This window comes from Haliotis rufescens, unplaced genomic scaffold, assembly GCF_023055435.1.
Source record: "Haliotis rufescens isolate VD_foot unplaced genomic scaffold, xgHalRufe1.0.p SCAF_11, whole genome shotgun sequence".
NCBI classification, from domain to species: domain Eukaryota; kingdom Metazoa; phylum Mollusca; class Gastropoda; order Lepetellida; family Haliotidae; genus Haliotis; species Haliotis rufescens.
In genome coordinates, this window is record NW_025963791.1 from 11,271,228 (window position 1) to 11,393,123 (window position 121,896).

The following is a 121,896-nucleotide window of genomic DNA, read 5'->3' on the forward strand; positions in this document are numbered from 1 at the left end:
TTGAGCCAGTCGTTTGACGTTCCGTGAAATCTTCGCAGAGAGAGCATGCTCGATTGTACCTCAAAAGTTGTGAAAGTCGACAGCAAAGGCTGGAGCTGCAGGAATAATGCTCGCCAGAAGGTTGACTGTTAGATAGTTTAAGTCCTCCCTCTGGTCATACAGTCTTTTGGATTGTGTTTTGTCACTCTGAATCTTTATGCATAGATCTAAATGTGGTACAATTGAGGCAGTGTCAAAGTTAATAAATCAAGTGTTTGGACATCATTGACGTTTGGTTCGTCTCTGAGATTGCAAAAATGCAAGCAAATCCTTTGACATTTTGAGAAACCACATGTGTTGATTCCACTTTTTCACAACTTTATGTGATTATATAGAAAGGCATCCCTTGATTTTATTAAGGATTACGGTTACTCTTTGAGGCAGGGATTTGGTGGGAAAATAGCTTAACAGAGCAATATATCTCTCATTGAAAGGATTATTTTATTTTTTATTTTTTATTTTATATTTTATTTTATTTTTTATTATTATTATTATTTTATTTTTTTTATTTATTTATTTTTTTTTATTACTTTTTTTTTGGGGGGGGGGGGGGGGGGTAGTGCAGTACAAAAGAGGAATGGACATGTCTTCAGGTTTTAGAGTCAAGCCGATGGTAATGATGCATGGTTTGGCATATTTCTTCCTCAGTTAACATACTGGCTTTGTATGTAGCATTATTGAATCTGTCACTGACACCAAGTTTTTTCATGCGTCTTCATGACCAATGTGACATTATTCTTTTTCTTTCAGAACCATGGACCTTGGGGCAGTTGATGAGTCGTGTGTCATTTGACACCAGTCCCGTATCTTCAGCAGCCACGTCACAAAGAAACTTTACATTTCATTTAATGTGTGAGTCATGTCTGAGTATACAGTATCTAAATAAGGGTTATCACTGCATGTTGTTGTTTGTTGGTTTGTTGTTTAACGCCGCACTCAGCAATATTCCAGCTATATGACGGCGGTCTGTAACTAATCGATTCTGGACCAGACAATCCAGTGATTGATATCATGAGCATCGATCCAACCATTATGGATGCGATTACATGCATCAACCAAGTCAGCGAGCCTGACCACCCGACCCCGTTAGTCGCCTCTTACCACAAGCATAGTCGCCTTTTACGGCAAGCATGGGTTGCTGAAGGCCTATTCTACTCCGGTTCTTCACGGGACATCACTGCATGTGAAAAGCATTCACTTGGTGTGCCCAAGTGACGCAACACTGCAAGCGAATTGTGGCACCTTAAACGAAGTGGCGAGATCTATAATATACATACAGCGAAACCTCGTTAACTCGAACCCTTTTTTAATTTATATGGTGTAAGACGATGTAGCTTCGTGGTCCGGGTACATCGGCAGGAACAAAGTCGCCACTCGCTTGTCTCGACCTACGGATAACGCGTTGTGTTTTCGATGACCCCGAGAAGTCCTAGCTGACGAGATTTCACCGTACACACTACTATACAAATCTTCTTTTTCGGTCTCGTTTAAAGAAAAAACACTATCCGAAATGTCTTGGGAAAACAAGTATGGAGTTCCACTCAGTAGCTGCACCTTGAACATGGCGTCACTCAGTGCTTCATTAATGTGAGATGAAACAACACGAGGTGTTGGCCACCACCACCATCAACATGAACAGCATCATCAACAACAATCCCACGAGTGGGACTTAACGACGTGAAAAGTCTTTGTTGGTATAACTGACTAATGTATTTTTAAATCTTCAGTTGTTCACTTTGATGAAGGAAACAGACAGAAGTCTTGTTCATCGTACCACGACCTTTGTACTAAGATACCTATCCTCCAGCGAAACAGTGTAATGATGCGCATCCAGCTGACACTGTCATCCGTGGTAGAAAGTTTATATCTGTTTAGAGTGGACCCGAGGGGGGGGGGGGGGGGGGGGGGGGGCACGGGGGCCCAGTCGTCTAAGGCGCCGAGATTCGCTGTGCAGAGTAACGTCCCTTGGGCACGCCAGAAACCTGTGATTGTGGGTTCGAATCCCGGTTCGCCCAAATTATGTTTCTAGGTTCGTCAGCACCATACCCGTGCTCGTGGATGTCACCGATTTGATAATCATCAGAGACCTGCATCACTTCGGGCTTTCCTCCCACATATTTAGCTGACACGCCGCGATATAACTGCAGTATTGTTAAAAGCGGTGTTAAACCCAAATCACTCACTCACTCACCCCGTTAATCGATTAATGGAGTATGATTTTTTTCTGAATGTTATTCTTGTGAACGTCTCCATGTATCAATATTCACGTAAGTTTGCATTCTGGATTATCAAGTGTGTTACAAATTCATTCTTAAACTGCTGTGCAAAAGAAAGTATACATATGAAATTTGGATTTTCTCCATAAAAATACAGACGTTATCAAAATGGCACAAGAAATGTAATTTAACCAGTATATTGTTTTATAATGAGTTTTAACGCCACAGACCTATCGACTTTTGTCTCTTTCTACGCATGGAATATTTAACAAAACCATTTTCGCATTAATCCCAGATGCGCTCTCAACATGTCAACTGACGGAGAAAGAAAATATACACTTGGAAATTGGATTGCACCATAAACATAAATACGTTATCAAAACGTTATTGGGCTGAAAACAGTCGTCGAAACACTGCAAAGTTAAGGTCTAAAACATAACTAGATACCCACATCAAATATATATTCATGGAATAACCATTTTTGTTTGTTTCATTTTTAGCTACCATCATATTTTCTTTTGCTGTTATTATGATACAAATACTCAAGACCACAGCTTCGATTTGAGCCAGGTTCGCATGGCGTGACGCTACAAATTGCCGTCCAATCAAATTACACCAAGGAGCGAGAGAAATTCTGTGCTAAATTAGAGATAGGAGATCCTGACGTCACTTCCGAAATGGAAGCTATTGTGCCGAATTGGCTCAGGGTATATACCATGACAGAAGAGAAATATAATACACTGGGAAATCATTTTAGCCAACAGCAAACATTGATGTATACTTTCTTTTGCCCGGCACTTTATTATGGCAATTAAGCTGAGCCTATTCCACACCTAAGATTCTTTTGAAAGTGACGGTACCATCGTCATCTCATTTCTGACTTTGGACAACATCTCATCCTTCGTGAGTGAGTGAGTGAGTATGGTTTTACGCCGCTTTTTGCATGTTACAGCAATGTCAAGACGGGGGGCCACCACAAATGGGCTTCACACATTGTACCCATGCGGGGAATCGGACCCGTGACGAGCGAAGGCTTTAACCACTAGACTCTTCGTTCGTGAGTGCAATCTGATTGCACGACTAGCTTTGGAAACCCTAACAAAACGAGGCTACGCTAGCGAATGGGTCCGGGGTATTTATTCTGTATAATCCCTGGATAATCGAGGATGGTACATATGTTAACTGGGACGGGTACCAGTGCTAGTATACATACATAGCTTCATGTGTCAGTAGATACTACAAATGAGGGGATAAAGAGGACTGGTCAGCGCGAAGTGAGTTTAATGTCTGAGGGGATATCCATGTTAAAATGCAGCATGGCGTATCAGTGGGCTAGCACTATAAAACCGGCATGGTATAGACTAAAACATCCGGACTAGTACAAGCAACCAAATTAACACAAACGTACATGGACGTCGGTTTTTTTTAGTGAAATAATCTTGAACGCGTCGTTAAACCCCACGTCACCTCGATTATCCATACCGATATCACTGCAAATGAGTGCTGTATAAAGAGGTCAGTTCAAATGTGTGGTTGACTGGAACAGGCTAGTAAGTTTCTATAAAGGTCATGAGGCTTCAGAAACCAGTCAGTCTATGTAACTGCAACAGTAACGACAGTAAACGTGAGTGATGGCCTGTTTACAACCCCGTTGTGTATCATAGCGTTACAATTACTCCTATATGACGTTTCACTAATGGATGTACTTGGTCGTTAAGGGACTGACATCTGTCGTTAGGGAGGTAGTATTACAGCAATGTCTGGTATTCTCAAGATTCAAAGCCCAGTGGGAAACATGATTTCAACTATTTTATTACAGGATCATTTCACATATATGTTTTAAAGCTTTTTAACTTAACATTAATGCTAGAAGTGGAGTTTTAAACCGCAGTAATGGTTGTTAAGTGTTCGTGTAATTCTTCTACGTCCGGTGTAGTGAAAATCGATTTTCAGACAGCAAAATACTTGAAGATAAAAGTACCATTCGACTGGGCCAGTCTGATTCATTATATTAACAATGCATGAAATGTATCAGAGTATCTTAAACAATAATTACAACATTAGTGTAATATTAATGCTGTTTCTGTAGTGATAAAAGATATCGACTTGATTTTGTAGTGTTTGGCGCAAATAGAAATAAATATATTAATTATAGACATCTTTTGCAGAACCCCCAAGTGTCAAATCGGCAGATTGGGCTGTATACTTCCCTGGGATCTTGGAATTCACAAATAGGTGTTCTCTGATCCGCTAAACGGGGTAATAAATGTATGCAATAGGTTGTTATTGTTGTTGTTGTTGTTGTTGTTGTTGTTGTTGTTATCTCACCAATTGTATCAAGACCAGGAAAGCAAGAAGATGAAGGTCAATCTAAGGCAAGCCTGTCCTAGAGTGAGTGAATTAGTAAAACTATGGTTTTACGCCGCTTTTAGCAATATTCCAGCAATATCACGACGGGGGACACCAGAAATGGGCTTCACACATTGTACCCATGTCGGAAATCGAACCCGGGGCTTCGGTGTGACGAGCGAACGCTTTAACCACTAGGCTATCCGACCGACCTCCCAGCCCATAAGAACGTTCTTCCACTGCTTCGCCGAAAAGTATCCGTATTGAATTACTTTGTTGTGATGACGAGTAGTGTGAAGTAGCTTATAGGATGGATCTACCCCATCAGCGGGACACCCAGTTGTCAGGCAGATGGATAAGGAACGGCGGTCATGTCAGGTTCATGACATCATTTACATAATGGATAAGGACTACCCCCGAATAACATCTTATGTTGAGCAGATTCATTAAAGAGAACTCAAAAGTGTGGATATAAAACGGAGTGGATTCACTTAACGAAACGACCGCCTCCATTGCCTAGTGGAAGAGCGTCCGCCGGAGAGCGGAAGGTCCGGTGTTCGATTCCGCGTCATACCAAACGACATTAAAAGATGGTACTTGTTGTTACCCTGTCTGACGCTCAGCATTAAGGGGCTAAAACAGGGAATGGTCAGCTCGGAGCCGTTGTGCAAAGTTGCGTCCCTTGGGCACGCCAGAAACCTAGGATTTTGGGTTCGAATCCCGGTTCGCTCCGATTATGTTTCTAGGTTTGTCAGCACCATACCCGTGCTCGTGGGTTTCACCGAAGTGGTAAACGTCTGAGACCTGCATCACTTCGGGCTTCCCCCAACATTAAGCTGACACGCCGTGATATAACTGGAATAATGTTAAAAACGGCGTTAAACTCAACTCACTCACTCACTCACTCACTCACTCCACCTCTCCGAGAGTCTATCCGTCGGGGAACTGCCATTTATCTCAGTAGACTGAAGGGCCAGCCGGCCAATGAACTTAAGACCCCTCTACAGTATTCAGATGTTTGGAAAACTTGAAAACATCAGATAAATTGAATGATAAACTGTGAATGTGCTTTGCGCAAAGACGTTTACCGAATTATATTATCATCATTATTTTGATTTCATGAAGTACCTGATGTTAAACTCTGTTCTCATGAACATATGAATATATTTTATTAATGATCACATGAAATAACATATATGTTAAGTTATGTTATCTAATTTAAAGATTTCATTGGTTACCCTTTGTAGTCATACTGTGTATTACTGTACATCTTGAAGCAAACATTCTGGCTTTCTTGTCTATACCTGTATATATGAACATACTTGTATAATGGGCTTATGGTGCCTTTACGGAATATACCACTGTACATATATGATGTAGATAAAGTTTATGTGTATAGTCAGCTACGTTGTTTGGGTGAGTATCTTATTGGAAAAGCATCATCCTGCAGATTAGTAATCCCCTGAACAATGACTTCTTTGATCATACACTTGTCGTAAGAGGCGACTAACGGGATCGGGTGGTCAGACTCGCTGACTTGGTTGATGCATGTCATCGTGTCCCAAATGCGCTTATCGATGCATATGATGTCAATCACTGGATTGTCTGGTCCAGACTCAATTATTAACAGACCGCCGTCATATGGCTATAATATTACTGAACGCGGCGTTAAACAAACAAACAAACAAACAAACAAGCAAATTTCCTGACAAATGGGAAGAAACCGATAGGATGCATATAACGGTACCTTCTCGTACACTGAACATATTAGTCTCTAATTAAAACCTACATAGTTATCGATATCCTCCCTTACTTATAATCTACACATTGATTACATCAATGATGACTGTATTTAATTTTCTGATTAATTACATAAGTGAACATAAATCTCACGTGTGAAGCTCGGCATACAAATAATTGGGAATATTTGTCAATTTAAGGGGTTATCGTAAGTTACCAGTGACTGTTTGCGATCAGTGTCACTGTACTCTGGTGCATTGTTGCCATCGTGTAGTTAGCATGGCCGAGTGCGCTCCAATAAATGAATAGATAAAGAACAAATATTTGACTCTCTCTCAGAGTTTCTTCAACATGGGTTGCTATTTGTTGTAGTATTTGCTCAACCCTTCATACACACGACCAATGGTTCAGACACGTTGAACATTGGCTAGTAATCTTAGATTACTGATCGATGGTCGTACAAACGTCTGGGCCCCTTGGGGCGGCTCGTGTTTGGACTGCATGCAGCCGTATTACGTCAAAACTGACCTGGTGAGAATTGCATGTCATCTAACAACATCACGAATATGCCTTCCTAATGAAGTTAAAGAGGAGTATGGTTTAACGGTTAAGCTTTTTACAGTCTTGGTCTAGACGCTGTAATTGTTGCGTGTGTGTGTGTAAGTGAGATCATGTCTGTGTAACCAGTGTAGCCGTTTATTGCGAGATACGACGTCCTAAACGTTGAGCAGAAGACGAGTAAGGTGGTGTTGGGATGACTCGCAGCTTGGTAGGTTGGTCTGTTGTTTAACGCCGCACTCAGCAATATTTCAGCTATATGATGGTGGTCTGTAAATAATCGAGTCTGGACCAGACAATCCAGTGATTTATATCATGAGCATCGGTCCACGCAGCGAGCTTGGCCACCCGATCCCCTTAGTCGCCTTTTACGACAAGCATAGTCACCTTTTACGGCAAGTATGGGTTGCTGTAGACCTATTCTACCCCGGATCTTCACGGGTCGCAGGTTGGTAGAAATGCACACTACGCGTCTAAACCATCTTTAAGATATTAACTTCTGTAAAAGCTAAAGCGCAAGGAATGTTGCTGTTGTTTGTCGTTTAACGCCGCACTCAGAAATTTTCCAGCTATATGACGGCGGTCTGTAAATAATCGAGTCTGGACCAGACAATCCAGTGATTAATTTCCTGAGCATCGATCCACGCAGCGAGCCTGGCCACCCGATCCCCTTAGTCGCCTTTTACGACAAGCAAAGTCACCTTTTACGGCAAGCATGGGTTGCTGTAGACCTATTCTACCCCGGATCTTCACGGGTCGCAGCTTCGTAGGAATGCACACTACGCGTCTAAACCATCTTTAAGATATAAACTTCTGTAAAAGCTAAAGCGCACGGAATGTTGCTGTTGTTTGTCGTTTAACGCCGCACTCAGAAATTTTCCAGCTATATGGCGGCGGTCTGTAAATAATCGAGCCTGGACCAGACAATCCAGTGATTGATATCATGAGCATCGATCCACGCAGCGAGCCTGGCCACCCGATCCCCTTAGTCGCCTTTTACGACAAGCATAGTCACCTTTAACGGCAAAGATGGGTTGCTGTAGACCTATTCTACCCCGGATCTTCACGGGTCGCAGCTTGGTAGGAATGCACACTACGCGTCTAAATCATCTTTAAGATATTAACTTCTGTAAAAGCTAAAGCGCACGGAATGTTGCTGTTGTTTGTTATTTAACGCCGCACTCAGTAATTTTCCAGCTATATGACGGCGGTCTGTAAATAATCAAGTCTGGACCAGACAATCCAATGATAGACATCATGAGCATCGATCCACGCAATTGGGATCAATGACATGCATCAACTAAGTCAGCTAGCCTGACCACCCGATCCCGTTAGTCGCCTCTTAGCACAGTCGCCCTTTACGGCAAGCATGGGTTGCTGAAGACCTATCTTAACCCGGATCTTCACGGCTCTTTCAAGGAATGAGGTGATTGGGTTGGGCGTGGGTGTCGGTGCTGATGTTTCTGTGGGTGTGGTCATGCAATTGGGTAGGTGAGTGAGTGAGTTTGGTTTATCGCCAATTTGAAAAGAATGTCAGTTCAGCTTTATTCAATAAGAGGGGGTGATGTTTGTTTTAACGCCGCTATGAAGACTATTTTAGTTATATCACGCCGTGGCAGCTTGAAGAAGGAGGAAGCCCGAAGTGGTGCAGGTCTTGGACGTTAACGACGAATCTAGAAACATAATCGGGTCGAACCGGGATTCGAACCCATCATAGGTTTCCTAGAACCTAACGGAGGCGATTCAGCACAGCGAGTTGCGGCTCCTTAGGCGACAAGGCCAACCGTGAACCTAATGGGAAGGAGACTGATGCAGTAATGCACCATAATTTACTGTTACGTTTCTAATGAAACTAATTTGTGTAAGAAATAAAATGCCCCAGGCTCGAATCCGGAGACCTATACTGTCAATGCCCAGGAGATGCCAAGCAGTGATACACGATAACGGTGGTCACAGCAGATACTGACGTCAAAGCCACCGTCTAGTGCAGTGTTACAATTGCAGTGACATTGAGTTATGTCATTTGGTGCAGCTGACCATTGACTCTAATCATGTGATATTTGACATCTGTGTAATTCCTTTTCGCTTTATCTTCATTCATGATAAAGCTTTCCTGTCTTGAAATTTACCTCTGTGTTTCTTTCTTGGTAGAGTATATATAGGGTTATGCATTTTTGGAAAAAATAGTTCAAATATGTTTTAGACTTGTATTGTGGGAAAGAAAAGACAGACAGATAGTAAGCTATGAAAAACTGAATGTGCATCATTGTGTTGTTGGATTTTTGTTTACGCGTGAATTAGTCACGTGACACCGCCCGCGTGTCTCTTCTAACGTTGTATTTGAGCAAGGTGATTTATATGGTGTGTTTTTAAATATTTTTTCACAAGAGTCAGTCACCATTTTTGGATAAATACTTCACTCTTCAAATGAAACAAGCAAAAGAAAATGATGATGCGATCACGTATGCGCTATAAGGGTGAGTATGCGATAATTGGTCCTTGGAGACCATTGGTGAGTGAGTGAGCTGGGTTAACGCCGCTTTTAACAGTATTCAAGTTATATCACGGCGTGTCAGCTTAATGTGGGAGGAAAGCCCGAAGTGATGCAGGTCTCAGACGTTTACCACTTCGGTGAAACCCACGAGCACGGGTATGGTGCTGACAAACCTAGAAACATAATCAGGGCGAACCGAGATTCGAACCCACAATCATAGGTTTCTGGCGTGTCCAAGGGACGCAACTCTGCACAGCGAATCGCGGCGCCTTAGACGACTGGGCCACCCGCGCCCCCGTATCTCCATGCCTATGCAGTGACATACATATCAAAATTGTGTGGTTCCAGTCACATTCTGATAAGATAACCCAATCTTCCCAAAAGGCATTATCAAAAACGTTTGACGGATTCCACTGATGTTCTGTATCATGTTTACAGTTATTAATCTTCCACTCATTAATCAGAGTGATATGCATGGACCCCAAAGCCAGCATTGTTACGTACCCAGTCCATAGGGATGACGAGAATGGGGGTAGAGTGATTGACGAGTGTTGTTGAAACGAGCGCCCTTAGCTACAACAATGACCAGGATAAACATTGAAAACACACACTGTATGAAAAACGTTTTCGTTGATACTGATCTCAGTAATCATGGACGCCAGTCCACTGAAGCGCACTGACATTTGATATTTGAAAAAGAGAGGGTTTTTCACAGCGGTTTGGGGGAGGGAACGGGGTGTCGTGATAAAATGACACAGCGAAAGAGAGGGGGTGGGGGTCGCCATACGGTGGTGGTGGTGGTGGGGGGGGGGGGGGGGGGGGGGGGGGTGTCACGACTATAGGAAGGAGAGGCATGAACTTATGCGATAGTTCTATTTCTTCAAATTTATGATTTATAAATTTTAACTTTATTTAGGGACTGGTCATTTATTATGGTTAGCGGAGTGTGTGTGTGTGTGTGTGTGTGGGAGGGGGGGGGGGGGGGGGTATTGAAACCATGTTACATTCATTGAGGGGGAGCATGATAAAATGTTACATAAAATGGGGGTCGGCAATGTGTGATCCTTAGAACAATGTCATCCAACCCTACCCCCTACCCCCTACCCCTATGATAAATGACCTGTCCCTAAAGGCGACACATCCTGGGATCCCTAGGACTTAGTTTTGAGTCTTTTACCTTTACGCTAACTGCCTCCGTTGACATTTCACCTTTGTTTGCGCTATTTTCATCTATAATTACATAACGAGCATCAGTGACCGTGTTGGTTTTCATCTCGCAAATCCAGCCAATCGTATAAGGATTTACACTGGCAATTTGCTACCAAATATTTCCTAAAAGAAGTTTCACAACGTTCATTTTGTCCTACAGTGATAAGATAAAACGTTGTTTTTATCTATGACCTTTGTCATGATTGGATCACGCATCCGTTTATCCTGATATTATCATCGCGTGTAATCTCGCCACCAGAGGGCGTTCACCTAACGTGACAGTGTTCGCAAAGCTCCCAATACCACTCTAGACTTGGGAACGCTGAAGTGAGTTGGGATTATACGTGCGCTTCCAAATATCTCATTCTCGAAAACGATCGATCTGGTTCTCCATTTGTGACCATGGAAAATACGTAATTAGTAATTAATGTTAAATATACACTGACAGTTTGTAAATTGTCTGCTGCTATGTACTCTTTTCCATGATGGAAATACTATACATCCGGAAACTTGGCAACCATTTTATCTGCCGAGCAAAAGAAAGAATACACTTGAAAATTGGATTTGCCAAGAAAATTTACAAACGTAATTTAAACGTTACTAGACTGAAACCAGTCGCCGAAACACCGCAAACTTAAGCCCCCAAACACAACTATGATACCCGTATCAGAAACATCACCATCGAATAATCACGTCTTGTTTGTTTCATTTTAGCCACTATCAAACATGGTTGTATACTTACTTTGGCCGCCACTTTATCAATCATAATGTTCCAATAAAACGGTTCAAAATGCATCAGCTTTTTTCTCTGATATTCATATTTCAAGTTTTAAAAGCAAACAAATTAGCGCTTACTAATTTTATTCGTGTCATTTTTGGCAATTATTATTGTGTTTATTAATATAAGGCACATGTTTAGATACCAAGTTACACTTTCACAAAACACTGCTTTAGAGGCAATTTTAATACAATCAGTGAACAAATAATTATGATACAATATAAAAATAACCCACCACTTGAAATTATGAATATGTGTACAGTTCCTTGCCCGCACTGGAGACTTACTCAGTGCAAAACAAAGCGATGGAAACGTTGTTTTGAACAATATCTTTATTATATCAGGGCGTGCCAGCTTATCGTTGGAAGATCATAGGTGGCACAAGTCGTGGACGGTTACCATTGCGGTGAAACCTACCGTCACGGGTGATGGTGTAGACAGACCATGGATCTGGGATTCGAACCTATGACCAGCGGATCCTGATATGCCAAGAAATGTGACTCTGTCGTGAGAATTAAGGCGTCACAGACATCCGGGGCACCCGTTCTCATACACGTTACTAAAAGCAATATTCCAGCTATATGACGGCGGTCTGTAAATAATCGGGTATGGACCAATCCAGTGATTGATATCATGAGCATCGATCCACGCATTTGGGATACGATGATATGCACCAACCAAGTCTCCCGATCACCCGATCCAGTTAGTCGTCTCTTACGACAAGGATGGGTTGCTGAAGACCTATTTTCCCCCGGATCTTCACGGGTCTTTGAGACTTAGTGTACAGTAGATCTGGAAGAAATGTCATCCCTTAACTGATAAATCAATGCAGCAGAATTGAGATACATTACACCTTAACTGTTGTTCATCTGCTACGAAAGCGGGGCGGTGGTGTAGCCTAGTGGTTATAGCGTTCGCTCGTGACAACGAACGACCGGGTTCGATTCCCCTCAGGGGTACAATATGTGAAGTCCACTTAGGCTGTCCCCGCCATGATACTGCTTGAATATTCCAAAAACGGCGTATAATATTACTCACTTACTAAGAAAACGATTTGTAGAATTAATATGTGTCGAAAAAGTAATCAAATTATCTAAATCATTTAAACACGCTAATAAACATAAATGACACGACAGTTTGTGGAGAAGATACTTTATATTGACATTTACATACTCTATTTTACAGAATGACAAGTTTAACACACAGGTGTATACTCCATGTACAAGTGTACAGAATGTCGTCACACGAGGAGGACACAGAACAGCTGTCCGAGATATCACAGATATGTCAGCCTCAGCTGCTTCAACGAACAGGCTTGCAAGGGCGGAAACATAAATCAATGAAGTAATGTATACAATATTATATATCATACATTATAAAGAATAGGAAAATACTGAACGGATAGCTACATTTATCATAATCACTAGTATGTATGTTGGATTTTTGTAAGTTAAAAAATCTTGAGGAAATATTTCCCAGGGAATTATTCTTGTTGGAGTGATCGGTCTTAATCACTCGGAACTACTCGGTTTATTCCGCTAAATACATAATACCTCGGGCAACACTGGAGTAGGCATATTGCATTAAAGCACTAATCTGTTAAATGGAAACATTTTTTTATGAAGGTCTGGACCTTGACCTTTAACATTCCCAGAAGGCAGCTGCCACTTTTCCGGTTTGCCGTTCAATGTGTCTGCCCTGTGTGGCACGTGACCGCAGGTAGGACTTGTGAAAAATAGAAATTGCCGTTGAGATCGTTTGCCAACAGACGATATATTTATTCACGTTTTCCCCTGTGGGGATTCTGGGTTTGGAGGCTGGTCGTAAGAGGTGGATCGGTCGGTGTGGCTAGGTGACTAGTTTGCTCACAATATCAATCATTGAATTGTCTGGTACAGACTTTATCATTTACAGGCCGCCGTCATATAGCTGGAATAGTGCTGAGTGTGACGTTCAACAACAAAACACACATTACGTTCTACGCTTCAAAGAGATTCAAGATAATCAGCTATGTTCTCATTCGAGACAGTACCGCAGTTGAACATGTGTCTAAAGGGTCATGGTATAACAAGCTTTATTATGCCTCAAAGTGAGATTGGCCAATCAGAGAGCAGACCCAACATGAGCCCGTATACCGTCAGTAACAGCCATTTTGGATTTTCCAACACCCCACTTCACATATTTCACATGAGAATTCTGGTACAGAAAGTCGTTATTCGACACTGTTTTGTGTTTTTCTGTCATTAATTGTGAAGTGCAAGGACATTTATCTTTTTTTAGATCATGTTCGTGTCTTTATTGATACAGATTATAGTCAAAATTGTCAACAATGTTTGAAGAGTAGTCTCCCTTTGACCCTTAACCTCAACGGTTGCAGGCGACAAGTTTTCATTTTGACATGACATGCGACATGGATACCAGATCGTGTATTATAAATTCGTTATGGTATCTTTAGTTACCTTATACCGTGTCATATTAGGTAAGCAGAAACATATTGGGCGACGCTGGCACAATAACAAATAATATTCGTCACGAAATGGCCAATTTGCGCGAGTGTGTTGACACTCTGGATTTACCTTGACCTTGACCTTTAACATTCCAAAAAGCAACTGTCCAATTTATATTACCCGATATAATGCCCACAGCGAAAAAAGGCAAGATCATAAAAAAACAGCAACAACTTCTGAAAGATACACTAGGACTGGTAGAAGAACAGATATATAATTATCAACTGGTAAGAAGAACAGATATATAATTATCAACATGTAGCACTTACTAGCAGGAATACACTATAGCGATATAAATATGTAACAAATACGAAAATAACTAACATAAATAGCTGATTTCAATATTAATACATAACAAACATGTTGAGATTCTTTGGTATCACATCACATGACATAACAATTATAACAAGATATAGGGTATCCGCTCATGAAAACAGCGCTTTGGGAAGTCTGCAACAGTTTTAAAATGTAATTAAATCCACGAATAAACAATAATTTACAGGAAAATATAATTCATATTTAACATTATATCTTGTAATTGAACACTGTGTGAATAATTATCCCTTCAGCTAAGAGTACGGACAAACTTGTGAAGATCTCACACTAACGCACAAAAACACTAAAATAAAAAAACAAACATTTCTAACGTGTAGGCTCTCACAGCGATCAACTTAGAACACATTTCATCTTGCTATCACAAATTCCAACAACTACACCAAAGGTCACCATTGTTCCCTATGCAATTCTTTCTCACAGATTTAAACAGTTATGGCAATATTCAGGACATGCACTGGCTAATGTAACCAAATATGTATAAATATGTACACAAGGTGTGAAATAGAAGATTGAGATTTATTTATTTTTAATTAACAAGTTATTGAACATAACGATAATTAATCCAAATAAAATACACCATGTACTTATTAGTAGTAGTAAGACGCCCAAAATAAAGGCATTTCGTGCTATTTAGTTACGGTTATGACTGCAGTTTGTAATATAACATATGAAACAACCCCAAAACCACGAATTTGGTAACGAATCATAGATTGGGTGTCGTGAGTCTATTCAGTGAATTATTTTGCAGTGTTTTTTTAATTCAACTATACACTTGAACCCCGTTTATTCGGACGCCGTTCCCAGTAAAATCGCATTGAACATTGGAGTGTTTTATTATTTCAACTATACAGTTGAATCCCGTTTATTCGGACGCCGTTCCCAGTAAATTCGCATTGAACATTGGAGTGTTTTATTGATTCAACTATACAGTTGAACCCCGGTTATTCGGACGCCGTTCCCAGTAAAATCGCATTGAACATTGAAGTGTTTTACCAATTGAACTATACAGTTGAACCCCGTTTATTCGGACGCCGTTCCCAGTAAAATCGCATTGAACATTGGAGTGTTTTATTAATTCAACTGTACACTTGAACCCCGTTTATTCTGACGCCGTTCCCAGTAAAATCGCATTGAACATTGGGGTGTTTTATTAATTCAACTATACACTTGAACCCCGTTTATTCGGACGCCGTTCCCAGTAAAATCGCATTGAACATTGGAGTGTTTTATTAATTCAACTATACAGTTGCACCCCGTTTATTCGGACGTTGTTCCCAGCGAAACTGTCCGGAGTAACGAATTACTGGTATGAAGAAATGTCAGTTATACTTTCTACTGAATAAGGTCCGGAAAGCTGGTGTTCGGATAAACGAGGTCCGGGAATATGGGGTCACGATACTGAACATGTCAGCAAAGTCACAATAGTTGATCTACAACTCGCCCTGTTTTGAACTATTAAAGACTCAATCACTAACTCTGTACTACTCAAAAACAAGTTAAGCACTATCCGGCATGACAAATTAACAATATTAATATGAAAGAATCAGGTGGTCCTTAACTTATATTAAATATAGATATGGTTTATTCTAGTGATTGGCGTTGTAGAAGCGTATGTTGACTGACGTCTTGAAGACACACCCAAATTTGTATATATAAACAGGAATAGTACTCAACTGATGACAGGGTTACTAAGATATGTCATACAGCTACATTTATTTATTTTATTTAAACGATGCTGAATATGCATCAGTTTAATGACAACATAGCCTAGCAAGCCATGTAGATTCCCGTAGAAGACACTCAAAATATCCCTATCAAAAGTTGAACTGTATACATTTCATATTATCCTAGACAGTCAACATTCAGACGTAAATATTTGGTAGTGTGAATAACAGATTCATTAATACTGACAGGATTGAAAATACGGTGCTGTGTTGAGAAACCAAGAAAACCTGACAATGCCCTGTGAATATTAATAATTTTATAAAAAAATATAAAGAACAAGTCCAAACAAATACAAAGAATGAAATCCGAAAGCCCACACTCACAGAATCAGTCCACAGTATACTATAAGGTGTTGATGTTATCATTTAAAGAGCTTCTATAGGTGAGTATTCACTACAGCCCGCCATGGAGACTGTTGAAGCACAGACAAGGTTATTCTAGCCAATCATAATCAGATCTGGATGCGGACGTTTTAATCCCGACTGAACATCTCATCTACTGGATTACAAGCATCTTCCCTAGGCAAGAGAGTTAACTGACTTCAAAAATCCAGTTTCAACTGGACTTTTATAGTCAGTTAACTTTCTTGCCTCGGGAAGATGGACTACAAGGAGATCATTGTGATACACAGGCGGATCCAGAGGCGGGATCCCTCCCTTTTAAATATGCTGGATCTGCCCTTGGGATATATGCAAACGAGATGCAAAAGGATTGGGTTGTTCTTCATAGGCTGCCATTGTCATAGTCTGTGGTCATGCACATGCGCGCTGGGATTCGTCAAAAGCACATGGGCGCTTCTTGATACGTGTTCTAGAAGGCTTTGATGTGCCCATAGGCCTGCAGGGATGACATGATGATGTAGAACACCCACAGGAACACCAGGAACACCGCGCATAGAATCTTCGGAATCTTACTTCCGCCCAACTCCGCCTTACCGAATTTGCCCACAACCCGACGGAGGACCAACAGCCCCAAAGCCAGAACAGCACAGACGGTGTACAAGGTGACACTGAAGCTGAGGGAACCGGCTGGTACCTCGAATGTCTTGCCCTGAAAAATGAACAAAAATGTGATTTATGTGGTTCCTAGTTTCAATGACATTTAAATCGTGACGTTACGGGTCCGAGGAGTTGCTGGGGTCCACAGTGTTGTATTGCATCCAATGTATGAGCGTTGTAATTAGCGGTGGAACATTATCGATGTGTAATTATTAATTTGGGTTCTCGTCACTGGTATATTGATATACAGCATGCACTTTGAGTTTGCAAAGTGAGTTTAAAACTGTTAAGGCTTTCCTTTCAGTAAAAGGCAGCGTGTTAGCTGAAAGTAGACGAACATCAAAACGATGCAGGTCTTAGACGTTAACCACCTTTGTGAAATTTATGAGCAAGGGTAAGGTATCGATAGGCGAAGGGTCATAATAATAATGATTTTGTAACCAAACCATCAGCGTATCCTGGCACAACTAAGGGAGGCAAAGAATTGCGATACTTCAGACTACTTGAACCCCTATCCCCACTTGTCCCCACCCCCCGATAAGAGATTACTGTGTAGATATATGGTACAACACAAATAACAATATTTTTGAAAACACGCGTTACCTGTGACGTCCAATAGACGGCAGCGATCACCCAGGAAAGGCCAAGGCCGAGGAACACGTTGACGGAGTTGCTACCGGTGACGTTCCCGATGGAGTTGTCAGCAGTCTCCTCCTGTAGAGCAGCTTGTTTACTGGCGAACAGATCGGGCAAGCTGGTTCCCAGGGCGACGAATGTAATGGCGGTGACTGTGTCCTTCAGTCCGACCAGGCAGCCAAAAAGGCCGGCCAGATCCCCGACAATGGCCGTCAGCACGCCGACGGCGCCCAGCGAGACGAAGAAACACAGCCAGCCGCCCCAGATGGAGGGGGGCGGGATGCAGGCGAAGATCACCTGGAAAATGACACGTGACATTTTGTATCGAAGATGTCTAACGTTGGACTCTCAAGCGCTTATCTTCATCAAGTAATGGGTGAGTTGGAGAATTTCAGTTATAAGTATTAGCTTCCTCTGTGCGTGCGTTCGTGCGTGCGTGCGTGTGCGTGTGTGTGTGTGTGTGAGGGGGGGTCATATCACAGACAACTTCCCACGGCCTAGGGTATGGTGCTGACGAACGTAGCAGCATAACCATGGAAATCTGGGAATCGAACCGACGAAGATCGGTTTCTGGCACGCCTAAGGGACGCAACTCTGCAAAGCAAATTGCGGCACCGTAGACGACCGGGACCCGGGACCCAAACATAAAGTAACAACAACAAGAGCAGGTGTCTTTGTAAGGTGAACGCATGTTGTGAAACGCCTCATTCAGCAACAGTCCAGACACAGTGACCTGTAAATAACATGGTACTGGCCAGAGCCCCGTTCCACAAAGCGAGCATAGCTATGACTGTGGCCAGTCTGTGTATGTCATACAATGGTAGTGAGGAATGAGGAACGTCTGGGGATAAGAAGCGTTTGGAGGTATGAGAAACATCCCTCGCCGCCGGCACATCATGTTTGTTGTTAGAGCAGAGGGGTCGGTCGGGTAGCCTAATGGTAAAAGCGTTCGCTCGTCACGCCGAAGACCCAGGTTCCATTCCCGACATGGATACAATGTGTGAAGCCCATTTCTGGTGTCCCCCGCCGTGATATTGCTGGAATATTGCTAACGGCGGCGTAAAATCATTCTCACTCACTCACTGTAAGAGCAAAATAAAATGATGGAGTGGTCATAAACTCATCGTCATCGTAAACCAATAGCGTAGATAGTTGCTCATGCTTTCAATCACTGGTTTGTCTGACTGAAGGGACATTATTTACTAACCGATGTCAGATAGCTGCAAGAATATGTATCATAATTGTGAGGATGGAAGAGCGCCATGTTAGTCACTGGATTGTCTGGTCCATTACTTACATACCACCATCATATTGCTGGGATATTGCTGTGGCGTTAAAATATCATTCAGAGTGAGTATGATTTTACGCCGCTTCTAGCAATATTCCAGCAATAGCACGACGGTGTACACCAGCAATGGGCTTCGCACATTGTATCCATGTCGGAATCGAACCCGGGACTTCGGCGTCATTAGCGACGGCTTTAACCACTACGCTAACCCCCACCCACCACATCATTCATACCTTGAAGCCAAAAGTGAGGAAGTGCATGACGTAGTCGAAGATGTTGGCGTTTTCGACGTCCCCGCCATTAACATTCATGGCTTCTTCAAACTGCTGCCCCCACGTCGTCGTCGACACCTTGAGGGAGTCGAGGTTGGCGTTCGTCAGATTGACAACACGTGACACCACCCCAGTGAACTCTGGTTGAAATGAAAGGGATGATAACACACTGAAGCCAGGTTACACAGGAAACAACAAATATGAAATGTAAAACCAACATCAACCAACGACAGATATTTTAATTTTTTACCACCTAAAGTATATACAGGTTTAAACGGCTGACGTTTACTCAAATGTTTTGTCACCTGTCATTCCCTTAATTTAATAGTATAACAGGATCCTAAACATGAGAATATGTTCTCAAACGTTAATGTACCGCATATTGTATGGTATCGTTGACTTTCCTATGGAGTCATGTATAATGAATACATCGTGTCCGTTTGTTTGTTTGTTTGTTGTTTAAAGCCGCACTCAGCAATAGTTAGGCTATATGACGGCGGTCTGTGTAAATAATCGAGTTTGGACCAGACAATCCAGTGATTGACATCGTGAGCATCTATCTAGCCAATTGGGATACGATGACATGCTTCAGCGAGCCTGACCACCCGATCCCGTTATTCGCTTCTTACGACAAGCATAGTCGCCTTTTACGGCAAGCATGGGTTGCTGAAGACCTATTCTACCCCGGATCTTCACTTGTCTCATCATGTACATATTGTTGTTACGACGACAAAACGACAGACGGGTCCACCTCGGAAGTGTGTCGACAATTTCGAATATGACGATGTCGCTATATGGCTGAAATAATGCCGACGCATTACTCACTCACTCACTCTGAACGCATACCCAAGTATAATCTTCAATTAGCCACTGTGCCCGTTTAAGCGCTTGGCCATCATACATGTAGCGCTACGCTCAAAATTGCGGCCTCGACCGAGCGAGCACTCGATTTACTTAATCGAATCAGAAGACTGTTATCAAATAAATTTTAGAGTGCGTGAGTTGGGTTCAACGCCGCTTTTAACAGTTTTCCAGTCATATGAGCTGTTTAATGTGGGAGGAAAGCCCGAAGTGATGCAGGTCTGACGTTTACCACTTCGGTGAAACCCACGAGCACGGGTATGGTGCTGACAAACCTAGAAACATAATCGGGGCGAACCGAGATTCGAACCCACAATCATAGGTTTCTGGCGTGCCCAAGGGACGCAACTCTGCACAGCGAATCGCGGCGCCTTAGACGACTGGGCCACCCGCGCCCCCGTATCTCCATGCCTATGCAGTGACATACATATCAAAATTGTGTGGTTCCAGTCTCATTCTAGACGACTGGGCCACATCTGCCCCCTTATATTTTAGACGGAATTTGTTCAATAAATTATCTTAATACTCAGACAGGAGGAGGGTTCTCGGTTGTATTTGAGACGGCATGTCGAGTCGTCTCCTGGTGAATTCTCCTCGTTTAACAATCAAAGAGTAATTTGACTGGACGTATTATTTTACCTTCGTGACATACTACCGAACTCAAATCGAGGCTAGAGGTGCAGGGTATTTATCATGATAGAATGGAGATACATGTGATACTTTAGGTAATCGAGGATATGGATATATTACAATATTATTATATACTTGATATGGCTGCATTAAGTTTCATGATGAGGAAACGAATAAAAATCAAATCAATCTTACAAATTATCTCCCTTAGATCAGAATCGTCTCATTCCAAGCTTCGGAAGGATATCGATTGATAATGTTTCTCTCAAGACTCTCCGACATTTTGAATATTAATAAATTTTGCAACATGTTTGGACTTTAGAGATTCAATCGTGAATTTTGGCAAGCTTCCTACGATTCTCTGTCTGCCGATCTGCTAATTGTGCAAGAATCACAACTGAGAAAGGGATGCGCCGCCAATACAGCTTAAGACAGGACATATAAAAAATATGATGATACTTTATCAGAAGAAAGCGTGTTATATGTAAAACAAATATCGTATTTAATTCATATGGATGAAAATTTGTGAGGACGAACCATCATCGTTCATGATGGTGACAACAGTCCTCTTCAGACGTCCGATCCTAGCGCCGTCGGGGACGACATCGGTCAGCTGGATTTCAAAATGCTCGTCCTTCTCGAAGTTCTGAGACAAAAGAAGGTTAATGACATAAACACCCAGTTCACTCTTCTCTGATTGGCATCAGAACAAGGGGATCTTTGATATTGATCATTATTTTCTGTTCCAAGTAAACGAATTCTCTCACACGCTACAAACATTACAGAAATCATAAGGCCACATTAGAAACCACTGAAGACAATCTGTCGTCTTCATTCAACACGTGCCAACTGGTCATCTGACGGAGACATTGAAGAGTTCGAACTGCACAGGGTATTACTTGAAAAATAAATTGCCCAGCAAAAGAAAGGATACACCCATTTTTTCGGGAGGATAAAATGAAACAAACAAGAAATGGTTTTTCGATGTATTTGATACGGGTACCATAGTCGTGTTTTGGACCTTAAGGTCTTAAGCAACTCATGCTTGCCGTAAAATGCTACTGTGCGTGTCGTTATAGGCGGCTAACGGGATCGGGTGGTCAGGCTCGCTGATTTGGTTGATCGTTGCTCATGATGTCAATCACTGGATTGTCTTGTCCAAACTCGATTATTTATAGACCGCCGTCATATAGCTGGAATATTGCTGAGTGCAGCGTTAAACAACAAACAAACAAACCTTAAGGTAGCACTATTTCGTCTTTGTAAAGTTTTGATAACGTTTGTAAAATTCGCTTCAAATCCAATTTTATTTTCATGTGTATAGTTTCTTTTTCCTGGCAGTGAATGTAGGTCTTCGGTTGTGGTGATCAATGTTACAGACGTCGGGCGATGAGGGGGACTTTATATAATATTATTCAAATTCCCCACCCCGATCAAGGTATGAACACAAACTTATTATTTCTGGTGCAGTTTAATTTTCATAATGTTTATCAGGCAGTGGTTATAATGATTTGTAACGTTCCACAAAGCGGTGTCAACGATGTGAGTATCGTACGTCTATGTTAAAGTACGGGAGTTACGACAGTCTTAGTGCTAAGAACGCTTTGTGAAACCGGCCCCTGTTTTGTCCGACTGATCTTATGTCGAAGCAACAATGAAATACAAATTAAGATCCTATGAAAGTGTTTTCATGACTTTTTAAAAATAATCATCTTGTCATCGCAAAAATTCAAATCTAGGAACAATATTGTGCAAGATATTGGCTAGATTAACCCTCAGTCTCTAGCATGTAAATATATTCATTGTTTTCATTTGTTAAATTGTCTTAAAATATATAATTGAAAGGAGCTTATAAAATCTCTTCATCTTCAAAAACTAAAGAAATCTAGACTTGCCAAAGTATTGTTGACTCGCTTTGGAGATTTCAGGTATTTTTTGTTTCAGGGTATGTATGCTAGGCTAGCTATTGGACAAATTATGTGATATAACGATGTATCGGCCATAAAAGTATAAACAATTACGAATCCCGTGATGGGATTCGAACGACGGACGTTCTGATACGGAGTTGGATGCCCTGTCAATATAACCGTAGACGTTAACCCCGTCAGAAAGCTGACATGGAAAGGGTGTCATCTGCGGGACGACTCCACGCTTTGCTGCCATGAGGAAAAAAGAAAAGATTTTATGTGCGTTTCATCAGCCTACCTGATCGTCAATGATATCTATCGCGATGTATTTAGTTGTCTCCCCGTGCTGGAACTCCAGCTCCCCCTTGCCGCCGATGTAGTCCCTGCTGCTGATGGCTGTCATGTCCTTTGTCTTCCACCCCACAACCACGCGCCCGTCCGCTCCGTTAGACCTCTCCACAGGGATCATGGCCCGCCCAGCGCTCTCCTTGAACACAAAGCTCGGCTTGGCGAACCCAAACACGCCCGGATCTAGAATAAAAACATGCCGATGTAAATGTAGAATTAGGAGTGAGTGAGTTGGGTTTTACTACGCTTTGGTGAGGTGAAATTGGGTTTAACGTCGCGTCCAAGATTATTGCACTTATATAGCGACGTGCATGCACGTGTATGTGTGTGTGGCTGCTTGTACTAGTCCGGACTGATGCCGATTTATAGTGCTAGCTCACTGAGATACCATGCCGCAGTTTAACATGGATACCCCACTCAGACACAGTATACTGACTCCGAGCCGACCAGTTCTTGTTTTAGCCCCTTAATGCCGAGCGCCAGACAGGGTAACAACAAGTACAATCTTTTAACGTCTTTTTGTATGACGCGGCCCGGGATCGAACCCTGGACCTTCCGCTCTCCGGGCGGACGCTCTACCACAAGACCACGGAGGCGGTCTACTACGCTTTGAGCAATATTCAAGCTGTATCACGGCGGAGGACATCGGAAATGGATTTCACAGCTTTAACCACTAGGATACCCCACGGCCCCTTTGAGTGAGAGGTGGTTTTTATGCCGCTTTTAGCAATATTCAAGCAATATCATGGCGGGGGACACCAGAAATGGGCTTCACATATTGTGCCCATATGGGGAATCGAACCCGGGTCTTCACCGTGACGGGCAAAGGCTTTAACCACTAGGCCTTTAGATTTTTCCGGTATTCGGCATCAGCAAATCTGAAAACACATATTATCTATCGACATTGTAAAAAACAAATGATTTCGACAATTTTCCATAGCTTGCGTGAACCATGCAGTTTTGATACAGACATAATGTCACTCTGGAATCCTATGACGTCTATCATACAATAGATGACGTCACATGGTTCCTTGTTAACAGAACCTACCTGATTGGCAGAGCTTGAAAAATACAACCAAATCGAAGTTGTTTGGATATCTATTGATCGAATTGAATAATTAATGAATGTGGTAGGCATTGATCCTGTGATTGACATCATGAGCATCGATCTGGGTAACTATTCTGACCTAGAAACATTCACGTTCTTGGTGATGTGAAACTTTCACTCGTCATATGATTGTTTGCTTGTTTGTTTGTCGTTTAACGCCGCACTCAGCAATATACCAGCTATATGACGGCGGTCTGTGAAATAATCGAGTCTGGACCAGACAATCCAGTGATTGACATCATGAGCATCCATCCACGCAATTGGGATCGATGACATGTATCAACCAAGTCAGTCAGCCTGACCACCCGATCCCGTTAGTCGCCCTTACCACAAGCACGGTGAAGTGAAGTTAGGTGTAACGTCGCGTCCAAGGTTATTGCACTTATATAGCGACGTGCATCCACGTGAGTGTTTGTGTATATGGCTGCTTGTACTAGTCCGGACTGATGTCGATTTATAGTGCTAGCTCACTGAGATACCATACCCCACCCAGACACAGTATACTGACTCCGAGATGACCTGTCCCTGTTTTAGCCCCCTGATGCCAGACAGGGTAATAACAAGTACCGTCTTTTAACGTCTTTTGGTATGACGCGGCCGGGGATCGAAACCCGGAACTTCCGCTCTCCGGGCGGACGCTCTACCACTAGACAACGGAGGCGAGAAAAGCACGGGATTCTACAATACCATGTGGAGTCGGGCCTGGACTCACCGTCATCGTTGAGGATGGTGATTTGTGTGACCGATCTCTTCCCTACCCGGGCCTGTTGGTCGGACTCGGCCGTCAGTCTCACGAAGAAAACCTCGTCCGGCTCCCAATCATTGTCATCAATGATCTCGATGTCGATTTGTTTCGTGGTCTCTTCCGGCCGAAACACGATCGTCTCCTTGAAGGGCTTGTAGTCGGAATTGGCCTCCGCTGTCCCATCAATGGTCTCAACCCTGCAAGAGTGAGTGAGTGGGGGAATGAGGGAGGGATGCGATAAGGCAGAGAGGGAGAAATTAGGGAAACGTGAACAATTAGGAAAACAACCTGGTCCTCGTGGCTTATTTGTTTGTTTGTTTGTTGTTGTTTAACGCCGAAATTCAGCAATATTCCAGCTATATGACGGCGGTGTGTAAATAATCTAGTCTGGATCAGACATCCCAGTGACTGACAACATGAGCATCCTACGCAATTGATACGATGCCATGCATCAACCAAGCAAGCGAGCCTGATCACCCGATCCGTTTAGTCGCCTCTTTAGACAAGCATGGGTTGCTGAAGACCAATTCTAACCCGGTTCTTACTTGTGGGGATCAGAGAAGGTTGACAAAGATCTATAATGTAACAAAACAGGTCTTACTTGAGTGCATCAAATCACGTGAGCACCTTGATTAAAATCGTGAAAAGAATTTAATTATTTCTGTTGAAGGTATGTTGACGGTACACATGCTTTGCAAATCCAGCGATAGACCAATTTTCGACTTCAGTTAACGAGCCGGGTGTCGATTTCGGTACGCGATTTTGATTGGACTATGCCTAGACTCGTTAGTCCAGCCAAAATGTAACTCCGTAATTCCAGCCTAGTTCGGCAAGGGTGGAAACTGGATTTGTATACTCAGTTAACTCCCCTGCCTATGGAAGATGGGCAAAGCTGTATCGGATCGGGGATAATGAATCTCACGTCCGCCTGTCAAAACACATGCATGGTCAAGCAAACAGTGATTGATAGAACCGGAAACGACCAAAACCGACAGGGCTCAATGCGTACATTGTGGCCATCCGATCTCTATTGTAGTCACATGCTGGGTTACTATTCTGACCTAGAAACATTCACGTTCTTGGTGATGTGAAACTTTCACTCGTCATATGATTGTTTGCTTGATTGTTTGTTGTTTAACGCCGCACTCAGCAATATACCAGCTATATGACGGCGGTCTGTGAAATAATCGAGTCTGGACCAGACAATCCAGTGATTGACATCATGAGCATCGATTCACGCAATTGGGATCGATGACATGTATCAACCAAGTCAGCGAACCTGACCACCCGATCCCGTTAGTCGCCTTTTACGACAAGCATACTCGCCTTTTACGGCAAGTATGGGTTCTTAAGACCTATTCTACCCCGGAATCTTCACGGTCCCGTGTTGTCGGGGAATATGGTCGGCTGGAGCATCTGTTTAACTCACCTGATCAGCACCTTGTTGTTAATGTTGCCGTGTCTCATTAGGGTCAGTTTGGCACGGCCATCTTTCTCCAAGACGGCGGTTGACGATGCGGCCCACTCCACTACCGCCGTCACTCCAGCGTCGTAATCCTCAAAGAGGGATACACTTGACCCGATGTTCTCGCCGGTCATCAGTTTCGTCAAGATCTTCGGACAAGTGAAGGAAAACATATAGGTAAGTGAGTTTTGTTTAACGCCGCATTGAACAGCTTATATCACGGCAGTTTGATGTGGGAGAAAAATCGGCGTAAATCAGTTCTTAGTCGCTTACCACTTTCGTGAAACCCACGAGCACGGGTATTGTCTTGACAAACCTTGAAAATAATACTTAGAAAATGCGATGCGAGTCTACGATCGTAGGTTCCTGGCACGTCTAAGGGACGCAATTCTGCACAATGAATTCAAGCGCCGTAAATGACAGGGCCATACAAGTACATGGGCGATTTAACACTCGTTATTGTTCTCGATACGTAAATTGATATCGCTGAATTTAATATAACGACCTTTTCCAAAAGATAGAATCCACAGTTTATTGGAAAACACTGGATTCAGCAAACAATTAAAAGGATAAACTTTTCAAACGACTATGACTATACAGCATAATCCTTATGCTGCGTAGTTCCATTTTAAAACTCATCGCTCTTTAGGTAAGCTATTTTAACTCGCTCCATTTTAAAAATCTCATTTCATAAAGGGAAGTAACTCTAATTGAGATAGTCAAAGCTAGAGCGCTACGTGAGTGATCAACGACATGTATGTGAGTGCAAACACGGGTTGATGTGCACTGCGTATTTTACTCATGGACTACGTGTTTAAAATGGCGTGTTCATGCATGAAATGATGAAATTAACACCGTAGATCTGACAGTAAATATCCTCGTAGAATTTCCACTTTGATCACCAACCCTCGGATGTGAACTTCAAGGACGGTTACAAGATCCTAAAAGAGAACAGATACCGCTTTTGGACGAAAATATGACGGGACGGTCTTCCCTCAGTTTCGATCTGCAATCCTTGTCCAATGTACAATTTCGGTGAATTACAATATACTTATTTTGAGATGAGTAAGATAGAGGAACGTGCGTTTGACAATTTTTTTATTATAAACCATTCTTGTATGTGGAAGTTCGCTGTAAATATTGTACCATACTTTGGCACCCTCTAATTACGTGTCATCCTGTACAGAAACCGCCATCCCATTTTACACACCCTACACACCCTACACCCCCCACACACCCTACATCCCCCACACACCCACTCACGTCTTCCGCCAACGAACCCCACCAATCCCCTCACTCACAACCCCAACCCACGTCCCCACCCATACCCTCAACCCGCGTCCCCGCCCAGGCCCTCACCCGCGTCCCCGCCTATACCCTCACCCACGTCCCCGCCCACGCCCTCACCCACGTCCCTGCCCGCGTACCCGATCCACGCCCCCGCCCACTTTCCCGGCCTCCATTCACTCCCACGTCCCGACCCACGTCATCGATCCGTCCCGCTAACGTAAGATATCACGACAACCTGTATTCCCATGATGTCATCGGGATATTAATTATCTTTCGGCATAAGCTAGGTCCCCTCATGCCAGTAGCTCGTTTCCTGTGAAATATTAAATTGTAACCTTCACAGAAGCTGTAATAGACGATAACCCCATGTGGTACATACCAAACACAACCCGTGAACATCCGGGGTAGAATAGGTCTTCAGCAACCCATGCCCGCCGTAAAAGGCGACTATGCTTGTCGAAAGAGGCGACTAACGGGATAGGGTGGTCAGGCTCGCTGACTTGGTTGAAGCATGACATCGTATCCAAATTGCGTGGATCAATGCACATGATGTCAATCTCTGGATTGTCTGGTCCAGACTCGATCATTTACAGACCGCCGTCGTGTAGCTTAAATATTGCTGAGTGTGGCGTTAAACAACAAACAACATCAACAACATACCAAATACCAAGATGGCATTTCCAAGAATTACTTCACACTATTGATGCCCAACGACTCGGGTCAAGATGGTTTGATGTTAGTCGTGCATGCGCTAACAAACAGAATCTAAGAATGCACGGTTGATGTGAATGTACTGTCATGCATATGTAGCCAGCTCACTCATCATGGAAGAGGGCCACGGATGTAATTGTGAGATAAATAGTTGATAGGTCATCTACTGTCTATTGAATGAAATGAAAAGCATGCATAAACTCACGTGTTCGGCCTTCAGGAAGTGGTCAGGATGAGTTATGGTAGTAATGGTTACTCATGAACAATGGGGTGTTATTAATTGTTACTCATGAACAATGAGGTATCTCAATAATGTCATGAACAATGAAGTATGTCAGTAATGTCATGAACAATGAGGTATGTCAGTAATGTCATGAACAATGAGATATGTCAGTAATGTCATGAACAATGAGATATGTCAGTAATGTCATGAACAATGAGGTATGTCAGTAATGGCATGAACAATAAAGTATGTTATTAATTGTTACTCATGAACAATGAGGTATCTCAATAATGTCATGAACAATGAAGTATGTCAGTAATGTCATGAACAATGAGGTATGTCAGTAATGTCATGAACAATGAGATATGTCAGTAATGTCATGAACAATGAGATATGTCAGTAATGTCATGAACAATGAGATATGTCAGTAATGTCATGAACAATGAGGTATGTCAGTAATGGCATGAACAATAAAGTATGTTATTAATTGTTACTCATGAACAATGAGGTATCTCAATAATGTCATGAACAATGAAGTATGTCAGTAATGTCATGAACAATGAGGTATGTCAGTAATGTCATGAACAATGAGATATGTCAGTAATGTCATGAACAATGAGATATGTCAGTAATGTCATGAACAATGAGGTATGTCAGTAATGGCATGAACAATAAAGTATGTTATTAATTGTTACTCATGAACAATGAGGTATCTCAATAATGTCATGAACAATGAAGTATGTCAGTAATGTCATGAACAATGAGGTATGTCAGTAATGTCATGAACAATGAGATATGTCAGTAATGTCATGAACAATGAGATATGTCAGTAATGTCATGAACAATGAGGTATGTCAATAATGTCATGAACAATAAAGTATGTTATTAATTGTTACTCATGAACAATGAGAGATGTCAGTAATGTCTTGAACAATGAGGTATGTCAGTAATGTCATGAACAATAAAGTATGTTATTAATTGTTACTTATGAACAGTGAGGAATGTCAGTAATGTCATGAACAATGAGATATGTCAGTAATGTCATGAACAATGAGATATGTCAGTAATGTCATGAACAATAAAGTATGTTATTAATTGTTAGTTTTGTACAATGAGGTATGTCAGTAATGTCATGAACAATGAGGAGTTTTTTTAATGTATTGCGGGATGTCCGAAACCCCAGCAAGGAATGATGTGTGTCAAATGTAGTTTAAATGGTTCTGCTGCCAAATCGTAGCTATGAACTTTGCCTCTTTTACTATCCAACATTGACTAGTCGGTCATAAATAGATCATCTTCCAGAGGCAAGAGAGTGAACTGATTTTAAAAGTCCAGTTTCCACCCTTGCCGAACTAGGCTCGATCGTAGCGCCACCGATGGCTATTACGAGTTTTGTCCCCTGTATGTCTCTCCTATTGACCAATCATGTACCACCTCTCATATCACTTGCATTTGCATCAAAATGGCGGCGCCCAGTCAAGACGATCTGATCGATAATCAAGATCTATATTGTACTTAAACAGGTCTTACTTCGAAAATTGCATCAAATCATGTCATCACTTTGATTAAAAACATTTGAATGATTTGGAAAATATCTGTTGACGACGAGTTGGCGGTACGCATGCTTTGCAAATCCTGCAATCGACCGAAATCTGCAAGGCAGTTTACAAACTGGATGGGGACGATATGCGATATGCATATGCGACTCGTCAGTCAAGCCAAAAAAAAACTCAATAATTCCAGCCTATTTCAGCAAGGGTGGAAACTGGACTTGTCAGTTAACTCCCTTGCTTCGGGAAGATGTACATGTACTACGAATCCCACTTCCAGTAGAGTTCTGATGGAGTGTAGCCCTCACAAGCGCCTTCAAAAAACATCATGAAAGTTGTGAACCGGGAAACACGAACGAGTCGAGTGTCCATGACTCGACCAATCTTATTATTTTTAGACGACGGCAAGGACAACACTCGACACATTCTTCTTTGACACTTTGACAGAGCTTTGAAGCTCGGTGCATCATCAGAGAGGTTAGCAACATGTGAGATACATTTTGAACAATGACTGCTCCCTGATTTCAACATTGTATGTAAGGAGTCACAGATTATGTATGTGGGATACGTATTGAACAATGACCGCTCCCTCACCTTATCCTGTCTCTCATTGGTTGTTGGAACGAGGCGGGGACCCCCTGTGAGGTTCCTGATGGCGTTCATCCTGTACCAGCCCTTGTCGTGAGACGTGTTTTTAGCAACGTAGGCGGCGACAATACGCGCTTCATCCTCCTCCGTCAAGTTTGGCTGCTTGCCAATTTTCTGAGAAAATATTTTAATTGTCTCGTTATTAATAAAAACATGAAATGCATAATTTTTATATGTACAGTTTGAGTGAGGTTGATTTAACGCCCTTTTGAACAGTTTTACAGTTACATCAGGACGTGTCATCTTAATGTGGGAGACAACCCCGAATTGGTTCAGGTATTGACTCCCTGGGGTTTGGTGCTGACAACCAAAAATCAGAATAGTACATTGGGGATAAGGACCTTTTCATATCTCTGTCATTGTACTGAAGTTGCGAAAACTACGACCGTAGTGCTAAAATTGCTTTTTGAAACGGGGCCCTGGTAATTTAATCCGATTACGGATACTTTTGGAAAGATGCATTATATAATTTGGCAAAACGTCACCGGTGTAGTTTTTGTGAACATGATGAGTTGGTTTGTTTCACATTAACTTTTAGCATGCATTCGTGTACCCACTTACTTTAAGAACTTCCACCACGAAGTCTTTGGATGCTTTTGCGGGGTCCAGTCCTCCTGAAATATGCGTATCATAACGTGTGTACAATGTTTTGTTTGTTTGTTTGTTGTTTAACGCCGCCCTCAGCAATATTCCAGCTATATGACGGCGGTCTGTAAATACTCGAGGCTGGACTAGACAATCCAGTGATTGACATCATGAACATGGATCCACGCAATTGGGATCGATGACATGCATCAACCAAGTCAGCGAGCCTGACCACCCGATCCCGTTAGTCGCCTTTTACGGCAAGCATAGTCACCTTTAACGGCAAGCATAGTCACCTTTTACGGCAAGCATGCGTTGCTGAAGACCTATTCCACTCGGGATCTTCACGGGTCGTGTGTACAATGTGCACAACTGATTGTATTGCAACAAAACAAACACCCTCGATTATCCAGGAATATCTCCATTTTGTTTTGATATATAAACTGGGCCCATTCACCCATAGTTTCCTTCCGGAAGTGACGTCACTAACTCCAATAAAGTCAAAGTACTGTCATGAGCGGAAGATATTCCGTCCAAAGTTGGCGATAATAGAGATCGAGCTGTTGATACACACCCTGGTTCCATTCACTACCATAGCTGCGTTCAGGAAGTGACGTCATCTCCATCTTTCCTTTCTCTAACTTTGCACGGCATTTCTTTCGCCAATGAATGTAATTTGACTGGACGGATAATTTGGAGACAGTACACTGGATTATCGAGGTATGCTTTGTTGTACGAGAATGCAGATGAAGTGTGTTGTTAAAAAATGGAACAAAAAGAGTTGCATTTATGTAAATATAATTAGGTTAAAGATGAGTACCATTGTTTTGTATTATGCAAATGTTTCCGTTTGAGGGCCGAATTTCATATTCAAGATATATTAGATGCACAAACGAACATACTGGTATGTTGTGTGAACCGACGCTCATGAATACATCACATGTGACGCCATGGATCCATGACTCGAGATGCACCATTTGTCTCGCGCATGATAAACGTGTAACTTTGGAAATCACGTGCATCATATCATGATAAGAATAAGTTCGTTATTTGGTTACACTTAGCTTATTGTTAGTTTTGTCATTAATTGGTACAAATTAGAAACATTTCTTCTTAACGCACATACTTACAGTCCTAAAAAAAATAACTGGAAAAAAACATCTGTCTATATTCATTGCCGCTGTATCTGCAGCAAATATATAAGTGTGACCCTTGAACTTCCACTGTACATTTTACGTTTGTATCATGGGCCTATGGCCTGCAATGCACTTAACTAGAGAACAATGAACTAAACATCTCATTCCATCAAGCTCAGCATGCCTTATAGGCGGTGATATAATTCTGGCATTACTGTTATTGATTACCTAGGATGCTAATTCTGGCATTACTGTTATTGAATATCTAGGATGCTAAATCTGGCATTACAGTTCATGAATACCAATGATGCTAATTCTGGCATTACAGTTCATGAATACCAATGATGCTAATTCTGGCATTACAGTTCATGAATACCAAGGATGCTAATTCTGGTATTACTGTTAATGAATACCAAGGCTGCTAATTCTGGCATTACTGTTAATGAATATCAAGGACGCTTATTCTGGCATTACTGTTAATGAATACCAAGGATGCTACTTCAATTCCTCCGTAGTCTATAGTCTTACACTGGATGACTTCTATGAGTGCTAGTCTAGCCCTGATACAACACATACAATGCATGCTGCTACTCTAGAGTCTCTGAGATACTAGATATCCTAGAAGAGATACAAAGGCCACAACTAATTAATTATTTGTTCTTTGGAATCCATTTCCACCAAGTAATTGATCGGGTTTCTGAAGAAAAATTGTCTTTTAGTTCATTAACATAATAAGAATAACTTACATAGGCGTATGAAACAAAATTCCACATCAGCGATATTTATGTCCAGTTTAATTAGACGCTGACAATTTATATGACTTATGATTTATATTGCTGACAAATAGGGGGCATAGTGACAAAAAAAATTATGAACTGGTTTATTTCTACAAGAGTTAAAGGGCTCGTTTTTGATCATGTGGTATGCATTGACAAGTTCTGAAAACCAAATAATGAATTTGTTGTGGCCTTGGAAATATGTTCAGCTGAAACTCCGAATGACCGCGGTCAGTGTTGAACGCAGTGCATGAAACCAGTGCTGATTGTGTGCCGTGGATCTATCCTATCGAGTTTCTGCATCACCGAAGACGGCTGGGCCAACTTACACAAAGCGTCATTAGCTCTAAGGCTAACTTTAGTCTTTCGAGCCAAGGTCTCATTGGCCAGAAACATTGTAGAATACACTATGAACTGGTCCCGTCTGAAAGGCTTTCGTTGAAACTACAATATGCTTCATATTAAGTTAGCACAACGATGTTAATCGTAAGCAGGGTAATCATTTTATTTGCCTATTTGAACCAGTTCTGTGCTTGCTGTGAAGTGACTGGTTACAAACCATGCAGGGACTACATGACAATCTTGACGCCATGGCTGTTGACTTTTAAGGAAGCCATCGAACATTCATTCCAAGTGCCGCTTATTCCGAAAGGAGGCTTGCATAATCATGCTATTTTTAGCGTCACCGTGTTTTTCTACACACGTTAAGTGGTAACACTGGTGTCGTTTGAAAAGGGATTCCTTAATGACGTGTTTAGGTCACGTGTTAATTTAGGTCTTCCAGCCTTTGGATATCGCTCAATGACTTCCTTAAACAGGAGTTATACAATCGCATGATACAGATATTGGGCTGCGAGCAGAGGTTTTACGGGACAGCTACATATTACGTGTTCGTTTAAACAATATATCTTGCCCATACTCTAAGTGAGTGAGTGAGTATGGTTTAACGCCGCTTTTAGCAATACTCCAGCAATATCACTGGGGGGGGGGGGGGGGGGGGGGGGGCACCAGAAATGGGCCTCACTCATTGTACCAACCTATACTCTAAGTATTGTTCTGATACAAACATATCACAGCCCAGCTTGCCGTAAAAGGCGACTATGCTTGTAGCTGGAATATTGCTGGGTGCGGCGTTAAACAACAATCAAACAAACAAACGTGTGCCCCTGTGGAAATCAATGACCCGGTGTTGTGAGAGAGTGAGTCATTGTAGAATAACACTCACCTCCTGGAATCTCTTGGCACATTTGGACTAATGTGAGAACATTTGGTATAACAGTTATAATATACAGACACACAAGGACTATTGGGCAGAGCAGAAAGTATATAGTTATTACATACAAACACAAGGGGACTGTTGGGCAGGGCAGAAAGTATACAGTTATAACATACAAACACAAGGGGACTGTTGGGCAGAGCAGACAGTATAATAGTTATAACGTACAGACACAGGGGATTATTGGACAGAGCAGACAGTATAATAGTTATAACATACAAACACAAGGGGACTATTGAGTAGAGCAGAAAGTATTTACTTATAACATACAAACACAAGGGAAGGGGACTGTTGGGCAGAGCAGAAAGTATATAGTTATAACATACAAACACAAGAGGACTATTTGGCAGAGCAGAAAGTATAATAGTTATAACATACAAACACAAGGGGACTATTGGGTAGAGCAGACTGTATAACAGTTATAACATACAAACAGAAGGGGACTATTGGGCAGAGCAGACAGTATAATAGTTATAACAAACAGACACACGAGGACTATAGGACAGAGCAGAAAGTATATAGTTATAACATACAAACACAAGGGGACTGTTGGGCAGAGCAGACAGTATAATAGTTATAACATACAAACACAAGGGGACTATTGGGTAGAGCAGAAGGTATATAGTTATAACATACAAACACAGGGGGACTGTTGGGCAGAGCAGACAGTATAATAGTTATAACATACAAACACAAGGGGGCTGTTGGGCAGAGCAGAAAGTATATAGTTATAACATACAAACACAGGGGGACTGTTGGGCAGAGCAGACAGTATAATAGTTATAACATACAAACACAAGGGGGCTGTTGGGCAGAGCAGAAAGTATATAGTTATAACATACAAACACAGGGGGACTGTTGGGCAGTGCAGACAGTATAATAGTTATAACATACAAACACAAGGGGGCTGTTGGGCAGAGCAGACAGTATAATAGTTATAACATACAAACACAGGGGACTGTTGGGCAGAGCAGACAGTATAATAGTTATAACGTACAAACAGAAGGGGACTGTTGGGTTGAGCAGACAGTATAATAGTTATAACAAACAGACACACGAGGACTATAGGACAGAGCAGAAAGTATAATAGTTATAACATACAAACACAAGGGGACTGTTGGGCAGAGTAGACAGTGTAATAGTTATAACGTACAGACACAGGGGATTATTGGACAGAGCAGATAGTATAATAGTTATAACATACAAACACAAGGGGGCTGATGGGCAGAGCAGAAAGTATATAGTTATAACATACAAACACAAGGGGACTATTGGGCAGAGCAGACAGTATAAATGTTATAACATACAAACACAAGGGGCCTGTTAGGCAGAGCAGACAGTATAACAGCTATACAGACACAAGGAGACTTGTATAACTGCTGGGTGTACTTGTATAACTGCTAGGTGTACTTGTATAACTGCTGGGTGTACTTGTGTAACTGCTGGGTGTACTTGTGTTACTGCTTGGTGTACTTGTATAACTGCTTGGTGTACTTGTATAACTGCTTGGTGTACTTGTATAACTGCTGGGTGTACTTGTATAACTGCTAGATGTACTTGTGTAACTGCTGGGTGTGTTTGTATAACTGCTGGGTGTACTTGTGTAACTGCTGGGTGTACTTGTGTAACTATTGGGTGTACTTGTATAACTGCTGGGTGTACTTGTGTAACTGCTGGGTGTACTTGTGTTACTGCTTGGTGTACTTGTATAACTGCTTGGTGTACTTGTATAACTGCTGGGTGTACTTTTATAACTGCTGGGTGTACTTGTATAACTGCTAGATGTACTTGTGTAACTGCTGGGTGTGTTTGTATAACTGCTGTGTGTACTTGTGTAACTGCTAGGTGTTCCTGTATAACTGCTGGGTGTACTTGTGTAACTGCTTGGTGTACTTGTATAACTGCTTGGTGTACTTGTATAACTGCTGGGTGTACTTGTATAACTGCTGGGTGTACTTGTAAAACTGCTAGATGTACTTGTGTAACTGCTGGGTGTGCTTGTTTAACTGCTGGGTGTACTTGTGTAACTGCTGGGTGTACTTGTGTAACTGCTGGGTGTACTTGTGTAACTGCTGGGTGTGCTTGTATAACTGCTGGGTGTGCTTGTATAACTGCTGTGTGTACTTGTATAACTGCTGGGTGTACTTGTGTAACTGCTTGATGTACTTGTATAACTGCTTGGTGTACTTGTATAACTGCTGGGTGTACTTGTATAACTGCTGGGTGTACTTGTGTAACTGCTGGGTGTGCTTGTATAACTGCTGGGTGTACTTGTGTAACTGCTTGGTGAACTTGTATAACTGCTAGGTGTTCCTGTATAACTGCTAGATGTACTATAAGAATGAGGGTGTAAAATACGCAGCCCACAGATATCAAGATAGTAAACGTTAATGCAACGAATACCCCATACTTTTAAACACATTCAGCACCAACGTGGCTCACACTCAACAGGTTTGTTAAATCAATGAACTGTAGACATTAGTTAGGAAGGAAGGACTCATCCTCGTTTATCCATTGTATTATATATCTATGATAAATACCCTGAGCCCATTCGCCACAATAGCTTCGTTTCGTGATCTCCGCTTCTCCTATCTCTAATTTAGCACAGGATTTCTCTCGCTCCTCGGAGTAATTTGATTGGACGGCAATTTGTAGCGTCGAGCCATACCAACCTTGTTTAAAACGAAGCTGAGTTGAGAATGGGTCCAAGGTATTTATCATAATTTATTGCCGGGGAAAAGAAAGTATACACCCAACTTTGATGAAATCTAAAATTATACAAACAAGAAATAGTTATTCGGCGGTGACGTATTTGATGTATCATAGTTACGTTTTGGATATTAAGTTTGCAGTGTTTCGGCGACTGTTTTTAGCCTAGTAACGTTTTGATAACTGCTTAATTTGTTGGCAAAATCCAATTTTTAGGTGTATACTTTACATTGCCCGGAATGGATATATAATGCCCCTGATAACCGAGGATGGGCAGGACTAGAGGGGTTATAATAAGGTTGGAATACAAACACAGAGTTACCTTTATCGCCAAATCCTTTCAAAGAAAACACACATTACGTATCACACAAAAATCAGTCAACATCAATACACAAAAGTCATATCATCACAAGGCTAGTATAATGTCTTGATAAGATATTGATTTATGTGAAAATATAGGGTGAATACACAAAAGCATGTTATAAATACAAACAATGTGACCATTGTATGTGATTGACGGGTGGGATCAATTGGGTCAATATGTAGTCGCATAATGGATTGTCTCATTGGAGAATAATAGAGCAATTCTCCCACAACATTCATTGTATGTGATTTAAACAGGTTAATGAATAACTAGAGTTTCTTAACCGACATGTAGTGTATGTGTTTGTCGGTTTCTAGAGAAACTACAACGCTGTGTGCATAAAAACATAAAGCCACGCTGTGGTATATCAGAAACCAAGAAACATTTTTTTTGTTATGGTATCTGGGTAATCTGGTATCTGTAATTGTTCTTTATAGTTGGTTCTGATTGGTTGTCTCGCCGCCGTCAGCCAATCAAAATGCGGCTACTTGTGACGCAATGTTCGCACACCCTTGCCGTCCTACACGGCGTTAATAGGATATTTATTCAGCAACGGGTCCAGGCACAGATCCAGATCCCAAATCAAACAGTTTGTCACCATGGTTCAAAACAATGTTACAATGTATGTCTTGTGTGATCACAACAAACCGTTGACTCTGAATATACGCTTGTTGAAGTGTTTACTCTCCTCCGTGTTATAACCCGCGTGTCTCACTCAGGTTCCATCGACTTATTCCGCTACCAACATGGACTGAGTTGATCCGAATGGTGCATGTCATGCTGACATCCGTTTGTCAATCCGACCTATTCGCCCAAGTCAACTTTAAACAATGAAACGTATAGACAATGGATGTGTGTGTCGGATGATTTTCTACATCAAATGTATACATGATATAGTTCTTCATAATAAAACTTAAATAAAAAATCGCACAGTCGTTAATCTAATCAATGTAACCCAATCTTTAAACGTCTTGTAGCCATTTTATCTTCTGTAATATATCAATACCACTTATTGACGGAAGGCCTTCAACTAAACAATTAACTTTCTCAACATAAACGTATTTTTAAAATGACTTCATCACACGACCTGTTTTTATTTAATTTCTTTATTTTCTCCTAAGGTAGAAAACGCTTTGTAACCATGGCGGCATAGTTTAGGCAAGGAAATATTCCTCTTCCTTTTTAAATCCGGACTATCAATTTTCCAATAGCAAATATGAGTACATTATTATCATCATCATCATCATTATTATTATTGTTATTGTTGTTGTTGTTGTTGTTGTTATTATTCGTTCTTGTGCCACGCCATGCAGCGCACCTACCAATATGATGTTCATCTTGCACCGACCTGGCAACCGAGTACGAAATCCCCTCCACTGGAAGCGCTCATCAAATATCTAACATGTACTTATATATATACGTCTTAATACCGTCTTCTAAATACTGCAACAACATACCAGCATCGACCATGGGTCAACACGTCGTCGCAGTCGACCACGACATCATGGATAGGAATTCCAAGAATTTGCAGTGGCAAATTGGCATCCTTTTTCTACCCTCTAAAAGTTTTACGAATGTGTCCCAAAACTGTAGAGTCGGTTGTCCAAGTGAAATAAAATTAAATAAATATGTTTTTTTAAGTAAATTGGGGATATAATTGTCGGTCATGAAAATAAGGAAAAGAAGGGTCACAACTTGCTGTCCTATATTGACCTAGTTAGGAAATTTGGCACGTAAACATGGCAACTGTTTTCTTCAACCCTGATGTTTCTCTTTCGTCTACTGAGATAATGGTATTGAGGGCGGCTGGGTACTCTTGGGTAATGCTGTTGTTTGTTTGTTTGTTGTTTAACGCTGCACTCAGCAATATTCCAGCTATATGAGGGCGGTCTGTAAATAATCTAATCTCGACCAGACAATCCAATGATTGACATCACGACCATCGATCCACGCAATTGGGATATGATGACATGCATCAACTAAGTCAGCGAGCCTGTCCACCCGATCGCGTTAGGCGCCTTGTAGGACAAGCAAAGTCGCCTTTTACGGCAAGCATGGGTTGCTGAAGACCTATTCTACCCCGGATCTTCACGGGTCGGACATATGCAGTGTGGCCTACGTCTAAAAAGTAAGATGTTGATATAATTAAAGCTGCATATACGTTTTGTATGTGCGTTATGCCTGCCATTCAGGCCCAGGAACCTGAAGGAACAACTACACTAACTGAGGCGTGAATTTGATTCAATTTGAGTGAGTGAGTTGGATTTAACGCCGCTTTGAAAAGCGTTCCAGTTATATCACGGCGTGTCAAGGTAATGTGGGAGGAAAGCCCGAAGTAATGCAGGTCTCCGACGTTTACCAGTTTTGTGAAACCCCCGAGCAGGGGTATGGTGCTGACAAACTTAGAAACAATATCGGGGCGAACTGGGATTTGAACGCACGGTCAAAGGCCTTGGGCGTGACCAAGGGACGCAACTCTTCACAGCGATTTGCAGCGCCTTAGACGACTGCGCCACCCGTGTCCCCGATTAAAAGTTAACGATGGTGTTAGTTCACTCAGCTAGACATTTGACTGACTTTAACAACGTCCAAACGGATGGACCCAAGGGGGATTCCTGTCTACAAAGGTCCCCCGTACCCGATTTATGTAAAAGCGGCCTGGTATCGTTCCCCGAAAGCGCGGAGCGGTACTCTTGCTTTCAATCACTAGTTTGCCTGGTCTAGAAGCGATATACGGACATTCTGCCAACTGCGGCTTTAAACAATATTAGTACAACGTCGTTACTAGCAGAGTCTTACCACCCGATTCACTTCGATCGCCTCTGACTGCAAGCTCCTACATCGTTCAATGAACTACTAGGGTTATCCCGGAATTGTCACAAAGCTTTAGGTGTTTTAAGATTAAATACTAGTTTTCAATACAAATCTGTGATACTCTAGCTGTTTTACTGTCAATTTCGACAGACTTTTATAAACTTTTATGTATTTACTCTTGATATATAGATTGGTTGCGTCACGATATGCCTGAAATATTGCCGATTTGACGTTAATTCTTAATTCACACGACAACTGTATAAGGATCTATACCGAAACATCGCCTTTACAGTAAATAAAGAAGTTGTTATCCATAAATTATCTCTACTTTGTTAACTCACTTTAGTTCCGGGATATCATATAAGTGAGTGAGTTTTGTTTAACGCCGCTTTTAACACGGCGTGTCAGCTTAATGTGGGAGGAAAGCCCGAAGTGATGCAGGTCTCAGACGTTTACCACTTCGGTGAAACCCACGAGCACGGTATGGTGCTGACAAACCTAGAAACATAATCGGGGCGAACCGGGATTCGAACCCACAATCATAGGTTTCTGGCGTGTCCAAGGGGCGCAACTCTGCACAGCGAATTGCGGCTCCTTAGACGACTGGGCCACCCGTGCCCCCTCACATAAGTGAGAAAGACATTCTATGATTTACAACCATAATGACTGTTAGGCAACTGTCGGGTCTTATGATGTACACAGATTCCCTGGTCCCCTCACCGAATAATATAAATGGTCTTGAACATATACGTATTGACCGAAGACTGTTTGGCATTTATTTGATAATGATATTAAAAATGATATTATTAGTTACAGAATCATAATGTAAACTTTTTTATGTTTAAGTATTCCTATGCTAGTCTTACAATGGTCGACGTCACGTGACGCCATGGCAACATCCTTCTGTCACAGAGCACCTTTTGATGTTACCTGTTAATTGGAAAAAGCCCGTGAATAATTTACATTTGCTAGACTGAGAGCGCTCGGGTCTATTGCAAGACAGGTAGCTTGGGTAAGACGAGCCACATCATCCAAGTGGGACACACAGCATTAAGGGGGGCTGTGGGGGCACACAGCATAGGGGACCTTGACATATCCTTCATTAACACCAGACTAGAGGACCTTGATATATCCTTCATTGGCATCAGCATAGAGGACCTTGTTATATACATGCTTCACTAGCATCAACATAGAGGACCTTGATATATCCTTCACTAGTATCAGCATAGAGGACCTCGATATATCCTTCACTAACATCAGCATAGAGGACCTTGATATATCCTTTACTATAGCATCAACATAGAGGACCTTGATATATCCTTCACTAACATCAGCATAGGGGACCTTGATATACCCTTCACTAGCATCAGCATAGAGGACCTTGATATATCCTTCACTAACATCAGCATAGGGGACCTTGAAATACCCTTCACTAGCATCAGCATAGAGGACCTTGATATATCCTTCATTAGCATCAGCATAGAGGACCTTGATATATCCTTCACTTACATCAGCATAGAGGACCTTGATATATGCTTCACTAGCATCAGCATAGAGGACCTTGATATATGCTTCACTAACATTAGCATATAGGACCTTGATATATCCTTCACTAGCATCAGCATAGAGGACCTTGATATATCCTTCACTTACATCAGCATAGAGGACCTTGATATATCCTTCACTAGCATCAGCATAGAGGACCTTGATATATCCTTCACTAACATTAGCATATAGGACCTTGATATATCCCTCACTAGCATCAGCATAGAGGACCTTGATATATCCTTCACTTACATCAGCATAGAGGACCCTGATATATCCTTCACTAGCATCATCATAGAGGACGTCCATATATGCTCCACTAACATCAGCATAGAGGACCTTGATATATCCTTCATTTACATCAGCATAGAGGACGTCGATATATGCTCCACTAACATCAGCATAGAGGGCGTCCATATATGCTCCACTAACATCAGCATAGAGGGTGCTAGACCAGCAACAGCAGATCTCCTTATCTTCGCCAGGTTACACTCGGTGTGTTGTGGCAGTGCGTTGCTTACGTAATTATTTCCATCAACGAGTCACATATTGACAGGAGAAATCAATGACGGCCTACGCTGTCCACCAGCCGTTAATGAAGCCAGAGGTACCTGAATTATTCATCGGGTGATTGTCTTACCTGTGCTAGTGGTGTTACATGTTGTGATTGCAAATATGTACAACAGCTCATTGATTATGGCCGTTCTAATACAGTGTTCTATCCGGTCTGACATTCACAGTGTTTGAAATAAACATTTTCAAGAGTCTATTTAGGTCTCCCAAAATTTAAAAAAATAATTCAAGAATTTCAGTTATTCTTATCAGATATATTAATCCATGAAGGCATTTAAATTGACACGACATAACGTTTGTTTGTTGTTTAACCCTGCACTCAGTAACATTCCAGCTGTTTTACGGCGCTCTGTAAATAATAGAGTCTGAACCAGACAATCCAGTGACTGAAATATATATTTCAATTTAATGTTTATCAAACGACTGGCCCACATGACTTACAAACTTTGGTTTAATTTGTTGTTTTTCGTTTGGTTTGCTTTTTGCCGCCATGTGTAAGTAGACCAACTACACAAGTAATTCTACGCCCTGTGGTTTATAACAGCTTTTTGGGGGGCGGATGCTTTTTAACGAACAAGTTTACATAGGATTCAAGCTTAAAGCCGGAAATCCCGATATATGCTTACTTATATGGCATTCAGATTTGTTTGTTTTGTATTAATTGTTTAACGCCGTACTCAGCAGTATTCCAGCAATATGTCTGACCAGACGATCACGTGCTGTAAGGAGCGGAATCACTTCCCGCAGCCCACGATGAGCGTTCGCCTCCTTGCTGTGTGGCCTTGAGAAGGGAACGTTAATAATTCAACGGACTTGGCACTGGCAATATGAGACGGACATGGCCTACTCCCAACACGATGACCAGTACATTCATTCGTAACCACACATGTGGATTTTGACCAGTCCTTTCTTTTCATAAAGGCATGGTTATCTCCAGGGGTCGCATTCAGTAAACCTACCCTATCCCTTGGTCACATTCCCGTGGTTCTCGCGATCTAAAATTACCCGCAAAAACAATTACGGGTCATTAATGATAAAAAAATATTACTTATTTATTTATTATATATTTTTATTTATATTATATATATGGTCGTAACAGATTCTTCTACTCTTACATATCAATTATTTCTAGTTCTTTGTGGATCCGATAATCCATGCAATTCAAATCTGTCTGATAATGAATTAACCATCAAAAGAGCGGCCTGAAATTATACACTACAATAAACGGGTATGAATCTTTCAAATCACACAAACCTTCAACCGACGACCTTTTGTACATCCAACTCAACGATTATCTTCAATTGTTTATAAAACTAGAGATATCAGTCATAAATAATCCATTCCACTTAGCTGCTTAAAATCTATGTCTACCGTCATAAGAATTTAAGTAACAAAAGTCAGAGCCAATCTGTACCATGGGCAAGGGTGATGCATTGGGTTCCGCACGTCGCTGTGCAGAGCTGAGTTCCTTTTCTGCGGTTCGAATCCTAATTTCGTCCCGATAAAAGTCTTGGGATTATCAGCACATTAGGCATGAACGTTGATTTCGGCAAAGTCGTAAATATACTCCTCATAGGAAGTTAAGGAGCACCCGATTGGTTTTTGTATATGACTATAGTTAGTGGGTATTGCAACACACTTATTGTGGGTGTATCAATGAAATATACTGTTCAGAGCGGCGTTAAATCCCACTCACTCATTCAAGTCGTCTAAGGCGCCGCGATTCGCTGTGCAGAGTTGCGTCCCTTGGCCACGCCAGAAACCTATCACTGTGGGTTCGAATCCCGGTTCGCCCCGATTATGTTTCCAGGTTTGTCAGCTCCATACCCGTGCTCGTGGGTTTCACCAAAAACGATAAACGTCTGAGACTCGCATCTCTTCGGGCTTTCCTCCCACATGAAGCTGACACGCCGTGATATAACTGGAATTCTGTTCAAAGCGGCGTTTAACCAACACTCATTCAGAGTCCAGTGGGTTTTAATTGAAGGGATATAGAATACACGTTTGTGAGTTGGCTAGTCTTGTCGAGGCAGTCTTAGTTATTCCCACGTCACTTTTATAACGGACGCCTGATGGTCGAGTCGTCTTAGGCGCTGCTATTCGCTGTGCGGAGTTGCGTCCCTTAGGCATGTCAGAAACCTTTGTTCGTAGGTTCGAATCCTATCTGGTTGTGAATTTTTGTTATTAGGTTCGCCAGCACCTTGCTTGTGCTCGTATGAGTTTGACTAACGTGGTAGACGTCTAAAACATCTCACATCATGCAGGTAAGTAACTAGGATATTGTTCAAAGTAGGATAAGATAACGTTCCATTGTTTAAATTGAATGACGATATGGATATTAATGAAAACAGCATCCGGGCAAAAGTATACCGAGGTTGTGTTTATGTTAATGAAAATTGAAACAACTTTTGCTAAATTTGCTTATTAACCATCACTCATTCCAGCAACATTTTGTAAAAAGTAATCTGTGGATTGGTAATTCATGTAAAGTTAATTGGTTCAATGAAGACTGGGGTCAGAAATTAATTTGCAACCACGTGACCACCCTCGTGTTTGAAATGTTTCAAATGTGTACCGAAAAAAGCAAATTTATTAATTTTCAAAGATAAGATGTCAAAGAAAGCAATCAGAAGTTGTCTATTATGCGAAACTGTTTATTTCGTTTACGTTTTTCAGTAGAATATGTTGTATATATGCACCGTATATCAGTTTTATGGGCGTGTCAGCTTCCTGTGGGAGGAAAGCCTAAAGCAGTGCATGTCATAGACATAGCCTTCGGTTGCAAAATGCGATTTTTGCGCTACGACTATCGTAAGTCTAGCAAATGCACCTCTATACATATGTGTGTGTATTTGCATACGTGTGTAAATATATATGTGTGAGTATACTTGTCATGTGAACACGTTTCCTCGTGCACCACGTGTACGTTTATGCAGAGATATATGGTCTCTGGTTTATGCTAACGCCAGATGATGATCTAACTGATATATCTGTTGATTTGCCAACACCAAATAGATTGTCAACAGTTCTGTATTCTGAAGATGATACTATTCAGTATACAGCAATGCCAACTTTTATCGGGCATCTAGAGCTGGGTGGAAAGTGTTTTCTTTGGGTTTCAAGGAGTTAAAAAATGTGTACAGATTAAATCAAACACATGCTGCTTTATGCGAATATTTTTGTAAGGTAACTCTTTTGTCATTTCACTTTGAATAGAAAACAACCTTTTCATGTTGGAAGTCAAGAATAGACTGGTGAATAGCTGTGCCTTATCCATTTACAGACCTCATTTACACACCTTAGTTAATATTCATGTGAACGCATAGAAAATTTACATATACACACATATGTATAGTTACACATGTGTAAAAATACTTATGTGTGCCCTGTTTTTTTCAAAAAATCAATCATAGCGCAAAGACGTTTTTAACTCCCATTCTTTATCATAATGTTACCGCGTTCACATTCACAACATTTACTAACGTAAGTAATTTTGCACATGTATAACTATACATACGTGTGTATATGTTAATTTACTATGCGTTCACATGAAAATCAACTTAGGTGTGTAAATAATGTATGTAAATTGTGTAAGGCACACATATTCGTCAGTTTACGATTTTCAACACAAAATAGGTTGTTTTCCAATCAAAGTTGAATGAGAAGAGAGTAACTTCACCGAAAATCTTCGCGTGAAGGAACATGTTTCTTAAATTTGTACAAAAAGTTTTGACTCCTTCAAACCAAAAGAAAACTCTGTATATACGCATAAAAGTTGACTGTTGACAATTTGTTTGTTGTTGGCAAAAGAACAGATATTAATTAGATCATCTTCTTACGTTAACATAAACGTTCACATTGTAATATACACACAGTGCAAATTGACATTTACATTTGCACCTGCTTCAGACATGATGCAAATTTGTTCCTGGTGTTAATATTCACACATGAGTAAACGCTTTCACGTGACAAGTATACTCGCGTATGTATTTATACACACATATGTTTAGAGTGAGTATGGTTTTAACGCCGCTTTTAGCAATATTCCAGCAATATCACGGCGGGGGACACCAGAAATGGGATTCACACATTGTACCCATGTCGGGAATCGAACCCGGGTTTTCGGCATGACGAGCGAACGCTTTAACCACAAGGCTACCCGGCCGCTCCACATATGTTTAGAGGCGCGTGTGAACGGGGTAATAGACTTACGACAGTCTAGCCCATTGTGGGACGTGGTATGGGGCCCTGACTGGCAAAGGTTAACAATTCTTGGATTCGACTGGACTCCACTCGTGTCCACGAGGAGAATCGAACCAGCGCCATTGGCGAGCGAACGCTTGAACCACTTGACTACCCAACCGCACATGCACTCAGTAAAGAATGACTCGTATTACACCTCGCATATTAACGGTAACCAAGGTAACAGGAGTTTTCAGTAACACACATTATGGATACTGTGATACCTTATTCATTACTCAAAATAATGTACTATCGGCCGCTGTGGACTTACATTATCTTGTGATATGTATAAGGAATATGCGAACATAATAACGGAGCATATATTAGTGGCACGTATAATATGGGAATGAATAATGGAAAAGGCTACAAGGTGTGCGAGAATATATTATTTAGTACTAGAATTTGAATCTTCCGTATCTCCAGGACTCGTATTTGGGCAAACCTACACTAATCATGGATTCATTCCCGTGGTTTGTAACTCGCATTCTGATTGGCTATTAATGGAAATCAAGGGCGGGTAATTTGACATCGCGAACCACGGACTTAGATCCAGGAGTGAGTGAGGTGTTCCCGAAATGCGACCCCTGGAGATAAAAAGGCAAAAAACTTACCAATTCCAAGCGGCGCCTCTTCATCTTTGCCTGGTTTACCGCAGTAGTCTTTGTCGGCGATGTATGCGACGACAACGAGGATGGGGAAGAACAACAAGGTGACAATGGCCTCCCAAAGGTCAACGTAATCGGGTGTTATTCCTATGAGGATGACCAACAGCCAGAGATACGCGAACAGGCTGAAGAGGCTAGTTACTGCAAACACTTTTACGTTCTTGATCAACCTCTTTTCAGCGTCCGGGACAGCAACAATACACATAGCTGTGATCACCAAAAGGTTGAATGCTGCAGATCCCACGATGGTACTGGGGCCAAGATCTTTAGATTTAAAGTCATTGAAGGTGACTTCTATAACGGATAGTAAGATTTCAGGGGCACTCGACCCCAGCGCCATTAACGTCAAATTGGCCACAGTGTCATTCCATACTTTAATCTCGACATCAATATACCCGGTGGGTGAGGTAGAAGAGTGGATCCGAACCGGTCTAGTCCTGCTGGTGATGGTTTCTATAGCTCGCATGAATATGTCTGCAACAATAGACACTGCCATGAAGCTCCATAAGAGACCAATGAAATAAATGGTGGCTCGCGCGGCTATCGGCCATGTGTACTCATTGACGAAGGGCATCAGGAGCCCTGAATCTGAGCACTTGTAGCTGTCCACATTACACGTGGAGGTGGACGTGTTCGGCATGGTGGCGGTGTGGTGTCGTCTGGTACCTTCACAGGGAACTGTCGTCTGCTACTTCGACGAGAAACTGTCGTCTGCTTCTTTCAAATGGAGTCTGCTTGGTGTTCATCTGGAAGACATGGAAACAGAACAGGCATTCACAAGATAATTCAGCTTTCTTCTTCATTTATGATCTGTAATCACTTCAGACGGACAAGGGAGTGTGACGTCTTTCTGTAGCAAATTAATGTTTCACTCTGATCTACTATTCTCAATGCTTTACGTACGCTGAAAAACAAAACCAGGAGCACTTATTGATGCAGCCGTATACATTTCTCACTGTATGTATATGGACAATAACGACGCACCTGTTACATCATCCATCATACTTGCAATGAAGAACTACAGCATCCCTCCACAAAGAATGTATAGGCAGACAGACCTACAGATGGGTAACCTCATGTCATGTATAACGGGTGTGTTTCTTTACTGAAGCACAGGGTCAAATAGCTCCACATATGCTTATTTCTTATAGACGTGTTGATTGGTTTGTACTTAACGATAGTTATCCATCTCTATGAAAATAATCGAGCCTGGACCAGAAAAAATAAAAGCGACCAAACCCTTTCCATATTCATAAGAAATCTCTGCTAAAAGCAGAGTCAATTGTACAATTCCGACTATATCATGAGCATGTGGTAATGAATCTCCATCAAACAGTGATGACACCGATTGTTCGCGAAAAGGTGAGCGTATCCTGTCACAAGCCCATGCAAAAGCAAGTCACTTGGTCACTTGAAAAAAAACACGGTAACATATGGTTCAAGTAAAAAAATAGGATGCTTCAAATTTTGAAATGTCATCCACACGCCTCCCATAAAAAAAATTTAAAAGCTTTTACCGAGGCCTTAAATATTGTAACCTTGACCAAACAGCCTGTGCACAAGCGTCGTATGACGCTCTTTGAAATGTCCGCAGATGGAGCTGCTCGATTGTTCCTCAAATATTGCGAAATGTGGACTCCAAAGGCTGGAACTGCTGGAATATTGTTCCACATAAATGGAGGGTTGACTATTGTGAAAAACATTCCCCTTGTCATACAGTAATGTGGAGAGTATCATGTCATTCTGAATCTTTATGCATAGATCTAAATATGAAACAGATGAGGGGGTCTCACTGGTATCCTTTATCAGCTGGGTAAGTCAGGGGAAGGGAAATGACTATTTGATGTTTATTGAATGATATCAGATCATCGATAGACTTGAAGCTTGGGTTAAACTTCTTGGCCAAATTACCTTGTTTTGACTTTGACAATCCCAGCAGAAATTCCGATCCATATGCATAAAGTAACAGATCAACAAGGAGAATACAGTTGGTGTTCATGGAGACAGCGTTAGAAATTGGCACTAGTCCTGTAGTCCTTACCAAACTGCCCAATGCTTAAGGTATCCTTAGGACAAGTAGAAATTGGCCAATTTTAAGGGTTTTGCTGTATGTTATCATTATGAGGACTAGTGGACAAAAACTGTTAGTTTCTACCCCTGGGAGATGCCAACTTCTTGCAGTGATTGATATTATGAGTAACGTCCCAGGTCGTCGGGGTACGATGACACCCACAGTCAACCAAGTCAACGAGCCTTACGACCAAGCACAGTCCATCAGAGAGATATCGTTCATTCAGATATACACCCGATACAGACAGTATATAAGGGAGATATCGTTCATTCAGACATACACCCTAAACACACAATATATCGAGTAGACATCGTTCATTCAGATATACACCCGATACAGACAGTATATCAGGGAGATATCGTTCATTCAGACATACACCCTAAACACACAATATATCGAGTAGACATCGTTCATTCAGACATACACCCGATACACACAATTTATCGAGTAGACATCGTTCATTCAGATATACACCCGATACAGACAGTATATCAGGGAGATATCGTTCATTCAGACATACACCCGATACACACAATTTATCGAGTAGACATCGTTCATTCAGATATACACCCGATACAGACAGTATATAAGGGAGATATCGTTCATTCAGACATACACCCTAAACACACAATATATCGAGTAGACATAGTTCATTCAGACATACACCCTAAACACACAATATATCGAGTAGACATCGTTCATTCAGATATACACCCGATACAGACAGTATATCAGGGAGATATCGTTTATTCAGACATACACCCGATACACACAATTTATCGAGTAGACATCGTTCATTCAGATATACACCCGATACAGACAGTATATCAGGGAGATATCGTTTATTCAGACATACACCCGATACACACAATATATCGAGTAGACATCGTTCATTCGGACATACACCCGATACAGACAGTATATCAGGGAGATATCATTCATTCAGATATACACCCGATACAGATAGTATATCAGGGAGATATCGTTCATTCATATATACACCCGATACAGACAGTATATTAGGGAGATATGGTTCATTCAGACATATACCCGATACAGACAGTATATCAGGGAGATATCGTTCATTCAGACATACACCCGATACACACAATATATCGAGTAGACATCGTTCATTCAGACATACACGTACAGAAAGGGCATCTATACACATATAGGTCAGTGGGAAGATAGGGCTTAGGCCGCGTATGGTTTAATAGGGCCATTCAGAAGTGGCCCATGTTAAGCCATTCAACCGCGTTGTTCAGGAACACGGTCGCACGACATTCGACCTACTCATACGTTTAACAACCAGGCAACAGGGCGAGGTAAAAGAGAACGCACTTAGCGGTGAATACTGTAAGATTTAAATTTCTTCTGTGCCCAACCTTTACTGTGGCTTTGGAGTCAACAAATAATCAACGCTTATGGCAACAGGTAGTCAATGTTCCCATTACAGTTAATCCCTATAGAGAACTGTACCCCACAACGGTGCGCGTTAACCAACAAACGCTTAAGGCGCCTTTACACAGGGCTGCGACCTTTGTGCCACCTTTGAACGATCAAAAACTGGCCAGGACGCTCATGGTCGCCTAACCCAGAAAATCATGTTTCTATGTAACTGCTCGAGTTGTTAAGCGTATGCAACCACAATGAAACACTGCAGGTACAAGCCCTCTATTTATAGGCATGCTGAGGAGGCACTACAGGTAGTTTAAAGGAGCCAGAAAAGAGGCAGAAGCATTGCCATGGTGTCTCAAGGGTTGCCGTGGTCGCCGAATGGAGGCACGGCGGTCGCCACAGTCACCGTTCAATGCACTCTGTTGGTCGCCGAAAGGAGGCACAAGGGAGGCAGAAGCATCGCCAAGATTGACGGGAAAATATTTTAGCAGAACGCATCTATTACCTGGCGATCATTGGGCGACCACTGTGCCTTCATTCTGCAACAAAGACAATGCCTGTGCCTCCCTTCTGCCTCCTTTGAGCCACCTTTGAGCAACCAACCTCCTTGGCGACCTTTGTGCCCCTTTTTTGCACATGTTCAAAAATTTACGGCAACCATGGCGTCCATGGCGATGTCTGAACCTCCTGTGTACCGCCTTGGAACGACCTAGGCAACCATTCTGCCTCCTTTGAGCCTCCAACGACGACCTGGCAAATTTTAAGGTCGCACACGGGAGGCACAAAGGTCGCCATCCTGTGTAAAGGCCCCATTACGACCATTTTCCAGCGTTTAGGTCCGAGCCTGCCTGACACCACCCTCGATTATCCAGTGCACCATAGAGCTATACACTGGATATTTCAGGATGGCCTGCACGAGCAAAATAGCACGACACCAAGATTGCCTTCTTTGAGCACTCATCTACAAACTGCCATATATATTTATTCAGAACAGTATTTGATACAATATTCCTTTACCATAAATCTATAAATTTGTAATGTGTGGTACAGTTAAAGGGTTGAAGGGCAGGAAGTATCGGCTAATGGGTACATTTGCATCTCAAATGCCTACATACCATAGTAAGCTGAGTGCGGCAGTACGAAAAAACAACAATAAAATTTATCAACAGTTTCATCAATTCATTGTCGATTTAAAACCCATCCCGATAAGAGTCTGACATATAACAAAATCGGGGGTAAAAATACTTCAACTTCAGAACTACACGTATGTATTTCTCGCGTGTTCGGAAATAGAATTATAAAAAAACAGTCTGTTTACACAAGTGGCGAATAAGTGGGTGAGTGAGTGAGTGTGGTCTTACGTCGCTATTAGCCTTATTCCAGCAATATTACTGCGGGGTGACCTGAAATAAGCTTCATATATTGTACCCACATGGGGAACGAACCATGGCCTTCGTCGTGCCGAGCGAACGCTTAAACCACTTGGCTACCCCACCGCTTCAGCTTGTGAATACATGAGTTGAGTTTAACTCCGCTTATAAATTTCAGAAATATCTGGGTTTGGAAGATTAATGTGGGGGAAAACCCGGCGCGATGCAGGCCTTAGACGTTAGACGGCTATGGCTCGAAACCAAGGATCATTGTCAGAGCACATTTCGGATTCGAACTCACGATTGTAGGATGCTTGCATGCATAAGGGACGCGACTCTGCACAGCGTATTCCGGCGCCTTAATCGAAAGGCCATCTATGCATATAACACCGTGTAGAATAAATAATTTCATCAACAGCCTGACCACCCGATCCCGTTAGTTGTAAGAGGCGACTAACGGGATCGGGTGGTCAGGCTCGCTGACTTGGTTGATGCATGTCATCGTATCCCGATTGCGTGGATCGATGCTCATGATGTCAATCACTCGATTGTTTGGTCCAGACTCGATTATTTACAGACCGCCGTCATATAGCTGTGATATTGCTGTGTGCGGCGTTAAACAACAAACAAACAAATAAATCAACACTGTCATCTTTTCACACCTATTGCTTTGTTCATTCGATCAACCACTAATTTACCCGATCAATAATCTTTTCAATTAACAAACGCTGTTATGAAATGTGATACCCCTGAAACTCACCAGCACCAATATGACGTCACGGTTGGCGGGTGTATTCATACATATGTTTTAGTATATATCAATACTGTTTATTGGCTCAGAGCCATTCACTCGACATAAACGTATACACTCAATGACAATCTCCCACCCCACACAGAATCTGGCACCTCGTTACTACCATAACACGATGTATATAGGCGGGTCTGCTTTATTTGAGTATATCTTTTCTAATCGCTTGTAGCAGTAAAAATAGAATGGTGTCGTTCGAAAATTATTCACGAGAGTTAAGTAGGCGGGCGACATTTGTGAAAGTGAAGCAGAAAAAAATTAAATGAGGGGAATATTATCAAATCTAATATTTTCGATGAACAGAAGCAGTGAATATTTTTCGTTTAATAAATAGAATCAACTTTTCATAACGATTTTCTGTTTATCGCTTGTTTCCTTTCAGCAATATATTTTAATTATTTAAAAGATTGTAGATAAATTAAAATATCAACAATTTTTGTTGTGTTTTTTTTTAAACCAGAAGTACTTAAATTTCGTATACAGGAACTTTTTGAAATGAGTTTTCATGCATGCTGTGTTTTACAAGTTGTGGATTTTAAAGATGTAAGAAATACAATCCAGACTGCAAAAATATAACAAAGTATAACATGACCAAAAATATATTTCACAAAGTTTAAGTACAAATACAAAAAAACATCGGTTTGTGTAACTGTACATATCACAAACAGTAAACAAATGCTTATTAGAATATGCATGTAGTTTCATTAAACAGAACTTTAATGTGGCTTGTCTGATGTTTCTCTTATCAGCTGTGTTAGCTACAGGGTGTAAATGACTCCACTCTCCATACATGATAATATGAGTAAAGATCTGAATCCCTAATAGAATCTATACTGACTAACCAGTATCCCTACAATCCTGTTGCTACGCACGAACATCTCACCTTTAAACACGATAACTCTTCGGCTACACATACATATATTTTTTCAGGGATTAAGATAATCCTCCAAATCATACTGCCATGGTAACGCTTTCTTCCGTCCATTGTTTTCATTACTATTATTGATCCCATAGTCTACCCGTTTCACTCACCTGTTTCACTCCCCACTCGCCAGCGTTAAGGACTGGTTTCCAGCGTGTTTATCTTTGTCGCTAGCACGGTGCAGTGCCGACGTTACGCGACCCTCCCCCGGTTGTTTTTGCCCGTCTCTCCCCCGCCCCGTGTTTTGCGCGTTGCTAGCAAACACTCTCCAATTGACGAGACATTCGTTCAGGTAATCCGCAAGGGCGACAACCGGGGCTTTCCCAACACGTTTTCCACACTGCGAGTATGATGAGGTCGGTCCACATGCGTACTTCGAATCAGATCAAATATTTATTGTATAGTTCCGAGGTACAATGTTGAGGAATATGGGGATTGTTCTGGAGAATATTGGAAAGAAACATGTTTTCACATATTGTTTCTTGCCTTTGGAGGAAACTATAAATCAATATGTGAAATATGATATGCAATTATCATCGTTTATCGAGTTTGAATGAATCAGGATTCGATCATGTTAATAATTATTATCAAATGACAACAGGTCACGTGTCACGAATGATGATGATTAGGAGGAGGATTATTATGGTGATAATAGTAATATGTACATTTGTAAAGCGCTATTTCATCACAACGCCATCTACGTTACCGTTCGACATATTCAGTTCATTGTATATTATCATCAGTCCAATACAGTAAACAACGTTTATAACGATTTGGTTTGGTTTGTTTTTTGTTTAACGCCACACTCAGCAATATTCCAGCTATATGACGGCGGTCTGTAAATAATCGAGTCTGGACCAGACAATCCAATGATTGACATCATGAGCATCGATCAACCAATTGGGATCGATGACCGGGCTTCAACCAAGTCAGCGAGCCTGACCACCCGATCCCGTTAGTCGCCTTTTACGACAAGCATAACGAACACGCTTATAACTAACAAGGGTCATTTCCTGTATATGTTTTATCATTTTATCTGTGTGTCATTGGCTGCCTCCGTGGTGTAGAGGATAAAGCGTCTGCCCGGAGAGCGGAAGCTCGGTTGTTTGATGCCGCGTCATACCAATAGACGTTACTTTTTGTTTCCCTGTCTGGCGCTCGGCATTAAGTGGATAAAACAAGGACTGGTCAGCTCGGAGTCAGAATACTGTGTCTGAGTTAGGTATTCATGTTAAACTGCGGCATGGTATCTCAGTGGGCTAGCCCTATAAAAAACGGCATTAGTCCGCAAACACACAAACGCACACACGTACATGCATTTTGTATATATACACCTCGTCAAACGTTTTGCACCACCAAAATTGATAATTAAAAAAAGAGATGGGCAAAGAGGAGCTGGAAAGTGAGTGAGTTTGGTTTTCCGCCGCTTTTAGAAATATTCTAGCAATATCACGGCGGGGGACACAAGAAAAGGGCTTCACACATTGTACCCATGTCGGGAATCGAACCCGGGTGTACGGCTTTAACTAACCACTAGGATACCCGACCGCCCCAGAAGCTGGAAAGCGAAACTAAAGCAAAAACAATGTTACTGAATGTCAAATACGATGTTAAGTTTATGAATAATATATAAAATGAGCATGTGCAAAGAAACAAAGCAACTTTATTCGCCAGTGACTGCAAGGGCTGTAATTGGGGATAAAGAGAGGCAGTATAAGTATGGTAACTGTCAGAAATGAATTGGACAAATCAACACGTACGTGTCTAAGGGGCATTCACATGGTACAGGGTTTAGTTTCACACTTGGATATTGCGGTTGATTTCATTTCGACCGTTTGTATTAGTGACTTAGACAAAATGTCAATTGATTGTTAATGGTATGATGAATTCAGGGATGTATGTATCGTAGCTGAGTGTAAAATACATGTGATGTGACAGGCATCTCGTCTGACGCGAAAAGAACAGTGATTTTGTAACGCTATCCAACATGGAGGTTCGGTCAAGAGTTTTTATGTTTCGAAAACGAATATAGGGGTATGGGAGTCTTTTCGGAATGATTGGTGTTTTTACAAAGAGCAGACACCCAATGGTTTTGTAATTGAACTTCTCGCGTAGCTATACGTTATTTGAATACATAATCACATTTAGAACAGTGAATTGGTAAAATGCGAAAATGGCATTGTTTTCGTTGTACACTATTTTCAGATGTCGTTAGTGATACATATGCTTCGGCTAAAATAGTTGTTAATGGCATCATATTATATATACTTTCCCACAGCATCTAAAACTGTGACGTGTATTTGTGTGTATGATGTATTTTAAGTTTTAGAAACGTATTATGGACCTAATCTCATCTTGGTCTATACTACAGCGTACAGTCACATAGCCTGTCGTTTCAAATAACACCATGAACAGTTTAACCAGGAGAACTAGACCGATGCAAATGTCAAAATATATAATTTGGTACAGTGGTATTCTACGTACTTACTTTTCATAGGTCCTTTATTGAGTGGTGACACTTAGGATACCGAAAACAGGAGTTACCGACGTGAATCGGCGTCGCCATTTTTGTTTACAAATTGACGTGTAAATGTCACGTGATTTTCATACGCGTTTTGATTGGCTGCGTTCATACAACTTGTCGCATGAAAATAGACCATGTCCTATTTCGTACAACTCGCGTCCAACTAATTGCATACGTCAAAAGTTTGACCGACTTGCCCGTTCACACGATGCAATGTGTTGCATGCAACAAATTGTATACAACTAGTTGTACCGTGTGAATGCCTCTTTAGTAACGTTGCACCAATGTCACAGCGTACACGTCAATTTCTGGTGTAGCCACCCCGTGCACGGATCACATCAGCAAGACGTCTCTTCGTGCTCATGTCAGACGCCTGATCCTTGTCTGAGGGATATGCTGCCATTTCTCATGCAATCTCATTAAAATCAGATCTAAGTTCTCGCTGCCGCTAAACAAAGATCTGAGGACATCCCATTGCGGGTCACGTAAGAACGACCTTTCGCGAACTTTGACCGACCACTGAAACGAATAACAAGAAGTCGATATCAGCCAATGAGAAAGCAGCTTTCCCGATCTTTACGGCACTCGTTTCAACCTGGCGACTTCCATTTCAGGCTACGCTTGAAAAATATGTTGACACAGTTCTCGATTAAAATTTTGAAAACTTAACAAACGAACATTCCGGAATGTCTAATATATGGTTGAGATTGTATGGCAGTGCTTCCCATGTACTGTGCAACGTCTCCTCCGTTCAAATCTTTATCCCACGGAAGCGAGAGACACTCGACGGAATCAGTCGTACGGGCCGTAACTGTCGTTCGGAATACCCCGTGTTAACGTTTTCGAGATTGCATGATTGGAAAACACATTCCGACTGTCACTTTCATGATCTGGTAAGCGACGCGTTGATTGGTCGGATGAAAGGTCGTTCTGACGTGACCCTTAATGGGATGTCCTCAGATCTTTGTTTAGCGATAGCGAGATCTAAGATCTGATTTTAATGAGATTGTTTCTCATGCAATGCCGTGGTCAATTCCTAGAGGAGGGTACGTGGCTCTAACACAGTTTTCCGAGCCGAGGGAGTTAACTGACTCATTATATAAAAGATGAGGTGTGATGATATGGGGTTTAACGTCGCGTCCAAGATTATTGCACTTATATAGCGACGTGCATGCGCGTGTGTGTGTGGCTGCTTGTACTAGACCGGACTGATGCCGATTTATAGTGCTATAGCACACTGAGATACCATGCCGCAGTTTAACATGAATACCTCACTAAGATACGGTATACTGACTCCGAGCCGACCAGTCCTTTTTTTAGCCCCTTAATGCCGAGCGCCACACAGGGTAACAATAAGTACCATCTGTTAACGTTTTTTGGTGTGACGCGGTCGGGGCTCGAACCCCGGACCTGCCGCTCTCCGGGCGGACGCTCTACCCCTAGACCACAGAGGCGGTCTTGACTATAAAAGAACTAGTCTGGAATTCTGGAGTTATATTTTGGTTGGACTAACAAGTCTATGCCGAGTCCAATCAATATCGCGTAACGAAATCGACATTCGATTTATAAACACCATGGCGACTGCCGTGCTTATTTTGGTCGTTTGCAGGATTTGTAGAGCACGTGTACCGTCAACTGGGCGTCGACAGATATTTTCCGATATTTTTCAAGTTTTGAATCAAGCTGCTCAATTGATTTGATGCGCATCGCGTTTTATTACACTAAAGACCTTGATTATCGATCAGATCGTCTTGACTGGGCCTGCCCTTATATTTGAGGCAAATGCAAGTGATATGAAAGGTGGAATCTGATTGGTCAATAAGAGGGACATAGAAGGGAAATAACTGATAATAGCCGCTGGTGGCGCTTCGATCAAGCCATGTAAATCCAGCCTAGTTCGGCAAGGGTGGAAACTGGACTTTTACAGTAGGTTTAACGCCCTTGCCTCGGGAAGATGGGTCTAACCCTACGTCCCAACTGATCCCATCCATTGAATTCAGATCTGGGCTTCGAGAATTCAAACTCAGAGTCTCAATGACGTTGTTCTGGAGATAATCAGTCCCAGCATGTGCTCTATGGGATCGGGCATTGTCCTCCATGAAGACAGGACAACAGAATATGGTCCAGTATGGTATCTTTGACCTTTGTCCATTTAATGTACCCTGAACTGTGACAAAATATAGTTTACAATCAAAGGAGCATCATCCCCAATCCCCATACCATCACTGAGTCGCCACCACATGCCAAGGTTTCCTGGATGTTGCGCTGATGGTAAGACGTTCCACTTCCAGACACGAGTCCTACCATCAATGTGGTGCAATATAAAACTGACTCTTGTCAGACCAATGAATCCTTCGTGACGTCAAGTTCCAGTGTGTTCAATGGTCTGGCTTGTGTTGGGGGTGAGAGTAGTGGACGTCATATTGGTCTTCTGGCCCTTGATCCTTCTGCATTCAGAAAGTATCAGTGTGCTCAATAGTCTGGCATGTGTTGGGGGTGAGAGTAGTGGACGTCATATTGGTCTTCTGGCCCTTGATCCTTCTGCATTCAGAAAGTATCAGTGTGCTCAATAGTCTGGCATGTGTTGGGGTGAGAGTAGTGGACGTCATATTGGTCTTCTGGCCCTTGATCCTTCTGCATTCAGAAAGTATCAGTGTGCTCAATAGTCTGGCATGTGTTGGGGTGAGAGTAGTGGACGTCATATTGGTCTTCTGGCCCTTGATCCTTCTGCATTCAGAAAGTATCAGTGTGCTCAATAGTCTGGCATGTGTTGGGGGTGAGAGTAGTGGACGTCATATTGGTCTTCTGGCCCTTGATCCTTCTGCATTCAGAAAGTATCAGTGTGCTCAATAGTCTGGCATGTGTTGGGGTGAGAGTAGTGGACGTCATATTGGTCTTCTGGCCCTTGATCCTTCTGCATTCAGAAAGTATCAGTGTGCTCAATGGTCTGGCATGTGTTGGGGGTGAGAGTAGTGGACGTCATATTGGTCTTCTGGCCCTTGATCCTTCTGCATTCAGAAAGTACCAGTGTGCTCAATAGTCTGGCATGTGTTGGGGTGAGAGTAGTGGACGTCATATTGGTCTTCTGGCCCTTGATCCTTCTGCATTCAGAAAGTATCAGTGTGCTCAATGGTCTGGCATGTGTTGGGGGTGAGAGTAGTGGACGTCATATTGGTCTTCTGGCCCTTGATCCTTCTGCATTCAGAAAGTACCAGTGTGCTCAATGGTCTGGCATGTGTTGGGGTGAGAGTAGTGGACGTCATATTGGTCTTCTGGCCCTTGACCCTTCTGCATTCAGTCAACGCATGATGATGCTAAGGGAGACTCTGGGAATGACAGTGATGACGGAGAACAGTGCAAGTTGCAGTTGGCAGCCGTCATGCCTGGCGTGCAAAGACCCTGTCCTCTCTGGTCCCCCCTTCCGTAGACGTCCTGATCTCGGCAAGTCCATCACATGTCCAGTCAATGTGTGTTTTCTGATGAGTCGACGGATTGCAGCATGATTAATGTTCAACACGGTGGCAATGGCCCGACATGACCTGCCAGTTTGGTGCATACCAATGAATTGCCATGTTTGATTTTCTGGAACTGTACGCTCAGGCATTTCAGTTACAGACTTTTACATTGGCAGACCTTCAAAATTAATAGCAGTAAAGACGCGTGAACGTAAACGTGTATTTCTCTATGGAGACCCCTCTGGTGTGATCGCATAAACGCACCCATAAGGTTTGGGCAGTTGAGGTGGCTACCATTCTACAGGCAGATGGTGTGTCTACACACAGTGCACCATTTGACGATCTCTACACTGAAATGAACTCTCAATTACACTTCAAATTTGTTGTTGCGATACTTTTAAACAGGTGTATAAGTGCAATAATCTCCATTTCACCTAGCCTCAACATGTCACTATTCTGACATTGGAAAGTCGGTTCCATTTATAGCGCACATCTTCATCTCCCATTGGCTACAAATCACAAGATATGTTGAACAATATATGCCAATCGCTTCCTTAATAACTTACCTATAAAAACGTATACTTTTTTTTCATTGCAACTTAACTTCGAATAAGGACTTCTGATTGAGGACAGAGACAGGTTTCGTGGGGATCGCCATCTGGCATCCTTCATTTTCATCAATCTCATTAAAATCTGATCTTAGTTTTCGCTATCGCTAAACAAAGATCTGATGACATCCCATTAGGGGTTATGTCAGAATGACCAGACTTGATTATTTTACAGACCGCCGTCATAAAACTGGAATATTGCTGAGCACGGCGTTAAACGAAAACCAAAAAAACAATCACTTGGCACCCCCGCACACATCTTTCACTGTTAGAATTTAATCTCCCGCTACCTCTCTTCTATAATAAATTACCAGTCCCTAATTCGAATTTTCTAAATCGATGTGTATTTACATAAAAGAAAAAGAAAACCACCAAAAATCCAATCTGCGATGAAAAATGTCCGATATGTTTTAGCGTGAGGTAAGCTGGCAGTTGAGGTGGTCACAGACAGCAAATGCTTATGACTCACCGTTCACGACTCAAGCAACTTCTTAGAGCTTACCATTTAGATGGACCTGCAATATTTAAGTGAAAGCTAATAAAACAACCGCAAATTAGTTTAAAATTGTGACCTGGACCCCCAATGTCAGCAAACCATGTGCCAGAAAGTGCTAGAATGCTTCCCTAGGAAAATTAGATACATCAAATCTCGGACACGAACAGCAGACACGTCCGACAAAGGTGTTTCAGATCATGTCTGTTTCTTTGCTGTTTACATCAGCACTCCGCAATGTTCAGCTGAGTAAACAGCGACCTGTATAAAATCATCACTAGACAATCCAGTTACTGATATTATGAGCAACAATGCACGCCGTCAGGTACGATGACACACAAACAACCAGGACACCGAGCTTGACCACCCGATCTATTAAGTCACGGAGATTGAACACCCGATCCATTAGGTCACCGAGCTTGACCACCCGATCCTTTAAATCACCGAGCTTGACCATCCGATCCATTAAGTCACCGAGCTTAACCATCCGATCCATTAAGTCACCGAGCTTGACCACCCGATCCATTAAGTCACCGAGCTTGACCACCCGATCCATTAAGTCACTGAGCTTGACCATCCGATCCATTAGGTCACCGAGCTTGACCACCCGATCTATTAAGTCATCGATCTTGACCACCCGATCCATTAAGTCACCGAGATTGACCACCCGATCCATCAAGTCACGGAGCTTGACCACCCGATCTATTAAGTCATCGATCTTTACCACCCGATCTGGTAAGTCACGGAGATTGACCACCCGATCCATCAAGTCACCGAGCTTGACCACCCGATCCATCAAGTCACCGAGCTTGACCACCCGATACATTAAGTCACCGAGCTTGAACACCCGATCCATTAAGTCACCGAGCTTGACCACCCGATCCATTAAGTCACCGAGCTTGACCACCCGATCCATTAAGTCACGAGCTTGACCACCCGATCCATTAAGTCACGAGCTTGACCATCCGATCCATTAAGTCACCGAGCTTGACCACTCGATCTATTAAGTCACGGAGATTGAACACCCGATCCATTAAGTCACCGAGCTTGACCATCCGATCCATTAAGTCACCGAGCTTGACCACTCGATCTATTAAGTAACGGAGATTGAACACCCGATCCATTAAGTCACCGAGCTTGACCACTCGATCTATTAAGTCACCGAGCTTGACCACCCGATCCATTAAGTCACGAGCTTGACCATCCGATCCATTATGTCACCGAGCTTGACCACTCGATCCATTAAGTCACGGAGATTGAACACCCGACCCATTAAGTCACGAGCTTGACCATCCGATCCATTAAGTCACCGAGCTTGACCACTCGATCTATTAAGTCACGGAGATTGAACACCCGATCAATTAAGTCACCGAGCTTGACAACCCGATCCATTAAAGTCACCGAGCTTGACCATCCGATCTATTAAGTCACGAGCTTGACCATCCGATCCATTAAGTCACCGAGCTTGACCACCCAATCTATTAAAGTCATCGATCTTGACCACCCGACCCATTAAGTCACTGAACTTGACCACCCGACCCATAGTTACCTCCAGCATCGTTTGCTGGGACGCTATTCTGACAGGAATCTCCACGGGGTTTCAGATATGTTTATGAATAATACCTTCAATCCTAGTAGACCTTATGAAATTGCAGAACATTTCAAAAAACAAACTTTCAAAACGTTGCTGAGGAGAAAAGCCAGACATATCAAGAATAAATAATGAGGCACATTTTCCCAAAAATGGGAGGGGAGAAAGATTTTTTTATTTTACTTATTGAAAACGAAAAGTGACGAGGAAGGAGTCTGGGAATCATTGATCAATTAAATATGTTTGATTTCACACAATTTCAGGAAAATCGTGTTTGAATTACCAAGGCATTATACTATTCTTTAGTGTCATACTATATGTTAGGGGTATATCATTTAGGCACCATATTGAATGCTTCCACAGAGGGAACTTGTAGGGTCGTAGACACATGTCGACCATATTACTCATCCAAAGGTGCCCATCTATCAATATTTTGTGATACCTTCTGGCATTAACGTCTCTCAGTAATAGGGAAGCAAGAAGACACTGGCCTGTAGATTATTGAGATTTGACCAAACCAGTGATTGATATCATGAGCAACACCCTCCACCTTGGGTATGAAAACAAGTCACCAAGCCTCATCACCATGAATTGAGTGACCTCCCACAAGCAGGATCTGATGCTGGATGGGGGTACGGCTGACCCAGTCGTCAAAGTGTGACGCGAATTGCGTTCCTTGGGCACGCCAAAACCCCATGATTTGTGGGTTCGAATCCGGGTTCGCCATGTTTTTTTTTAGATTTGACAGTACCATACCCGTGCTCATGGCTATCACCAAAGTGGTAAACGTCCAATACCTTCATCTCTTTCCTACCACATTAAGCTGACATTCTGTGATAAACTGGTAACTGCGTTAAACCCCATCTCACAGAGATGCTGGAAACCATTTCTAACCCTGAAATCCACAGGGCGTAGGTACACGTCATGTAATTGTGTAATGTGAATGAATGGTACAAGGATTGATGAACACGATTTAGAAATACCCAACCAGGAACCCAAAAATGGACGGCAGTAGAAAAATGCAATCGATTGCTCCATGCACACATTTGTTCATGCTTGGTGAAATATGGATCCACCCATAATTTGTTTTGAGTTGTTTGTTGTTTAACGCTGCACTCAGCAGTATTCAAGCTATATGACAGCGGTCTGTAAATAATCGAGTCTGGACCAGACACTCCAGTGATTATTATCATGAGCATCGATCAACAGAATTGGGACCGATGACATCAACCAAGTCAGCGAGCCTGACCAACCGATCCCCTTAGTCGCCTTTTACAAGAAGCATAGTCGCCTTGTTTTGAGTAGTACCCCGGGTACATATAAACTTACTGTGCTGCAGACCGTTTCTGCCCATGTCCCTCAACTGACACTACTAAATACTGACACTTTGCTCTATTCCTTTTCTAAAGGATGGGTACCAAGGCACTAAGGAGCTTAGCAACATGCAGTGTCTGTGGCTGCTTGTACTAGTCCATACTGATGCCGATTTATAGTGCTAGCTCGCTGAGATACCATGCCACAGTTTAACATGAATACCCCACTCAGACACAGTATACTGACTCCGAGCAGACCAGTTCTTGTTTTAGCCCCTTAATGCCGAGCGCCAGACAGGGAAACAACAAGTTTTATCTTTAACTTCTTTTGGTACAGCACGGCCGTGGATCGAACCCTGGACCTTCCACTCTCTGGGCGGACGCTCTACCACTAGACCACAGAGGCAGTCTAAGGTGACTAACAAGACCAGGTGGTCAGGCTTGCTGACTTGATTGGTTCATGTCATCTGATCCCAATTGCACAAATCACCATGTAATGTCAAACACTGGATTGGCTGGTCCAGACTTTTATTGACAGAACGCCATCAAATAGCTGGAATATTGCGGAGTGTGGCATTGACAACCAACAAACAAATCTCACAGCAACTCACTTTAAAAAACAACAAAGAATGTTGCCGACTGTTTCACTTTTTATTATGATGATGACATTATCTACAAGAAAATGATAAAATCAAACTGGTATCAATATACATTGCTTGTATAAAACACCCAAATAAAGGCTTCTTTATCAGTTCAGTATACCATACTGCAGAGACCATATACCGATACTGGTATAAATAAAACCTGAGCCAAGGGAAGTCAATTTTTGGCTCAGATGAGAAGCTTCTCAATGTTGAGCTTGGCCTGATCAATCTGGGTGCTGATCAATGAGCTCTCCTTCGCCACCACTGAGCACGCAATGACTGGGCGAGAAACACCACACGCACGACCCAAGGCTGAAACATACAAATGCAGGTTAGAGTTTAGGTCAGGCCTGTAACAGTTCCACAATACCCCTCAACAAACAAAACACAAAATCTATTTTATAATCAAACAGCATAAAGCAATGTAAGTGCATCATTCATAAGTCTTTTATTTGTTTAATTACATCAAGATTTTGCTCTGAGTGAGTGAGGTTTTAGGCCGCTTTTAACAGTATTCCAGTTATATCGCGGCATGTCAGCATGATGTGGGAGGCAGCCCAAAGTGATGCAGGTCTCAGACGTTTACAACTTCGGTGAAACCCATGAGCATGGATATGGCGCTGACAAACCTAGAAACATAATCGGGGCACACCGGGATTCGAACCCACAATCATAGGTTTCTGGCGTGCCCAAGGGACGCAACTCTGCACAGCGAATCGCGGCGCCTTAGACGACCTGGCCACCGATGCCCCATCAGAGGGAGAGTGCCGAGTCAGTCCTAAGAGGTAGGACTGGTTATGTTGCCTGCATTGAGGTGCTTGGGTTACAGGGGAAGGTAATAGAATTGAGACATGATACACTGAATAATTGAGGATGCATAAAACAGTGTGAACATAGATGTTCAGCTCTGACAACCTACCCTGCTTAGATCGGCAGAACACGTATGGCACATTCTGAAACAGCAAGGTAACATCATAAGCACCCATGCATGTATACAGTGTCAAATATTACTTAATAGGACTACAAGAACACTTATATTGTAATACATTATTATAAAAATCAGTGAGAAAAATTACCTGGAAACCAATGTATGCACTATTTTGCAACATCTGAAGTTTAGAACAATGATTACAGACAATGAACCTCTGTAAGATAAAGAGAGGCAAGGGCAGCTGTGCATATATAAAGTCAAGTCAGTTCGCAATTACACTTGAAACGGGGCAAAAATAAGGTGGAATGTGTAAGTAGGGTCAATCACACCCAGCAAAGATGTCCTAACTCTGGAGAGCATCCTCACGTCGATGGCAACCCACCTTGTCTTCACACAGCAGAGGCAAATGGAGAAGAATCTCCAGAGGCTCAGCATCAGCAGCCATCACAATGAACTCGGATATACCACGATTCAATGTCTTAGTAGCTGGAAACAAAGCAAAATGTGACAATGTCGATTTCAACTGTCGAACATGAATGTATTGCAGGGTATAGTATACTCAATCAAACTGAAATCAATTCTTGCTGTAATTTGTTAAATGATACATTCTGAATCTACAAATATCAAGAAAATCATAAAAATGAAAAATAAATCGGAATTGCCTTTTCAACTTGTGAATTATTTAACTACAACTGCTGTAGACATGGTAGAGCTTGGGCTGAATATCAGCTTCTGAAAATGACCACAAAAATTCCCTACGCAACTCAATATGACAGTTAACAGTGGAAGCTTACCTTCATTGGCCCCCTTCTTCAGCTGCTTGTAGTTAGCTGCCTGTTGGACCAGGTCCAGGATATCCTGGGTCAGCTTGGCATCAGCCAGGGGGTAAGCCTTGGGGTTAACTTCCTCTGCCTGAAACTTTTTCATAGTTTGTTATGTTGTTTAACACCATAGCAATATACCAGCTATATCGGGGCTCAAATTAATGTATAAAGCCATTGAGCGTTTCATGTTTACTAACTTTATCATTTTTTTGGGACCCGTGAAGATCCAGGGTAGGCAACCATATGCTTGTCGTAAGAGGCGACTAATGGGATCGGGTGGTCAGACTTGCTGACTTGGTTGATGCATGTCATCGTCTCCCAATTACGTGGATCAATGCTCATTACGTCAATCACTGGATTGACTGGTCAAGACTGGATTATTTACAGACCGCCATCATATAGCTGGAATATTGCTGAGTGCGGCGTTAAACAACAAACAAAATAGTTTTCTTTGAGCATTCAATATACTTCCTTTTAGGCCAGTATATTGGGTATTGAAGCTCAAAACACCAATACATGCTAAAGACACAATAAGCATGCTAAGCAAGCCATTGTATTTTTGATTGATTGATTGATTGTTGCTTAATTAACGCCGCACTCAGCAATATTCCAGCTATATGACGGCGGTCTGTAAATAATCAAATCTGGACCAGACAATCCAGTGATTGACATCATGAGCATCGATCCACGCAATTGGGATCGATGACATGTATCAACCAAGTCAGCGAGTCTGACCATCCGATCCCGTTAGTCCCCTTTTACAACAAGCAGAGTCGCCTTTTAAGGCAAGTATGGGTTGCTGAAGACCTATTCTACCCCGGAATCTTCACGGGTCTATTGTATTTTTGTGCATTAGTCACTATACCAGAAGTCATGCATACATGATGCCTGCCTTAGATCATGTTGATCAGTAAATAAAGATCAGAAAAGACATACATGTACGCAAGATGAAGCTACTTTGGGCAATCACACACAGGGTTTATATAATATGACCATTGGTCTAGGTTTTTGTATTTTTTCATCTATATTCTTAGTTCTGTGCGAAAGCAATGGAGCAATTGTGTGACCTAGATTTATTTTTTTGTATTTTAAACACAGACATAGACATACCAGTGATTGACATGCAATCAACCATGTCACTGGGTCTCAACACACTATTCATGCTATTCATTAAGCCGTTTGCTGGGTACCTATTTTAATTGATTTGTGAAGATTCCGGGGTAAGATAGGTCTTCAGCAACCCATGCTTGCCATAAAAGGTGACTATGCTTGTCGTAAAAGGCGACTAACGGGATCGGGTGGTCAGGCTTGCTGACTTGGTTGATACATGTCATCGATCCCAATTGCGTGGATCAATGATCATGATATTAATCACTGGAATGTCTGGTCAATCTGAAATCAGTTAATGTTGTAGTTCTGGTTTACATGATTACAACTCCATGCTGGATAATGCTGTGCATCACAGAATATAAGAGAACTGTATGTATATCACTGTCAGGGATATTTCTAGGGTGGGGCTTTGTGCTTTTAGCCCCTAAATTTTGAAAAAGGGCCCACATTGTCAAATACAATGGGGCATTTTAACATTGTGCTGTATGGGCAATGTATCTCTGGAATATTTGAAATTTTCACATAAAGGGTCCATGTCAGGAAATTCCTGGAGTGAACCCTGCACTGTGAATGCTCGTATTTTATATAGCATGCTAGAATACATGGGAGTAGTGCACTTTACCGGGCGCACTTTTTCAGATCCAATTAGCGCTGCGGGGGCTCGAACGCGCTTCGCCGGCTCACCGGCTCTGCTAATTAATGCGTTAATTAGCCTACGCTCTACCACTGGACCACAGGCACTATCACATGTAATTAGTGCTCGTTTAACAGGTCATTAGAATCCCCATTGACATGCATGCTTAATTCAGTAAACAATGAATTGCGCATGCGTGTGACGTCACTGCCCGCTCTCCCATTCATCTTTTCTTGAAACCACACCCACAATTGTTTATGTCAACATGACCGACCAATGGGATTAACTGGATTAACGCTTGAAAGGTAAGAATTTATGGCTAACCCTTGCCCAAAGCCAGCTGACCCTAATGACCGAAAAGGGGTTTTGGATCGAAAAGACGTGTAAGTTTCCCTAAGACCGAAAACGGGTGTTGGATCATAAAGACGTGTAAGTTTCCCTAAGACCGAAAAACGGGTGTTGGATCGTAAAGTTGTGTAAGTTTCCCTAAGACCTAGAACGGGTGTTTGATCGTAATTAAAGATGTGTAAGTTTCCCTAAGACCGAGAACGGGTGTTTGATTGTAAAGATGTGTAAGTTTCCCTATGACCGAAAACGGGTCTTGGATCGTGAAGCGAGAGTCACCAGAGCGTGAGGCACGGTAACGGTATAACGAGACAGCGGTGGCACTATAGCGCAGTAATTGAGCGGATGGTAGAGCTCGGGCTGCGCCCGGTAAACTGCATTGTTACCGAATACATTTCAAACAACAGAATGACAGTTTCGATTCAGAAACTGAAGAAAATCTTCCATTTTCAGAGTAAAGGAACAGGTATTCGGAATAGACACATCGTAGATTTGTAGGGTACTGTTCTTTTTTTACTTCAGCGCTGGTACATATCTGTAGTACCCATGCCGACAATGACTATTATTATACATATCAATAGCAGTTAATGATTACTTGTTACACAGAACAATGCCTGTGTACTCAAGACAATTTCTCAAATGAATTTTACATTTTAGTAGTTACTTAAAAGTTTATTTTTAAGATTTCGTTGGGTCATAGGTAAATTATTGAGTGAGTGAGTGAGTGAGTTTGGTTTTACGCCACTTTTAGCAATATTCCAACAATATCACGGCGGGGGACACCAGAAATGTGCTTCACACATTGTACCAATGTCGGGAATCGAACCCGGGTCTTCGGCGTGACGAACGAACGCTTTAACCACTAGGCTACCCGACCGTCCCAGGTAAATTATTGACCATAAACGTTACCAAAGTTATTTCATAAATTTCCAATTTTTCATCCTTCGGGTAAAAGTATTTTATCAAATTTTAGTTCGGATGATAAATTATCAGAGGCTGAACAGTTCAAGAACGCTAAAATAGGCGCCCCAGAAGATAATATTATTAGTTATTTTATGTATGTATTTTTAAATACATAATAATGATAACTAATAGCATAGCGTCTATAAGATAAAATAGCATCTGTGCACAGGTGTGTTTATAGTCTTCATCTTTTTTGCCTACGCGAAAACAGAGGTTCTTTAGAAAACATACTTCTAAATCATGTACAATACAACGTCGTCATGTACAAATGATTATCTCTTTGAACAATACTTACCATTTTAAACACAGACGATTAACGTTTCAATCAAATAAAACAAAAATCAACTCCTCTCTGCGATATTCGCTTCACGGAGGATTGCTGATCACCACGTGCTTTCTCAAAATACAAATATATTGCGCATGCGTTTGAAAACAGGAACTAATAAATAGCAGTTACGCAGATATATATTTTTGAATATATATTCTGAATAAATTCATACAAAAGATTTGCTAGTTACAAATGTCATAATAAATTTATAATTATACCACAAGCCTACGAGTAGATAAATATATCTTGTAATGTTCAGGAACCGCGCACCTGTCTTTCGGGTGATCACGTGATCACAACAGAGCAGACGACGTTTTCCGAAAGCGACAACGGGAACTCATAGGTAACGTGGTATTACTTTTGAACGTGGGGATCACAACTTCATAAGAAGAAAATAAATAATGACATTGTTAAAACGATGTATCTCAATACGTATATTCAGCATTTATAGGCCTATTTGATGAACATATACTCATTTGATTATCAGATAGGCCTGAGGAATCAAGTCTAATTCTTATTCAACTGATCATGTCGTAATTTTCATAAGGACTAAAAAACTGGTAATTTCCTTATGAAAAACAAGATCGTGTTGGCTTAAAGGGCTCTTAGAAACCTTGTCCTTTTTAACACTGCTCACATTAGGCATCGCCTTACATAAAATATGGTGGAATAACTATATGCATACATATTTTATAGGCCTAGGTTTTGGCCCTTCACAGACTTTTTTCTGCACAGATTTCTATTATGCTAGAATAGTGATTAACATAACTGACTGCAGTCTACAACTTAAGACCCAATTCCAAGGCAGGAGTTTAGTAGTGCCACTACTAACTGTGCATATTATAACACTAACATCTGCTGAACATTATGGTAAGAGCCAGGTTCAGTTTAGTACTAAAGTTTTTTGACACAGATGATTATGATTGATAGACTAACAGTCTTTGTTTCTACATGTTTCATCTTAACACTTCCAGAGGATGGAAGCTCAAGATCAAGTAGTGGAAGAAGAAGTTGCTTCAGATGAGGAGGTTGGTATCTGGAATAATAAATGTTTTAAGAAAGAAAGAGAACAAACTACTTGGCTACAACATTTCAATTATCAAGTTGTGTATTCGAAAGGAAACTTGCTACTTGGGAAACAGTGAATTTTTGGGGTGTTTCTTTACTTTTTTTGTTGCCTCAATTTGTCATTGACAATGACTAAACTTGGTCATGCCTCCCACTTATCCCATCGACATACAGTATACTAAGTCGGGCATAGATACATACACTAGTTCGTCTGGATGGACTTGTTCGTTTTATCCTAAAATCTAGTTATTTTACAGAAACCACTGGTCGGAAATGAGCTACCATGTTATTAATAAACAGTTTACATGTTATTTTGCATAGGTGTTATCTGGGTGCTAAGATGATTATTGTCTTGGATTGAATGTTAATCAAATGACTTCCAATTGAGGCACATGAGGACATTCTTAAAACATATAAGGACTCAAGTCCTCCTCCTCACTTGTCATCCTTGCATGGACTGCAGTGCATTGTACTAAAGGATATCATTTTACACTGCACAAGGTTGAATATAGAAAGTCAAATATTTTCATGGAAATGGGTCTCTTGAAATAAACCACATCCTGCTAAACTTTGTTGACTTGAATTTCATTATCTTGCAATTCAATCCATAGATATCAATTATGAAAATGTAAACATTATTTTGCTGTCATTATCAGTTATATTTTTATGTATTATTATTTTACTCTGTCAAAGTCACAGTGTGCACAGCAGGGAACAGTGACTATTTCTCACCTGTGTCTTTTTGCTAGCCTGAATACTTCCCTCATCAATTTGACTGGTGATTGAATTTTATCATGTAATAAATCCAGATAACACTAATCAAATTATAAACCCTGAAATGTGAACTTTCTGAATGCCAAAGACACCACTATGCATGTACTCAAAGCATGTTCTTGTTTCAGGAATCTATATTTCTTGATATTGATCAGCTGCAGAATCATGGCATAGTAAGTGCATGACATTTTTAACACCAGGGATAATTCTAGGGTGGGGTCATGTGCTTTTAACCTCTAAATTTGAAAAAAGGCCCACATTTTCAAATACAATGAAGCATTTTAACATTGTGCTGTATGGGTGTACATTTTCACACAAAGGGCCCATTTCAGATCATTCCTAGAGTGAACCCTGTAACATGGTTGTAAAATTACCTCCATTTGCAGCCATATCTAATGTAAACCGACAATAAAACATAAAGACAGGATTGATTTAATGATTTTTATTTTATTTGTGTTCTTTTATTGTGGAATGTCGGTACAGATACTAACACCTTTATCAAACTTGACACCTGAAATAAGTATTTAATGCCCACAAACCTTTGATTTTAGTATAATATAGAATATATGATTAATATTTTATTTTAAGTTACAGTTTAGTTTGACTTTCATTAACAATTAGTTTTGAGTCATACAGTTTGTGAACATTTGCAGGATTTTAGATTGATTCATTTTCTTGGACATTGTCTGATTGTCAAAAACGTCCTGAAGATTTTGTCGAGGTTGGTAATGTTAGCAGTTTCAGACTTGTAGGGAAATCATGTTTTTATTGAGATATACAATGTGTTTGTTTTTTTAATAACTTTTCTTTTATTTTGAACCTAAAAGGAAATATTCAATTTTTATTTCATATTTAGAATGTCGCTGATATCAAGAAACTAAAACAAGCAGGAATATGCACAATCAAGGTAAGAACAACTATTTCATTTACTTTTTGTGTTATTTAATGAATTACATGATATTTGGAATGTTTTCCTTAACATTTTGATTAGAAGATACAATCTCAGACAAGCTGATCAGTGATTGTCTTAAGACCTTGTGAACAAGGTAGCATTGCTTTCATTTACACCATAACTTTTTCAGGGTATTCAAATGACGACAAGAAAGAAACTGTGTACCATCAAAGGTATATCAGAAGCAAAGATGGAAAAAATCAAAGAGGCAGCTGCAAAGCTTGTGGTAAACAATATTCTTGTGTGCCATCACCATGCCACTTTGTGCTGGGTATATAGCTTTACCCACTTATATAGCCCTAGTCTTGTGAAATATTTTGAGTTAGAAAACATACATAAAACAGTACAATTTGTTTAAACTGATGCTTAAAAAATATTACCAAGAAAGTATTTTTTGTAAAGAGTGTTGAGAATCATTTTTTTGTTTTCTGATATTCTGAGCAGGGTATTCCACTGAGTATATATTTCCCATTTCACAGGATCCAGGATTTCTCACAGCTTTACAGTATGCTGACAAACGAAAAGAAGTGTTCAAGGTTTCAACAGGGAGTCAAGAGTTAGAGTATGTTGACTGAGAATTGTTTTCTGAGACATAAATTATTGATGTAAGGAATTAAATAATAATTACTCCCTTGTTTTGTTTTGAAACAGTAAACTGCTAGGAGGAGGAGTAGAAAGTATGGCAATCACAGAAGCCTTTGGAGAGTTCAGAACAGGGAAAACACAGATTTCACATACTCTGTGTGGTGAGGATCTTTTTTATTTTGAAATTATATATTTTTGGCTACAACAAAGAATGGTGTCAATGCTGTTTCATTTTGACATTTTAGATGCACTGATAAATAAATCGTACATATGTGACAGTACTAATAAACTGAAAAACTGTAAATCTCCATGTACAGATAACATTTTGCCAGAGTTTCTTAAGTAGCATTAACCACTATTGTTCCTCATTTGGAAATTATATTTAACTTTATGTTAATGTATTTTCCCAAAAGATTGGGACACAGGGATTATTATCCCAGTGCATAAGAAATGGTCCTTCTTGGAAAAGGATAACTACAGGGTAATTACTGTGTTGAGTATTCTGTCTAAGGTATTTACATCTATTCTTAATGATAGAGTGGTATTCTGATGTATTCAATAAAATATCAAAGTGCAGCTCTCTGAGTAGCAACCGTTTTGGTTGCCAAATGCAACTTAAGTCTATGATTGGCGACCTAAATTTATCTACTGCTCGCCACTTGTCTACCTAATAGTAAACATGACTGGCGACAATATCTGTTGGCTCCTAAAAACATAGGTTTGGCTCCTAAAATATTCATGTTAGGAGCCGCTTGGCTCCCTAACAAAAAAATGAACTTAGAGGGCTGGAGTGTCAAACTGGGTTTAGGAAAGGGTATTCAACCAAAGTAGAGATAATTTATGGATAACAACTTCTTTATTTACTGTAAAGGCAATGTTTCGTATAGATCCTTATACCATTGTGAAGCAAGGCCTTGCTTGGCAATGGTATAAGGATCTATACTGAAACGTCGCCTTTACAGCAAATAAAGAAGTTGTTATCCATAGTGGGAGGTTTTAGAAAAAGGCGGGATCAGTGGTAAGATGGGTAGTATGCTAAAAACTATTTATGGTAGCATCAAAGCATGTGTAAAAAGCAATAACATAATATCAGATAAATTTAAAGTAATTTAGGTATTAGACAGGGATGTGTCTTATGTCCTATCATGTTTCAGTTCTTTGTCAGTGAAATTGTACATTAAGTAGAACAGGAAGGTTACACCCAGACATAATGCAAATAATTATTTCTTCACCTATTAGCTGATGATTTAAGCAACAGATTATCATGGACACCTACTTTGATAAATATTGAAGTAAAAAATAAAATTATATTAGTCACTCTGTTGAAATATCACATGTCTTCAACCTTATTCACCTACCGGTAATATTTTCTTCAGATAGTTTGATTGTGAAATATTACTTGAGTTATCAGATTTTGAGAAAATTCATTTATATGTGTCGAAATTGTTTTTAAATGTCTGTAATCAAGTAATGCTGTTTTGGATGAAAGTGGTAGATTTCCCATCTATATAAATGCAATGATAAAAGCATTTAAGTACTGGTTACGTTTATCACATATGCCATGTACATGCTTATTGAAGAAATGTTGCAGTATGTTAGTATTGTATGACAGTAAAGGTAAGACTAACTGGGTCACAAACAAAAGATAAACACTGATTTCTCTTGGTTTTGGTGATGTATTGCTTTCACAAGCTCTGGGAAATGACCAAAGTTTAAACATTTACAAGATCATTTCCAACAGTTGTGGGTCAGTGATTTACAACAAAGTTAAAAAATGTCATTCTATTCCCAATGTAAGACATCTTGAAACTGTGAAGAGTATTTAACTTGTATAATATTAACTTGTAAATTTTGCACATGCTTATCTGGATTTAGATGCAGTTCACACTGACTTGAAATTGAAACTAGCAGAAGAAATAATACTCCCCGTAATAAGAGATACCGTAAAATTTACTCTTCTAAAACTGTGGAAGACAAGTTTCATTTTCTGCTTGTGTGTCCTGCATAACACATTTATGACAGATTTATATTCAAACTATATATCATATGCATCTGAATATCCATAAATTTAATGCACTCCTATCTATAAATAGACCGGGCTTTCCTCCCACATTAAGCTGACATGCCGTAATATAACTGGAATACTGTTAAAAGCGGGGTTAAACCCAACTCACTCACTCAATCTACAAATAGACATTTAATTGTCAATCTCTAAATTCTTATACTAAAGTGAACAAAAATGAGCCTGTATATTGTAACTGTGCCCCAATTATAATGTACAAAGAGTCTGTGGCATCAATGTGCTGAAATATAAACAATTGAAGCAATTGATCTCAGGAGTTTATCAGTGTTCTTGTATATTTTCAGTAACATCTCAGCTACCAGGAGCCAAAGGTTATTGTGGAGGAAAAGTTGTCTTCATTGACACAGAAAACACTTTGTATCCTTTGACTTACAACTGATTATAAACTGTAATCTTGTATATTTAAGAAATGTTTCAGTTTGGTTAATATAAAGCATGTCAAAGTACTAATGTTTAAAATCCTTTATGACTACAGTCGACCTGACAGATTACGGGACATTGCCGACAGATTTAATCTTGACCAGAGTGCTGTACTGGATAATGTTTTGTATGCAAGGGCATACACAAGTAAGTATTACAATATGCCTTTAATGCATATGTGAACAAGATCAGCTTTTAGGCCACACTTTTTTAATTTTCTGTTTCACAGAGTTATTCTCGCTTTTCCACACAAGGTCGGTTGAAATTACAATAAAAATAAATAGCTATTTCAGTCATTTATTTATTTATATGAAAGTCATTCTGCCGTGGATTTAAAACTGAAGGTGCCTTCTTGAATCACTGATAGTCATGCAGACATGGAATTTATATATAACATTTTATATTGTATAAGAGGGTCTATACTACTGGTGGAAGACTTATTTTTATTTCTTTTCCAGCTGCTTTTCAGTAGGGACGGCAGGCCCATGAAATGAAAAATAAAAAATGTGTGGCCTTATGGCATGTAAAATAATAGAACATCTGTATATTATAATATTTGTATACAAAATATTATATATTTTTCAATATACTGTACTATTATTAATCTCTCCATAACATGTCATTTCAGAGATTAACATTGTATTTGGCAAGGCAATATGAATACTCTATTCATGATGTATACTGTACTCACTACCAAAAGAAACTCGATTACCATACATGTTGGTTAATATATAAAGAATTACTCATTTTCAAAAGATATTAAGTTGGTTCAATCCTCAAACGAATATACTGGTATGTTGTGTGAACCAATGCTCATGAACACAGCACGTGTGACATTACAGATCCATATAGACGCACCATTTGTCTGGTGCAAGATTAGCGTGTAAAGTTTGGAAATCATGTGCAGCATATTGTGATAAGAATAAAGACACTCTGGGGTAATACTTGACTGATTGTTAGTTGTCATTAATTGGTACACATTGGAAACATCTAATCTTAACTTACGTTCTTCTCCACATGTTTCAATGGTTCATTTCTTTTGATGATGAAATATATATTTATATATTCAAAGGGAATCAACTGTCTTGTAGGATTTCTCTGTTTACAGCACCAAGCAACACATGACTATCATCCATACTTTTATACTACTGTATTCTAATGTGATGTCATTTTTTCTGCAGAGTGAGACATCACATTTCTCTTCATTGCAGTTAAATTTCACTTTTGTTTCCGTGAGAAATCTCTTTTAATGCCAAGAATATAATTTTAGTAAAATAATGTAGCCACTGACTTCTATAAAACATCTGTCAGATATTATCATGAATTGTAATTCACATGCAGATAGATTAATATTTTGCTTCCTCAAATGTGAGGACCTTAAAACTTGTAAATAAGGTCAACCACTCATATTTGCAGCCGCCAATATCATTAGCCTCATGATATATCCATTTGCATTACTAGGTGAACACCAGTATGAGCTCCTAGACTTTGTTGCGGCAAAATTTTATGAAGAGCCTGGTGTATTCAAATTGCTGGTTGGTGAATTGTTCTTGTTGAAAACCCAAGATTACTAAATTTCTGCAGAATATCATTGATGTGGAAACAATCTAATACTCTGTGTTTTAGGCAAATAGCCAACAGATTTCAGTTAAACAGATTTCAGTCTTAGCTGATATTATCAGCTATCAATAGTCCTAATCATAAAAATTTACTGATAAAAATGTTCAAGCATTTGTCTGCAACTTAAGCTAATAGTCCGAATACTGAGTTAGGTAAATTTTCTTTTGTTTCATTAGATTACCTAATACTTGTCCAATATTGACACTAAAATTTACTTTAAATGATGCAAAAAGACGATTTTGGTACACTGTGGAAATAGCCTGTTATGCTGTTAAAAGAAATTACATTTTTGCAGCAAATGTGTGTTTAGGGACCTATCATTGTGAAACTTAGTGTAAATCTGGTACTGAGTAATGGTGCACACCTGCATGTGACAAATATGTTTTTGTAACTGATTTCTTCCTGCTTTACAACCACTAGCTACTCTTCAAACTTGCAGATAGTGGATTCTATAATGGCACTGTTCCGAGTAGATTTTAGTGGTAGAGGAGAACTAGCTGACAGACAGCAGAAACTGGCTCAACTCCTGTCTCGGCTGCAGAAAATTGCAGAGGGTGAGAGCAGTTTTCTACAATAAGTTTGGCAGAAGAGGGAGAGACACAGAGAGAGACTGAGAGAGAAATATATATGAAATCTCATTGTAATTGTACTCTGTAGTTGCAGTAATTTCCTTAATCCTAACATGTACAGGGGTCACTCTTGGAATTTCCTGACATGGGCCCTTTATGTGAAAATTTCAAATATTCCAGAGGTACACCCACACAGCACAATGTAAAAATGCCCCATTGTATTTGAAAATGTGAGCCTTTTTTCAAATTTAGGGGCTAAAAGCACAAGGCCCCACCCTAGAATTATCCCTGCATGTACATTGTAACATCATACTTGTTTACAAACACCTGTTTGAATAGATTGCTCCAATGCTTTGCTGTGGCATAGAAAATTTGTACAGAGTGTCCTTTCTTTTCACAGAGTATAATGTGGCAGTTTTTGTTACGAATCAAATGACATCAGATCCTGGAGCTGGCATGTCGTAAGTTATCAAAAGAAAACACACATTGAATTAAGATTAATTAAGATTAATTTTTTATGTACATATAATAACAACTCAAAGGTCAATCCACAGTTCTATTAATTTATATATACCGTATTTGACGTAATAAGCGCCCCGCTCTAATAAGCGCCCACGGCGATATTTGCTAATATATTGGCAAGTGAACAATCCCAATTAGCATCCCTTCCGATTGATCAATGTATGCAAGACTTATTTATTCGTGTATAATACGCACTCGTGTGTTATATGCATCCTTAATTATGGGCAATTAAATTCTGGAAAAATATATCTGTCGTATATAAACAGTTCAGACCGTCAGCATAAACCACGAAATTTATCTTTCAACTCTGTTTATTTCCATCAAAATAATATTCTAATAAGAGCCCCCTATTTCTAATTTTGAGAGCGCCCTGGGCGCTTATTACGTCGAATACGGTATACTGATATATTATTTTATGTTCTGAGTTGGCTGCAATTTCATCGTGGGTCATTTGCAATTGATCAATCATTGATTAAGACTGGTGCTTTCCAGAACCTACATCTAATGCAAATTTCCATGAATTCATTTAAAAGATGTATTCTGAAATGAAAATGAATCTTTGATTACATATAAAAGCTGAGTAATTTTGAATAGATTTGATGACTAGCTGAATGCCTAGAATACATATTTTAATATCAAATGACATTTTTAACACAATCAATTACTATCAAGTTTTTGAACCAATCAGTCATCAATTATTATAGATCATCTGTCCATTACATTACCTCAGGTTTCAAGCTGACCCAAAGAAACCAATTGGTGGCCACATTCTTGCTCATGCATCTACTGTCAGAATAAGTCTTAGAAAAGGAAGAGCTGAAAATAGGATAGCCAAAATATATGACAGGTAAGATTTAGACTTGGCAAATTCACTTAGACTAAGAATCCAATGACATTAAGAGCTAATGTGTAACCTGCATCACAAATTACTGATACAACTTTCCCAATACATATTATATTGTATATATTTAATGCCTTAATGTTTTACGAAGGTCAACTTTATGGTGACCTTGCAAAGGGTGATACTGATAGGGCAGGACATGCTCAATCATTTTGTGAATGCCTGGTTTCATCAGCGTTACTTTACAGTGATTAATAAGTTTGGTTTCTTGAATTTGTTTCTTCCATTTTCTTTGTTCATTTTCATTTTTGCAGAGATATGAATACAAATACCAATTATTTATCTTTTATGATTTTGTTAATATCTTCAATAAAGTCACAAAGGTGTTAAGGATCACAATACAAGTTGAAGCACTAATTCCTGTAACAATCTGACTTGTCCATCCACATTTCAGGATCATAACTCAAAAACTGTTCTACTTGATAAAACATCACTCCTGTATTGACTAAAGGATCTTGTAAAATTTATTATTTTTGGATTACTTATGGAAACAAGTTCAGTTTCTTTACAACTGATAGAGGATTGGGTTTCTCCATTCATTGATTATGTTACTGTTGATGTCTGTGCAAACAATAGCTATAGTTATTGCCCTTTAATATATCCCTTTGTACTTTGCATGCACTAAGGATGATAGGGGATAAGGACTAGCTTTTTTCTGGTTAAATGATTATATCTCAAAATCAGTTATTCATATTCACAATTGCAATGGCCATTGTATTAATATATATTTGCAGACAAGTATTTTTCTAATAGTACTGTAGTGAATTGGTTTTGAACTACAATAATACAACATCTGATTAATATGTTATATATTTCTTTCAGTCCTGATTTGCCGGAGAATGAAGCAACATTTGCAATTAGTGGTGGAGGAATCATTGATTCGAAAGAATAGTCTGAAGGTTCTGCTGTGAAATGAATAGGCAAACACATCATCATATCCTGTATGAATGAACAAGAACACCACGTTATGTAATTAAAACTTAAAAAAAACAAATATTTACCATTTACCATGCTGTTCTGAGTATGTGTAATCTCAGTACTTCTCCCCTTACGGGCATTTCATGTTTTTATTAAATGCCCTTCATCAGTCAAGATGGCCTTGAGTAATAGTCTCAGTTGTTCTCTTAAATATGAAAGGCATATTGTGCTAAGTCAGTCCCCAAAATTTTCCACAAAGGAAATAGTGAGTAAATATTGTTTTACGCTGCCTTTAGCAATATTCCAGCAATATCACGGCAAGGGACACCAGAAATGGGCTTCACACATTGTTAACATTCTGGAAATCGAACTCAGGTCTTTGGCATGAAGAGCAAACACTTTAACCACTAGGTTACCCAACTACCCCACAAAGGAAATAATTCATATATTTCTTCATACAGAATGTTACTCTTTTACTCTTGTTGAAACCCATAAACAAATAAACTGTTTCATTATGTACATAAATATTTGATTTATCATATATTACTCTTTATGTCATTTATATAGGTCCAGTACTCATTTAGTCATGATAAAATGTTTAGTTGATGGATAAAATTTCATTCTTGTAAACTCTGGTCTGTCAACCATCAAAATCTACAAGAAGTTATTCCAAAAGGTTTTTAATTAAACCAACTGCTTGATTGTGTTTGAAGGATCTCTGTATATAATATTTTTCAGATACTTAACCAAATTTTTAAATTCTTTATCTCCTCTCATAAGGCAGCCCCTGTGAAGGGTCTTGATTGTATCAAATTTTTGGCTGACCTCTGTGTAAGATCACTAGAGGACAAATTATGAAACATGGTTCAAATTTCAATAAAACTCTAATTCACACACACACACAAAAAAAGAAAAAGATCGCAGTTGACACATAAACTTGGTTATTTTACAAAATCAAAATGATACTAGAATATTCGAAAACATTTTCATGATTTTATCCCTTTGTGTTGAAAATCTGTTATATATCATAACCAAAACAGTACACTTTGGATAACAATCAGTCATTTCTGGAACATAAATCAATCTGAAGCCCTGCATTCATTATTCATTGGGATCATAAACTGTGTACCTATCCTGACAAATAAAATGTATACTACAAACTGGACGCCACTTTGCCCTGAGAAATAAGAACAATACTCTTTCTTTAGGATGGAAATGATTTTATTGCAATGACATAGTTGGCAAGAGAATAGACAAACCGTGTTGAAATTTCATATCTACTTAAAAGTGGAATAACTCTCACTACTTAACTTTTCTTACCTGAACTGTATGAATATCAGAGATTTTAATTCTAACTTGTCAATATAAATAATAAAACATACACATCTCACTGAGACACCGACATTAAATAGCTAAAAGAAATGCCACAAAATATATTTGGACATCTTGTAAGGGATGAAGAAATATTGAACATGTTCTTATCTTAGCTGATAACCATGTTGGTATTCTATTAACATACACTGCATGGTGTTAGCATATCTCATCTTGATAACAAATGTGGTTTTCTATTGGTGTATTTTCATAAAATCAATCCTCAATGAATATTGAAGAAGTGATAAAATGCAGTTAGTAGAAACTAAAATATGAAATATGCATACACATAAACAAAAGAAGAGTTTCCCATGAGTATTGATCGAATATCAAGGATCACAGGCTCACTTTGTGATGGCCATAACTTTGCCAAGTAAGCAGTTATCTACTGTCTCAGTCAGTAACTTTAGTCACTTCTCTGAAGCCCTGGTCTAGTAAGCTTAATGATATTAGTCTATATGATAACCAAGTTCAGGCTAGTAGACTCAAAGGTTCATGGCACATGTTGATTGTTCGATGTCCTCAAAATGTCATTTTAATCATACAATTCTTGATACTGATGTTCTGTGTGTATCAGCCAAAGGTGTATTAATTCATATCAAAATAAGCTGATATTTCACATTTAAAGGATATGCTTATAAAGCATGAAATACATGCAAATGAATCAATGGTAGTATTCTTGGGTGTGGACAATTGTTACCAAGACGTTAACCAGACATGCCATAATGATAACAATTGTGATGAATTGAACAGTTACAGCCATGGAATAATATATTAGATAAACAAACTAACAACGGTTAATGACTGCAATATATGAATAAATATGATAACAACTAAGCAGGGCTTAGCCCTTGGGTATTAAAAGATATAGCTAAAATTCACATAAGTAAAACAGACATACCCTTGAAAACATGTCCTATTTAAGACTGGCACTAACATAACAAGATTGCTTATTAAGGTTCAGTGAAATAGTTTGGGTTTTGGTACATCTGTAGGATGACAGTAAAATGGATACCAATTTTAACTGTGCTGGTGGTGAATGTCCATGTAAATAGTATTACAACTCTCCTTGACATTCCATTGCAACTAACATTATACATGATTCCAATTTTGATAGAAACTTGCAAAATGTTATTCTAACTCACAGGATCGCCGCACTTTCACATGAAAACAAACAACCCTCAGCAACTTAACTATTTATCAAACATATTCTATTTCATTACAGACATTCAATCGTCAAATTACATCATTGTCCTTCATTTGGTATCATACAATGGTTGGTTAAGTAGTCACTACACCAACGCCATATTGACAGGGTTGCAACTGGAGGGTGTTATTCATTAATGGTTCAATCTTATTTCTTCTATAGACCAACCACACAAAAAAAAAAGTTAAATAGATGATGCTTAAAGAATTTTTAAGTATCTTAAGCATGTCAAGAGATGTTTTTTTTCAAGGAAAATCCCTGATGCAATCCTGTAGAGAAATAGATTTATCAGTGGCTGTAATGCCAGAACCAATAGAAGCTTCGTTTCCATATAGATGTAAACAGATTAGCTACATCAGTTAATGCCCATTCAAAGTTAAAGACTCAACTCAACTGATAAAGAAAGACAAGAAGTAGTACACAGCACATAAATGAATCACAATCTGAATAAAACTATAAAATTACTCCAATAAAGTTAAGAGATCACAAAGTAAAGGCCTACTCTACTGTTTCAAGCAGAGAACTACTGGCATCTACATGATAGATAGATATATATGTACAACAATCAGCAAACAGCTAACTAACATGATGTATTTACAAGACAAGTATTTACACACCGGTTGCTGCCTTTTCTGAATATTGATTTTACAACATGGTGAAGATATTACATATCTATCCACAAAACTCATTCATACAAGGTTAAGATGATCAAAGGCATGATTGATGATGACATTTTGACATCAGATATGTCTTGAATATTCTTCCAAAATAACAAAAATAATACTGGTATCAGATAGTGTTCCCAATACCATCCTGAAGTTTCAGATAACATGTTTACCCGGATTGCTAAGTGACTTTTTGCAACAAATTATGGAGAGGTGGTTTTGATCAAGTATGTGATATTTAGTCCAGTAAAATCCAAATAAATGGAACCCTTATTTTGAAACATCCCAGTATTGTGTACAATACAACATTGTACCCATTGCAGCTTTGGCGCAGAATATGTTCTCGAAGAATAATGGCACCTATGTTAACTGGTAACATGAAATGAGGTCATTACTGCTTTGTCATGACTACAGTTTCCTCACAACCAATCAATAGCACCATACAGTCTGATGAGATTTAGCCCTCAATTATTGGTTATGAATCATTCACAAACTAAAAACACATTCTCACAAAGGAAACATTTCCATTCTTGCGGTACATTCTTATTTCTTCTGCCACACAACCTAACAGTGAACAACTATGTACATGTGAATTGCAGATGTCTTCTCATATTCTGAGAGGAAGGTGATGAAATTGAATTAATATATGAAAGTTAGCTATCTAAGTTAGCTAGTTTTAGGACTAGATTAATGTATAAAGGTGGAAATGTGGATCATGCTCTAAGAAGACTGGACACATGTTTCTCCTTTTACCCGAGAAATGACGATTGCAATTTAATTTCACGTGGGGAATGTTAGATCACTGTACAGGTTGTTGTTGCATGGCTTGAAAGTCTTCAAATGAAAAAAAATATGGGAAAAATTACACTGATCAAGAAAAAATTACTTTAGGATGATACAACAACAAGAACTGACAGTAATTCCAGTATATATTGTTATGTATAAAACAACCCTAAACAACCTTTCGCCAGTAAAGGATCGGCATTATATCCCAGCATTGGCACAAGATTTGATATATTGCTTCTAGTGTAGGCCTTGATACACATCAATATTTCTGTAAGCATGTATAAATACAATATAGGAAGTTAGTGACTACAGGTGACTATGTAATGGTGTACGTAGGGCCAATCACTGTAACACAACATGTAGCACCTAAAACACATTATAACATATCTTTGAAATAGAAACACTGTACACAAGGACAGATGTTTTGAACGTGTTACCCTTGACAAGATAATAAATGCACCATTGGTCAATATCATTATTCAACATAGGCTTGGAGTCAATGAGTTCAGTGGACAGAATTGCTCTTTCACTTTATGACATTCTGTTATAGCAAGTCACACTATTTTATCACAAACAGGAAGCCATCTTGTTTTGTAGGTTTTGGGCTCACTGCCATCTGTCAGTAGATTTATCTTGAAACATCAATGTCTGTTAATATGTTGATCTGTGAGAATACATGTACATGTCCCTCTTAGCACTTCCATATCACTAAGCACATTGCTTGATAATCAGGAATCTTTGTATGGCAATCCATGGACTCGGAATCTGTACAAACATGTATACTCTGGGTTGCCATGGTTTCCAAGTATTTTCAGTTCAACAAATGAGAAAAACTCCCCTGTTGTGGCCTGAAAAGAAAAGAAAAACTCTTTCAAGAAAGAAATCATCTGAACTCTTCCCTACTTAAAGCAACAGCATTTACATAAGATACCTAAACGATGACTAAATATTATTTTACAAAAGACAACGGTGACAAATCACGGCACCACGTCAGAATGTTTCAAGGGGAAGAAATTTATGAAAAGCAGTCGACCAATTGGATATATCACGACCTCTAAGATCGAGACTTGATTACACTTGGAAGTGGCGTGAAGGAACACTTAAAATATCCTTTACCCTCTATTTCTGCAACATAGATCAGTTGATGGAAAACATGGAAATTAGTCAACACAAACAATCCTACAATATTTGTGCTCCAAGTTTTTATTTCTGAAACATACCTGAATAGGGAAGTACTGAATAGGCTTCCCACTGTCACTGTAGGTGTAGTTTCCAAGAGACACACCCACCTTGTCTGTCTCACTGCTCAAACCCTTGAAAGAATATACATGAAAATAAGCAATTGTTACTTTTGATAAATAGTTATTATTTTCTAAGCTAATATGATTAAGACCTGGGTATGACATTTATCAACAATGAGTGCCTGTGTTAAGATGTAAGCATCATATGTCTAAAAGACTGAAAAGGATTCTTCATCATAAGACCAAACATTCTATTCTCAGGTCTCTGTCTAAAAGACTTATACTCTAAATGGGCGTGTTCAAATAGAATTGAAAAAAAACAAGATCATCAGTCCAAAGGTAACTCTTACATATACACCAAACTCTCTGGGGGCACTGTCAATGTTGCCTGTGGGAGAGAGAGCCTTGGGGATATGTTCCAGGGTGAACCCTGAGGGCTTGATGGGAAATGCCAGCTGTATCACCAAGAAACCCCTTGCACCCTTGAATGCCCAACACTGACCAGGATGAACATCAGGCTGAAACAAAGCAGAACATAAAATGCATTATGAACAGAATACAGTCCTGTCATAGTACTATGATATCCACAAAATCATTTCATGGACAGCAGAGATTAAAAGGGGACTGAACAATGGTGCAAGAGACTTGTCTCAGAAAAGTTATTTTGAGGACTTTATTTCAGTCACAATATTATCCAAAATCCCAACTATGGTGAAATCAAAATTCTCAACAATCCTCAAGACTCCAGAAGAGTAATTGCCTTTGTTACATTCCTGACATTACAAGTGGCATACACACCTGAATGACTGTACGTGCAGAGTTTGTGGTGTACCACAATGGGATACCAAACACACTGACGAGAGCGGTCTTCCTGTAGTAAGTCTCGGAGCATCGGACACTGACCACACTCCCACCAGCTGACTCCAAAGCATAGTCGGCCATTCCTACTTGATCAGCACTGAACTTCAGCAATGCATCGTCTACTATCCATCGGATGTACTGAAGTGAACAATAACACCAATAATATTTTGTATTTACATCACCTATAATTTTATCTCTCTTGCACTTCATATTTATGAAACATCTACATATTTTCAAACATCAAGCTACATGACAGACAATAGAAACACACATCCACCAATTTTATTTACTGAATAATGAACTGCCATGTTGCTAAAAGTATGTTGCGAAACGGGCAGATTGCAGAGGTGTGTTAATGTCACACATTTTACAAAGCCATGACTTGACACCACTGTCTAGTCTTACTGCCACATGTATCTCTGTATCAATTTCATTTAATGTACTGTTGGGATTACCATCAATTCTTAACATTTAATGTATATTAAAATTGAATATCTGAAGGAAAAACTACTTTTCTTCAACATGGTCAATGTGTACAAAATCTACTTGGCATACATTGGTTTAACAAACTGCTTGAACAGGTGAATGAATCTAAAAATGCCTTGGAAGAGGACCAGCAAGGATAGTAATAAAGTTTTAGGTCCAATTATTTCTTGTCATTATTCAAGCTGGCAAATTTCTAGCACTGCATGTGCAGAGACTTACATCTTCACTGATAGCAGCAGCAGGACCTTGTTTTGTGTCGGACTGGATGTAGACATTGGAGGCCTGTTCCTTGGTAATGGTCAGTATTCTCTGTGTGATGTCCTCTGATACTTTGGCCAGCTCCTTGTCCATGTCTTCCTTCTTGGCGTAGTTGCTCTGCAGCCAGTGGAGGAATGCACCATAGCCATCATCACTGCCAGACCCCCCTGCTCCTCCGGCCATCATCTAATGGGGCACAGAAGACTGCGGATAAGTACCTAGGCCTTCTTACACAAAACAACGGTAACTGCTAGAAGACTGATGACAAATAATATCTCATGGTGTTCTGTCACAACCCATTACTCAATGCATGTTCCTTTTCCACAAAATGATTTTAGGTGTATCCTTAACATTGGTTTGTGGGACATGTCAAGGCCACCATTCCAGGCCAGTTATTCATAAGTCATTACCTGTGAAATTAATGTGTTATGTTTTAGCCTAACCTGAATCTCAGACAAAAAATGACACGTAGGAGCATATTTAAAAGAGGAAATTCTCAAAACATTTAATCATGATTCTTACTTCTCAAAGTATCTCCCATTACTTCGGATAACCCACATATATGTCAGAAATACTTGCACACTGCATTGTCCATGGTGTTCATGCAGGTGAAAGGGTCTCACCTGTGCAAAGATGTCCTTCACATGTTGCCTCACAGCAAGAGCGTAAAAGCTGTCATTCCGACAGCAGTTGCGTACACTGGCCAGGAGTTCTAGATGTGAGAGTTGGAGGTTGGAGAAGTCATCTCCCAGAGCCTTGATCTGCTGCTGTAAGATCCTGATCTGTTCGTCATAGTCCTGCTTCAGTCCGTCAACCTTCCTATAATATCACACCGAAAATGTTATTTATTGTTTAATGCCACACTCAGCAATATTCCAGCTAAATAGATGGTGGTCCGTGAATGATCCAGACAATCCAGTTATATTATGACCAATGTCCCATGCAGTTGGGGTACAATGACATCAATCCAGTGAGTCCAACACACCCAATCTATGTTGTCATACGACAAGCATAGGTAGCAGGGGACCTATTCTAACCCGGAATATCCACAGGGTGGATGGAACACTGTTAGTTATAGGATGTCCAATAAAGGCAATAACAGAGAAAAGATTTTCATTGGATGTAGGCACAACATCAAAGGTAAAACTAGAAGTTTGGGTAATCCCTTAGCATTGGGTAGCTTGGAGGACATTGTAAAGAAGATGGTGGATATGACTGGTGTACTTACACATTCCCAGATGACTGAAGAGCAGCTATGGCAGCCTCCAGAGACTGAAAATAGAAACAACATTTAACAGCATATTCAAGAAAATGTCCATTTCAACAAAGAAAATCCATTGTCCATATATCTTTGCATCTGATGAAGAAAGCTACTTTGTACTGACTGCAGATAACTTACCTCATACTTCTTCATGAAGTCTCCTAGTTTCTTATCCATACTAGAGAATGAGGTTCGCTGGTTGGTTTGGGACGACGTCTACAAGACATTGATCAATACATGTATTATTTGTCACAACAAACAGGCTTCTCAAAGATCAGTTCGACTTTCTGTGTACATAGTCATAAAATAGACTAGGTGGAAGAAAATATACAATTAACCAGCTGAAAGTGTTTTTCCATGGATCTAAAACAATTCTAATAATTTTGTAAAAAAAATGAATAATTCACAACAATTAAAATTAATACTCAAATCATACATCATACATGAAAAAGGGTTGATCCTGATGTGAGGATGGCAAGAGGGTGTGAGAATCAAGACTCTACCTTACCATCTATCTATCCATTTACATGAATCAAGCTGCTCTAGCATCCCCAGGCTATGCTAGACACGTGTGTGTGTGTGTGTGAGTGTGTGCGTGTGCGTGTGCGTGAGTGTGAGTGTGCGCGTGTGCGTGTGCCTGTATCCAGGCTTGCTGCCACCCACCTGGTCTGCCTTCACCTGGTTGATGTTCTGCAGCAAGGCCAGCTTCATGTCCTCCAGCTCCTTGGCAATCAGACCCTGCGCTATCTTCTCCACATCAGCTGCCGTCAGCTGATTTGTCTCATATTTGTGTTTGTGCTCCTCAAAAAACTGCTGTATCTTGATATTAATTGTACTTGGATCAACATAGGGCAACTGAAAAGATGAAATACTAACACTAAACTTTGATGTAGATATATGTCTTTTGTTAATTATCTGATAACCTATGTCAGTATGTGTATTTTTGTCCTTTGTACAAGGTTTGAGTAAGGACAAATAGACAGTAAGTAGGGCTGGGACGAGTCCAAATTTACTACCCAGGTACCCACCCCCTATTACCCGACCCTACCAGGGTACCCACTGTACGTCTCAAGGGATACAAAATGTCTGATTGGGAATTTTGTTTTACCACAGCACTTGCAAAATGTATTTAGATACATATATTAAACAATCTGGTCATGCATACACTGAAGTTGACTTAGTTTTGTCTTTATTCAACCATATGTTGTCTAAGTCAGAAGGAATGGGTGCATAGTCAGAAAGAAATGCGAACATTAGTGACTTGTAGTGTAACCATAAGAGTTCAAGATCATTTTTGTCATTTAACTATATATCACATGACTAACCATGGGTCCGGGTAGTCCTGTGGGTACCCTGGTCCTACTCAGTACCCACCCGACCCGGGTACCCGAGTTACCCGTCCCAGCCCTAATAGTAAGGCTTCTGCTGTTTGGAAATGTGTCTCTAAACCATGTTGAGATCAGAAATCAACCTACAGAAATAGGAGAAATGCTTGAAGTCTTGATTTTTCCCCTTATTTAATTTGAACCACACATTAACTGTTTTTACAACATATGTTGTTTGTTTTTTTGGTTGGTTGTTGTTTAACGTCACACTCAGCAATATTCCAGCTATATGACCACAATATGTAAATAATCAAGTCTGGACCAGAAAATCCAGAGATTGATTCCATGAGCATCAATCCACACAATTGGGATACGATGACATGCATCAACCAAGTCAGCAAGCAAGCCTTACGACAAGCATAGTCGCCTCTTATGACAAGCATAGTCTCCTCTTACAACAAGCATGGGTTGATTGAAGACCTATTCTTCATTGGGCTGTAAAATAATAAAAGGCCCACAAAGGTTCTTGCTATTTATTTGAAGATTCACACATAGTGTGTGCAGTATGCAGTAAGTGAGTGAATGTTGTCCTATGCCACAGTCAACACAATGCTTAGACTAGCTGTAACTGAGGGAATCTGAACCAGGCAAACTAGTGGTTGACAGCATGAGGCATCATGACAATCTACTGAGGTCAAGTGCTAACTCCTAACAACCTAACTCGTCCTGTTCACACTGAGTCCACTGGTGCTCACAACAGAGCACTGAAAAATAGTCACCGAAAATAAGTCTTTGTAACTTGAAAATAAATCTTTTTCATTACATGTGTTGTGACAGAGTGAACAGGATTTTACAGCTCTTTCGTTTTCCAAAATCCTGAAACTATTTTTTTGTGCCTAATATACAAGTCCATTTATTTTCACTATCCTGTATGCCCCACAAAGTGTGTACTAACCATCTGTATGTATGTATTGTCACTGTGTACTTACTGTCCAGGTGTATGTATTGTCAGTGTGTACTCGCCATTGTGTGTATGTATTGTCACTGTGTACTTACTGTCCAGGTGTATGTATTGTCAGTGTGTACTCGCCATTGTGTGTATGTATTGTCACTGTGTACTTACTGTCCAGGTGTATGTATTGTCGGCGTGTACACACTGGCTGTGTGTATAAATTGTCAGTGTGCACTTACTGGCCAGCTGTATGCATTGTCAGTGTGTACACACTGGCTGTGTGTATGTATTGTCAGTGTGTACTTACTGGCCAGGTGTATGTATTGTCAGTGTGTACACACAGGCTGTGTGTATGTATTGTCAGTGTGTACTCACTGTCCAGGTGTATGCATTGTCAGTGTGTACACACTGGCTGTGTGTATGTATTGTCAGTGTGTACTTACTGGCCAGCTGTATGCATTGTCAGTGTGTAGACACTGGCTGTGTGTATGTATTGTCAGTGTGTACTTACTGGCCAGCTGTATGCATTGTCAGTGTGTACACACTGGCTGTGTGTATGCATTGTCGGTGTGTACTTACTGGCCAGGTGTATGTATTGTCAGTGTGTACACACAGGCTGTGTGTATGTATTGTCAGTGTGTACTCACTGTCCAGGTGTATGCAACGTCAGTGTGTACACACTGGCTGTGTGTATGTATTGTCAGTGTGTACTTACTGTCCAGGTGTATGCATTTTCAGTGTGTACACACTGGCTGTGTGTATGTATTGTCAGTGTGTACTTACTGTCCAGGTGTATGCATTGTCAGTGTGTACACACTGGCTGTGTGTATGCATTGTCGGTGTGTACTTACTGGCCAGGTGTATGTTTTGTCAGTGTGTACACACAGGCTGTGTGTATGTATTGTCAGTGTGTACTCACTGTCCAGGTGTATGCATTGTCAGTGTGTACATACTGGCTGTGTGTATGTATTGTCAGTGTGTACTTACTGGCCAGCTGTATGCATTGTCAGTGTGTACACACTGGCTGTGTGTATGTATTGTCAGGCTGTGTACTTACTGTCCAGGTGTATGCATTGTCAGTGTGTACACACTGGCTGTGTGTATGTATTGTCAGTGTGTACTCACTGTCCAGGTGTATGCATTGTCAGTGTGTACACACTGGCTGTGTGTATGTATTGTCAGTTTGTACTTACTGGCCAGCTGTATGCATTGTCAGTGTGTACACACTGGCTGTGTGTATGTATTGTCAGGCTGTGTGTATGTATTGTCAGTGTGTACTCACCTGCCGTGTGTATGTATTGTCAGTGTGTACTCACCGGCCATGTGTATGTATTGTCAGTGTGTACTCACCGGCCGTGTGTATGTATTGTCAGTGTGTACTCACCGGCCGAGTGTATGTATTGTCAGTGTGTACTCACCGGCCGTGTGTATGTATTGTCAGTGTGTACTCACCGGCCGTGTGTATGTATTGTCAGTGTGTACTCACCGGCCGTGTGTATGTATTGTCAGTGTGTACTCACCGGCCGTGTGTATGTATTGTCAGTGTGTACTCACTGGCCGTGTGTATGTATTGTCAGTGTGTACTCACTGGCCGTGTGTATGTGTTGTCAGTGTGTACTCACTGGCCGTGTGTATGTATTGTCAGTGTGTACTCACCGGCCGCGTATATGTATTGTTCACTTGCAGCAGGTTGAAAGACTTGATTGATGACCTGGCTTGTTCCAGTAGTTCTCCTCCATACATATCTGTCACAAGGAAATGTCTACATATAAATGGCAAACAATGGCATCAGAAATGTATACATTATGGTTTGAAAACAGAGAATGTTCCTCTATCATTACTGCTATTATGACACTTCTAGTTATTAAATTTCTCATTTAAAGGGTGACATTTTTATTCATAATTTGTCTTAAATAAATATGATAATTATTTACATTGCTGCATATAAAAACATCAAAAATCATATATCACAATGATCACTACTTACATCCTAACAACAGCGGCAGCAACAACAGCAGAGGCAGACAAAGACAGCAGCAACCTCCAACACTCCTGCAACATAGAGAAAACACATTAACATTTTCAGTCCGTGGACAAACCTCAAAGTAAACACCACCACTTGACATTTAAGATTATATGCATTAAAATCCTTGTCTGTATTTACCTTGATACAACCCACATGTCTGCTATCCGGAGCCATCTCCATATTGTGATCTTCGTTTGACGATATGCATAACTGTTTGTGACAGGACTCAACAAACCTGCAAATAATTTCCAAGACTAGAATCAGAACTGCATATAATCAAATTAACACAATCAGTGTTTTCATAGGAGACAACTGACCAAATTCGACATTTCTCTTTATATTACATAATCACATGGTTTTACCCGACACAAAATATTGCATTCTATACACATAACAATTGAGTCCCATAGGATGCAAAAAAATACATCTCTATCTGAATCACTAACACCCATTAAGTTTTAGCCATTCTAGCACGCACATACATTTAACTGTCCTTGTTCGATTTGCTTCACTTAATCATTAAGCTTTTCAAACCAGGACAATACCATTGAGTTTTCATTGACATGTACTACATGTCTATTTGTTGTTGATACAACAAAAGACTGACTGAAAGTATACTGGACAAACAGAAAGGCCCAGGTAAAGCCCTGCCAACTATATACAAATAATAAAAGAAGAGAGAAAGAGGAAATATTTGCCTCCAGTTTAGGCCATTTAAAGTGAATCATAAAGTTTGCATGTGATTTTAAGAATCCTGTTGTGGCTGAACATGATTCTTGTGGGGAAGACCATGGTAGCTACCTGCCAGACTGAGAGTCAAATGTTAGCAGTTTCACATGAATGGATGGACTTTTAGATTGGGTTTGAAGAACTGTGAGATAACTTAAACTGCAGTTTCAGAAGTTCTATTCATATTTACCTGACACAAATGATGAAATGGTGGTTATTGCTGTTAATAGCAGCTGCATCCATGTCCGTGACTTGCCGTCTGACAGTTGCGAGGAGTAGCTGCTCCCACTGCTCCGTGATGTCCAACTTCCACTGGTCAGTGTGGAGGTGGAGGACCTCTTCGGCTTGACTGGAACATCACCTAGCAATAACAGCACAACATGGTCATCACTCCAGCACACACTACAAGGGTTTTGTTTGTTAGTTCACTTGTTGTTTAACGCCGCACTCAGCAATATTCCAGCTACATGATGGCATTCTGTAAATAATCGACTTTGGACCAGACAATCCACTAATTAACATCAACAGCATCAGTCTACGCAGTTGGGATACAATCACTACAAGGGTAAAACCCCAAACTGATAATAGGAGTGTTTGAACGCAAAAATTACATGTACATAACAGGTTTTTATGACAAAAAGTATGTGTAAACCTGGACTTAATTTCATCAGATTATGTTTACATACCTTCTGTATCCTCTTCAGAATCCAGACCTAAAAAATAGAATACCATAAAAATTATTTATATGTGAACTATACAAGTTTATGCATGCATTTTGTATGGTGTGGATTAAAACTAGCAATCTGTCCTTACAACAAGTACCATATACATACTCCATTGAATTTCCATTGCTGAATGCAGAGAAATCTCAATAATGATTTGAGCTTGTCCAATTCGTTATAAAATTCCATGGTTCCAGTAAAGTAGCACTTCCTTTCAGCCACTGGGACATTCAAGATAATGATGGTGACAAATATGTAAGAAATGCTACAAAACTGAGCATCCAGTCTTTGAGACTATGTAATTACTAACAATGGATCCCAAATGTGGTGTTTAGGCTGCATAAAGGGCTATGACTATATTCTAAGTTATCATGGTATGATTACTTTGTAAAAAGATCTGTTTTGAACCTTGATATGACCTTCAAGGTCATCTGTCAAAGTGCCAACATGTATGAATGAGAACAGTATTACATGATCTATGAATATATGTTAGTGAAACAATTCTACTCTACATGTTTACTGATTGTCAATTCTAAGGCCTTTTTATGAGACTGGCGCCTAGACTATCAAGCCATGGTTAGCAGGAAGTTGTGGAAAACATGCAGAAGGAAGAGTATAATATAATAATGATAATCATCCCAACATGCAGGGGGAAATGTAAATACATTGAAAGAAAATTTCAAGAAGGATAAATACATAAGCAATTTGCTAAACAAAAGAGCAAAATTACAACAGCACAGAATTGACATGAGTCTTTAGACCCATGAGGTATCATGTTCTATACATTCATCATCATGTCAGAACCTGACCCATGCTGTTATCAGGGAATCCATTTAAAGAAGAAGTTAGAAGAGGCAATAGAATGGAATAGCAGGGTTTCCAACACCAAGAGAAGCTGTCTATACTCGAGCAATACAGGTTCATTATCCTGAGCAGGTTAATGAAGAGTCAGAGGGATTAATGCAACAAGCAGGAATTCTAGTCCTCTAGACTCAAGCAGTTAGCTGAAGCAGATCCGGGTTCCATGAAGAATGAAGTCACTAGCTACCCTCTACCACAGAGAAAGCTTAAGATTCTTACTAAATGTAACTTTGTGACCCTTTGATCTCCTCCTGGCTTTTCTCAATCCACCCTTTCTGTTTCTTGAGCCTTCAGGAATGTCTGTCTCTTCAGTAGATGAACGACCAAGCCAGCCGAACCAGCCTGACCTTTTACTTTCATCGCCTTCCTTTTCATTTTGATCTTCTTTAAGCTTTTCTTCATCAGATCTGCTCAGCCATGAGAAGAGTCTTGATTTTGAGCTGCTGTCAACATCATCATCGCCAGGTTGTTGAAGGTCATTTGAAGCTGCTGGCCGGGCAGTCCAACTAAACCAGCCTGCTCGTGATCCTGATCCATCTTCAGCAACACTGTTGTCCTCCTTGTTATCCTGTGTTTCTGCAGTACTGGTTGACTCTGAGATCCTGTTCCATCCAAACCATCCTGGGTGTTGGTCATCCTCTTCTACTCCATGACTGTCTGCATTTTGATTATCCTGTCTGTTTTCCATCCTTGATCCAAACCATCCAAACCAGCCTGTGTTTGAACTCTGATGATTTGGCTCAGATTGTTCTGCATCTGTGTTTTCAGGAAGGGATGTTCTCTTCCAGTCAAACCACCTCTTCTTAGATCCATCATCCCTGAACTCACCCACATCACTCTCTTTCACCGACTCTGTCTGCCACTTTTCCTTAGTGGTCTTGGACAGAAGATTTCTGAATCTGTTCTTCCAACCTGGCTGTTCCTCAGAGTCAGATTCTTCAACATCAGCATCCGATTCAGCAGCAAGAGATTGTTTCCTTATCTCTTCTTCTTCTGTTGTCTCGGACCTCTGAAACATCCCAAACCATCCCTTCTTGTGTCCTTTAAGATCAGAATCAGATTCAGCAAGAGCTTGTCTCCTTGATTCTTCTTCCTCTGTAACTGTCTCTGACGACCGGAACGTCCCAAACCATCCCTTGCGTCCCTGAAGGTCAGAATCAGATTCAGCTAGAGCACGTCTCCTTGACTCTTCTTCCTCTGTAATGGTCTCCGAAGAGTGAAATATCCCAAACCGACCCTTCCTGCGTCCCTGAAGGTCAGAATCAGATTCAGCAAGAGCTTGTCTCCTTGATTCTTCTTCCTCTGTCGTAGTCTCTGTAGTACTGGACTGGAACATCCCAAACCAACCCTTTTTGCTCTTCTGCTCATCCTTGTCTGTCACATCTTGTTCTTCCAATTGAGATTCCTTTAACCTCTCCTTTTGAGTAATGGTTTCCTCAGTTTGGGATCCTCCCATCAAGTTCCTCACCCCCGAGAACCATCCTGAAGTGTTGGCCGAGTCCACCTCCTCTCCCTCATCTTGCGATGACTTGGCTGGCCTCTGCCTTTTCCTCCCCTCAGAATCTATGTATTCTATTGTCTCTGTTGTAACAACAGTCTTTGTCCATCTGGGACTAAATATCCCTGACAGGCTGAGGGAGGCAGCATCTGTTGATTCTCTAGAGTTTTTATCTATGTGATCAGAAATAACACAATACAAATTTGAAAATGAACATTCAATAGACATTTAAACATGAAACTCAAAAAAATGTCATACCAAGAAATTAACTTAAAGCTGGAAATCATGCTCAAAACTTGAAAGGAAATACAAAGGCAGCAACAATGTAAACTTGATTAAAACAAGACAAATCAATATATAATGAGGTGTTCAATTCGTTCATTGTCACCATAAATTGATCAGCATTACTGGAACTGTGCATTCAACATGTGCAATGATTTAAACTCAAAGGTATAAGCTACTGTAAAAGCGTGATAAGCCCAGATCTGATCAAAAACAAAGAATTCAAAAGCAATTGCATTGTTTTTTTGCAGATGCCTTTTTCAATATCATTAGTAGGTGAAAGTCATTGTTATGTCATCTGCACATGAAACCACAATTACACAACATCTATTGCAATAAACTCAATCCTATAGATATCATCATGCTAACTGTTGTCAAGGTCTATATCTCTTCCTCTTTCCAAGGAAGTCAATGACCATACATGTCATCCCTTTGACCAGTGGCTACAAGATCTTACCATATAGGTGACTGAGTGGAGTGGAATGCTGCAGCTGTTCTGATCTCTCTGTAACCTCGAAATCACTATTCAAAGACCTAGCAAGTGACTGTGATGATGATTGTGATGCTGACGATGACATTGCGTGGTTGCCGTTGCGCTCCAGATAGGATCCAACACCAGAAAGCCGACTTCCAGACCTCAACACCATTCCATCGGTTCTGTAGGTCACTTGACAAAAAACCCGGGAATCGTTTGTTAACCCTTAGTCTAATTCATTGTTAATAGCCCAAATCCTGAGTATGAGACACAACATTTACCTTGACTTTACCACTAAGGCTCTGATACACTAACAATGAGATTTTCATCAAATCCTTTTTTTCCAAAAGCTAGGACCTGGAGACATGGGAGAAGGGCATTTGATTTTTCAAAATACCATTCTCCTTGAAACTGACTGTGCCATGGCTTATCAAATGGAACCAATGTTTTGGGTAGGCAGAAATGAAAATCTCATCATTAATTCAGTGAGACCTTAACTCTACAGCAAGATGTTCTTGTGTTGCTGGGCACAAGTCCATCACGTACACAGTCACTCACCTCGTGAATAGGAACTTGATCTGCTTCTTCCTTCACTGTAAGTGACGTCTTCTCTGTATCCTGACTGCTCCTCCGGAACACCTCTATCCACCATGACCCTCCTCTCCTCCTGATGGTAGGGGGGTGGCGTCTCCATGCCGCTCTGGGAAAGCACATAGCCGCTGGCATGGCTGCTGATCCGGTGCCGGGACATGTTGGGGATTATGTCCGGTTCTCCAGAATACTTCGGATAATGGCTTCCACTGAAGTGAGATAGAACATGAGACTATATTGGGCTATCATCCTGAATTTTTTCTGTAAATCATATACTTCTTAAAACCTGAAATATCTTGCAAAGTCGTGCAGTGAATATCAGAAGTCTGATAATAAAAAATGGTTTCCCGATCTGCCTTGTTGTTATTACCATGGTTATATATTTCCTACCAATATATTTTACTTATTAATAGTATTGCAAATACATCTATCATGAACAATTATAAGCATTATTCAGTGTCATATTACACCAATTACTTATAGTGAAATATTATTTGTTAGTTTGTTTGTTGTTTAATGCCGCACCCAGCAATATTCAAGCTATATGATGGCAGCCTATATGACAATCCAGTGACTGACATCATTAGTATCGATCCATGCAATTTGGATACGATGACATGCATCAACCAAGTCAGAGAGCCTGATCACCCGATCCCATTAGTCGCCTCTTACAACAAGCATAGTCGCCTTTTACTGTAAGAATGGGTTGCTGAAGGCCTATTCAACCCCGGATCTTCACGGGTCAGTGAAATATGAAAGGACTTCTGTGATTCCATATTCATGATTCCCAATATTGCCATGATTACATTTGTACCAGTATAGATCTGTTGACACAAGATAATCGTCAATGTAGTCACAAAATATCCAGTTGTTCCTTACCTGTGAGCGTATGTGTAGTCAGTCTTTGGGTTTCTGGAAAACAAGCACACAAGTTATAGCCCGCCACACACCAGTGTCCTGTATATCCCCATGATAACTATGGTATGACAATAGACTGACTGTGAAACACCCCTTGTGAATGCAGTAGATTCCGCCTCGGTGACCATGCTAATACCTCATTCATAGGAGTGTTGGAGTACACTTACATGATACACAGATGCAGACATACAACATAGGGATGGTCTGCACAACTTCCTGATGCTGTTTTATAATACAATGTATCTTTCATAATCCATGATAACATAACTCCCACTTTCATAATGACAAAAATAGAACAAAAAATATCATATTTCCTGTTTCCCTGACATTTCCTGTTTTTCAACAGCTGAATACTTTCTACATATTCATCAATTTTCAAAATTCTAAACCCAAAATACAAATATTGAAAATTTCAATCAGAAATAGGAGCCATGTTAAAATGGTAGGTAACTTAAATTAATAAAGCAAATTTCTTTTAATTTATATGGTTACACATTGCAGAATCATAAACAACCTGATGATTTGCTGATAAAACTTGCTGGGTATACACGCAGGTTAAACCTGATAAAAAATATAATCATAAGCCAGTTCAACACAACATGTCAGAATGAGGAATATAGTCATGTGGGCACAGTGACATGTTACTCAGTAGCTGTGTGAGTCAAGTGAAGTGCAAGGAGACAGGAACCAGGCACTACATGGGCGAGCAGACTCCCAGTGCAGCTCCATAGCAAGAGGAAGGAAACACCACAATATAGACCACCAGTTGACAATATTCACACTACAAGTGACAGATCTTGCACCGAACAGGGCGTAGACTGGGAGGATATTACATCAACCGTGAGGGTAAGGACAAGGAAGAGGGTGTGGTGGCCAGGCTTAAAACCGACTTCATAACTGCCATCATACAGAGCTTATCCTATTGATAGTCTATATTGTGCACTTACTTTCTTAGTTAATCTAATACATGTCTACTGATATTGATGTGGTGATGCAGACACATTGGTTGTGTCTGGGCAATAATCAGTGTTCAAAATTAAGGGTCTTGGGTCCCGATCCACAAAACATTTGTAGCGTTACGAGCTATCGTAACTATATAGTTTATCATAGACTTGCGAATATCATCGTGCTACAGTGGCCAAGTCATGTTTTAAGTATTTGTAATAATCATGATAATAGCCAATTCCCTTCCACAGATTTTCCCACCTGAACTAGTGTGGCCAAGTCATGTTTTAAGTATTTGTACATATAAGTAAGATATTTTAGATGTTTCATTTTAGCTTTATACTTTACAAACAGTACCCTACAAACACTAAAAACCTTTAGAGTTATACAAGCCCTCAATACAATAAGCCTATCCCTGCACCCTGCATTTAACCATAGCCACCTTACTTGGTCAGGCTAGATTCTGACCCATGCGTATGCAATCAGAACAAGTTTCTTTTGTCTGCCTGCTTTAGTTTCTCTGGTCAGCTTACTATCTATTGTGTATTTAGTTTTAAAGGTTTCTGTCCGGCATATCCTGTTGGCAGTCATACACATTTATTCGAGGAGGTCACTTTGATTTATATTTGATCGTTTTCCTTAATATCAGCCCCTTGCTGATTGTGGATGTGGAACAGTGTGTGCAATCATGAAACTCGGTATTTGTGTATTGAGGATTCCATTATCCAGGTTAGTTTATGTGGTCTTTATATTTCATATTCTGTATATATACTAATAACTAGTATCTCGTCATCCTTCTAAATTAATGTTTTGTGTGAATGTAATGTATTCACAAAGTATTTACAAATGGCAATTTTATATAGTGATTCAGAAATAGTTAACAACCTGCTATTTATATTTAAAGATTTATTCATGCTAGTGCTAATGTGCTAGCTGATAAGATGAAGTCATGTAATTGTGTTTAATCTCCACGAAGGCAATATTATGTTCTTCTACAAAAATACTTATGATGTTTGCTTTATATTTTCAGGGTTTACTATGATTATTATTATGCACTCTGAATAAAGACGGCTGTCATGTGAACTGACAAGTAGCGTCGTGTTGTGTGTGCCCCACCAACATCCACCCCATAACCGCTACTACACTACAAACACTTTGTGGATCAGGACCTGGGGCCCTATAGTTAGGTATTTAAATCTGCACAAATGATCTGTTGGATGGCTTAAATGCCTAATTTTAAACAATAGGCCGATAAACATGATAAGGACCCCTACAACTGTGCTTAATTACAAACACTGAACAAGTGATGATTCTATAACAACCATATTCCTTATGTTAAAGTGATGCTATCTACATGACTCTCGCTAACAGAATGACAGTATACATAATCTATGCCACATATGGCTGAAAATTCTAAAGATTAATAATTCATGATCAACAGATTTAGATGAACAGTTAAGAGTAACTTGAATAAGCATGAAAATTCCTTACAGCAAAGATATGTGCATCTAGATGGACTAAAATCATAAGAACAGAAGATCGCTATTTATGTCATACAGCGAAAGGACTATCATTATTTGTTTAGACATTAATACTAACTGTATAAATAAATCTTGAAACATCTGTACCATGTGTAGTACAAGTGGCCTATATTCAGTCACCCATTAGTCAGTGGCTAATCTCTAACACCCTCAACCATGTCAAGTTAACCCTGTAAATGTAACCTTCTTTGGCTGATCCCAGAACTGAAATGTGAATTTCATCTATCCAACAAACGCAACATCAAACTACTCTCAAAACACTTTATCTCCTCTGCATACATGGCATACAGATCAACTTGACCTTTGATGATGTTGACTGTTGATGCTAAGCATGCATTAGCATGATAAGTAGTTGGTTTTCATCATCATGATCATACTCATCATAATCATGACAACAGTTTTCATGGTTAATAAGCAAGGCAGAAGCTTGATGAGACTGTCCCAAATTGTATGACCATCATTAGTCGCATTAGAGAAGAGAGCAGTAGCTTGCAACGGTTCCAAGGAACAGTATGTACTGTCATGTTATCAGCATCCCAACCAGAGTGAATGAATGCTGTTCTAAGCCACATTCAGCAATATTCCAGTTCTTGGTCAGGCAAATCTTTGCCTGATAGCATCAGCATCAATTTATGCTATCAGGGACCAATGATACACGATTGTCAGTCACCTCAACCCTTATATCAGTTGCATCCAGCTAGTGTTATACCTGTTTATCCTTAAGAAAGTATATCAAGAACTGAAAACATTATAACAATATCAAGGTCATCGGTGGATCAGTCACTGCATTGTTGCTAATTTGAGATTACCGGTATGGATTACAGGAAAATGTGAATAAATTATACACTCTCTATCTGGTTTAGTACTGTAGATAATATTTGCATTTAGACATGTTAGAGCACAGTAAAATATATTTCCAGCTTAAGGCATTTTGAAATTTAAAATAACCATTTCCATTTCAAGAACAAATTCCATAATAAATGAATATCAAAACTGTTTAGCAGAATGAGGATATCCAGGGTTTGTGAGACACAAATGTTGAGATTTGACGCAGAAAAAGAACATACAGCATCCCAAGGGACTCACAATAATATTCATTGGACCTACGGCATATCAAGGGCAGTTATGGGTGTCTGTTATTTCATCCATCAATCATGACCACTATATGGCTGAAATAATGCTGAAGACCACTGTCCACATGATCATTGATTCATTCTAGGCTCTTAGTAATAATCAAAATGTAGAGTACACTACTATTTAATTACTTTACACTTGTACTGCCTGCAAGGACCCTTAAATTAAATTATTGAGGTCCCTTGGACCCCCACTTTTGTAAGTCAAGGGAAAACCCCGCTGTATCTTACTTTGTCTATACTAGCTTGACACCTTTAGATAGAAAGGTAACTATGTGGCTGGCAGCTTCTACCTATCAGTTCAAAGCTAATGTCATACATATCGTTACATGCAGGCTTACATGATTTGTACTAATTGGCAAGAAGTACATCTTCCATGTGTTACCATGGTAACTACATTTTTTTCAGCTTTGAACAATGATATGGTGTCATCAGAAACTGACACCGAAGCTTTATTAAAAATATCTGGTAATAGCCCAAAACATGACCAGCAGATGCTTATTGCAGAAAATATTGGTCTTAAATAATGTAAACAGCGTAATAGTGTGTTCTGAATCAATGAAAACTTTGCTGCCATGACTAAACATGTGAAAGAGCGTTGTTGGCTTCAAAGACTCTTCTAGGAGTGACTAGCCAGTGGGATAGTGTTAATTTCCAAAGCTGTCATAACTGAAAATGTACATGATCTATTGTATTATTTAACGAGTGCTGAAACGTAACTGTAGATTCTAGTTGTCTATACAATGAGTGAATCCTGTCAGCTGTGTTTCATTTGTTTTGCCATCACAGTATACAAGGATTACACTTTCTGGTAAGAAAGCTCTGTCTCATTGTCGACCTTGAGGAATACAGTAGTATGAATAGCTGAGCACAAATACACCAAAGCTTTGCCACACACATTAATAGACTGCATGTCTCCACCTATCTGTCCAACCTTCCAGTACAGACAGTTTTGAGGAACACAACTCCAGAATTGATAACTGACATGTTTCTTGTTTAATACTGTAAGATGCTACAATTCTAAGGTAATTATTCTATTCAGATGTCATCACTTTCACACTACCGACATACCATCAAAACATGACATTTTCAAAAAAAGATTTTTTTTTTAATTTACTAATCTTTCTATTCATTATGAACTAGCAAATTCATCTTTTGTTCAACTTAACATTACATTCAAATATGACTAAATAGCATTATGCAGTATTAAAAAATTAGGATTTCCTTATTTCTGTCAAGGAATTGCTGTTAGGACAATTATTGTAGTTCACCTGCTACAACATGCAGTTATCTTGGACTAGGGAGTCAGCATAGAATGTCTTCAGAGTGGCATTAACAAATTATAGAAGATAAGTGCAGGCAAATGTGGAGGTTTCTCTTTTCTTATCATTATCAGTGCTTCAAGGGGTAGTACACATCATCATGTTCGGTGATTCCTTCATCACCTGTGAGAACATACAGCTGCTGTGCAGTGTAGGGACGACACATCTTTTTTAGTCAGGTTATGAAATTAGGATGTACAGGTTTCGAAATTAAGTGGGTTTTTGGGTCCTTGATGTTTGCATCAATGGTATTTGAACCTAAGGACCCTCTAAATTATAACTTTTAATATTCACCCAATAACAGGGACCCAATGATTTCCAAGCTTATTTCGTAACAGTGTGGTGGCTCATGGAAGTGAAATATACTCCCTAGGGAGCTGAGAATGATGGTTGAGTGCACACTGATCCCTTGACCGGGGTAATAATAGAGTAGCCCTTTTGGGATGCCCCTGTGGCGTGGACATAGCACAATCTAAATAGGCTTATTGTTATTATTTATTATTAAATGAGCAAGGCTATGACCCATGTTGCAAACGTCAAATAAGAGACATTGTCATTTATGTGATGTAATCTGAACTCTCACTGGTGACAGCAAGCACTAGTGTCCCTCTTTGGCAGGATGTGCTGGAAAATGTAGCACTACAATGCTAGGTGGCCGTATGTATTCGCGGGTGACGGAGGAACATTGTGTACACAAACCTATGAAGTATTGATGATGTATGTCGATCTAGGTGTTTGAACATACATCGAAACACAAATATACAAAAGACTCCAACATTTGCCTTCACTTTACATTGGGTTGTGTTCTCTCAAAACATGCATATCATGGGTTTGAGTGGGATATCATGGTCTGAATTCTGCAAAATAAAGAGAGCGTGAGCAAGAATGTGGCTACAAGTTCAATACCTACAGTGAGAATCTGGGCAATCAGTTTGGATAGTTTACCTGTGAGACTGTTCGAGTCTGTGTGGAGGACAAAGCAGCACATTTAGCATATCACACAGACATAATTAATAGCAATCAATCAAAACACACACACACACATAATTACACATCCAAAACAGGGCAACATATTTCTAGCATTTTGGTGAACAAGCTCAGCCATCACAATCTGCAGTGAATCATTGGGAAGTTAAGTAATGATATATTGAACCAAAAGTATCACAATATATTGATTAATAAGAAAATTAGTTATTACGTGTGTGTATAGATAGAAAATATATCATATATATCATGGTATATACACCTACAAACATGTTAGCAATGTTAATGCTAAATACGAACAATCCACTGGCTGATCCATTACACATGTTAAACTTAAATGTTTTCAAATTTAATTTTCTGTCTTCATATTGTCCATCTTAACCATGGAAATCTTAACAAATGTAAACATCTTTGTGGCAATGAACTATTAACTTAGTATCAAAATTCATAAATTTGTATCAATTCTGTATCAACATAAACAATATATCAGTAAATCTATATCCCTTGCATTCAATCATATAGCCGTGATAGCAGTGTTCTAAATTAACATGATTAACGTGAAAGTCAAAACAACCTTCTTCTATTCTTAACAAGCTTAATGACAAATTGCAAGATTTAGATGGTTCCTGGATTAAAAGACTACAGCTGACATTCTAACCAGACGACCAACCAAAAGTAACTCATCTGCAAATATAGATTGTACTTCACATAGCATGATGGAGATCCTTGACCCTGTTGACACCATTTCTATTTTGCTTACATCATTGTACATTGGTAAATTCTTGACTAACGTGACTAAAAACTAATACAACTGCATGCTGAAAGAAAACAATTCGGTTCCATCTATCAATATGACCAAGAAAGGTCATATTTTTATGCTACAAAAAGTATATGGTACGCCTATACATGGTATACTGGTATATGCATACAAAAAAAATAAATATCATGCAGTCTATCACATGACTAAAAATCTGTTTTAGCCACCTAGTAACTGTATGAATTATGTAATTCTAACATCTAATGCAGTTCTAATCTAGTACTGATCAAAAGAGATGACTAGAAGTGAGTGGCACAAGGGAGGCAACTCACATGTCAAAGTACTCCAGACTGTGATATTCATCCCAGGTGGGAGACGTTCGACCACCACGGCTGTCAAATGGGGGTGTCTTTAGCAGGGAATCAACTTCAGAAAAGTCAAATCTGTCCCTGAAAAATACAACAGTACCATAAGTGAAACGTCTATATCATATATATGTCGGAAAATTTAAACCTTAATAGGAATCAAAATGTTCAATGAAACAAAAGAAAATTCCCTGGCTGAATTCACTGTCTGACATGTCTGAAGCACATGAAATGTGACAGAGAATGAAAGTCAACTTGATGTCTGACCTGAAAGTATGGCACATGTGCATGTCCTGAAATATAGATTTATTAAACAAATGTCAACTCAAAGTAAGGATTTTCACAAGCTTGGAAAAAGGTTGGCAGACTGTTTCAGACAGAGTGCAAAGATACATACTAGAGACACATTTGTGTTTCATAGCTACAGGGCATGCTACATTTATCATCTTAATCTTAATCAGTGGTAGAAACTAACATTTTTTGTCCACTACTCCTTTCAATGATAACATTTGCAAAACTCTTAAAAAGGGCAAATTTCTACTACTAGTACTGTACTAGTCCTTATGATACCTTAACTATTGGGAAGTTTGGCAAGGACTATAGGACTAGTGCCAATTTCTAACGCTGTTTATAATCATGATAATAATGATGACCATTAAGCAGGTCATTCAAGTTCACCAGTTCAATATTTCACCTGCAGCAGATTCTGAGTGAAATCAAGGACAAACCTATCACTGACCTAAGCGATGCGGTTCACCTGTTATCATGGTTATATGCCTAATCATGATTTCACTAATCCTAATACATGTTATTTTTTAGCAAGAAAATATATAATAATGTATGTAAGGTAAACTTTGTGATGAATTGTGATAGATAATATAAATTACTAATATGCTAGTGCATGGCGTGTGAATTTCATTATCTTGCTCCTCATAGCAATGAGCTATAATCTTGTTACTATGGCAACGTCCAAAACATGGCAATTTCAATGCAAAAAGATTCCCACAAAATACAGTACAGACAGCGTCTGGCCATACTACATGTACCAGGCCTGTACAAATACCAGCCATAAGCTTGTTTGGTCCCATACATAATCATGATTATGTCTAAGCTATCTGAATGTTTTCTCACCAAGGTCACAAGAAGTATTCACTAGAGGGTTGTGTTGTGTTTTCCCTGGCCAATGAGTCATACAAAACAATGTGACATAAACTGTTAACGTGGATATATATCAAATACTATGTACATGATGTATACTGCAGTAATTACTTTAATAATATCCAAATATGATTATTACCATCATTGCCAGACTCATCAGAATAAAGAAAATAAATTTGAACAAAATAAAAAAAATTCAATTATCTACCAAGGGCGGTTAGTTTTAAATTCTAGACAAATCTCTGAACAAGCTGAATACACGTGAAGATAGTATTAGTAGCCATGGTAGATACATAGAAATTTTTCAAACATTCAATAGATGACTTATCATGTTTATGTCTAGGAAAAGTAAATACTAGTTACTTTCTATAAGTTTAAGGCACAGTTAGCATGGCAAGCTTAAAGATCTGGGCCAAATAAACCAGACTGTTCCATACAATATAAGTGTGTGAGAGTTATGATAGTTGTAGTGTGAGATCGCTCTGTGTCACAAGTCATTCTACACATTGTACGTGTCACAGTTTCATGACTATCCTGAACTCTGGATAAACAACTATATTTCCACCGAGCTCCAGATCAGCTGAAGATTTTTGTAAAATATGCAAAGTACATCCAATTGCCCAATTAATTTTGATTTGCTCGTGTACAAATGAGCATGAATGGTTTCAAGAACCCAATTGTATAACCACGATAACATCACTGCATGATTACCCAATGTAGCCATTTCAGCTGGAACATGCTGAGTCAATGACTGCCTCTATTTCTTCTCACATGTTTACTTACTAATCATATGCAGGCATCTATCATGTACATCTACAATAAATAATGCACCAATTATCACCAGAAACAGCATATAAAGCAACGTTATTTCTAACATTGGATAGTTATTATTGGTTCATAGTTACCCAACGGACTAGACTAGAACCCTGCTACTTGTTTTTACTAACAATCTGGTTAAGATGACTAAACCCAGGGTGTTACCATGGCTACACAACACACAAATTTTGAGATTGGACACAGACAAAGAATTTACTGTGTCCAAAGGAAGCACAATAATATTCACTGTATCTACAGCGCATCTAAAGCAGTTATGGGTGTCTGTCATTTCATCCATTAATCATGACCACTGTCCACATGATCATGGATTCATTCCCGGCTCTAAAGCACTGTACTTATCAAAACATAGAGTACACTACACCATTTCATTACTTTACAGGACAAACATACTGCCTACAAGGACCCTTAAAATTAAATATTGGGGGTCACCTGGACCCCACTTTTGTAAGTCAAGGTAAAACCCTGTAAACCCAGCAGTAGAAACTAACATTTTCGGTCCACTAGTCCTTATAATGATAACATATAGCAAAACCCTTAAAAATGGCAAATATCTACTAGTCCTTACGATACCTTAACTATTGGGCAGATTGGCAAGGACTATAGGACTAGTGCCAATTTCTAACCCTGAAACCACAAGTATGACCAGTCCAGGATGAGCTCTGGACTAGTGGGATTAATTCATAGTGATTACAAAAAGCACTCATAAGCATGATCAGTATGATTAATGTGATCAACAATATATTCACACGAGAATTCAATTTTTCCAAAGGATTTTCAAATAACCTTGATCATGATGATAGCATCATAATGCTTCCCTCATCATCTCATATTGAATTTTCTTTCGGCTGGCATTAACTTAACAATGGCGAGATGCATGGTCATTAATCAAACAGTAACGGCTGTCCCCACTCAGAGCCCGCTGACTTGCTTTCCGCCATGGGAAAAGGGTTAATGTGTACCTGTGGAGACCACGCTTCCTAGGTCAGACTCACCAATAGAAGACAATAACTACCACAAGATCAATACACTTTGAATACAGACACAACCATGTATCGCACAATCAATCAGGCCTATTGAATTAACCCTTGAATAGCATGCAGCCATGGCTTCGAGATGCCTGAATATCTGCCTGTGCACAAAGTGGTGAAGTGGGATGTAAAGGGTTAGTGTTACTAGTGGCGGGTTTTCTGCACTGAAGCCTTGTTTGGAGTAAAACTGAACACGTGTGAACATAATGAAATATCACAATTGCTTCCAACATACAAATAATTGGAATAAAATGTACTATTAAATCTTACAAAAAAGACACAATGACTGTGAAATAAAGAAAACATTCTACGCAGAATCTATGCACATTTATCATGTTTATGCATATGGACTGGCATCAACTGTATTCATCATCATCATCATCATCATCATCATCATACAGTAAGATCCATCAGTCCCACCATCATCATCATCATCATCATACAGTAAGATCCATCAGTCCCACTATGAACTATTGCTAGGATATGAAAACTGCAGCCATGTTAATCATGTTAAATTCTAAAAGAATGCTCACCAATGTCATAGTAAACTGTCCTAGATATTCTCTTTGGATTGCTGAGGATGTTTTTGTTTGCATCTCAACCTGGCCTCCAGAGGAACATGGAACAAACACGAGGGTCTGTGTGTTACATCACATGCCGACCTTCCCCGGTGTCTGCTAATCACCACACAATCACACAAACACTAACAAGCGTTGTTACACAAGGAACAGCTATTGACCCAGCACACAATACAATATTTTAAATATGTCAGTTATTCGAAACAAAATCTGTACAACTATCATGAATGTGTCTATGTAAAATATTAATATTAATATGACAAAATTAAAATGCACAGACTACCACAATAGAACCATGAGTAATAGTGTAACAAGTTCACTGCAAATACATGGAATAGCTAGCTGCAAGATTATGATGTGGCGTTAAACAGTCATCACTAAATCATGTAACGAGTGAGATAGATATAAGTTTTTAGCAAACAATGCTTGTTAAAAGAATGTAAATTATCCCTTTTAACTTGTAGATTTTTAAAACTTGGCCAGTCATCAAAATAGTAGTAAATACAGTTATAGCAAATGGCTTATCTACATACATGATCAACTACTTGTAACTTTTATGAAGTATCCCAGAGACATGAATTAAACATATACATAAAGTAACAATCCCATTACACGTTACAAGCTCGTAGGGACATTATTGAAAAAGATTATCACATGTACTGCTGTGCTCCACCACTAATGCTTAATCTGTTAATAGTACATATAGCATGAATGCACTACACTAATCAATGCTATTGTTTCAGAAGGCCCAGCAGTGTGTTGCGTGAACTGCCACATGTATAATTTGTCACCATGGTCACTGTTGAATTTACTGTCTATGACAGCCTGCACTTATCATCACTGAAATATGGGAAGAATGTCAGCCTTAAAAACATATCACAGCCATCTCCGACCATGCCGACATGTCCATGTCGTACAATGTTATTTTGTACCTTTCTCGAGAAAAAAAACAAAACAAGAAGCACCCACTGAAATAATTTCATCTGCAGTTTACACTCAACTTAAATGCATGATCCTGTGCATCAACACATGTTAAACAGATGTTAAACACTGACTAGGATTCTTGGATCCAGTCATTTTCACTTAGTATTGGACTAAGCTATAATCAGGGATCCGGAAACTGGTCTGTGACTGCAAAATGTCTAATTTGAAATAGTGCAAACCTGACATTTTAAAATTTGTCAACCGAAAATTTTCAAAAAAGTAATAGCAGGACATTACAACCTGAGACCGGATATCACATAACAAAGGATAAAGAGCTGCAACCAGACTGACATGTGTTTTTGTGGTTGATTAGTGTAAACACGACTAGGAAAGTGACACTTGAATTTATTCTTTCTATTCACTGATTCATGCATGAACATCCAGCACCTCAGATATGAGGTCGGCATGGCCAACATGCAAATGTCCGACTGGCAAAAGAATATCTCCGGATTCCAGTTATAATTATGATATGCTTGACATTGTTCACATCAATACACTTGTGATGAAAAGTAACTGGTTATCATGGTAATCACCAATAAACTTCTATGCAAGGTCATCTCAGTACTTGAACATGTTGATTGTTGAAGCACATATTTATGTTATGTATGGGAGAGCTGTAATAATGGAATCTTGAATATGTCAGCACGATCAGGTTTTCCGAATTGTCTTCTGATGCAACATCTACTTTAATTACACGATTACAGTGAAAATGAGCAGTAAAACAAATAATGAAAACATTTCACTTTAGCAGGTTTAACTTAAAACCTGCAGTGGAAAAATTTGCAATCACATTGCATAAAATGTTTACCTTGGCATACAAAGCATGGACAAAGGTCATTATCATGATTATAGCTTGCTATTATCAAGACAATGATTATACAGTCATATTCACATAGATGAGGCACAACCATGACAAATTAATCTGTCACCAATCAGTTGTTTTTAACCATGGTGCATTGTGTTCGGGCAATGAGGATGAACATATTATATCACTGCCCCATGTTTCAATGCAACAAGAGCTGTAAGTGTAAGGGTGTAACATGAACGTGCAATAAACTACTTTCTGAATAGGAGTAAGTAATTAAATCATCCATATCATGACACTCAGTTAGTGTGGCTCTTGTTGAGATGGCTAGTGACAAAAAGGCCAGTGGGTATCTAGGTACGTTAATAGCCTTCCCTAGTTTGAATAAAGATATAGTAGAAGTAGAGAGCTGCGACATGCTTGACATGCTAATACCCTTTACCAATGTGTAGCCACAGTAAATACTTCACCTACCTAAACTCACTGTCACAAGCCGATAACGTCAGGACTTCATTATCGCTGACTAAATAATACTAAACATGCTAAATACTAGTGTTAGGAAGTGGTTAACAGTACCTTTCTTCGAGCTCATGCAAATAACTACAATGATTGTCATTTTACTACACGTTCTATGCCCTGCAATACAAATATATCAAGTTTAGAGAGCTGCAGATAAGCTAGGTATTTGTGAAAAATATGCCAAAATATATGACCATTACTCACTTCATTTTGTGTACTAATATGCAAGATAAAATTTCAACAACCCAATAGTATCATGTAATATAACAAACCTTTGTGTAATTACTCAATCCATCCTTTTCAACTTACATACCTATAGTTTTTACACATCTTTATTTATAGGGTTAGCATGGTTAGTGAGTGAGTTTGATTTTATGCCGCTTGTAGCAATATTCCAGCAATATGACGGCGAGGGACACTAGAAATGGGCTTCACACATTGTACCCATGTCAGGAATCGAACCCGGGTCTTCGGGGTTATGAGCGAACACCTTAACCATGTTAACCACTAAGCTACCCGACAGCCCTCTTTTTTTATAGGCATCTATTACAGTGAATATGTATAAAACAAGGCACTACATCTTGCTTATTGTTAATTAGACATGAGTGAGTATGGTTTTATGTCACTTTTTGCAATATTCCAGCAATGTCATGGCAGTTGAACATGTTGAAACTATAATCTTCACACATTGTACCAGCATTTCAAGCAGAATTTTTAAAATTTCTCATCATGCTCATTGGCGTAAACACCCAATAAACTTGACCCAAGGGTGTAAAAACATTGAATGCCAACAAAACTATCAATACCACACATGCTCAATGTGAATGATAATTTGTGAGTACATACTCAAAGGCACAAAAAAGTATCTGGAGCAATGAGTTCAAATTGGAAAAACAAAGGAACAGGCCTGGAGGTCTGTTGATTAAAGAGTTTTGATGTACAAAGTATATATTTGAGTCCATCTTATTATCCAGCATTAGAAATTGGCACTAGTTCTGTAGTCCTGGGCAAACTGCCTAATAACTAAGGTATCATAAGGACAAGTAGAAATTTGCCATTTTTAAAGGTTTTGATATATGTTATCATTATGTTATAAGGACTAGTGGACTAAAAGAGTTAGTTTCTACCGCTGTTATTGTACATAAAATGAACTAGTCACGAATGTGTATGTGTAAAATCACAGATTTCATGACGGATTTCTTGGTTGAAAACTAAAACACTGTAAAATTCCAAAACTTCAAGGTTCAAGAATGACAAGGGTATTCACCATGAATGTCTTTAGTAAACATGGAAGCACCTGCACTAGGACAAAATGGTACGCAAGCCCCCAAATAATGTACCTTCATAGATCATAATAACCAGATGTATCAATGGAACTATTCACGGTGAATAATGTCATCAGTGTGTGTTGTATTATAGTACCCAAAATAACATCTAAATAATTCTCTGTTAATGTCTTACTCTGTCATTTCAATGAAAGAATACACCTTTGCCTTGTCCATGTTGAAAGCCATAATGTTCAGGTCACTGCTCGTCACCTGAACTGAGTGCATTATTTACCCGATGAGATCAGTAACTATGGATCAGTGAATAGAAGCTAATGCGCAAACCTAACCTAGGTGTAGAGGGTAGCAATACCATATCAATGTATTAGCTGGGTCATGACGCTAACAGTTGAAACCCTGACTTAGAGGGGTGAAACGATACAGCAAGGTCACGATATGATACACATCGTGATACATAGGTCACAATACAAAATGTATCGTGATACACATATTTATGTCAAATCACGTGGAAACTTCTTGGCAATAAATATTTAGAGCAGGTTCCAAAGGAAAGGTTAGCCGTAGATACATATTCATAGCAGCTCTTTTTAATGAACTTGAAAAGCTAATTACAACACATTTTGCAATAATTGACTGACAAAAACGCTGGGGTGGGGTCATCAAACACATAGTAAGTTATATTTTTTAGCAAGTGTTTTGTCTTGTATCGATATAGAAAAAAAGGTATATACCATATTGTAATATGAAAGGTCACGATGCACCAGTACAGCAATGTATCGTTTCAACCCAAGTGCTCAGGACCAACCCATACAATGAAAACCATTTGTTAAGTTCTGACAATCATGACACTGATGACAACCAATCTAGACACTGTCAATGCAAACAAACAAATTATGATCATGATGATGGTTGATACACCACTGCATCACTTCACATGACCATGGTGATGACTGTATCATGTATATCATTACATATATGAAATTTAAAGCAATTTCATAAAACATCTGGCAGGCTATCCAACTATAAACTACCATCATTTTACAAGGAAGATGATTTTTTTAGGACTACTGTTTTAAAAACGCGGAGATTTCACATCCCTGATTACATGACTAAGATCATAAGGACCACATGACAATTTTTTAATAATAAAGCATTATTCAAAGAATCTTCTTTTTAACATGTGAAACCAGAAAACTATGTGAGAATGGAATTGCTATCAGTACTGGTATACAAAATATTTAAATATCATGTTTATGACAATCTGTGTGTTGGTATTACTTGCCCCAAAGCATCAGGCAGACAAGGACTAATATTTGCACAGAAATCATTACTGGTCAGTCTCCAAAATTATGGGGGATCAGGGACATTTGATGTTTCCTTCTACAGTTTTTCAATCTAAGGACACCTAACTCTTTATCTTTTAAAATTATGGCTATGATATAGACCCTGTGCCTTTCATGCCAAAGTTTTTACACTGCTTGTGCACTGTAGGAAATCGTATTCGTCCCATGGTTCTAATAATTATTACTAGCTTTGAAAATCCATATAACCTCCTTTCAAACCTAAAGTGTATTATTTCTTATCAGTGACCAGCCTTACATATTATGATACCCACACAACAAACACTGGTGCTATCGTGATAATAAGCATGTGCTTTGGGCTGTACTGTGCCGACATCTACTGAGCTATGTGGTCACTCTTGAACATGTTGAAAGGAACAAGCCAATCACTTGACCGATAGATCACAGAAAGTGTTAGCATACAACTTCATGTCATCACAAAGACAATATGTCCACACAACTAATAATCAATCACCTTTAGTGCTTGCTACTGAAATATAGGATGTCACAAGCAGGTCATATCAAACCATAAACATGGCACCACCCCAGGCCATGTCTTCATTTTCATTTCAAATAAAGATCCAATCAGATCAGTCACATGGCATCTGCTTGGAAATAACTAAATGTTAACAGCAATATACATATACTCCATCCAGGTGTATTCCTATGTTAGAAAGTATGATGTTTACTTGAATATGTATACATCTGAAATTTGTAATCATGATTCATGCCACCATGGTGCGAGGATTATCCACAAATCTGCGAATATCAAAACCTTTACATGAACCAAATACTTAAACATGACACCAATAATCACAACAAGTGTCAAAGTGCATTGCCTAATACTCATAGTAATACCAGCTTTTATATCCCAAATGATCTCACTGATAACATCATATCATACCTGCAGTATAGCTATGCCATTGCGGCGGTAGTACTCAGAATTATACATTAAATAGACACAAACCTAGCCCCTTCGTCCGATTTTGGACAAATGGACGACTATGTATGTAAATGTAACTCGAAATTTAAAGGACTGGGGTTCCCTCCAAGTCGAACGCGTCCTCAACTCAAGCATTTGATTCAAAACATAATGTGGAGTAGGTCACTCGTCATCAACCGCAGAAGCGATTACTCACGGAGTGCACGGACTTTCCGGTGTAGATTCACGTTGTATAACATCTGTGGTCTTCACTGGTTGAGGCGACTGTTTCGTAATTCGCCTTCCCATTGCGTATTTCCCGTTATCCACATCGGACTGTGTTTAGTTCGTGCATTCATGTGCTTGTGTGTATGTCACCGTGAGTATGTGTATCAATATGGCCTTCATCACTGAAGCTTATTTTCATTGGTCGCTATTTTTAGAAATCGGAACACACCTGCTCGATAACTATTTTTTCACCCACGTGTGCCAAGGGCAAATAACTCTTACACTACAAGAAAGCCAGTATATACCGCTGGCCGGACTATCAATATTTAATGGCAAGAACTGAGAGGAGCGGATGCCGTGAAATGTCAAAAAGAAGTCACTGTAAATAATTCATCAGCAAATTCATCAAACAAAAGCATTTCCTGGAATGTACAAATTAAATTAAAGAAGTGACTATTCATCAAACTAATTACCGCACCAAACAGCCCAGCGGCGTTCCATATTCCAATCATAATATAATTACATGTATATAATTATTTTGCCTCAAAGTGAGATTGACCAATCAGAGAGCAGAACTACTAACCCCATATGAGTCCTGAACCGTCTGTAAAAATCGAAGATGGTTGTTACTAACCTAAAATGAGACGCCTCGCTCATTATTATTTGCTACCCTATTATCACCTTGTATACGGAAACTAAAGACACAATAACTAATATAATTATTATTTTGATAATTAAAATATGTATTTTAAACGATAACTACACATATGGCCCCAAGGTATCAGTATCTAAACATATTACTCATAGACTCCCGGAAAATACCAGTAATTATGAACGCTGTTGGACTGGCATTCTTGAAGTTGGTAAGTAAGAAATAGTACAAGACTTACGTGTTGAAGCAGTAGTACACCACACGGAATATTGATTGGACTGTAATCCAAGATCAAGTTTAGATGCTACATTACATATATGTAAGCCTTGTCGATACGTGCAGCTCTCTGTGCCATGCTGTGCCCCGAAAAAAAGAAAAGGCCAGTGTTCAAAATAAGCGCCTGCCCGTAGGCTCGTGGCAGTTAGGTCTCGTGTCGAGCCTGTAGTTTCAATTTTGTATGGGCCTGCAGTACATTTACGCGTCAATTTCTTTGGCACAGTAAGGTGCATTTTTTTAAATGAGGACCTGAAGAGTTTAGTCAGGGCATGCAGCCTTTCACGTGTGTGGATCCTGATGACAGCCTGGCATTATTTTTTAATTTCAAACACTGGAAGAGACACTGGCAATTTGGCATCTTAATTAGATACAATGCAAATCCAGTCTGTTTGAAAGTTTCAAGTTTGAAAGTGTAGTTTATTGGTATAAATGCCACCAATACACTCAGAAAATAATATTTTCCAGTGGGGTTAGAATAGGCCCCAGTAACCTTTGCTTGCCATGGTAGACGAAATGAATCCGGTGGTCTGGCTGGGTGACTTGGTTGACTGCCTGTCGTCGTAGCCCCATGGTGTGGAACGATGCTCATAAATATCAATAAAAAAGTTGGTCTGGTCCAGACTTATTTACAGGCATCCGCGATGTTGCTGGAATACTGCAGTGTCAAATGACAATTCTATCATGGTTGGAGACGAGATGAAAGGCGACGCTCATCATTTATTACACATCATGATCAAAACTAAAAGTACCAGCTAAAGGATGTTAGATTCTCAAATCAGGTAATTGGCCATGTTTATATATATGTAATGGTAATGCAATTTACTTAAATTACTTATAAGATAATACAGGACATAACAGAAGTGTCTTCATGATCTAGCCATCACCTAATAGAGAACATGTGGCACCAACAACGAATAATACGTATATTTAATATTTCTTTAACAATCAACTAAACTCCAGTTGCAAACTATCATCACTTGCGAAATGTTCGTGCACTGCAGGAATGTAATATTAGTCTTCCACTACATGACTTATCAATAGTCATATTTAAAACAGCCCGACTTTAATTATTACAACAAATATTGGCCTACCAAACTGAGAAAATAAAGTTTAAAAGCTAAAACGGCAATGCGTGAATAACGACAGAGCTTTAGACCGTACGATAGTCGGTCGACCAACTCAGGTATAAGAAATATAAGGTCAGATGAGCCAAATTACTCGCAAATGTAGGGTCATTTGGGTTAGGGTTTTTCAGGGGCCAATGGCCTACCCCCATGTTATGGAAATCTGATGGGCACCGATGGGCTGGGCCTAGACCTTGTGCAAATGCCAATTTGGATACGATAAATATCGGACGTCATTAGTTTTCGGACGACCACATTTATCGCACCATAACGGGTGTGTAGCAACACACAGACATTGTAAATACTGAGATGATGGCTTGTTTTTTTAGTGAAAGATGTCTTCGATGAGATGTTTTACAGTTGTTCCTGTGATTAGAGAGAACACTACATCGATCTTGTCCTTCCGCAAAACGCTATTTCTATATCCGCTTCTTTCAGATTGTCAAACATTTAATTATATTACATTTACAATTACCTTAATTTTACCTCATTTCTAATTACCATAACGTCAGTTCGGCCGCTGTCGGATCTTTTAGGCCTACTGCCCTGACGTAGGGACAAACCACAGAATTTCGGTGATTATCCTTGACCTGGATAAACTACAAGCTATCGTACATCGACCATCGTTACAAGAATTTTAATTACTTTAACATTTCAGCTGCTGTGAGAATCTTGTCGGCGGTTTCCCTGTAGGCAGAACATGTGAAATATGATACTACTGACGTGGTTTGTGCTTGCCAGCTCAGTGCCAGCGCAAACTTCAAAATGGACCCACAGCTAACGCTGTCAGCGAGAGTGTTACGTTGAAACTAGACCAACCTCAACTGTACTTGAAGGCATACACACTACCAAACACATCATCTATCCATGTCTGTTGTCCTCAAAAGATAATGAGTCCCCCAAACAGGATTCCCACTTGTTACCACTTCTTGAATTTCCGCGCATTGTCATAACTGATCAAAATATTGACAGAAAACGTCATCACTTTATGCGCTGTTGAGGGAGCCTTAATTTTATGACACACACAACAATTAATGCTCCCTTTGAACGTTACGTTTGACGTTGTGAAATTGATATAGATCTCGATCTAAAACAATTTCTCGAATGATGAAACCTAACCACAGTATAAACTCAGATAGTCTAATGTTGAAGATACAAAATAAATGACAAAGTTGGGCTGGTATAATGAATAAAAAGCATGATTGTGAGATAGAGATAGAACGCCCACTTGCTGAACGCGTATATATAGGTAGATTTAATGTACATGAAAAAGTACAGGCATGCCAAAATAACACCATGAACAAAATGTGCTATAAAGTAACTAAACTTATCATTAAAGGCAGGTGTGTATCAAACCAAACTATAACATAAATCCAATTGACGTCATCCATTATCAAACTGGCAATGTGTTCCTGATACTACCGGCAATTTCTTTTCTTCTAACATATCTTTGTAACTTTGTAACAATGTAAATCAAGTACCGTGGAATGTTGTTCCAACAGGTCTGTTTTTCGTTATCTAGAAACTGCAGACGCCTGTCTGTACAAAATCCTAAACATTTGCAGATCATCGATATGTCGACATATATATTTTAAAAACTATAATATGCACATGGGAGACATAACCGTCACAAATAGATAGATAGATAAATCTGAAATCAAAACCTCTGGCTAGTTATGTAACTGTCGTTAGTGCTGAGGTGCATATTCTGTACAAATACCCTTTAGAAATCGTTGTAATAATTAAACTTGGGTTTCTTCAAATTCACGACCTGTTTCGTAAGTATACAATAAAATGCAACCACTTTCATTACCTCTGTTGGGGCGGTCGGGTAGCCTAGTGGTTAAAGCGTTCGCTCGTCACGGTCCAAGGGGTCCAATAGGCCGGAAACACACAACACCCTTTTGAAAACCAAATGTAGTATGTTGAAGGCACTACAATTATCTGGAGAGAGGATAACATTTTAAAATGCTGGATCCGCCCTTGTTCCAGTGGAGACAGATGGCGTGCCTCAGTGAACCATCAACACACAGAGTAAGGAAACATCTTGCAATAAATACCATACATGTTCACGATTGTGCATCCTCATCCACCGACTGTTCTGTGCACACCCTGCTACCCTCCATCAAGTCGGAGATATTTACAAGAGGCAATAAGGATTTACTGTTCATAAATGCGGTGATTATTTTTAGAATATTTTATGCTCAGTGATGCATAGACTGCCATGACGAAAAGTTGACTTTCAAGATCTTAAATCCGGTTGTAGGAGACTCAGCTGTCACCAAGTACACCTGAATACTGACAGCCCACGCACTCCTGTCTCGATATATAACAGTTACCCAATGAGGGTATCCTTTACTGTCTATAGTACAGTATAGTGCTGGGACGAGTCCAAATTTACTACCAGGGTACCCACACCCCTATTACCCAACCCTACCCGGGTACCCGCTGTTGGTGTCAAGAGATTGGTACAAAATGTCCGATTGGGAATAGTTTGACCGTAGCCCTGGCAGAATGTATCTAGATATACGTATAAAACGATGTGGTCATGCATACACTGAAGTTGACTGAAGTTTTAGCTTTGTTCAAACATATATAAGTCAGAAGGAACGTGTTCATAGTCATAAAGAAATGCGAACATTATAGTCTTACAATTGTCGTGTAACAATGTAGTTATATAGTGAATTTTTGTCATGAAACAGTAAATCACGTGACTAACCACGGGTCCGGGTAGTCCTGTGGGTACCCGGGTCCTACTCAGTACCCATCCGACCCGAGTTACCCGTCCCAGCTCTTTAACAGTACGTTTATCTGACCAAAATATATTAATTCAAATCGACCAGTTGCATCACTGACATGTTGCCTTTGCTATGTTTTTGCTTTGGACTAAATAATATAGGTCAGTAGGGAAAAAACCCCGAATACTTTAAGACGTGTATTTCAATCTGGACATTAATGTAACACATTACAAGTATACAATATGACAGAGATATAATACATGCAGGTATGGGGTGAAATATTGCCTTATACCGTGTGCACCTACCTGACACGAACTGTCAAACCGGTCTGTCCCGATGATACGACCCGACAAACACTATTAAGACCAATCATAAACACTAAACATAGGTTTGTTCACATATGGCATAGCTTATCGATGACTATACATGGTGATTCACAGGGACTTTAACATCGATTGAAAGACGAAAGCAACACGTGTGAGAAGTTTGTAACAGCTGATCAGAGGTACTTACAGCGTGGACAGCCTCTCTCCAATCGGTGGTCAGTTAAATACCTTAGATCAGTGGTCAGAAGACCTTAGATCGGTGGTCAGAAGACCTTAGATCGGTGGTCAGATAAAGACCTCAGATCGAACATCAGTGATCCAGAATATGTGCTTTAGCATCCACCCCATTGCATTCAAATTTGACCGCGCTGCCTAAATGCGACGACATGTGGGCAGATGTTTACATTCTGCAACGGCCGATCGCTGTTGCTTGGCTGCTGTTTGTGTAGGCGTTGAGATGTATGATTCAGTTGGGAATTTAGTCCCTTAATATTAGTCGTTGATAATACACAGATTTATTAACTTACCGACAAGCTAAGGAGTAGGTCACGTTCTGTTCTTTGTTGTTACATCGTGCACCTGGTAGTTGTGATGCGAGTTATCCACGGAGGGTGAGGCGGGATCCAAGGGTGCAGTAGGGGGGCAACAACGCTGTCCCCCTCGTTACGCTCTGATTGTCACAGTGTCAAGAGGTTGTCGCTGAATTTTCCGAGTGGGATAAGGTCGCGTGTCTCTTCATTTCATTTTTTCTCCGTGAATATGCAAGTCTCATGCATGGCTGGACAAGAAGTGTACTATAAAATGTTCTGTTAATAGGGGTAAGACGATCGGTTGACAATACTTTTTATTTTCTTATGGTCCAATTTAAATAGACTAATTTAAAACCATACAACACACATTTGTAAAAATCATAATTCATTGCATTTTAGCAATGATACATAACGCAGTGACCATTTTTGACGTTATTCAGACAGAACATTGGATGGAGGTCGGATTCTGTTGAGGGAGTCATCATTATTAAGATGCGGGTAAATATTTTTAAAGCTTGTACGTTTTATCTTCATTCGTAAACAGGATGTAAACAACGTTGATATCTCATATGAGATAAACAACTCCCACTCGTCGTGTATTCTAAATTAAACAGATGAGTAGTTGTCAACCATGACATCAATATTACCATTATGTATGGTCGTGATGTTGGCAAGGTAAAACCCATACAACCACAGGTCATTACACAGAAACACAATCGCTGGTTTCATTGATACACTAACAGGATCGGGTGGTCAGGCTCGCTGACTTGGTTGACGCATGTAATCGTATCCCAATTGCGTGGATCGATGCTCATGATATGATAGTTGAAACCGAGTACCACATCCTGCTTATTTGTCCATCGTAGGTCAAATTACGGCAACTATATCTCAAAGCAAAGTTCTATTGTCATCCTAACGTCACTAAATTTAATATGCTTCTGTC

General features: G+C 39.8%; 4 protein-coding genes across 18 annotated transcripts; 1 reads left to right on the forward strand and 3 right to left on the reverse strand.

Moving 5' to 3' along the window:
- Positions 1–12,519: 12,519 nt before the first annotated feature.
- Positions 12,520–56,552, reverse strand: LOC124141175 (sodium/calcium exchanger 2-like). 4 transcript variants are annotated; one of them, XM_048392224.1, is made up of 12 exons: positions 56,374–56,552; positions 47,263–48,062; positions 34,354–34,380; positions 31,193–31,245; positions 30,578–30,745; positions 26,174–26,358; positions 24,712–24,941; positions 22,842–23,074; positions 21,174–21,282; positions 19,107–19,285; positions 17,553–17,882; positions 12,520–17,001 (listed from the first exon to the last, which is right to left on the reverse strand). In XM_048392224.1, the coding sequence occupies exons 2-12, from the start codon at positions 47,954–47,956 to the stop codon at positions 16,762–16,764; spliced, it is 2,448 nt and encodes an 815-aa protein (XP_048248181.1). In that variant the 5' UTR covers positions 47,957–48,062; positions 56,374–56,552; the 3' UTR covers positions 12,520–16,761. The 4 variants fall into 4 exon arrangements, with proteins under 4 accessions (XP_048248181.1, XP_048248180.1, XP_046365062.2 ...); XM_048392223.1 differs by lacking the exon at positions 56,374–56,552 and adding an exon at positions 53,996–54,114; XM_046509106.2 differs by lacking the exons at positions 34,354–34,380; positions 56,374–56,552 and adding exons at positions 37,436–37,450; positions 53,996–54,114.
- Positions 56,553–64,506: 7,954 nt separating this feature from the next.
- On the reverse strand, positions 64,507–69,750 carry LOC124141173 (NHP2-like protein 1). Of its 2 annotated transcripts, none has more exons than XM_046509105.2 (5): positions 69,616–69,750; positions 66,239–66,356; positions 65,827–65,930; positions 65,433–65,466; positions 64,507–64,825 (listed from the first exon to the last, which is right to left on the reverse strand). In XM_046509105.2, the coding sequence occupies exons 1-5, from the start codon at positions 69,616–69,618 to the stop codon at positions 64,701–64,703; spliced, it is 384 nt and encodes a 127-aa protein (XP_046365061.1). In that variant the 5' UTR covers positions 69,619–69,750; the 3' UTR covers positions 64,507–64,700. The 2 variants fall into 2 exon arrangements, with proteins under 2 accessions (XP_046365061.1, XP_046365060.1); XM_046509104.2 differs by having other exon boundaries at positions 66,239–66,362.
- Positions 69,751–69,929: 179 nt separating this feature from the next.
- Positions 69,930–80,601, forward strand: LOC124141172 (meiotic recombination protein DMC1/LIM15 homolog). Of its 2 annotated transcripts, XM_046509102.2 has the most exons (14): positions 69,930–69,991; positions 70,623–70,676; positions 71,619–71,663; positions 72,347–72,397; positions 72,573–72,668; positions 72,922–73,004; positions 73,094–73,188; positions 75,395–75,467; positions 75,586–75,677; positions 76,992–77,065; positions 77,590–77,704; positions 78,120–78,180; positions 78,972–79,088; positions 79,965–80,601. In XM_046509102.2, exons 2-14 carry the CDS (start codon positions 70,626–70,628, stop codon positions 80,032–80,034), a joined length of 1,023 nt encoding a protein of 340 aa, XP_046365058.1. In that variant the 5' UTR covers positions 69,930–69,991; positions 70,623–70,625; the 3' UTR covers positions 80,035–80,601. The 2 variants fall into 2 exon arrangements, with proteins under 2 accessions (XP_046365058.1, XP_046365059.1); XM_046509103.2 differs by lacking the exons at positions 76,992–77,065; positions 77,590–77,704.
- Positions 80,602–81,263: 662 nt separating this feature from the next.
- On the reverse strand, positions 81,264–121,121 carry LOC124141170. 10 transcript variants are annotated; one of them, XM_048392233.1, is made up of 21 exons: positions 120,951–121,121; positions 105,590–105,706; positions 104,462–104,479; positions 98,537–98,569; positions 97,625–97,866; positions 97,049–97,258; positions 95,031–96,482; positions 93,915–93,941; positions 93,419–93,589; positions 92,638–92,734; positions 92,461–92,525; positions 92,130–92,218; positions 88,858–89,051; positions 88,335–88,410; positions 88,164–88,207; positions 87,559–87,754; positions 86,897–87,121; positions 86,129–86,329; positions 85,681–85,848; positions 85,310–85,402; positions 81,264–84,937 (listed from the first exon to the last, which is right to left on the reverse strand). In XM_048392233.1, exons 5-21 carry the CDS (start codon positions 97,815–97,817, stop codon positions 84,818–84,820), a joined length of 3,621 nt encoding a protein of 1,206 aa, XP_048248190.1. In that variant the 5' UTR covers positions 97,818–97,866; positions 98,537–98,569; positions 104,462–104,479; positions 105,590–105,706; positions 120,951–121,121; the 3' UTR covers positions 81,264–84,817. The 10 variants fall into 10 exon arrangements, with proteins under 10 accessions (XP_048248190.1, XP_048248191.1, XP_048248189.1 ...); XM_048392234.1 differs by lacking the exon at positions 120,951–121,121 and adding an exon at positions 119,173–119,479; XM_048392232.1 differs by lacking the exon at positions 120,951–121,121 and adding an exon at positions 118,179–118,330.
- Between the last annotated feature and the right edge of the window lie 775 nt (positions 121,122–121,896).

Excerpts from the sequence above, each read along its gene's own strand:
- LOC124141175 (XM_048392224.1), bottom strand. The coding sequence starts at position 47,956 with ATGCCGAACACGTCCACCTCCACGTGTAATGTGGACAGCTACAAGTGC. Across the intron at positions 26,359-30,577 it reads CCAATGAGAGACAGGATAAG|ATCTTGACGAAACTGATGAC; the intron begins GTGAGGGAGCGG and ends ACTTGTCCGAAG. Across the intron at positions 19,286-21,173 it reads CACCATCATGAACGATGATG|AGTTCACTGGGGTGGTGTCA; the intron begins GTTCGTCCTCAC and ends CATTTCAACCAG.
- LOC124141173 (XM_046509104.2), bottom strand. Across the intron at positions 65,467-65,826 it reads CTCTGCTGTGTGAAGACAAG|AATGTGCCATACGTGTTCTG; the intron begins GTGGGTTGCCAT and ends TTGCTGTTTCAG. Across the intron at positions 64,826-65,432 it reads GTTCTGCCGATCTAAGCAGG|CCTTGGGTCGTGCGTGTGGT; the intron begins GTAGGTTGTCAG and ends TGTATGTTTCAG.
- LOC124141172 (XM_046509102.2), top strand. The coding sequence starts at position 70,626 with ATGGAAGCTCAAGATCAAGTAGTGGAAGAAGAAGTTGCTTCAGATGAG. Across the intron at positions 70,677-71,618 it reads AAGTTGCTTCAGATGAGGAG|GAATCTATATTTCTTGATAT; the intron begins GTTGGTATCTGG and ends TTCTTGTTTCAG. Across the intron at positions 75,468-75,585 it reads ATTGACACAGAAAACACTTT|TCGACCTGACAGATTACGGG; the intron begins GTATCCTTTGAC and ends TTATGACTACAG.
- LOC124141170 (XM_046509089.2), bottom strand. The coding sequence starts at position 115,388 with ATGGGAAGGCGAATTACGAAACAGTCGCCTCAACCAGTGAAGACCACA. Across the intron at positions 93,942-95,030 it reads GGGTCACAAAGTTACATTTA|GTCTGGATTCTGAAGAGGAT; the intron begins GTAAGAATCTTA and ends TCTATTTTTTAG. Across the intron at positions 85,849-86,128 it reads CTGCACGTACAGTCATTCAG|CCTGATGTTCATCCTGGTCA; the intron begins GTGTGTATGCCA and ends GCTTTGTTTCAG.